The sequence below is a fragment of the Nesoenas mayeri genome (assembly GCF_963082525.1).
Source record: "Nesoenas mayeri genome assembly, chromosome: Z".
Lineage (NCBI taxonomy): Eukaryota > Metazoa > Chordata > Aves > Columbiformes > Columbidae > Nesoenas > Nesoenas mayeri.
The window spans coordinates 48,583,981-48,728,159 of record NC_137542.1 but is presented as its reverse complement, the minus strand read 5'-3'; the positions used below and the strand labels follow the sequence as shown (position 1 = coordinate 48,728,159).

The 144,179-nt window shown below is 38.8% G+C and overlaps 1 protein-coding gene across 1 annotated transcript; it reads left to right on the top strand.

Annotated features, from left to right (window-relative positions):
• Window positions 1-37,953: 37,953 nt before the first annotated feature.
• RNF180 (ring finger protein 180) lies at window positions 37,954-111,790 on the top strand (the record flags this gene model as incomplete). Its single annotated transcript, XM_080362479.1, has 6 exons — window positions 37,954-38,055; window positions 40,798-40,893; window positions 43,620-44,555; window positions 88,182-88,407; window positions 93,155-93,280; window positions 111,570-111,790. The coding sequence occupies 6 exons, from the start codon at window positions 37,954-37,956 to the stop codon at window positions 111,782-111,784; spliced, it is 1,701 nt and encodes a 566-aa protein (XP_080218605.1). The 3' UTR covers window positions 111,785-111,790.
• Between the last annotated feature and the right edge of the window lie 32,389 nt (window positions 111,791-144,179).

The following is a 144,179-nucleotide window of genomic DNA, read 5'->3' as shown; positions in this document are numbered from 1 at the left end:
CTCTCCCATCCTTCACTGGCAGAGAATCATAAACCGCAGAGTAAGTCTTTTTGTCTTTTTGTCTTTTGAAAATATATCTTTCTTTTTATTTCCTTGTGCTTCATTATTACAACTGCAGAAACCTTCTGCCAGTCTTTCTGTTGTAAACATTTACCACAGTTTTGTTACCTTAAAAATCCAGTCACCTTTAGACAACTATAATTTGGTAAATTGAAATCAACTTATTCCCCCAAAGGCATTGGTTCATTTTCTTGCTTGTAAGGCCTCATAACAGACATGGTCACACAGCTACATACAAAGAGAGTTTTCTATGTATCTATAACCTTACTATCTAGACAGTTAAAAATACAGTCCACAATGACTCAAAAAAAAGTTATCTATTTTGTGTTTTGGCTTAAGAAAAAGAGAAAAATTCTGGCCTTGGCATTAAGCCTGGCTAAAGTTGAACAGTCTTCTAGATCCAACAAATTCTTATATCTTATAATAAAAAACAGATTTTCAACATTCACATGCCTGCTATGATTCATGATGCAAGGAGTTGCTTAGAGTAATAGCAAGCTCCTTGGGATAGTCCTATGGAACGCAAAAGTGAAAAAATCTAGGAAGAAATTAGAAAACCAGATTGCAGAAATTACTCAAGCAATCCATCATTTTTACTGAAGAAAGACATCCCTCCAAAACAATTTCATTCAAATAATTGTAAGCTCTTGGATGATCATAAAAAACCTCTATGGAGCAATCATTTTTCCATCAAGTTCTGTTAATATTTCCCCCATAAATACTACTTCAGAAAAGGCAAATAGAATCTGACATTAGGATAAATTAACTTGATCTGACATTAGGATAAGTTAACTTGATACGAACTTAAAAAGAAAAATAAATAGGAGGAGTTTAAATGCACCTGAACAGTTGAATACATAACAAATGCCAGCAGAAAGGTCACTGTCTTCCATAGCACTAGTAAATAAAAAAATGTTATTAGTGTAAGATTTTATTCCTTTTTTATATGTCAGGTTTCACATGTACTAGAAAACAGGTTGTCACTTTGTGACTTGTGAGTATATTTGAGGAGTATTAAGAACACCTTTTTCTTAATAGGTAGATTAAGATGTTGAAACTCAGGGGCCAGGTGTACTTCAGAACAGAACATGTAAGATTGTAAGGATAACAGTATTAACATATTTTCCCTGGCCAGACTTTCAGAGTTTATCTATTTCTATTCTATTTAAATATTTTCTTTTCACTTTTTAATCCAGAAAAGTTCCACTGACAATCTATTGCTCAAGATACTTAACTGTTTTAAAATTAAACATACCAAATATGGTATGTTCCAAAGGCAAATCTATCTGACAAAAAACTAAATTTGGAGAAAGTGTTTTACAGAAAACCGCCAAAGAGACGCTAACTTTTATTGGAAGCACCAAAGCTCTATTTGCTAACTGACCAATTTTCCTAGTGGTTACAGCTCATAATGATGTAAAAATCTACTACAATGTGAGGACAGCAACAAGATGCCATTTCTGATAATTTCACCTCCAAAGGGAGCTGTGAGTCAGTCAGAAAAAGCAGACACAATCTTTCTAGGAGATTTTGTACTCACTATGGCAGTAATTCCTTTAGGTATCAGTGCATCGTGTTTATATTGGACAACTAGATCATCTGGCAAGGCTAAATCATCTGTGTCATATTCCATAATTCTGTAAAAAAGTAATAGAAATGACACAGAGCCAGTGCTGGGGAAAAAAAAAAATAAATGGAGAACAAGGAGGGGAATCTGAACAGGGAACATCCAAAGAGAATACCTCTTCCTTTTATGGACAAATAAACTTTTGTCACATTATATAATGCTCATGTGACTTGTAGGTTCTGATGGCATGTCTCATGCCATATGCACCACACTCTAAAGCTTTGGGCTGTTTTTTCTTCTTGTTAAGCAGGTCCCAAAATGCCAAAAAATTCTTAAACACCAATGAAACAGCAAATTCAATGTAATTATTTTAAGTGCTAAACATCGCATTTGGTGATTTTACTGTACAGTTCTTGCATGCAGCATCAAAAAAACCCAAAAACCTGTCATCAGCACATTCACATTTCTTTGGTCACTTGATGAATCAGAACAGGAAACTGATCCAGCTGAAAATTAATCTTTTAAGCTGTTTGTTTATTTTGCTGTTTCCAGCTGGATCAGTTCCCAGAGCCAGCTCACTCACCTCAACACTAAGATCTGCACAAGAAGGGACTAGGAACAAGTGGCTGCAAGTAGAGGAAAAGGGCATTTAGGTCAAATTAAAGAAACCATGAAACAACCACCTCAGAGCACAACAGTCAGTGATTGTGCTTCTTTATTAGGGTGCTAGCTAACACTCTTTAAATTTATCACTTTATTTAAAGGCAAATTATAATCTAACATATTCAATTTTGTCAAAAGCAACTCTGGACAAATCAAAATCTTGAGATAAGAGTTTGTCTTGACTACCTACTACATTCAAAATACAATATGTCTGTGCTAGATTTTTAAAATGCTATTTAAAATATATTAATTCATGTGTATTAAAAAAAAAAAAAAAAATCTCAGTTTTACCTGGAGGTAGATGTAGACAGAGAAGAGAACCAATATAAAAATACCCTGTCATATTATTCTATCAAAGACCATTACAATAATAAAATAGTTTGCAAGAGGTTTTTTAGATTAATTGCACAGAGCTTAATTGGTAATCTGTAAGTGTCAGGACAAGTTGTGATGTATATAGTTTGTCAGAATGTAGCCAGTGATATCAGCACAGGGAAATCTTAATTTTAATGATGAACTTGAAACATAACCATGTAATCTTTAGGTACAGGATTACGAAATAACAATGAAAATATTTTTCATTGGAAAATATTTTACTCCTGTGTACTACTGTCAAGTAGCCCAAATAAGATGGCATTTCTAAAGCCAAAATAAAACTCATGTTTATTTGCTTCCTGTTTTCTGAGTCCCTGAGGGTGAGCATTTTCAGGTTTTCCCCTACTGCTCACCAAACTATATAAAGGCTGTTATTGCAGAGACACGTAAGTTAGTTGAACTCTTGTTTATGTATATTTTGCACAGGTAATTTACTGACTCAAGTTAATTCAGTTAAACAATAATTAAAATAGATCAAGAATATTTTTGTGAGGCCTTCAAACTTCTCTGTGTAAGCTGCTTTGGTTAACACTACTGCAACATTTTACATATGCAGGCAAAAAAAAAGGATCTCTAGTTTGTATAGGCTGTCTTCTTTTCAACACACAAGGACAAAATGGGGGGCTTTTGTAAGTGGAAGAATCAAGGTGGCCGTAATTTGAGCAAAGTTACTGTGGCTTAATGCTTTGAAAGGATAGGCATAAGAAGAAATCAAAGTACATATGCAATCATGTAGACTAGACTATGTAATGTTGTGTGAGTTGGTAGGAAAGGTCAATGTTTTCATAGGCAAATTATAGAGGTTAAAATTTTCAGGAGAGAGCCTCTTGTATATCATACCCACTGATACACTCGGCCACGTAGATCTTTTGTTAAATCTTCTCATCATTTGTGGAAAATCCCCCATTTGTGGAACTAAGAAAAATTCTCAGCTGCAGAACTTTTGATGCTGGCTATCTCTTTTGTGGACCTCTTGCATCTTCTTGAAGGGAATTGTGCAAAGACAGAATGACTAGTTCAGTAACAGACGAAATTCTATCAGAATATATTCTAATAAATTGTATTGAGCAGAACAGATCAATACTTCAAAATGAGAGGAATACCTCAAAACTATTTGTAAAGAGTGGAACCTTGAATAGATGACATAACAATCCTCTCCTATCATTTAACAGTCCTTTTAGTGGAAGAGACAAATTCAGTGATTTTTATTTTGCTCATATATCTTGCCAAAGGGACAAGTGAGGTAAATATTCATCGTCATTTCCAGTATTCAGTAAAGATTCTCATATAAGCCCTCTTCAGCAGTTTTCTTCATGCAGATAGCTCAGTCTGGTTGTAGCCTGACCCATCTCAGTTGGGAAAAATTCCCTTCTCTTAATATGGGTATTTCTTTATGGCTGTTAATGAAGTGTGTCCTAAGCATGAGACTGTTAAAGTAACAATGTGTGAGCTTAAAGCATGTTACTATATTTTAAACGTAAAAAATGTAATATTTAAAAATTAACACTATGTGTATTTAGAGTTCTGTGGAGCAGCAGCTTGATTATGTTCTACTGTGCCTTCTGTTCCCACAAGACATGTTCTTTAGATTAGGTGACCTATACACATTGTGAAACTATTTTTTTGTTCCGTAGTCCTCAAATCAGTTTATTTGTTTAATTTTATATATATGGGGATTAAAGAAAGTATCTCCATGCAGACTAGTGTACCCTTTACAAGCACTGGCACCATTTTACATATGGAATCAATCCTCAATGCCTTTAATGGGCTCTGTGCAAGGGTCTGGTGGAGCATGGTACCAACACAACAGAAACCTTCGAAAGCTGAGCCTTCCTTCAGGGCAGCTTTGCAGAAAGATGATCCTGGAAGAAAACTATTGTAATGGACTACAGATTGCAGTTTTTTACCACCTTGTATTACTTCAATACTGTTTAAAAAACATAACTCCTTCAGTCTCTGACATTTACAATCACCAATATTATTAGTCTGAGATCTAAATTCTGCCCTCATTGTATACCGTTGTTTTCACTGAAGTGTAAAAAAATTCTGACATAAAGAAAAGTCTAGTAAGTCTCTTGCATGTCTATTAGTGCAACAGAGCTGCTCAACTACAGAGGAGAAAGAAGGATTTAACTCTTCATCAGTCAAATGTGAGCTATTGCAGAACTATATCTTTATTGAACACTGGAAGAAAATAATACACTTTGATTTTCTGATCCCGGCTGTGTCTGCACATAAAGATAGGAGGGGGGGAAAAGTAAAATAAACAGATCTGATACAGAAATAACTATCATATTTTTATAGATTTTATAGATTTCCCTGATTGTCTGAAATAACAGTACACTGAAGCCAGTGAATTCTACCAAGAAAAATAATATTTTCACAATTGCTATCAGAATTGTGTATAACTGTTGCAAAGCAGACTGAAAACATATGCAATTTTCTACACACTTAAACTGGCATGCACAGGCTGTCTAACTCAAAAAATTATTCCAACCAGTGGAGGTTTTGCTGAATTATAATATCAAGTAGGTATTTCACAATACATATTTGAGGACTCAAGAGCATCTTAAATCAGATTTTTATTTATTTCTGTTACCCTGGGTTCAATTACATTATTGCAAAGGAAATTCTTAAGAAAGAGGCAGTAGTCACAGATTATTTATTTTTATTGTGAGAAGTGCAAATTTTATTCTGTAATTTTTTGAAAACGGAAAGATGGTTTGTAGTAACTCACACTGAAATCAATACAAAGCAAATACATTAATGTTGTCAAAAATCCCACACATAAATGTCTTATCCAAAAGCTTGCACTCCTCTAATTAAACCTGTCATAAGAAAATTTTCAGAAAACAGCAAAGGTGAAAAATATGACATGCCCTCATGATCTTAATTGTTTGTTTCCTTATAATGGCAATGAGATGTTCAGCCTGGAGAGGGGAATGCTCAAGGCAATCTTATAAATGTATATAAATATCTGAGGGGCAGGTACAAATAGAACAGAGCCAGCCTCTTTTCAGTGGTGCCCAGTGACAGAACAAGAGGCAATAGGCACAAACAGAAACACAGAAGGCTCCCTCCGAACATTAGGAAACACTTTTTTACTGTGAGGGTGACAGAGAACTTGCACAGGTTGCCCAGAGAGGGTGTGGAAACTCCATCCTTGCAGATATTGAGGTCACACATTGAGTATTGTGTTCAGCCTTTCTAGAAGAAAGACATTGAGATGCTGGAGCATGTCCAAAGAGCAATGAAGCTGGTGAAGTGTCTGGAGAACAAGTCCTACGAAGAGCAGCTAAGGGAACTGTGGCTGTTTAGCCTGCACAAAAGGAGGCTGAGGAGAGAGACCTTATCACTCTCTACAACCACCTGAAACGAGGTTGTAGTAAAGTGGGGCTTGGTCTCTTTTCCCAAGTAATGAGTGATAGGACAAGAGGAAATGGCCTCCGGTTGTGCCAGGGAAGGTTTAGACTGGATATTAGCAAAAAATTCTTCACTGAAAGGGTTATCAAGCATGGGAACAGGCTGCCCAGGGAAGCAGTTGAGTCACCATTCCTGGGGATGTTTAAAAGATGTTTAGATGTGACACTTAGAGACATGGTTTAGTGGTAGACTTGGCAGTGTTAGGTTAACGGCTGGACTCGATGATCTTAAGGGTCTTTTCCAACATAAATGATTCTACGTTTCTATTCAAGAGTTGTCTGGACATTATTGAGGGCAACCAGCTCTATGTGACCCTGTCTGAGTAGTGGGGTTGGACAGGGCGACTCCTAGAGGTCCCTTCCAAACTCAGCCATTCTGCAATTCTATGATTCTGTGACAACTCCTCCACTACCAAAACAGATTTTTTGTGCATTTAATAATAAATATTAGTTGCATAATTAGCTTACTATACTTACAGGAATTTGATATTAAAATAGTACAAAGGAAACGTGGAATCAATGTGTAGCTCAGCTAGGAGAAATGAATGATGTTCAAAGTCCAAAAGGGCTGCCCACTTTATTATCTACGGCTCTTCACCACGAAACTGAGTGAAATCTGCAGAAGCAGAATACCTTATGGCTAAGCTTGCATAAATGGAGGTCATATATGATGCAGAGTGAGGAAATCCGTAGATATTGAAAGAACACTCAATAGAGTACAGGTTGAGTGCAGGTCAAGTTTGAATTAAGAAATCTAGCTTGCTTAGGTGATGGTTACAGAGAAGATGGTTTATAGGCTTCTGTACTGTCAGCAGCCTGCAGAAATGTATCTTCACTATTATTGTTATCCAAGTCAGCTCATTTAAAGATAGCTTGAATATATCTATCTAGGATGTAATTACCATACCTTCTGTCACATGCAGTAACTTGTACAAAAATGCTATTGGTTCTACAAAAGACCATGTGCATAATAATATCAACCGAGTATCATCTTAGAATATAACCACTTAAAAGTATTGAATCTTGCTTGCCTTGTTTATAGAAAGAATTCTACTAAAGTAATAAAGACTGCTCTCCTGAGCAAATGGAGAAGCAATAGCGTTTGTTTGCAAGTATACTTTCCCAAAAAACATAGATTTACACTTCATTTACAGTTTTCATACATATTATTTTTTTAAATGGAATACATGGAATGTGAAGAAATTCAGGTTTTCATCTTTAATATATATAAAAAATGAGTAAAACTCTATCAGATGAGGATGCAAAAGAGAAATCTGAACATGTTTAACAATGAAACAACTACCTCTTGATTTTCCTATTAAAAATTAAGTTTGGATTGATACAGAGAAGCATTTATAATTATTAATAACTGATTTAAACTTACAGATTGTAGATAGGTTTTCTTTCTCACACCATTTTTCATTTTGGATTGTTGCCATTTTTGCCAGTTACATCACCTATAGATGACTCTTCAAATTATTGGCTTCATTCTACAATACATTCCTATGTCCTTCACAGTTAATTTGTCAGAAATAAGCAAGATTGACAGAATGTTTGGAAATTTAAACTCTGGTCCTCACAGATATCTCTTCAATGGAATAACAAAAAGAGCACTTCAATGCCAGCACACTGGGACTGTAAGCAAGCTGATGAGAAGGGATTTCTTTTTTATCCGTGACTTCATTAGTAAATCTGAACTTCAAAGAAGTTAGAGTAGACAGACAGTTCCAAGTCAAGGCTGTAATGCAAAATACGGTTTACTTTTATTCCAAAGAATGTCCTCATAAGAATGTTTTGTCTGTATCTCTACTATTGCTCGGCTTGTTTTGTGGCCATAATGTAGTGCCTTGATTTAGCTGCCTGAAAGGTTCACTCTGGAAATCAGAAATAAAAAAAAAATAATAATAATAATAATTCATATACAAAGTCATAGCCCATCTCCAGGATAGTCATCTAAACACTACTGTTGCTAAAGGCATGCTCTTGTTGCTGTACTATATGAGAATGGAGTACACCACTAGTAGGATTCTGATAAGCTACTGTTTCCTTATTTGAAAAGGAAGGGGTTTTTGTTTGGTTTTTTTAATTAGACTTCACAGACCATATATACAGCCTGATTCCCAAGGATGTCAGCGAAAAAAAAAAGCCATAATGACCACGCTCAGCTGTCAAGACTTCAGTGAAAATCAGCAGAGACAAACTTGCTAGCCTTCTTTTTATAATTCATAATCCATCCAGCCATATACAGAAATTATCGTTTGTGACTCCACACTGCATTCCCTTTCCTCATTGACTGTCTTTTCGGCATGTTCAGACTGAAAGTTCTTAGTCTGGGGATTGTCACTTCTCTCACTAATGCTCTGAACCTGTGGTGATCAGGCAGCTTTGTCTGTACCTCTCCAGAGCTACACAGCACACTCCTCATGAGGAGTAGGAGGAGCAGAGCTTCCCTTACGCCCAAAATCTCAAAAGTCCGTTCTATCTGTGACTCCAACTCCTTTTACTCACAGCTTCTATTCAGGGTACACTAGCCTGGGAATGAGGGAAAGATACAACTGAGAAAAGATTGCATGAGCAGGCAGGGGAGGGAAGGGATGAGAATGGCTGTTTAACAAAAGCAGCTGTACACTTTTTCTGCGTTATCATAATTTGTGGAACACATGACTTGCAGTCAGAAGAACTGCAGCATTTTTGCTTCCCCTTCGAGCAAATTCACAAGCAATTAATTGTATTGCACAGCTGCTTTTCATATATCATCCTTGTGCAATTTTAGCATGACTTAGGTGTAAGATGCATGAAGGAAATACGTGCAGCTTTAAAAATGACAAGCAGCTTAAAAGCTAACATAGATATTGTCAATGGACAGATGCTACACTAATATGCAACCTCCATTCAAGATTTATTTACATCTTATATTAATGACCTTTGGAGTAAAGGAAAAAAAAAACTTTGAAACTGAAATCTTCAAATGGATAATCCTTGAAATTAGTGAAGTCTTCAAAACGCTTTTCCAGACAAGAGTAAGAAATACTGTTCAGAAATACTTCCAGATCTTCCTGCATTTGTGGCAATAAACTTTCAGGTACTCTTGATTCTATACCTTTGTCACTTGGCTCTTTGATTCTTTCCGCTAGAATCTGCAGCACCACAGACACAGTATGTGACAAGCAGAATACTGTGTTAACCAGGAAGAATGAGACTACTCTAGAGTTTTGGAAGACATCAGGATAATGGGTAAAAGATACCTTAATAATTAGCAATTATGACATGAAACTGAAGTCTTCAGCCAGTGCTTCAGTGCCACTTAAGATTTGAAGCAAAACATTTCAATTGGTCTTAAAGAAGGAATTCTATTTCCTTCACCAGTGAGGACATGAAATGTTTGACTACTGATGTCAGACTTCTGTGGAATCTATTTAACTTAGACAGGTGTGATTAACAATTACATCTGTTGTCTTCTATGTGCTCAAGAATATATTTTTATTTAAACAAACAGGAATTTGTCCTTGAGAATATGTGTGAATTATTTTCATTCAGCTACATCAAGTAAAGCTAAATTATCTTCTCAAAGTGCATTAAGTCAGAGTAGTCTCCACTTTTAGCTTCTATTAGTTAGCCTAAATGGGATGGGTACACACAGAGTAGGCATCTGTTTCACAGTGATATTGAGGAACATAGCTTGCACTCTGCCTGGTTTACGTCTTTGCAATTTCTCTTTCATCTCATAATGCCCAACGAAGTTTTACGCAATAATGTGTATTGTCTATGACTTTTAGTGTACATTTGCACTTTCAGCTTGTTTTTTCTGTCTAGTTTGAGTGAGAAAATGCACTGACAGATACATTTTAAGACGCAGGATCAGTGCTTTCACACTAGTAAATCCTGTGACTGAGAGCTGGCACCACTTTCTCAGCATTAGCATGCAAAGATTTTGTTACAGTGAGTATCATCACTTCTGGCTGAGATTTGAGGAAGAAGGTAAGTAGATCTGTACATCAGCCTGTCTTAGGATGCTCAATCAGATTTCAAAGAGTCCAGGTCATTCTGGATGGCTACTCTGAAAGGGAGAATAAATGAACCTTACAAAGTACGATTATTCCTAGGCCTTCATGATACTCATGAACAAAATCATGTAGTATTTCTTGTGTCAGAAGTTTAGTTAAGTGCGTCTGCATACCAGTTGCTGATGCCAACCAGAAGAGAACATCTCACTTCCATACTACTAAATTATCTTAGCCTCTAACGCAGCATGGGCACACACAATCTGCCTAGTGGAAATGATCCGTAGTATATCACAAACTGTGCTTTGAAATTGTTTGGAACAGTACAAGTTCATGTAGGCCAAAAAGATACTTGGAACCACACTAAAAATTTCACAGCATGTACAACTGAATTTCAGTGCTCAGGAGGGTTCTCTTACACTGTTCATTTTCTAGGAGGTGTCAAAAAGACATTTGATGATAACATTGAGGTTCTTTTGCGTCTTAAAACTGATTGAGGTAGTTTGCTTGGTTAAGCATTGGTATAAAAAAAGAAAAAAAAAAAAAAAGGAAAAATAGTATCTTTGAGATGAAAAGTCTGTGCTCAGAATGGAAAATTGTTATTCCCATCCAACTTCTAGGCTGTCTCCTAGTTTCATATGAGTTTGAGAATTCCCAAACAAGGACAAAGTAAAACAACGCGTTTTCTAGTAGAAACCTTGAATGAGGTAGAATAACAAATAAAATTCTGTCTTACTTAAGATGTTTTCAGTTTGCAAGTATACATGACTTCTCAACTGTGGCAGTCGCACATCCCCCTGACATCTGGAGCCTTCAATGGGACAGTTAATGGCTCTTCAGCACTTTTTGTGCCCCGCTGTGCCTGTTCCCATGTAGATACCCTAGGATGGTGCTGACAGTCACCTCTTCCTCACACTTGGGATAGGGTGACTTCACCTCTCCACTGGCTCGGGGGCAGGAGGGGTGGGACCCTCAGTTAATTAACAGGGTCCTCAACAAAGGAGGTGCCCGGAGTAGCTGCAAAGCTTCTGGACTGTCATGTCGTAATGCCTACAGCCAGATCTGACCAGGCTATAAAACGGGGTCCCTGCTGAAAAACCCCTTTGAGTCATCTTCTTGGAGCAGCGGGTCTGTGAACAAGAGCCTTCCCCTTAGACTGGGACGCCGTCTAAGGAAATTTTCTGGGATTCAGTGTGCCTCACCTCCTCATTTGGGTGAGTGTTCTTCTATGCTGGATATATCTTTGAATGAGTCTCTGCCTAACCCAGGCAATGAAAGTCCTTGTCTAACCCAGGCAAGTGATTGTTTCTTCTGGGTACCCTTGAGTGAGAGGCCTCTAGTTTTGTTTTTTGTGAGTGTATGTGTGCATGTTGTGGATTCTCATAACTCTTATGTTGTTGTACCCCAATAACCTCCTCAACTGATATCTAAAACTGTATTTTATGTTGTTGGAGTGTTAAATAATTGTATAAACCCTGTTTCTAGTCAGTTTATCAGTAACACTTTTCTGGGTAGAATAAAGTCTGTTTTGGAACTGGTTGTCTGCCTAAACTGACTTTTCTGATGTCTCCATGACAACAACCAATGAGAAAACACTCTAAGGAAGATAAGCATGAAATGTTATGAAAATCCAGCTCAACCAGAAAAATTAATGGCCTATCTTAAAATTATACCTAACACCTAAAGCTTCTCTCTTTCCATTTTGTTGTTATTGTTGTTTTGTTTCATTTTGTTTTGTATTCTTGCTTAAGGTGAACAAATTTGCCTGTATATTCTGAGTTTCAAAGATTTCTAACAGGACTTACTTAAATTTTGTGTACTTAGCAGCTGTACAGATTGGGCCTTTCAGATTCTAATTCCTTTATCTACAGCTGTGGTTTTGTGCTTGAAACCTATATGTGATCCAAATGAGAATGTAGATCAGTGATGTGGAACAAGAGTTCAGAGAAAAGAGCTGAAGTGCCTCATTTATGTCTGAGGTCTTAACTCTGGAGTCAAACATTTGAAATACCAATACTGCCGATTACATTATATTCAGAGGTGAAAAATTAATCTGAAAGGACATTCCAGGAGGATGACCAAGGATTAAAGCTTGAGGGTGTTATGCCTCACTAAGATCACAATCACCAGTTCCAAAATTTGAGGCAGTGTAGATGTCACACCATTGTACTTGCTCAGCGCTGGGGACTACTGTCCTCCAATTGATTGATCACCACTAGCAGAAGGCAGAAACAGAAGTGTTAAGCTTTGGAGGTACTGATTCAAGTTCCCTCTATAGAAACTGAGATTCTTCCACATTTCCAGTAGTCCTGGCAGCAAATGCATGGGCATGGAGCAGCCTTCTGCGAAAGGCAAGTGAATCACTGCCACTTCTGAAGAGGTGGAAAATAGCTTCCTTCCAGCCTTGCTCTGATGCATGAAACTCCAGCTTAAAAGTAAGGACATTCAACTGAAGTTTTGGAAAGTACGAAGAACTGAATTGACCTCTTTTTGCACAGAGATAAATCTTATACATAGAAGCAACTAAGTTAGGTTGCTGGATAACACGTGGAGCAAAATGGCCTCACTGTGCAGATATCCCAGTTGCAAAAAATAGCCAAAGAAGCTAAAGAAGACAGTTGGCTAAAGAAGACAGTTCTGTGCTCTCATTCAATCACCTTTCTAGATTGTAAATGTGGATGCTGATTTGCCTTATTAGTAGAAAAGTTTGCTCTTCCCTTTCACTCTGAGAAACAACTAGCTGTTACGATGACAGTCGAGTAACACCTCTGTTTGTGGGAAGGGACATTGTTTTCTACAACCAACACCTTTGACTTCTTCCATACACTGCAGAGGTTCAGACAGGCAAGCCTAGGTATGAGGCAAATTTCAACCCAGCTAATTGTATTACTAGACAGTAGAAAAACCCCTTTCATCATGGGCTAACAGGGTGGGTAATCTATCTGTCATCTAGTAAGCAAAAAGGGAGTCTGTAAATCTTCGAGCAGATGGTAGATTTATGCTACAGTCTGTGTTCTCTTCATGGGATTTATTAACATATGTGCCGCTTCCATTTTACCGCCCTTATGTTTTGATTACTGATGCAACTCCATTTGAATGCAGGAAGGATTAGGGCTCAGTATTATGAATCCAAATCAGATTCAAAAAGAGCAATAAGCAGTGCATTCACTCTTAATGTAAAGATGGTACCAGAGTAGAAGTTAAAATTACATGGAAGAAATTATCAAATTGATTTAGTTATCTAGTTTCTGATATGTTGTACCCTGGGATTTGAATTCTACAAACAAGGAGTTAAAGGCCATCATAAGCTTTTAGGAATATTAATCCTAAACTAGCATTAATTAGTGTTAACTTTGAGCTATACACTCAAATCCAGCTGACAACACCTGGAAGCCTTCTTGAATGGACTGCTAGACGGGTGTCTCCTCTGTGTCTGTTCATTCCAAGCTGCAGTACTATCGCTATTCTTCCTTCATCCCCTCACCCCCTTCTTGTCAGTCTCTTTATTCATTTCAGATTGTTGACTTCAGCAGATGGGAGAGGAGCAACCAAAACATAAAAACATTCAGCCAAAGATGAGTCAAATGTACCTTTTTTCCCTGAAAAAGTAAGGGCTTGTCACTAGGCTGCATATCTCACTGAAAGTCGGAAATATTTTTGCAATAAAAGCAGCCCAGAAGAGATCTGTAATTTCAATATCAATTCTAGAAGTCTGGTAAGAGGCTCTGTTTGACATCCTACAGCTCACTGTTCTGCATACCTGTATAATGAGGAAAAGGATGGCCATCATCTAACCCTTAAAAAACTATGGTTGTGGTGCTATTTGTATTGGGCCATAAAGTGCCCTAGGAAAACCCATAAAAATCATCTTTCCTGGTTTTAACTGGGTTCAGTTTGGTTGAGGAAAGAGGAATCCACCTTTTCAAATATCTGTTTTGGGTCCTTCCCCCAATCAAAATTCTGGAATGAAAGAGGTTCATTATACTTTATTGATGTCCCATCACAGTCTCTTTCTATTCAGGGAAACATCTGTGACTTCTGGACAGCCTAGGACAGCTAACAATTGAACAGTTATGTATTTACTTGTTCTGTTTGTTTAGTGTGATATAAATACTAAAGTTACAGCAGACATGCTGGAGAGGGTAATCACAGTCCACTCACATCTGGATATATACTTTGCATACGAAATCTGGCAGAGCCAGTAAGAGTTAGTAAATCCCCACTCAGAGCATCTATTACTGACATACATTACAGTTAGTATTTAAAACAGAGAGAGACACACTAGATACCAAGAGAACCAAAATAAGGGTTATTTCTCATATTTTTGAAGTACTTTTGAAAGCACTTGCCATGCCACGGGGTAAATTCTGACAAATACCAGGCAGAAACACAAGGCATTCACCTATCTCCTATCAAGACACTTTATTTAAAAAGGTTATTTTAAACAAATTACAATAACAGAAATGGAAACCACATTTCATAATGAAAGTCTACTGCGATGATGCTTGAGAAACCCTCAGGTATACATGTCTGCTCATACTCAGCACCATTCAGCACCAGTACTAGAAATCATCACACTAACTTTCAAGAAGATAGCTCAGGAACCTTTGACAGTTCCATGGAAGCTAAATTTAGCCTGGTAAATACTGGTTCCTAACTGGATGCTGCTTTGAGTGGAAAGCTCTTGATTCACAGGCCAGGTTAGGTATATCTCTATATTTTAGATCAAGCAATAATCTTTAATAGTCTGTAGAAAGGCACCCTTGTATGACCTGCAGAGCATACTGAAAGATCCTGCCTGATTAAGGAGAGTGGACAAATGACTTTCTGAAACAGTTATTAAAACAAAAAACCTAAAAATGCCAACCCTTATCACATCATTGGAATGTAAGTTTTTTTATTTAACTGATATCCGTGTGTGCAAATATTTACTGAGCATACATAGATACATTCATTATTTATCTAAAATATTGGACATCACTTTCTTAAACAGTGCTCCTTTATAGCTTTCAGAAACTTTATATCATGATACTGGGATGTTGTCTCTAGTCTGATGATGTCTCTTTTTAAGGGTCAGCCTTCTGAAACACTGCTTGATTTTTTTTTTTTCTGATCACATCAGTCAAACATAAGCTATTAACCCTCCCCAGAAACCTGTTCCACTCACATAGAAGGAACTGCCTCAAATTAAAATCCTAAAAATGACACTTGCTGGCAAAACATTTCTGAGCACTCAATCTGTCAGAAATACTCCTTCATATATTTAATATCATGTTATATCTTTCAAATCCCATGCCTATCTAAACTATTCACAAGAATTGGCTTAATTCTGTATAAAAATAATCACAGAAGCTAGAGCCAAAAATAGCTAGTGGGTCACCTCCCAACCATCTTCCTACCAATATTTAAGTTTGCTTTTATGGATATTACATGTTGACCAGATTAAATTACATTGTAGAAACCTTTATGTTAATCTTTGTGTTCTTTTGACAGTGCTAGTGCATACAGTCTTTTCCATCCCTTAATACTTCAGTTTTAATGTTTTTCACTGACAGCAATTTCAATATCCTTCATCTTTAAAATTTTTAATTTCATGTCGAGATCTGAATTACATGTTTTCTAGTCAAGAAAAGAAATTAAGAAAGATGAAAACATTACCTAGTATCACCTCTGTTTCTGAGAATACAAATTTAGCTGATGTTATTGAATTGCTAATTCCAAGCCTTATTTTCAGACTGCAAAGTCTGTTGCAAGAAGAGACACAGGTGTCCATCACTTAATTTAATGTTTGTACTACTTTCCCAGAACTCCATTGGGTGTGTTTTAGGCTGTGATTTAGTTTTGCCTGCTTTTAACAAACTTTGTTACAATATGCATTCTGAAAACTACACACTATTCTATAATTTCCTTTTACCTTCTGCTTTGATTTAAAATGGCATCTTATAACATTGCCAATCCATAAATTAAAATGTTATTTGAGTCACTAACAAGCCACATTGAATGGCATTGTTCCTAAAATTGACCTTTTGTTGAATCTAGACACTTACCTCCCCACAGTTAGCTTGAATAATTATTCTTTAGCTCACAATATTCAAGCCCATTAATTTTGTTTCTAATCTTGAGGCACAGGAGGGCTGTTCCCCAGCAGCCTTATTTTTAACAAAACTGTAAATTAACATCAGTAAATTATGGAAGGAAGGGAGGATAACAAACATAATCACAAGCTGTTTTGTGTCAGTTTAATTGCTGGGCTGTCACTCAGGTCAGCCCATTTTGTCTGTATCTAATCTTTATTCACCATTCTCTGATTCCAGTAAAAACTGAAAGAAACCAATAGCTAAATACTTCAGCACAGTCCGAGTTCATTACATGTAGAGATTAACAATCACTTGTAAAATGCTGACAGCCGATAGGTGAGTCAATCTGCCTTTCCCATTCATTCCCAGGTACACACTTCAGCAAAATCTTTAGAATCATTAAAAGCAAATGTTCTGCAAAAACATCTAGAGATTTTTACCCTGTTACTTGCTCAGAACATATTGATCAAAATGAGATTCATAATGTTCCAGGAACTACTAGTGAATTAATTACTCATTACATAGGTTGTCTTTGATAAGCTGTTTGTTTTTATAATTTGTTTATATCATTTCCATAGTTAGCAGTGAAATTTATGTTAACCAATAAGCATTTGAGCAAGAAGATGTATCACTCTAAAGAACTGATATGAAAAATTACATGTTCCAGTAACGAAATAATTTTCCCTATTAAAGACTTAATATCACTTCATCAATATGTGATTTGTAGCAATTGTGAAGATAAATGTCACCATCATTAATTAAAATTATTTCTTCAGTAATGTTTCATACTTCCAGTTAGCTAACCATTATTTCTGTATTCTTACCTCCTACATTCCTCAGACTTTTTACTAGTTAAATAAGAATGATTGCAGCCATCTCGACTGCTGGCACTCCGATGCTTGCTGTTCGGGGCTGGAGTCAGGGCACCCCGAACAGAGGGGCATTGCCTGTGGAAATCACTCCCTCTGCCGGTCACTCGAGCCTCTTGCTTTTGTAGTTTACATTTACCAGACGGATCCAAACTATGGTTTTATCTTAGTTCCTATCTGTCTGGTGGCCTACTGTCTGGAAGCACAGTAAGTTCTTTTGCTTTACATAAATCAATCTCATATGCAGTTTTGTAGTGAGCAAGAGATACTGTCTGCTTGTTTCTTGGGAGCTCAGAAAATGAAGAGAGATTTAATGGAAAGAGGAGATAGTTGGCAAACAAATAAAAGAAGAAAAGCAATGCCAGATAAAAAGAAAATCTACTGAATGTAAATAAGAAAAGGTTAGATAAAAACCAGAACACACGAATATTTGTACCTTGGCAAAGTAAGAGATACAAAAGATTGCAAAGTGGAGAAGATGTTTTAAAACTATTACTACAGCAAAATGCACAGGCTACGCAGGTATCAAAAGTGCCTGACAATGCAGTTAGAAGAAACACCAAAAATACAAAAAAAAACACCCAAAAGCAGATACTTAGATCTGAATTCTGTGGCTATCCCAAGCACGCACTTCCTCCATAGCAGTGTGAGAGATATTCGTATCCTGTGCAGTGTAGGATTGTAACTGTGCAGGACCATCAGTTTAGATCAGGGCAGTACTGCTCCACATAACTGACAGTTCAGCATCTTAGAAGACCATGGATAGCCAAAAATACATTTTTTTCCATTAAGAAATGTTATGTTAAAAAGATGCCAAAGCACATATCTGATTTCTCAGCTTAGAAGATATACAAATACGGTTATGGGCACGTAACATCTAGCTGTTCCTTCCCGTAGATGCAGAAATAGTATCTTTAGCTCTTTTGGTCAGTGACGTGACACTTGAATGATGCACCACAGGTGGGTGGCTTCAGGAGATGCCTGTGTCCCAGGATCATTCAGAAGCATCCAGAGCAGTGACAGATGTGCTGCCTGCACACAGTGACTAATCAGGAATAGAAAACTGAAGGCCAAGTGTGTGCCTAGGAGGCAGAACTCTAGTCCATACAGCCCCCGCGTTGCTCTCCTGGAGCTGTTCAAGCACTAGCCCAAGGAGGGTCTCGCTGCCAGCCTGACACAGGACATGCTCCAGGTGAGGAATGTGATATTTCCACCCATCACATAGCTGCTCCTTGGCACATTGCCTGGCTGTAAGAACATGTGGAACACAAAGGACTTTCAGACATTATTTAGATTCTTTTAGCTGTCTATTTAGATGCCTTAAAGACAATTTTTTCCCAATGTTTTAAATGAATCCCTTTTTACAATAAAATATGAAAATATTTTCTTTCTCCTTTTTATTAATGCAGAACTAGACTTCTAAGGAATCAGCTTTAAAGGACAGTAAAATGTTACTACGTGGATTTCTACAGCCCCATTAACTAGACAGAGATTGTTGTCACAAAGTAAATTTGCTTGCCAAGTATTGAGGGCTCTTATCACTTCACCTCACCTTACAATGCGTAAGAAGAATTAAATATTTTTGTAGAAGTACAGAAGAATTTCATTACTCTTGATTAAAATTAAGAAACAGCTTCTTGTAATCCTTACTATTTACACTGCATGTTAATTTACAATTATTTTGCTGTGCTGTATTTAGCATGAGGAACCACAGGCTTCATTGTAAAGTACAACTCTCTTAATACAGAAATCAACAAATAATGTTCCTCATATGTCATTAATATTAATAATCTAACCAAATGGAAAAAAAAATCCATCAAAACAAAAACGTGAAACATCTGCAATCACAAATCTTAGATTCTTGCAGCAGAGAAAAATTATTTGCTGTAGCAAGTATTTGGCACATTCTGAAACAGAGTTATCATAGACCAAAAGACAAAGCATTAGCTGAAGAATGCCATTTAATATAAAATTATGATTACGTGCCAAATGAATATTGCATTGCCACTGTTACACAGCAGCTTCATTTAAGAGTTCTAGTCACAGTTCCAGTCTCTGCCACGCTCATCCCTGAAGATACACCCAAAAAAAATCAGTGCACCTGTCCTGAGGGTTTTCAGTTTGAGAAGTGGACCTTTTCAGCCAATGTGGGAAGTGGGAGTTGCAGATATTATTATGTAATAAAGAATGTACTGTTGACATTGATTTTAAAGGTTATGTTGTGAAGATTTTGTATTTCATGTTATTTTTGATATGTCTTGACTGACTGGGTATCTACTGTGACAAAGCAAATTCTGTTATCATTTTTAGTTTCATTAAAGTAAGACAACAGCAAATTTATTAAAAGGGGAAAAAGATAAGAGCAATTGAAAGGAAAAAAATCTTTTCATTAACTGTCTAACCTCCAATATTTATGTGTTAATGAACAAACCTTCTTTTAAGCTTGATAATTGTAATAAATTAAATTTTTTAATGAGAAAATACTCAGTTTCCCACCTTGTATTTCATAGAATCATAGAATCATTTCAGTTGGAAGAGACCCTCAGGATCATCGAGTCCAACCATAACCTAACTTAACTTCAGCACTAAACCATGTCCCTAAGAACCTCATCTAAATGCCTTTTAAACACCTCCATGTATGGTGACTCCACCACTTCTCTGGGCAGCCTGCTCCAATGCCTGACAACCCTTTCTGTGAAGAATTTTTTCCTAATATTCAATCTAAACCTTCTCTGGTGCAATTTGAGGCCATTTCCTCTTGTCCTATCACTTGCTACTTAGGAGAAGAGACCAACATCCCCTGCACTTCAACCTCCTTTCAGGCAGTTGCGAACAGCGATAAGGTCTCTCCACAGCCCCCTTTTCTCCAGGCTGAAGAGTCCCAGCTCCCTCAGCTGCTCCTCATCAGACTTGTGCTCCGGAGCCCTCACCAGCTTTGTCACCTCCTCTGTACTCTCTCCAGCACCTCAATGTATTTCTTGTATTGAAGGGCTCAAAACTGAACACAGGATTCAAGGTGGGGCCTCACCAGTGCCCAGTACATTGGCACAATTACTTCTCTAGTCCTGCTGGCCACACCATTCCTGTCAAAAGCCAGTATGCTTCTGGCCTTTTTGGCCACCTGGGCACACTGCTGGCTCATGTTCAGCTGCTGTCAATCAACAGCCCCAGATCCTTTTCCTCACGTTTATTTCATTGAAGGCGTAATGCTGTGCACAAAAGCACAGAATCACAGAATAACAGAATCACAGAATCACAGAACATTAGGGATTGGAAGAGACCTCAAAAGATCATCTAGTCCAATCCCTCTGTCAGGGCAGGAACACCTAGATGAGGCTACACAGGAATGTGTCCAGGTGGGTTTTGGATGCCTCCAGAGAAGGAGACTCCACAACTCCCCTGGGCAGCCTGTTCCAGTGTTGTCACCCTCACTGAGAAGAGGTTTCTTCTTAAGTTTAAGTGGAACCTCCTGTGTTCCAGTTTGCACGCATTACCCCTTGCCGGCTGGGAGCACATGCGCAGCCTGGCTCCTGCTTGATCCTGGGCTGGGGAGCTGAGGCGGCCGGCTGGTCAAGGAACAGGCAAAGCCCACAGGGAGACGCCGACACGTGGCGCCCGCACTCGCTCCCGCCTGTGTGCTAAGAGTGGGTGCTGCGGGGGAAGCCCTGCTCCTCCTGCGGCCGCAGCTGGAGCCCAAATCTGCTCCTGGCACCAGCCCCGCGGAGGGGAGGGCCATGTCACAATGGGCAGCGCTGGCCGTGTCACCGCCATGACACTGTGCGTTTGTGACATGGGCACCCTGGCGGCAATAAAAGGGGCTGCTCCCCGAGGTGGGGAAGCATCCGGAGGAGAACTTCGGTGCTGCGGGGCAGGAGTTTGGAGACTAGTCGCCAACGACCTGTCCTGTGTTCGCTGTGCAGTGGAAGGCCCTGGGCTTCCCTGACTGTGCAACGTGTGCGGCCGTGTCCTGTGCGCGAGAGAGCGCGGCTGCGGGTGCTCTTGGGAAGCGTCCCCAACTGCGTCTGTGCCCAACAGTGCCCACAGCCGTGTCCCTCAGACACAGTGTCAGGACACACAAGTGAGGAAATCAAGATGAACATGTTGGAGGAAGACCTTCACATGTTCGAGGAGTGCCTGTTTCAGGGTTCTCCCATGACTCAAAGGCCAAGGGGGACACTGGTAGGTGTGGAGTTGTCCTCTGGTCACCACGGGCTGGGGCTGTGAGATTTCAGCGCCTGAGCCCTCCTTTCCCCATGCAGGCAAAGCAGGAGGAGCTGAAGCAAAGCACAGGGCTGCTGAGCAACGAGGTCAGTGTCCCCTCCTCTGCCCATGTTCCCCCAGCTGCCCCAGCTCAGGCTGTGTCAGGGGCTCAGTGACTCCATGCGGCTCCTCTTTGCAGAACTCTGCTGTGGCGGCATCTTACGAGAACTGCCAGCAGGTGCTCCAGCAGCTGGAGGTTCTGCTGGCCCAGTGTGAGGTGAGTTTGCAGAATCGCAGGCTGGTTGAGCTTGGAAGAGACCTCTGGACATGGTGGTGTCTCATCTCGTGCCCCTGCTCAAGCAGGCTCCCCTAGAGCCAGTTGCTCAGGACTGTGTCCAGACATGGACTGCGTCCCGAGTTGGGCATGGGGGTCCCTCTGTCTGCCCACAGTGGCTGCAGGGCTGGGAAGGAGAGGGGACGCGAGGGGGGCAAAGGTGGTGCCCGAAGGGAGCTGGGAGAGGGGATAATGGCGAGGGGAGTGCCCTCGTGGGGCTGTCCCCGTGCCCCGACTGATGGCTGCTCCTCATGCCCTCCTCTCCCGCAGGAGCAGTGCGAGGCAGCATGTCTGGAGGGAGGCGCGACAGGAGAAGAGACGCAGCAGGTAGAGGGGAGAAGGAGGCTCGAGTGGGCACGGCCGTGGGGCAGGAGAGGGCCGGGGGTGTCCATGTCCCAGCCCAGCCGCCCGCATGAAGTACCCGTTGTTTAGCAGGAGGAAAGGCGCTATGCAAAGACTGTGGACTTGCTGCACCAGGCTATAAAGGAGACCGAGGTAAAGCCGAAAGGGCTGGGGGAAAACGGGTGGGTGCCCACAGGCCCTGGGGTGGGGGATCTGGCGGGGGGCCACAGCGGGCTCAGGCACTCGCAACTCTTCTGACTCCCAGGCGCTGCGTCGGGAAATACGTCATTTTGAAGAGGAGGTGGAGGAGGAAGAGGCCTGGTGAGTTGGGCCCCTCAGCCCATACGGGTCTCCAGGGAGTCTCTGCAGCACCCACAGGGAGGGGGCTGCCAGTGCTGGTGCCAGGCAATGGAGTGGGGCTGTGACAGGGGAGCCCAGTCCCTGTCTGGGGTGGCGTATGTTTGGAAGGGGAACCCCTGCGTGGCCATGGAGGTCGTCCAACCAAGCCCTGTTGCCCCCAGCTATCTGCAGAAGATGAAGGAGGCTGAGACGCCAGAGACTGCGCTGCCAGAGGTGGTGGAAGAACAGATGGTAAGCAGGAGAGCGTGTGCCAGCCCCTGCCCCCCGGCCAGCGGGGGTCTCCCTGGGGAGAGGGCTCCATGGAGGTCACAGCCACCATGGGCTACGCTCCTGCTCAAGGCGGAGGTCGGGGGCACCGTGTAACTCCGTCTGTCCCGACCGTGCGTCAGTGCTTGACAAGTGTCCTTGCTCTGTGTTGACCTGCAGGAGAAGGACTTGCTGGCGAGGAGACGCGGTTTCCTTTACTGGCTGCAGTGAGTGTCCCCACTGGGTCCCCCGTGTCCTGGGGCCCGCTCCTGGACAGAGGCTGGGATGATGGGCTAGATGCCTGCTCCAACCGGTGGGGCTCACACGCCAGGCTGCTGGCAAGCTGCTGGCCGGCTGTTGCCTTTGCAGCTGAGAAGTGCTCAGCGACACTTTTCCCTGGGCCGGGATGTCTTCCCAGGCTTGCGGAGTCTCGTGTCCCAGCTTGCTCAAGGGAGCAAGGAGAAATGGCCAGGGAGGTGGCCTGTGGAGCTCCTAGAACGGTTCCCCCTATCCCATATCTAGAAGGGCTTGCGAGGCGTCCACCCTGCCTGGTCTCCCACGTCTCTTCTGCCCCACAGGATGCTCTGCGTGCTCTTCGTCATCCCGGAGCTGGTTGTCCTCTTCTTCCTGGCGGCTGCAGTGCTCTACGCCTCCTGCTGCGACACCGAGCTCCTCTACCGCCTCCTGTTGCACATGCTGCGTGAGGAGACCTACTGCAACGTGGCGTATGCAGTGGGAAGGATCCTCACTGTGGTCAGCGAGGGGTCGCTGCCCTTTTAACCGCTCCCCCCAATAAAGCCTTTTTGATACACACCTCCACGTGCTCAGGGAGGTTTGTTGGAGTGCAGGGAGAGGGTCTTGCCCTGCGTGCCGGTCCCTGCAGCCCCCCGCGGCCAGGCCCAGTCTCATCTGCTGGGCACTGGGCACGGCCACCCTGCCTGCTGCAAGCCAGGTCTCTGCCTGCCTGCCTCACCTGCTCAGCTGCTAGCACAGCTAAGGAAACAGAGACACAAGAAAGAGAGGTTATCAGATTTGCCTTAATTCAACCATCAGACATACGGCGCTGCAAGAAATTCAGGCTTTGGTCATGGAAATATTGAGCATTTACTCACGTTTATTTCATTGAAGGCGTAATGCTGTGCACAAAAGCACAGAATCACAGAATAACAGAATCACAGAATCACAGAACATTAGGGATTGGAAGAGACCTCAAAAGATCATCTAGGCCAATCCCTCTGTCAGGGCAGGAACACCTAGATGAGGCTACACAGGAATGTGTCCAGGTGGTTTTTGAATGTGTCCAGAGAAGGAGACTCCACAATCTCCCTGGGCAGCCTGTTCTAGTGTTCTGTCACCCTCACCATGAAGGAGTTTCTTCTCATATTCGAGCGGAACCTCTTGTGTTCCAGTGTGTACCCATTGCCCCTTGTCTTATCATTGTCTGTCACTGAGAAGAGCCTGGCTCCATCCTCATGACACTCACCCTTTATATATTTATAAACATTAATGAGGCCACCCCTAAGTCTCCTCCAAGCTAAAGAGACCCTGCTCCCTCAGCCTTTCCTCATAACGGAGATGCTCCACTCCATTCATCATCTTTGTTGCTCTGAGCTGGACTCTCTCAAGCAGTTCCCTGTCTTTCTTGAACTGAGAGACCCAGAACTGGACACAATATTCCAGATGCGGCCTCACCAGGGCAGAGTAGAGGGGGAGGAGAGTCTCCCTTGACCTACTAACCACCCCCTTCTAATACACCCCAGGATGCCATTGGCCTTCCTGACCACAAGGGCACAGTGCTGGCTCATGGTCATCCTTCTGTTCACCAAGATCCTCAGGTCCCTTTCCCCTACATTGCTCCCCAACAGGTCATTTCCCCATCTTATACTATAAAGTCTTGTGTTTAAACCATCAGTGTAATCAGCTACAACGCACTAACAGCATCACCAGCCCCTTAGTCAGCAGGGCACTCGTGAAGACACCAGGAGAGATCCCAGTGTGAGAGAACCACCTTCAAAAGCACTCTTTTTGATAAGTGCACCTTGCACCTCACTCCCGGTTCAGCACTATACCTACAGCTGGCTGTGCATTTTAGTCAGCAAGGATGTTCTAAGTTACACTGACATAAGCACATGAAGTTTTCAATAGGATAAAACTTCATGATAGGTCTCAAGCCAATCCTTTATAAAAAATCTGATGAAGCACGCATAGGAATGAAAATACTTTCATTTCTGGTCATTCTTACGCCTTCAAGCCCTGCCTGGAGTTATACTCTGCAGGAATACAGGACTTTGTTACCATGATGGACAAGACCATCACAACTTTTTTTTACACCAATTTTAGAGAGATGGAGAATTCTACTGTAAATTACAGTGAGGTATTTCCTTGTAACGTGTAAGGATAAGACAAGTCCCAGCAACTAGTACAGGAAATCTTGAAATACCTATTTCACAACTTCTTCAGTTTTCAAAAAGTGAAGCATAAAGTTGGCTTTCTTGAAGGTATACTCCTTGTATTAAGGAAAATCTCAAATGATAGGTTTATGTCTAGCTCCTGCTCTACCTACCTAGTGAGATCCTACAGAACTATTGAGAAGTGTCTATCAATCAGAGTGCTGAGTACAATGTGATGTTACTGTATTTTTTAGTTCATGCATAAGGCTAGACAATAAACACCATAATTGCATGGAAGCAGATGAAAAGTGTAATCATCCTCACATTCCTTGAACTTAGAAAACAGCTGCTCTTCCATGGCTTGAAAGTGTTTGATTGCAAGCAGAAGTTGCCTAAATATGTCATAGCTGAAGCATGACAGATAAGAAGGCATCAATAATCTTTACTGTCTAAGAAGCCATTTTAGGGAGCTCAAAAGCAAAGGCACAGCTTGCACAGCAAATGCCCTGGATATAGCAGAAACACAAATCTCACTTTTGGAGATTTGCATAGAATTGATCACTACATGAAACTGATGCCCAAAAAGGTTTTCTCTGACTTTCTTTTCCTACTCATCATCCTTAAAAATTGAAGAACAGCTACTTTTTGGGCATTTCAGATACACTTCCATGGGATATTAGGACTCTGTTCAGCTGACAGTAAATAAGCTCCTAGAGCCATTTGAGATGCCTTCAGGGTCTGAACCTGGCCTCCAGTTGCTGCTCCGGAGGGCCATGTTGTATCTGCCAGTATCATAAATACATTAGCATTTCGAGTACCCCTGGAGATACACATGTGAGTATCTCAATCAAGCCTTGTTTCAAAGTCATAGAAAATACTCAGAATACCAGCTTTCAATAGCAAGCAGCTCTTAAGGTGCTACAGCTTATAATGTCCACATTATGAACTACAGAGTTTGCTAAATGCTTAAGCTTAGAGTCTTGCTTAGAAACTGTGGACATGTAGCTTTGCCCTTAAGTCTGCTGTGGCTTAAGCCTGAAGTGGGGATATGACTAAATCACGTCAAAAGCCATGAAAGTGACTACTCCGTTAGTTTGTAGTATTTGTGCTCCTACCAGAAGAGAGTTCAGTGTTATGATTACATGAGTGTAGGTTCTTATCAGCTCTGGTGGCATCCTCCTTACTGCTGGAACAGAGAATCAGCCTTTAAGGAATCTCACTCTTCTCAGGAATGAGATACCTTAATCTATGGTGTCAACAAAATGAAAAATTGATCACATTGTTTTCTTCAGCAGTCAGACAAGTTGCTTATTCTCTCTACTTCCTCTCTATTTAATATTTGGAAGATATAAAACTAAATATATCAGGAATACATACATTTATATAAAACTGCTTAAATGCTAAACTGATTAAATGATCCTGTACACTGAAAACATTTTTCAGTTTAACAGGATAATTAATTTATTTGTATCTCAGCCTGAGAACAAACCTGTCATATGCAGCCATTAGCACTAATGAATGAAAGAAACTTTCACAGCTCTCTACCAATGCCTACTGAAAAAGTGAAATTGATAATTTTAGACAGGGAGTTAATTTCATATAACAAAAAATATTTGCAAAGATTTGATTTTGAAAATAGTAAAACAGCAGATGATGCTGCAGTCTTATGAAAGCTAAAACTTCACCAAGTAGAAAATGCAGTGTAGAGCTCTTCAGAATGTTTGAATGACAGGAGCACTGAAAAAAAAACCAAACCTCTGTATGTATCTTCAAAAGGATATAAATGAAATCTTTACACTTCTTAAGAAATTTTATTTTTATATACATATTAAGCACTGACAAGGCAGTGCCTCTCATGGGACAGGAAAATCAGGGCTGAGCACATAGAGATACATTCAGTCACAAGGTAGATAATTACTAAGGATAATCTCCTTTTACTAGAAAGATTTTAAAACAACAACAACAAACAACAACAGCTGGGAGCATAGTAGGAGATGACTGGAAAGAATCTTCCAGATCTTCAAGTCCCATCACCAACTGCTGTAACTGTTATACAGTAGTATACCGCTGTACTTCATCTTAAAGTTGATTCTTTTCTCCAATACTTTTGTTAGTAATCTCACGGGTGGAACAACTGTAACTTTTCAATTTCAACACTAAATTTCTATAAGGCAGGCTCCATCCATTTTGATCATCTTAGTATTACTTCTTTGTGCCCACTCGAGCCCCAGTCTCTTTCTTGAAAAGTGGAATATTACACCTATCTGCATTATTTCAAATAAGGAATTAACAGAGCATTAATATTCCCTTGTTTGTACTGGAAATACACCGACAGTCCAGATCACAATGCACCTTTTCAGAGCTACATCACACTGCCAATGCACAGACATCCAGTGACCAATTAGTATACTCCAATACTTCTACTCTTTGTTGCTTCCATTTGATGAGTCTGCTGACAGTAGAAATTCTTGTCAGCATTCTCAAAGTGCATAATTTTGTACGTTACTCACCTGAATCTCATTTGTTTTCTATTTCTCTAATAGTCAAGGTTGAAAAGTTCTTAATATTCTTTGCAATTTCTAATTCAGCTTCAATTTAAACAGTTTTTATTCCTGCTATACATTCTAACACATAACTTTATTTGCTGATCAGTATTTTTTAACTCCCTTCTATTATTTTCTATTCCTTGCCAGTGTTCCTGTATTTCTAAAAATCCTTCTTTAAGTAACTATCTATTTACATCTGGCATTATTTCTGAAAGTCTTTCCCTTGCTTGGATATAAAATCTTGGTATTTTAAATAAATCTAACTTTAATTTCAGAGATCTTCTCTATTCAAATTCCTGAGAAGTCCAGACTGGCTGGGTTATCACTGCAACTTCTTTAAGTTTATCTAAGCCCACTCTTCAAGTCAAGCACTTTACTTCAAGACATACTTTTGTTCATCTTTCCACTTAATTTAAACTAACTTAATCCAAAGCCCTAATCAAAAGTTACAATGACAGGCTCAACTGTAATATCCTTATTATTTACCCAAACTAAACATAAAATAGCCAAAACTGTCTTCAAGGGGTTGTTACTGTGTTTATACATGTCTGCTTACTGTAAACCACCTACGTTTGTCTTTGAAGACCCCAGAAATTCTCTTTCCCATGTGGGCACAGGCATGTTCTCTTCCATCTCTTATAGTCCCACAGATTATAAATTCTTGGAAGGTGTGCCACCATGGAGAAAAAGAAAGTGTGCTTTTATCTTTAGCTGGGTAACTAGGATGTTCTCCCAAGTTACGGGAAATGTGGAATTAGTACAGAGAAGTGACCTGAGGTCTCTGTATGAGTACTTTCAGTTACAGGAACTAGTGCCCAACAGGTGGTAAATGGAATACATCTAGTAAACTTCAGTGAACTTACTCATTTGCAGAACATGTCTTCTTTATGACATTTTCTTTCATTCTACCTCAATATAGCAAGATTCCTCGACCAGCAGGATTCTGAAACACAGAGACGATCTCTGTGATTTAACACAGCTCCGGATTACATTCCAGGGAGAAAGCAATCACATCGTAAGAAAATTATTTTAAGAATTGCTGTATCAGATCTAGTCCTAAGTGACTTTAAAATGTTTACCCCAGCTCTAACACAGCCCATGTCCATACACAGCAATTTTAGACCGATACGATTGCTTTTCAAAAAGAAGCAAAAGAGTAAAGTATTTGTTGAATTATGGATATTTCTGTTACATTTTATGGATACTGTAATGGCTAGTGTTACCAAAGTTTTTCCAACAATGAATCTGGTAGTGAAGAGTTAAACAGGCCAATATTGCTCTAGCGGGCTTCTCCTAATACAATGTTGATCAAGTATGCAAGCTGCTTACAAAACAAAATGAACAAAACGAAACAACAACAAACCAAACAACACAACCCAAAGCCAACCAGCTAAGCACAATAATAGATTTCCTCCTGTGCACAGTATCAAGTCCCAAAATTTCTACTCAACAGCTTCCATTTCTTTATTCATTTATCCTAATAATCTCTCTCTAGACACTTTCGAAGATACTTTCCTCCAGCACAGATGATCAAATAATAGATATACAGGTCTTGGAGACGAACCTAGCTGATGAGCACAGCCTAATAAGTAAAAGGACCAGGGATTACACAACAAGTTTAATGCCTAGAGTAGTTGTGAGCACAGGTGCAGACGTGTTGCAAGAAGAGCCAGAGGCCACAAATGCATTTGCAAAGAGCAAGTTTTATTTCAGATTTTATTATCAGTGGATCTCCGAAGTAGCACCTAAGCTTCCATGCAGAGGTAATACAAGCAGGGACGCAGGAGCTGCAGCAGTTCAGCCCCAGTAGATCAGTGGGCTACCTGTACTCATCTGTATTTCAAGGCTTCAAGCAGGCACAACCTCTTGCTCTTTCTCACAACAAAGCAAAATCTCAGGCACAATGATAAGGTTTCTCACAGGCCTATATTATCTAACAGAGAGGTTCTACTTGTCAGGGATACATGGTCAGTAAAACAGTGTGATGTATGTGCTTTTTCTATATCACAGCTGCAGCCGCTTGAGTGTATTTAAAATTAACCAACCTCCACACCAATCTTCTGCTATTTCCATACAGTAGTCATTCCTGCTCTACTGAATATCTGGAGAAAATGTAATTTCTTCCATTGGAGAAGTCATATTTTGGTTAAAAAAAAAGGAACTCTACAGTAGTGAAAGTCATGTCATCCATTCTCCTAGGCAGCTAAGGATTATTTTTTCCAACTCCATCAACACTAACGGCAACATATACAACATGTCCCAGCAGTGGCTATTGGAATACAACACCACTTCTTGGACGTGTTGATAGAACACCTGTGAAGTGGATATACTGTCCATGTGCCATGGACATGAAAACAGTGTGCGTCACTACCTATGCACAAATCACTACATCACTGCAGTGTGTTTCACTGTTCACCGATGCACTGTATTCAGACTTCCCTATAGTATTCCTGCTATACCATCCTTGTTTCAGAACAGCAAGTCAAAAATACTCTATGGTTTATGATGTACTGTGTGTCATTTTCGCACTGATCCTTGGACTGCTCACCATAAGGGGCTATCCCAGTAAAAAGCACTTGATATATATTTTGCCTTGGAATCACTTTCTGCATGAGGCTGTAATGTATCCCAAAGCCACATCACAAGCAACATCCATTAACCTTCTCAGTGATCATTTTACACACTCTTAACCTTGTACAGGGCAGCTGCCCTGTCCTCATCCTGTGAGGGGGAAATGCTCTCTTTAAGACAATAAATACTGCTAACCACAGAGCTGAATGGCACATTCCCCATGCTCAAAAAGAATCAAATATGCTGAAGAAAATTATCAAAATATAAACTTGTAGCCAGTAGAAAGGCTTTACTTTTTCTCATTCTATTTGCTGGTTTTGTGGCATAAGCCACATGGTGCCTTTCATTTCTTTCCCCAGTGCCATCTTCACTGTTTTTTTTCTCCTTAAGCATGGGATGCTATTAAATTCACATAGTCCAATCCTACATCTTAGAGTGGAAGCAAATGAGATTACAAAATTTTAAGAGTAAAAGCTCTCTGCCCTAGTAGTTTCAATATTCTTTTATGTCAGAAGATGAGGCCTTAAATTAGCAGCTAGTCATTTTAACCTGCACTTTATTTTCCCTGTTCATCTCTCTATTTTGCTCATTTCTATGTGCCTTTACCAATTAAGTTTGCTAGAAAATGCCTTATAACCTGCAACTCCTTATCACCAATAAATAATGCTTTTTCTAAATAGCACTTTCAGTTTAAATTGGAGCATAATGTACCACACTAGAAATTATTTCAAGGTCTGTCTCTTCTACCTAAAATTACTGTAGAATCATGCCAGAGGAAAACAGAATTTAATTATTGCGAACATCCTACTTGTGAACTTCTTTATCTAAAGCTTCTTTACTGGGTCTACAAGAAAAAGCAGCACTTAGCACAACATCTCACCAAATGTAATAATCACTAAAAAGACTCTACAATCCTCTCCTCAAAACAAAAACATCAGCTTTTCTAACCATGAAGTGGGGAAATGGTAAGACAGGAAAACTGCTCATCAGAGGATAGGGTATTTTTTTTTAAAACACTACATCCAATTATATTGTTTAAGCATGAAGAAGTATAAAGTAATTTAGTTAGATGTAATTACTGAAAAACATAAGGCATCCTGAATGAAGGCTGTTATATTGTTATTTAAAATATTTGTATCCCACTGTTGTTTGAAAACTTTTCACACGAATAGGATTCTAAATAGCAGGAACTGGATAAACCTAGACTCTCTCAAAATAAAAAACAGACTAAATAATTCTACAGTTACAAGGCAGGCTGTTAGAATAACAACAGGATAGCAAAGAGCAAAAATTACCAAAAAAAAAAAAAAAAAATCAGGTAAGTGAAAGCACTGAAAAATAATTGTGGTAGCACACTTCTGTATCCATGAGAGCCCAAATCTTAAAATGAGTCCTACATAATCCAAAACAGCTATCTGATAACAAAACCTTGTCTTGACCTACAGGGAATGCACGTTGAAATGCAAGAAAAATCACAGAAATCAGATATAATAAATGAAGGAGGACCAGTGAAGTGGAGGTTTCAGCGTTTTAAACCACCTCCACAAGCCAAAAAGCGAGCAGACTCTAAACTTTATTCCCTGGGCAATACTGCTCTGATAACTCTGGTCCCCTCCTGCATTCAAAGCTGAGCAACTGTTGTTAACAGATTGTCAGTTACACGCATGTTAGCTCCTGATCAAGTCATCACAAATGGCCAAACTGCTATTGGTGTGGAACCACAGCCCGTCTAGTTCACTCCCAAGGTACAGACACACCCGAGCGAGGGCCCCATGGCGCTGCTCCCCGTTCAGAGCCGTACCCCGCCTTTCCTGCCAGGCAGCCCCGCACCATCTGCACCAATTCCCTACAGAAGTTCACACGCAGGTTTTCTTCATTCACCCTCCTCCCACCCACTCCATTGCTGCTCGTTAAAATAGTCAGCGGCTAACTAATGATAGCCTGCCCAGGGTGTGATTACTTGGTGGCACTTCTCGGGCTCTCCGATGTCCCTGGCCCGGCCCTTTGACTGTAAGCTCTCTGAGTCTGGGCTTGTTCCCTGGGCCTGGAGGAACATATATTTCTTTGTCCCAAATTTTATTGAACACTTTTCATCCGTTTCGCCCTAATTCAGCACCGCGCCTCTCACCCGTGTCACAGCTTGCCGCCGGGCTGACCCCACCCCGGCTCCATCTCTGCCAGTCAGGAGACGAGAGGACGTGCCACCCTCAGGCCTAGGCACGGCGCGGGGTGGCTGCCCGCAACCCCGGCGACAAAGGGCTGGCCCCGCAGCCGGCGATGGGCCCGGCCTCTCGCGGGGACGAGGGAGGCAGCAGCCGCCTAGGAGGGCCGGCCTGCCCCACCGTGACTTCCGCGGCCGGCCGGGCCGGGCAGGCGCCGCGCTAGCGGAGCGCTTTCCGCCGCCGTTTGTCTCCCGTCTCTTGCCGTTCGCAGCAGCTGCTGCTGCGCAACCCCTTACCCGCCCGCCACTCGCCCCAGTGGCGTCGCCTCCTCCTCTCAGCCTCGCACAGCGCGGCCTGGTAAGCTGTCCGGGGCCTTGGGGGCGCGGAAGCAGGCGCCGCATCCGCCCGCGGGGCCGTGCCGGGCCCTGGGCAGGTGGGCCGGCGGGCAGCGGGGTGCTTGGGGCTCGGGCAGGGACCTGAGGGGCGGACACCTGCCTGGAGCTGCGGGGAGCGTCGGGGCTGCCCGGCCTGGGGCGAGCCCAGCGCTCGCCTGAGGGGGCGCCGCAGCGCGGCGGCGACAGCCCCGGCTTCGCCCCGGAGTTAACTTGACGGCGCCGCCGCCGCCGGCTGTCAGCTGCCGGAACGGGCGTGCGGGGCTGCCAGCCCAGCCGTGCCTGCGCCGCTCTGGGGCGGCTGCCGGGCCCGCCGCGGACCTGCGGGCGGCTCCAGGGGCGTCCGGACACCGGCGGGGCGGCCGGGGGCTGCGACTGTGCAGCCTGATGACTGGCGGCCGGGAGCTCGTGTTCTGTTGGGACCTGGGCACCGTATTCCTGCTTGTTGAGTCCTTTGTTGTGTGCAACTACTGTTCGAACGTGCGAGAGCATGAACGGGCGGTACTGGTCAGCGGGATCTCATGCAAGAAAGAGGTTACATGCTGATCCATAGTCTTCCATTGACTTGATAGGCCTGTTGCCTGTCAAAGCGATTTAAACCCTCCACATTGTCTTGCTGTATCTGTTAGACCTGTTGACTTCAGCAGCATGCTGTAGAATCTTTTTGCGTCTCCTTAAGCAGAACTACTTTGGAGATCAGAAGCTAGCGGCAAGTTTTTACATGTACTCAGATACCTTCCATCGTTGTTTCTCTGTCCAGCAAAGTGTCATTTCCTTGCCTTCTGCAAACAGGAACTTCTGATATGGACACTTTTTGGCTAGCACAGCTCATGTACCTTCTCTCTGTCATCCTACTTCAAAGCTGCCACTCATGCACTATTTTCTCAAGACTCCAGTTTCTGTGCCCTAATTTCTTGCTGCAACCTAATGCCATGTTCATGGCTACAGCGTTCTGGAGGGGCCACAAGTGACATGTGAACAAAAAGGCATTCAGAACCACTTGTCCTGCTATACTTGTTTTCTGATTTTTGTGCATTTGGGGCAGTGGAGCAAACTAGTTGAAGATAAATTCTAGACCATGTTTTCAGCAGAAGTTTAAGTTTCTGTGTTTGGTTCTTCACTTAGAACATTTGAGACTTTTTCTTGGGGTTTTACCTACTGTTTTCGAGCAATCTTTTTGAAGAAAAAGTGGCCAAAGTTTAATACACTATACAATTCACATTATATGAGAAACTTAGATATAAGTGTGAAAGGGGAATTCCTACTAGTAAGAGGATGCCAGAAGGGAAAGTGTCCCCTTCAAGAAATGATCAATAAATTTAACACTGATCTGTTCTCTACCACTTCTCTGTCTGCTCTGTCTACTGCTTGATTCTTCACCATTTTTTTGTTGTTATTTCCTTTATGAATAGTTCTACTAGCTTTCTGTGGTGTTGCTCATAGATTTTCCAGGCAGAGTGGGAAGAGGGAAAAATAGAATTCCTGTTTCCGCTTCTGTTAGCGTATTGATGCGCATGAATGCATATGAAAATCTTAAGGATCTCATTCTGATATTACTTGTTTGCTGCTGTGGAGTTGTTATTTAATCTTCTAGTGTTTACTGTCCTTATAAATGTAAGAATAAACATTTTCAAATGGATCTAAGTGGATTTTGTGTTAGTTTCCACCCTAGTAATGAATTCTCCATTATTTTTTTTTCCTTGAAAATTTATATGATCTGCTTAGTCTACTCAGTGCTAGTACAACTTTATATTGAGTTCTGCATCCAGATTTGAATGCTGCTGTGCAAGAATAGCTGACCCATTTGAAACTTCACAAGGTAGCAGTGACAGCCAGAGATAAAGAAAGCACGATCTGTGAGGAAAGAGGGAAAGAACTGTATTTATTTACCTCAAAGACAAGTTTGAAGGAGAGCTAATATATGATAAGTGTTTAAAGTTGTAAGATATTCTTGCCTGGAAGAGAAGGAGCTGTTTTGTTCTCTGTATTCACAGAGAATGAGGGAAATTGGAAGAAAACTCAGGTAAGATATTAGGGGAAGTATTACAATAATAGAAGATAAGAATGTAATTAAAGAGTTTGGGAAGGCTATGAAATCTTCATCAGAAGTCTGTCAGAAGGTTAGAAAAATGGTTTTCAAGGAAGGGAACTGAGACTCTGACTTGGAAAGGAAGTCTTAACCCTTTGCTCCTCACTTTTCTGGATCTGAATCATAGAAAAATGTTTGAAGGGCATAAAACAGGAGCCACGGAGGAGCGTAGGCTTTTTAACACCCACATGTTTCTACATCCTACTTTGAAGGCAAACGCAAGCTTGCACAAAGCAATGGGTCTAAAAGCAGTATAGCCACAACAAACACGGTCCAGTGTCAAGCTGAAAACACCCACTGAGTGACACTATCTAGTTTCTTAATGCCAAATTGAAATCTCATTATGTTGGTGTTTTTTGCTGGAAGATAAAGCAAGATGAGAGCAAGGTGTCTTTTAGTGGTCTTAGATGCAGAACAAGACGAAAACTTATTAAAATATATCCAGAACATTATGGGTTAACTGCATTTAACTACAAAACCACTTCAAAATCCTGTGTCTGTATGCTTTTATTTCACTTGCAATTGAAGTTATGTGCAAATCAAAATAAAAATGTTTGTGTGACAAATCAGGAATTACTCATTTGCTGATACATGTAGAAACTTCTGCAATGTGTTACTGTGCATTTGTAGTGTTTCTTCTGTCCTCTGTAAGAACTGTAAAAGACACATGCTTGCAGAATTTTAATAGAACTACAGGAACTTTCCTTCTTAAATTTTACTAGGCTAGAAGAACACTTCCGTCTACTGTCATGTAGTATTACCGAATATTTGCACTTTAAGATTTTTTTTGTAGTTCACTGTCAACATTCTTGGTTATACCAAATACAACCTGTTCTCTCTGGTTATTGCATATATCACATATTAGACATTAATTTATCTTATGAAAGTGTGGTTTTAGATTAAAGGCATATGCAGAACTAAGAAGTAACCTTTAAAATGTGTACATTAAAAAAACAAAGAAACGAGCTTTTATTTTGCAGTTAAGCAGTGTTTGCTTGTTAGATGCTGTTCAGATGAGGGGGATGTTTACATCACTTCAAATGCCAGTGATCCTTAGACAGCCTGTGTTTGCATGACTTGAACCCTGTCTTTTAAATATAGACAGTGGATTCATTCATCAGGCCTTTATCTGTTGGTTCAGAGGTCAATCACCAATTGTTTTACACCTCGCTCCAGTAAGCATCATTGGCCTCAAATGAAGCAGCTGTTCAACAGATAGCAGAACAACTTTTTCTAGAACCATGAGCATAAGTGGAACAGCACGTATACTGAGACTTAAATATATACCATTTGAATACACAGATCCAGCAGATAAGATGTGCAAGATGTGTATCACTAACTGTGGTACGTTTCAATAATGTGTTTTATTAGGTGGGAATACGTCCGTACCTGAAATACACGTCCTAGCTAGCTTTATGCAAAAAATCTTTCAGTCCTTCCTGGTTGATCTTAGATTTGAGGTTCTCACAGAGCTGTTGTAAGATTAAATTAATTCTAAAAGTGTGTTATGAAATTGCGAAGAACAAGTTAATTAGAACAGACAAACAAATTAATAACTGATAATCATTCCTTCAATACCCTCTGAAAGCTAATGCTGCATTTATCAGAGCAAAGTGATACACACTGCTTGTAAAAATCTTTCAGAGCCTGAATGTAGTCTTTTTTCTTTTTTTTAAAAAAAAAAGTCATTTGTAGAGAGATACAGCATTTTAATATATTCCACTTTCAACTTGTATATGGTACAGAAAGTAGCAGCACTGACATAGGGAAGCTAATAAAAACTTGAGAGAAATTCTGTGTAAGTCAAGGTGTTTAAATCACTACATTTCTGTCATGAATAAGACAGGTCTCCAGTGTGAATTTCTCTAAGTGTCTCTTGCATGATCTTTTGCTTGGACATCTTAATTTATGTTAAAGTACATTAACGGCATCTTAAGAAAAAAATTATTGTGACATCATTGCGAGAAAATATTTAATGTTTGTTTGCCTTAACTTCACTTTCTAAGCTTAGCATGGATCTGATTATGAAAAGCTCCATGTACGCTTGAGCCAGGAGTCTAATGTACACACACATTTCTGTTCTTGTCTAACTGTATTTTAGACTCTACATATTTAGAAAAAGTAGGAAATCTGCTGAAAGAACACCTAAGAAGACCTCAGATATAAAAGGAAAATAATTAATAACCTCTGTGTATGTGTTTCATAGTCTTTGATTAATTCGGAAAACAAGGCAGAAAAGGGAAAGGTAGAAATGGGGAAAATGCAAAATTCTCTGTGGCACAATAAGCCAAACTGCTCTGCAGACAATTTGAGCACCTCAGAGTTTCTTTATTTAGTAAAAACTAAATTAAAAAAGATGCTGAAATAATTAAAAAATCATAGATTTGGACTGTTTAAGAAAAGAGATTATTTTAATACTGGTTTTAAGTTTTATGCCCCTGCTTCCCTGTCAGTAAGTGCTGTGCAATTTAACACTGTGAGTAGTCATAATCCTAGCATAGTGCTTGGGTTGAGTGGGTAGATGTAAAAGATTTTCTTATTTTTTTCATGTAGCTAACACAAGGAGGTAAAACCAGAAGTAGGTTGAAAGAAGAGTTGCAGGAGGACCTTTGGAAAAAGCATGGTGAAAAAGGAAAGTTTTAGAAACAGATTAGAGAAGACCAGAGAGACCTCAAAACACAGCAAAACACAAAGAGAAAAAAATATTTGTCTTGTGCTTCTGGTTGTCGTAGTTTAAGTCTCTCTTTTACAAGGAGGTTGATTCAGGTCTGTGGAACACTGTGTTGCACCAGTAGCACTGATCCTCCCACACAAAATAATTTAAGGGAGCATACCTTCAGGGGAAAAGTGTTTTCTGTGAATTAATGCTGGCATTCCTTTATGTGATGTGGCATTACGTATGTGTATGTGTATTTAAAGTGTAGGGTAACAATGACTTACTTTTATGGACATATTCTGTGAAAACTGGAGTTCTCTTTTGTCTAAACCTTGAGGAAGTTTTTTGGGGTTTTTTTAAACGTATTTTGTTGTTGTTGCTTTCTAGGCCTGTATGTAACCTGGAAATAAGAACAGCTATTTCACTTTGCTATTTAAAATGTCTAGGTGGCATGCTGTACAAGATCAGACAGTGTTTGTAAATAAAGTATTAGTCTGCTCTGCAGTGAGAACACTACTGACAGACATCTGGGTTGCAAGAGGAAAGCGTGTGTGGTTTCGACAGGTGACTGAATTATATGTTTTGTGGTCTTTGCAGACAGACATACACAGCTGAAGAATCAAAAGTTGAGATGAGTAACCAAGCGGCTGATGTGCTACGTTGCTGGAGGTGTAGAAAACACATAGCAAATTCTGTTTGCCTTGCAAAATGTCATGGAAAAGAACCATCTGACGTAAGTGGAGCATCTAGAAGCGGTTTGTAACTTTTTCCAGTGCTGTTGGTTTTAAATAAAGGAGAAGTGCTGGAGAGAGTCCAGCGCAGGGCAACGAAGATGATGAAGGGCGTGGAGCATCTCCCTTATGAGGAAAGGCTGAGGGAGCTGGGTCTCTTTAGCTTGGAGAAGAGGAGACTGAGGGGTGACCTCATTAATGTTTAAAAATGTATAAAAGGTGAGTGTCACGAGGATGGAGCCAGGCTCTTCTCAGTGACAACCAATGATAGGACAAGGGGTAATGAGTTCAAACTGGGACACAAGAGGTTCCACTGAAATTTGAAAAGAAACTTCTTCACAGTGAGGGTGACAGAGCACTGGAACAGGCTGCCCAGGGGGGTTGTGGAGTCTCCTTCCCTGGAGATATTCAAAGCCCACCTGGACACATTCTTGTGTAACCTCATCTAGATGTTCCTGCTCTGGCAGGGTGATTGGACTAGATGATCTTTCGAGGTCCCCTCCAATCCCTAACATTTTGTGATTCTGCGATCCTGTGAGTATTAGGCTTGCCCTCACTTAGTAATTAATCTTTTATGGAGAGTACTGAAATATGGACAACTTCACAGAGAGTAATGTAAGCAGTAATGCTACTGAAGTCAAATAGGTAGTGAATCACCTTTATGTTCTGTGACATGAAGGCTGGTATTCATGATGGATTTGAGTACTAGCTTGTGTAGAGTAAATGGTGTTACTGTTTTTCATATGAAAATGAGTTGTATTTTTGACAGTTTAAATGCATTAATTTTTTTTTGTTTTAGTATCTTTTAACAGAGAACTCTTTTTTCTAAGGTGTATTTTAAGTACTGACACTAATTTCCAGTGCAGTTAACTGTGTGTCAAATATTCCTACATCACAAACTTTTGCTCTTGATTTTGAAAAAAATGGAGGATATCTATGCACACAAATAGATCAGAAGATTAGCCTCCTGAGGGGAGCGATGCCCTCACAGGCTAAAATGCCACTTAGCAATTTACATCATCTTTATTCAAATAAACAGAAGAATAATCATATGGAATAAAACAATGACATAGTATTTCCTGCTGCTTTATAATGGCAGTTAGTAGTCATGAAGAGTTAAGAGTCTTTCTGAATATGCCAAGAAGACTGTGCTTATATGCTACAATCTTGAATCAAAGTGAAAAAGCAAATAGAAGGGAAGATGTTGATCTTTTTTGTTAACACACTAGAAATGCAATGGCATGTTTTTGGCATTGAAGAAGGATGTAACCAATAGAGGAAGAAAAAAAGTTATTATTTTTAAAATCCTGATATAATTAGTATTATCAATAAACCCCATTTTAATAACTTTATTTGCTTGCAGATTTTGAAGTCTGGAATATTTTTCATGCTTCACACTTGAGTGGTTTTTATTTTGTGCGTGGTTTGAAGCATTTGGGGGGAGGGGGTGGAATTTCAACTCCTTTCATGGAAAAAAATGTAATGAAAAGAAGGAGGTGTCTTTGGCCATGCCCCATGGTGGAGCTTTTAATTGCTAGTGGAGATCCACCTTCATTGTGCACAAGACTGAAGGATCTACTTCTCTAATTATGCAGCTAGTAGATAAAAAAAACCTTAATTTACCTCTACTTCTTGAGACACTGGGAGGCAAAGATTTTACTAAAATGAGAAGAGTAGTGTTTTCAGTATGTCGGCTTTCCCTCATGAATTTTAGACATTGAGTCAAAGACATAGCTGAAATATGGGTAAACCAGAAAAATCTTAGAACAGATCTTAAAACTAAATGTTGAAGTCATGAATGCAGTGTAAACACTTTCAGTCAGAATTATATCCAAGTTGAAATACAGGTCCTCTCTGCAGATAGGAGGAAGACCATAGTGTAGACATGGCAAATGTATCTACCTGTCTGCTGTCATTACTTGGAGAATTTCTAAAAGCTTTTGTCTTCTGTGTATAGTCACACCTGCAGTTTAAAGCTTACTGAAACTCTTATTCCTGTGAGTTTCATAACATAGGAGTCAGTGATTTTCCATATTCATGAATTTTAAGAACTGTTTTTAAGACTTTAGCACTCACTAGAGTTTCTTTGTATTTTAGCTGTCTTTATAACTTTACTGACATTATAAGTCACATTAAAAGATTTAATTACACTTGTATCACTTCTGTGTTAAAAGGTAGTTAGGTAATTGTTTTTGTTTTAGTATCAGTTAGTGAAATGCTACAGTTTTTTAGATTTTGTTTTCTCTTCAGTCAGTCATATCATTGCAGTAAAAACTGAAAGGTTGCTAAGAGTTCCTGGTTTCTGCTAGTTATTCTAATAAGCATTAGAAAATTAATTTTAAACTATTTGTGGCATAGTTATGCAGTACTGACCATAGTCTTTGTATAAACTAGAACTTAGATTTTCCTGTCTTTACTGCAAAATTGTACCAGGTGATAGTACTTCTGAAGGCAGTTCTGGATATTCTCAGAAGATGAGCAATTTCATAGTTCTTGTGAACAGAACAGAACTACCTTGAAATGCCTCCATCTCCACAGTGGAGTCTGTCCAGTGTCCTTTGATTCAGAAATATAGAATTACTGACAGCATCTGCCTGACTTGCAGCATAAAGAATGCACCAGCATCTTTGAGTTTTATCTGTTACTAACATATTTACTGAATTTGGGAAGCTGACTTCAGGCTATATTCAAACAAAACTTTACATGGATGTTGAATATCAATACAATAATTATTTTTTTAACAGACATCACAACCTTCAGCTGCTGCTCAGGAGTCTTGCAATGTATGGCATGTGGACTTAGAAGCCATTCCAGAGTGGGTGAAATGTGTCATTGAAAAGGTACATATGTTTTTGCTTTCATCTTTATTATTCAATGGAAGTTAATGTTGTCGAGTAGGTATAATAAGCAGAAACAGTGGTTTTCTTTTGCCCTACAGTTTTTCTCTGATGAATCTTTGATTTTAAGAGGCAAATGATGCCTGCATTCCTCTCTACTTAGACTTAGTGTCTAAGTTTTACTATATTGCAAGTAACTTCTAAACAAATCCACCCTGAAAATCATAGATAAAGAAAAAAATTGTTAAGATTGTAAAACTAAGCATTTGAAAATTAGGAGAATTTGTTTCATCTTCTGTCCCTGTTTTGCTCTGTTTTATTTTGTTAAACATTACTTAAACTCTTTTTTAAAATAAGTGATCACTTATACTTCAGTAGTCATGATAGAGTGCCATATCTGTTTCAGAAACATGAGTCTGGGGCGGGGTGTGAAAATTAGGAGTGATGAGGTATTTCTCCTCTTTACAGACCTGCCTAATCTTGAATACCTGATCATAAGGATGCAGTTTTTGGCAGTCCTTTGCATGTTATATTATTTCAGTAAAATTTGATTCAGTATTGATACTAATATTATTCTTTTCACCTTTAGCTGTAAATGGCCAGCCTTCTGCATGTGAAAGCCTAGAGAGTGAACTTGAAACCTGGGAAATACAATACCCATAGACTGCTCAGAAAAGGCTTAACGTATTTGCTTGAGATTGCAGAGGAGCAATGATCCTTTGGTGGCAGAGGCAGAACATGCGAGTCTCTGTGAACACCTTCAATATCTTAACATTCTTTTTGTCTTTTAATATTCTGGAAACTTTTGCCTCGTTCAATTCTGACTGCTCTGGACTTATGGATGAATGTGTGGGTTTTTTAAACAATTCTGACATCCCCACATCCTCCTGGGCTCTGAATAATTTTGTGATCATGTGTTATTTTCTCCTGTATGACTCCAAAATCAAAGGCTAAATCATTTTACATAAGCACAAAGTCTATTTGCAGGCTGTAAAAACCCACAGCTTCCCAGCCAGTTCTTTTTTGCCATCTGTCCCTGTTCTTAACCAATCTCACTGGGTTTCATGCACACATTAGTGTATAGATAATCTTCAATAATTATAAATATGTAGGTGGTGCTGCTAGTGACTGTTGACCTGCATTTTCTCTTCCCCATCACTTGTCACTTCTTTTAGCTTCTTGGCTAACCCTTCCCATTTTATCCTCTTTATGCAGTCCATCATTACATCTGTGTCCCCTCAGCAACTTTTCAGATCTTGCTGATTTTCCTCCTACCACATCCTCGACTAGTAGGCTGTTACTTCTTCCAGAGTCCATTGCCAAACTCATGCTAAATCAATCCTGGATGCCCTTGTACTGCACCTCATCTCCCAGTCTCTGTGCACACAGGACACAGAGATGCCTTTTTTCTTCCCTGCCATCTCTTGCATTCCCATTTTTGTCAGGCTCCAGGCCTTATTCCCTGACCTTCATGGGTCACTCCTCCTCTAAATTAGGAGATCCAGGCTACTATTCCATAGTGCCTGAGTGGCAGAAAGACTTACTAAAGGTGCTAGGAAGTGCTTTTCCCTGAGTTTTATTGCCTAGCCCTTGGCATCTGTGAAATGGAGTGTGAATCTCTGAACCAGCTTAATTCTTCTTTGGAAATGGCATATGTACAAGTTGGTTTGCCTTATAAACTGTGAGGGACTATGCATGTTCAAGGAATTTTCAGGGATTTGAAGGCTTTTGGGCATATGTAAACTGAGATTTCTTTTTCTCCCAAGTTAAAAAGATGTCCAGATTTAAACAGATTCTCATAGGTGCAATTAAAGCTTTCAATCAAACAAGCATCAATCAAACTACCTTGCAGACATTTCCAACTGAAAGCAGTGCTTTAGCTAGCAGTGTTGGGCAGCTTCTGTATTTGTGGCTCTAACATGGCTGTAGGCACACTAGTGAGTAATGTGTAACTGAAGTTGATAAACTTATTTCTCATCTGGGCTTTGATCTACAAACACTTGTGTAACTTTAATCCTCAAAAATGTATCTGCTGACAGATGAACACATTTACTGTAAATGCTAATAGTTGCGCAAATATGTAGGAGTTTAAATATCTTTGCTATGTGTTTTCTTTTTCAAAAGGGACTTTAGGATTGAAATGAAATTTATAGAATTACAAGTAATGAAAGTAACTGTCTTCTTGTAGAGTACTAAGGATTTGTCATGGCATCTGCATACACATTATGTTGTAATACTACATACGCCAAAATACAAATACCGTTTCAAGCCTTTGTAGGGTAATCAAGGTAAAAACCTATATTCTCTTTGTAACAAGTTGCCTTTCACTGTACTTAGTAAGCAAGCACTCAGAAGACTTAGCTGAGAAACTGTGCTTGCCAATTCCAGATTAACATGGTAGATTGATTTCACTCCTTTAAAGCAGGATCTAATGTTTTGATTAGTATTGTAGCATTATTCTACCTATGGAGAAATTTTAACATATTTCAAATCCCCTACATTTTGAAACATCTGTTCTAGATTTCTTAGAATTAATTATCACTACAAAAAGCAGAGTTTTGACCAGAATATTAATTACAGTGAATTTTCATTCTGCTGTGAAGTGTCTTGTGTATGAAAAACAAAATGTAAATTCTTTTATTGAAGAAGAGTAACTCTAGTAGTGATTTCTTAACCATTTATTTGCAATGAATGTGTTGAGTGTGCTGTTTTTGTTTTCTTGTTGACAGGCACAGTGGACAATTGGAAAACTGCACTGTCCATTCTGTGAGGCCTGCTTGGGGGGCTTTAACTTTGTTTGTGACACAAAATGTTCCTGTGGACAGTTAGTAAATATACATTTCTGCAAAAGTCGGACTGACTATCAGCCAGCTTTCTCTGTTAAATTCACAAAATCATCAGGAAAGCACTTACCCCTCCTTGGAATTCAGTCTGGTTTCAGCAAGAATACCTGCCACGAAGTCGTGTCTTCATCTTTGGAAATTAAAAATCAAGGGCTTTCCTACCTTACCAGAAATAATAAAGGTACTGGAAGATTAATAGAAGCACTTTATCTAGAAATAAAAGCTCCCAGATTTGAGATGAAAAGTAAAACGCTTCCCATAAAGGCATTAAATCAAAAAGGAAATCTTTCTGCTTCCTTTCCTATGAATGATGTACACACTGTAAAACCTTTCCACAGAAGATCACGTAGTTTGGATTTAAATATCGGAGAGAGATTTATTTTGTCACCTGTGTTATATGAGGCTTGCAGTATGGGGATGATTTACCATGTCCAAAACAAATACACACAGAGTGGCTTACGATTAGAGCCCAATAGGAAAGACGGTTGTGCTTTTCAGAACCAATGTAGTTCCAGTGCTGACAAACTACAAAAAAAGTTTCGAGTTACTTCCTTTACATTAATACATAGAGACACAGAAAGTGAGTGTGATTTTGAAGCTACTGGACAATCTTCTGGGGGTGCCATTGAGGATGGGTCACCTTCTTTGATGAACCTTTCTTCATCTATGAGTGTTGTAGAAGAGGAACAACACATCATGCCTGGTGGTCTTGTGCAGCCCACAAGTATTTCCTTCAACCAAAAGTTGAATAAGAGAGAAAGAAACAAGTTGAAAAGCTTAAGGAGAAAACAAAGGCGTCGAGAACGGTGGCTACAGAAGCAAGTAGGTGTTTAAAATTATTTATGCTACTTTTTTTGTGAAGTTTAACGTGCTTTTATAAATCATTCTGACTTTTTTTTTTATGCTCTCTTAATATTGGTTTAACATGGTACCATCTAGAGTCAGGTATCCTGCAAACATGGATTTATGACCTCTTCCTACTGGTAGTTTTTCTAATTCAACCCAATCATTTTTTTTCTATCTAAAATAAAACCTTTGTGGGTATATATAACTAGTTTCTGTTGGCTTTCTTATTGTTTTGTGATGTAATAATAAATTTGAAGTGGGAGAACGCACAGTGAAATTTAATCAGTGTGATTCAAGGAAAAATAAACGTTCAAATCTTCTAAATGAGAAAACCTAGCGTTCCATTCTGTTCAAGCACCAAGTGACTTTGAGCTCTTTCCTGCATACAGTCAACAGAGACTTTAGAGCATAGTACAGAATTGAAGCAGAGGGAAGTGGGTTCAGGATTGCAAGAGAGATACGTACAGGCTGTCTCTCTCAATTAAATGTGAGAACCAGCTTGAAAATTAAGATAGGCCTGGGATATATTATTAGACTTTTCAGTATGGTATGCATATATTCTTTTGTCTTTGGGAACGTTTTTTATTTTCTTTTAAAGAAAGATTTAAACTGCCATTGTGATATTTTGTAAACATGTTCCTATTTTGTGAAACACTTCTCTGAAACTGAAAGAACCTTTCCAAGATCTAGATGTCTTCATATTTAATACTTGTTTTTTAATAAAACTAAAGATTCTTAGGTGTCCAAGCCCCTAAAATTGCTTTTAAAATTTCAGGCCTCATTGTTTGTATTAAATTAAATGATGATGCAAATGCACAATATATATGGAACATTTGCACAGTCGTGTTGCCTTCAGTCTCTCCAGCCACTTAAATCTTCGCTAGATGTTACTTCCAAGAATAAAATGTTGCACAAATTTTCCCACTTCATAGTAGCTGAGAAAGAAAAATATGCTTTCAGATCTTTTGCTTGTTAAACCATGCTTAACCAATTCCTACATTATTTTAAAGTTTCATATAGCAAATGATATACAGCTGTTAAAACTGTTATGTCTAGTCAGTAAGCATACAATTTACAAGGTACAAAACATTAAAAAGTCAGTACGTTAAATAAATCCTCTAGTTTCAAATAGTAGTTTTGAGTGGAAGATATTTTGATTCTGCACTGATTTCCTTAACCTTGGTGAAAGTCTGTGATCGTGGCATGGAATATTTAAACAGGCCTGCTGCTCAGACTCTGAATCAAGCAGCGTGTGGCTACTGCCGTTGTGTTTCCCATCATTGCAGTATCTTCCCAGCAAAACCTGGATCTATAAAATGGCATCCTCTGTACAGTCTGACATGTCTCACACGGGGATGCTCTTATGCTGTGCACTCCTATTTGTGGCTGCTTCCCTCTTGTGTGCCAGTCTAGGTATCCTCTCTTTTTTTTCCAAGTTCCACTTGCCGTCATGTTTCTTCAGTTTTTTGACAGCCGTTGTAGAACTGTGCATTTTGTTACAGTGGTATTTGCAATAGGAAGCTGGTACTTTGTAACTGTGATTTCTACCACATATGCATAAGCAATTGGATAGTGAAGTTTGACAAAAATAAAAAAGCGTAAACCTCTGAGTGGATGGAGTGAAAGAGTTTTGATAAATGACAATGGGAAGTATTTCATTTAAGTGTTCTTTTAAGAAGCACTTCAGTGCAGCAGAAACCTGATGTGAAGTGAAGGTCTTCTAAGCTCTCTCTGTTGAAGGTACTGTGCTTCTCATTTTTACCTTTAATTAGAGTTTGTCTGGAGAGCAGTCTGAGAGAACAGACTCGTTCAGAGTTTGGTCTTTCTTTGTAAATGCATAGGCCGCTTCTTTAAGTTTATTTTGTAAAGCCTTGAGATAAAGAAGACTGAGGTACTTCTGTGCTAGCATTCAGTTGCAGGTTTCGCAGTCCCTGGCCTGATACATTTATGATTTACTCTTTCTGAAATAGTAGCATTGCACTGATGGTTCTGTAGCATTAGTGATGTAAGACCCATTGAACTGCAAGACTGCAGGGTGCTACTAATCACATCTTTATGGCAAAGAAGAAACATTGTGTGTATTAAGCCAAGAATTTGCACATAACTGAAATCTTAAGAATGTGATTATTTTTTGTTCAGATTTAATTGTTAAACAAAAAAAAAGAATAATAATGCCATTGAGACTGCGGCACACTCTCACTTTTTCCTCTCCGGTTCCTGCGGGTCTGCCCATGGTGCTGCACCTCGGCGTGTGCGGGCTGCCGGCAGCCCTCTGGGGGTGTAACTGCTGCTTGCCAGCATGTGGAGTCCTTTACTGGGTGAAATATGATGTCCATGGTTTCTTTTACTTTACCCCAGAATCCAGCTGAGGTCATTCTTGTGTGTTGGGTAACACACTTTTAAACCTTTGTATTTTTGTCATTGGTATGCAGCTTCACGTTCCGTACAAGTTACCTTATGTGGTGCCTTTTACGTATGTAAGATGATACCGTTTTTCTGTGCTGTTTGTCACCCTCTAAAACCAATTCTGTCCAGCCCCGAGTCTGCATCTCTTTAACAGACCCTTGGGAAGTTCCTCGCAGCTGTTGGGGTCTCCAGTGTCAAGCCAGTGCCCCATCTCATGGGATCCCATGACTCTGATGCTCTGTGTTGGTCTCCATTTCTTAAGTCTTCTTTTATCTTTAGCAGGCTTTTGTTTCTTTATTTTTATATCATTATACTAGAGTTGAAAATACCTCATTCTGTGTGAAATAATCACTGTCTGCGGTTGTACCATACAAAGATAACAAAAGTAAAACAGATTAGCCACAGACATGTGGTCAGTTAAAGAAATTGCTGTCACAGCTAAACCAAGTAAAAGCAAGTGGCAGCTGGGGCACGGGAAGTTCAGGCAGGGCAAGGGAAGTTCAGCCAAGGCACACATGGCCAGCCTGAGCCCTGAGGCATCTCAAGTTCAGCACAAAGCTTGTGGCTGTTCCTAGCAGCAGCAATACTGCATTACAGGGCTATGTGGTTACAAGCTAGAAGCAGTATCTTTATTTAACTAACTGATACAAGGAGGCGAGAAATTTCGAGCATGAGGAACTTCTGAGACAAAGCTTATCTATCTTTGCTTTTGCTTTGGTTGTAACTATTGCTACTAGATGGTCACTTTTGTAATTGGGATATTAGTTTTGTCATGGATTATGAACTGGATTAACAAGAGGGTGTTAAGAATGATGGATTCAGGCCTGAATTGATGATTTACCCATCTTAAATTGCAGTTATGGTTTCTGTGGAAGCTGTATCTGAGGGGAACAGCATGTGAAAGCTACCAGTTTCTGAGGTGCATCTGGAGCTCCTGTTACAAGCCTTCAAACCCCAACACTTTAGAGTTTTAATTATTTTCAGCTCTAGTCTTTTCATGCTGTTATTTGTGCTAACGGATTTTGAGGATGGTGTCTGAACTGACCTCTTCTGCTGTTCGGTATGTATCTCACATAATTTGGTGTTAATAAGAGCCAGTGGGATAAACAGCCTTGCAAATTTTCTAGGCATTTGCCAGGAGAAAACTGCTTGCTTTCTGTCATGGATTGTATTGTAAACTACTTAACACTTCACTGGTGTGTTGGAAACGAGAGAAAATTACTCAGAAAGCTACTGGATAAATTCAACATATCAGGATTGTCTCAATGGATCTCTATATACTCTAGATTTTTTTATGATCATGTTGAAGCTAGAACATACAGATTAGGATGCAATGTAGCTACACTCTCATAATACAGCTTTGCTGAAGGCTAAAATAGCTGGATGTGCTGTGAATATCTTTCTTCATTTAGGTGAAAAATATCTGAATAAGCTCCCTGTCTATAAGATACTTCCAGAATAAACAGACAGTAAAGAATAACCTCAGCATAGCAGAAGTCCATGAGCTGTTGTGCATTAAGTGCCCATCTTACAAAAGAGGGGGATCATCTACTGCTGCTTGGTGACAGGCTACCTTTGGTGGTTAGTATGCTGAGCAGAGGCAGTGTTTTTCACTGACCCTTTTTATGCTTTTCCAATATCCTTAGTAATGTGTAGTTTTTCTAAAAAGAGTCACAAAAAGCCTCTGAATGCAGCCACCTCTACCAGAAATAGTAGTGTTGTACCTAAGGGTCAACAGCTGGAGTTATGTGCCATGCTACTGATAAGATCTTGATTCATCATCACAGACCTATCTTACTGGACAAAAGCAACATAGGAAAGAAACTAAGCCCAGACTTATGTATTTTATTTGTGACTGTCTGCCAGAAAAAATGTTGGTGGTTTTTTTTTAGTGAATAACATATGGATCGTTGCTGCTCTTCCAAGGTTGTATTGATTGCTATTCCAAGAAAATGTTGGTGAACAGCCTAGAACTACAGAAGTACTGTACGCTTTTTTCTTGTATAAACCATAAATACTAGAAACTATTATTTTAGTTTTTCTAGAAGCTCACAGACAACTTAGGTCATAGCTAAGAGACATCAAGTCTCATAAATTGTTAAGGAATACAATGACTTGTTCATAGAGGTAGGTTGCAATGGTGTGCATTTAGACATGTTCTATCATTTCATTGTGGATTCTTGTTATGCACATAGAGTGAAGAAGAGACTAAGTTGCAGTTATATAAGGCAACTTATGCCTTATAAAAATTGAAATTCAACAGTGATGTGAGCAAGAACAGGGGAGTGCTTTCATATTTATGAGATTTACTGTGTATTACCAGGTGGATCAAATCAAATACACAGTAAGGAGAAAGTTTAAGATGAGACTTTGCATAAGAAAATATTGTTATAATTTTTATAGAATTTTGTGCCCTGGGCCTATAGTCCTTCACTTCTACAAATTTTTACTGACTTTATGCCTAGGAATTTGAGTAAGTTTTGTGTTTCTAATTGGCTTTCATGGCACTAAACTCTCTGAATATGTATAAACTGAAGCAAATTACATGCTGCTTGTGTGGAGATTTAAGTAGAGTAGCAGGGCTTGATTCTTCAGATTTTTCAGAAAAACAAATTCCTAACATCTAGGAGAATTAAAGCTCCCTACCCGTTTTTAAAAGAACTAAGTCTTCATGCTTTGTGGTGATCAATGTATCTATGAATGTGTCTTATCTGTGACCCCTTTTCACATTTTATATCCAACTTCTAAGCTATTTTTTTCTCATACCCGCATTTGGCAGAAAATAATGTTATCTGAAAATAACTCTTTTTTTCTTCATGGTAAAGAAGAAGCACAAATTGTCTGTGTTTAAACTTTTCTTTTCTTTACATTTCTTCAACTATTTTAGGTAAAACTACAGGCATTCACTGGGAAGTATAAGTCTCTGTATGGATCGGGAAGTTGTCACACAAAATTGAACAGGTTAGATTTCACACAAACTTACGTTTCTGAAGTTTATAAGCAATCAGTGATTCTAGTAGGAAATGGAAAAAATGAAGTAGCAGGTTACTGAAATGAATTATTATATATATTACTGCAGAATACTGAAGAGATGTTGTATGGTAGCTGCATTTCAGAATTAAATGTAAGGAAATATACTATCTGCTGTTACAGCTGAAGAAGTCGGCATTTTTTTTTGGTGTGTGAATGTCTTTTTCAGATCCAGTGTACCAGCTTATACCAATAAGTTAAATAAAACAAAAATTTCATGTGTTGTGATCTAACACTCTTATTGCTATAAAGCTATGACAACATGAATTTTTTTAAAGCTAGTTATTGCCGAGATTTTATTTGGTACAGTGCTTTTTCTGGTATCATGTGCTTTTCTAATGCTTTATATCAACATCTATATTAAAATGGGGGAGGTTTCATTTCTAGGTGACTTAGCTAAAAAAGTGCTTCATATTTAATACAATTTAGAATTATGGGGGATGGAATGTGTTGGATTTTTTCTTTTTAAACTTTCTTTCAGGAGTATATCTGCCTTTTGTGAAGATGCTAGAAATTGTTCAGTTCCCATTATTAGTAATTTGCAGACAAGTATCTCACCTTTCATTTAGGCATTAGGAAATTTGATGTGTTGCTTCTAAAGGCTGGAGATTGTAGTATCAACAAGAAAATGTTTGGGCATAATAATCATGAAGAAAAGAAACATTCTGATTCAGTAATGATCTCACATTTTTGAAAATGCCATCAGTTAGAAAGAAACATATTCATCTTCATTAAGTAAGTGTTCTTCCCTGTAGTCTTTATTAAAAAATCCACCAGCTTGACAAAAGGTCAACCAAATCCTCATCTTTAATAGCTTAGAAGGTGAAAAATTTTAAATGATCTTATTTTCATGTTTTGTATATCTCATTTTCTTCTATGTACAAAGTGAGAAGGGTTTGCACTGCTTTTACTAATGAATATTGTATGATTAGTAAAATCATGTAGAATAAAAAAAATATTTGACATTATGAACACTTACTCAAAGAAATAAATCCTTTAATGCTTCTCCCAACTTTTAATGGCATTATCTGTTTCATTTATATTTTGTTCAATAGCTTTTAAAAGCCATTTTGAGTTTTGATTGTGATTTGGACTTTTTGCTAAAGTGCACTGCTAACACAGATTCTGAAGGAAGTTGCAAATAATTAGCTAGCAGCTTGAGAACTAAAATACACTCTGAACTGAGGGAGAATGAGAGGAAACACCTGGTGAATAAAGATGATTCTCTAATTCTTCCATAAATACAAAAATTTTAATTCATGTTTTGATAAAAGCTATAGAGAGAATGAAGAAATGTTCAACAACAACAAAAAAAAGAGTTAAGAAAAACCAATGCCATGGTTTTTTTTAAAAGTAAAATTAGAAGATCCAAAGAGATCAAATTTAGAACATCTCAAATTCTATTTGCAGATTAAAATTAGTATGTCTCAGGAAATGGAAAGTTAGAATTTCAGTGCAACTTTGGAGTGCACGTTATTGGAAAAACAAAATTCCTGCTGTGCACTTATTACACTTACTCTTGTCATTTTAGTTTTCATGCAAAACAATCCAATGGCTAAGGAAATAGGTCATAGAAAACCATTTAAATAACAAGAAACAGAACAAAAAACATTGATTAAAAATTGACAAAGAGCTTGACTGCAAACATAGTAAAGAAAAAAAAAAGACATTATATAGTGAAAGAAACTGAGCAATGTGGAGCGTTACATTTAGTGGGCTCCCAGAGTTGTAAAGAGTAGATTATTTTGGAGCATTTTGTCTGTTTTGCAGTTGGATATAGCAGAAAACTTGTTATAAAAAAAAAAAAAAAAGGCGTGTATGATTAGAATGAAACTTTACACCTGAGATTCTGGAAAGAAGGTAAAAACTAGATGCCAGTTGTTCATAAGGTACCAAACTTACATTCTTACTTTTGTATATTTTCTCTGTATCTTTTGCCCTCTTTGTTCATTTTAGCCATAATTTATGGTGTGATAAGTTTTATCTTCAGGTAACTGCTCATATTTAGGAAAATTTAAGGAAGGTAGGTAAGCACAGGATGCTCTTAAGTGCTCTAATGTGGGAAATTCTGTCCATGAACTTTGCAAAAGGAAAAAAATACCAGTCATAAACCAAAAATCTGTTGAAACCAAGCCCCATGGTAGCAGATCTGCCAGCACTGACACATCCAGAAGCAGGATGACCTAGATAGGACCTGCTGTTCCTTAGTCACATTTATGTGCTTATATGCTTCAAGTCTGATGCATACCAACTATACTTATCAAACCTAATATCACAGAGATGTAATCTTGCACCTCACAGAAGGAGTTACTACTAAGTGTATTCTTCCCTATTAGTAGCAGAGTTGGCAGATTTTCTATGGTTTAGAGAGCTATTTTTTATTTTATTGACAATACTGGAAAAGTAGAATTCTAGTATAGCAAAGAGAAAAATGTAACATCGCAAATGGGCAATTGTATATGATTTTTATTATATGCATTTTTTCCAGGTGCTAAGGGGTTCAGTACTCTGTCTCATTTGGTACAAAACAAACAAGGTTGTATGAAAAGATATGTAAAGAGGTTTTTTGAAGATTAGATACAGGCAGACCTGGTAGTTCCTCTTGGCTGAATAATGACGCAGCTTGTACCATTAAGTAGTACTCCCCATGAGGTCAATCCAAGATCGAGACTGAAATAAGAATTTTAATTATGTTATAGTCAAGAGGAATACTGATTTTGGTATACTAGCAAACCGAATTTTGGTTTTATGCACTAGAAAAAATGCTGACCAGAAGTAGATTTCTTCTGGATGATCAAATCTCTGCTGCAGGGAACTACTGAACGGAAAAGCAGAACACCGTTTTTGTAGCTGCTGTGGCAATATGTTGTTGTTTCCCTCTGCAGCACAGCATAACAGACCAGTCTGGTTCCTAACAGTAAGCTAGTTTAGAAGGATATAAATAATACATCAGAATTACTACTAGATGAATCTTTCTGGATTGAAATCTGTTAATCTATTGAATATATCTGTATTTAGAATGGTATTAACAACTGTGTGGATGTCTCTCTTAGGATTTCTTTTGTTCTAAAAGTATCTCCGTTCTCTTAAGTATAAATGTAGCATTGACTAGTGCACTGAAACTATTTTTGTAGACGTGTGTGAACAGAACTGAATTTTAGAGACATGCTGAAAAGGACAATATGTGACCCATCACCGTGGGGACAAAATGTGATGAGGATCTCCTGGAATTAACTTGATCCGCTATTAGTAAAATATCATCTCACTTTTTAATGGAGGGCCACAGTAGGTTGTTCTTGCTCAGGCAGAGTGCCAAAATGGGCTCGCAGTTGTTCTCTGTGTGTTCTCTAAACTGAACTTCTGTAAAACCTGTCTTGGGCAATAGCGCTGGAAGATCTTACTGACTTCTATCTCTAGCAGCACATTGTATGAATACTCTGCTTCACTTTATCTGTACCACTATTTCATCACCATCAGCTGCAAAAATACATTTTTTTCCTGCTTGTACCACAGATTTTCTTCAGTGTTTTGAATCTCAAGAAATCCAGTGGTCTGGTTAGATGACATTCAGAGTATCTGTTTATTCTAAGTTTCTCTACCTTATCTCCCAATGCTCTGGGCAGCCGTTTTGTCCCTCTTTGTTCTTCCATGTGCTACACATGGTACCATATCAAAAGGCTTTGAACCACTCCAGTTGCTTTTTTGAAGTCTCCTTTACATTTTCTCATCATCAATTTCTTATCTACACTTCAAGACAAGCTTTTTTCTTAGTTTTTGTCCATCAGTCTTCAGTCACTTTTCAGACATGGATGTGTATGTTTTGTGGGAAAAGACTTGCTGGATTTTTGCATGCAGTGTGCTTTTTATCATAATTTGTTGCACATAGAGTTCAATTATTTAAGTAACTCTTAGAGGAAAAACAGGCAGAAAGTGGAATTTTGAGAACGATGGAACAAAATAATTCTTAAACCTTCGATACTATAAAAATGTCAATATTTTCCTAGCCATGTAGATGATGTACAGAATGCACTACTGAAATGGCACATTTTAGTGCCGTAAGTGTTGAAACCTCTGCAGTAAGACCCATCAGCTAGTAAACTATGACCCAAATGTAGATCACATGTCATGCTCTGCACTCCTTTGTGCCCCATATACAAGTTTTTAAGGGATCTTTCGTGTGTGAAGAGAGAGGAGACCTAGCACAGAAAGAGCTAAGTGGAAGTTTTCTGACAAAGAGTGAATTTTGAATCCAAGAGTGAGACAGCTTTTTACTCTGCTTTGTTTTGAAGCTGGACTATGAAGAAGAAAGGGGAGTGGGGTGAAGCAGAGCATGCTGTCTGGAGGCCGTGTCTTCTTACATGTAAATATGGAGGTACAGTATGAAAAAGAATGAAGTAGACTTTCTAGGAAGTACTTTTGTATGCACACACGTGAAATCTCCAAAGTTGAAAATAGAGACTAAGAGTGGTGCATGTCAGCTCATATTTGGATGTTGAAGAAAGAGGCCAGAAACTGTGGAGGATATGGAACACACAGAATGGAGAGCATCTGTTCTTCACTTGGATCTATGTTTCTAATTGTGGCCATTTCTGTGGTTTATCCAATAAAATCCTCTGTATTTTACTATGACCTTAGGAATTTCTCTAAGGAAATCTCCCTGGTCTAGTGTTCAGCAATAATATTGAACTTTGTGTTTATTAAATTTTTGTTTATAATGTCAAATTTATTCAGAAAAATGCAGTGCTTTGTCAAAATTTTGTTGCAAGAAAGATGTGTGCTGAAGTGCAAACTTCTTATCCTTGCCAGTACCTCACCTTTAGATTAGGAGCCTGGTGGTGCAAGATGCATCTTCTGTGTGATGGTCTTCTGGAAGCTCACTAGGAGTTCAAGGTACCTGCTGCTTTACAGGATGGTGCCTTTGACAAGCTTACTAACCAAGGTAGATTTTTGGCACAAGATGGTGCAAAAGGTATGGTAGTTGTCCTATACTGAATCTTGTGCCCCTCTGCAGGGTTCCTACTAGGGACTTTGGTTAGGCTGCATGAGGAACACTGACCTGTCAAAATGGTGAACTGGTACAGTGGATTTGTGACTGAACCAGAACTTTTCAGGAATTATTTTTTGCTTTTCCCAAGCATGAGCAGCAGGGAAGGTATATGAATCACCATGTCAATGACATGCTACTGCAACATAGTTTTATGGGCAAACATAGTTTTATGGGCAGTTATCACAGTTCTTCATTCAGAATACAAACATAGTCAGAACCACATGGCAGTACCAAAATACATGTTACAGTGGGTAAAAAGGAGTCTTTGTACAATTCTGACCACAAACGTCTACTTCTCTTGTCTCATCTGACTCCACAGTGGCCTGATTCACACAGGACAAAAAGGCAAAAACTAAGTAGTTCTTTATTGATTTTTCTTCCCCATGCTGGGTTCAGTAGGTTGCTGCAGCTGGTATAAGAATATAGGTGGAACAATGTGGTTGGAGGTAAAGACATGTTAGCTGTGAGATCAGCTGAGCTGTAACACGAAAGCATGGCTTTAGAGTTACTCTTTTTGCTAATTATTCATTTGTTTCATATTCTAACAATCCCACCAGAAAATATGCCAGTGTTTTGGTCATTTGCAGCCATGCTGTTTTGTATTAGCAAATTATCTTCACTTGCTGGATGTTTCTTATGATGTCTACAACAATTTAGTTATTCTCAGTGGAAATGTATGAGACATTATCCATAACTTATTTGCTGCTAATAGAATTAAGTTGAGGACTAGTGCGTAATCACAGTGTATTGATACCCTGATTCTATAATGTGTATATAAAAACCGATCCATCTTTTTTCTTCAAAAATTTTTAAGATGGACTTTTGTATCTGCTTTGGAGCTTTTGTAGCCTTACGTATTTAATGTATTTAACAATCCATACTTAAATAATGAATTATTCTAACCTAGCATGCCCAGTGATACATTGCTTTGCAATATCATCAGAGAGTTTGTATTTTGGCTCTATAGCATTTTTATACTGTTACAGATGTAACTGGATTTGTTGGTTTGAGGTTGTTGGGTTTTTTTTTTGAGAAGGACTACTTTTTCAGCATAGGATCATAGAGTGTCCTGAGTTGGAAGGGACCCACAACGATCATCGAGTCCAACTCTTGTCCCTGCATTTGACAACCTCACAGTTCATACCATGCACCCGAGGACATTGTCCAGTCTCTTCTTGAACACTGTCACGCTTGGGACTGTGATACCTCCCTGAGGAGCCTGTTCCAGTGCTCCACCACCCCACAGCAGAATCTGAAACTTTATTAAAAAGAAATTAAGAACTCTGAAATTAAATGTTCTTCTATCTGATATACAAATTCTTAAAACATTTTGTGGAGGCTAGGATGAGGGAAACCAGTACTGTGGAAAGAAGCATATGTTGGTTCTTATTTGATTAAAATCTGCTTCGGTAACTATGCAGTATTATTTATGTGAGGGAATTTGTAAGAGATATTAATACAAATATTTATTTCTTTAATTCTGAATGGGCAAATCTGAGACCCCAGTTCCAGCTGTCTATTCATCTTCCGTAATGAAAAGTGATTGACAGCAGTCATTTTACAAACTGCTTTTGAGACACTAAGAGCAGCCTGCCCATCTACTTATCTACAACCCTCTTTCCACAAGGCCCTGAGCATATTCTTGAGTGAAAAAGTGGGCATGGTAACAAATGGCAAAAGTACAATGCAAACTATGTGTCTGGTGATTGCAATGTTTCCTAAGAAAGTAATGTGTGTTATTCTGTGGGGTAGATTTTAACTTCCACCCAAAAATGCAAGAACATTGAATAGGAGCATCCTACCTAGTGATGTGCATGCATACTGATTACATTGGATAGCTAAAGCCTGAAGCATTGTCCTGAATTTGAACTTAGTCCTCAGTTGATTCTAAGAAAGATTAATTTTCACTCTCATGCTTGGCCCCTTACTTTTGTGTTAGATGTAGCCTGAGTGGACATGGTAGAACATCAAAACATAGTTACAATTAACTACTCTCTACAAGTATTCTTAAAACTAATCTGAAATTACAGAAGTTATTGTATTTCTATCATTTGATGGCAGAAGAAATGTCCAGCCATTTTTAAGAGAGCTTCAGTCAGTGGCATTTTAATTTTATCTCTGTAGAAAAAAATTAATACCATGTAGGAATTTCTGAAAATGAAAAATATGCTCTGAAAGAGGGATTATGTTCTGGGAATACTAGCATAGCTTTAGCCTCATTAATAACAATTGTATTACATGGTAGCATGCCGTACTCTTGTAATCTATCAAGCAATGAGAGTATTTTTCCTGCTGTTGTTTTTTCACTTGAGAATAAAACATTTCTGAAACATTGCCCACTGCAGTAAGCACATTGATAATTTAGCAAAAGACATACAGCAGACTTGACTGCATAGTTGCCACAGAATATTACTTTAGCAATAATGCCAAATTATAATTATGCCAAATTTACCAACAATCACAAAATTGAAAGTAAAAGGATTGCCAGTATATTAAGGCTAATTCTTGTGTTCAAGTCAGTCTCTCCATAAGGAGGACTTGGCTTAGCTTAGCTTCATTGTACTGCATTAGACATTGCTTCCAAAGCCTGTAAAACTTATTTCATATTCTTTTTTATGGTAGTGTTGTTTTGGAAAAGACTGTTCTACATCTAAACAATAGTCATTATCACAGACAATTTCTAGCCCACAAATTATATTACTTCTGGAGGAAGATAAGCTTACTTACGCTAGTCACAAATTGGAAGAAAGGACATCATGTTCTGGAAGGACAGAAATGAAGTTAAATGTAGAAATGTACCAGTGTACTGTGTGCAGTCAGACTGAATACACAGTGATGGTGGCTAAGAGCATAAAAAGTGTAAGATTTTTCCATAAAAACTTCTATACTGTTTGTTTTAAATATTGTTGAGTTCATACTTGTGGTTTAACCTGAGCTAGCAATACAATGGTGATAGCCACTCAATCATGCCCACCTCCACCAGTAGGGGAGAGAATCAAAAGGGAAGGGAGAAACTTGGATTGAGATAAACACAGTTTAACAAAAGCACAAAATACTAACACACTAATAGTAAATACATACATACATATATATATATATATATATATATATATATAAAATAGAAATAAAAGATACTCAAGGCAATTCCTCACACACGCTGAGCAGCCAGTCCTAGGAAACAGCCCAGTCCTAGCAGCTGATCCCAAAGTGAGAGAAGAGCGGAAAAAGGCAGAAAAGCCCAGAGGCCTCTGCAAAATGGCCAAAGGCTGGGCTAAACGTCCTGACCAACACTTCCCAGCTACCCCCAGAGAGAGAGAGAGAATAACCAGAGAGATCAGTAGGGCCACAACCGGAAGGCCTCACTCATACTGGTCTAGTTGGAGACCAGTATCTAGTGGAGTACCTCAGGGGTCAGTACTGGGGCCAGTATTATTCAATATATTCATTAACGACTTAGACGAGGGAATAGAGTGTACTATCAGCAAGTTTGCTGATGACACTAAGCTGGGAGGAGTGGCTGACACGCCAGAAGGCTGTGCTGTCATCCAGAGACCTGGACAGGCTGGAGAGCTGGGCGGGGAATAACCTAATGAAATTTAACAAGGAAAAGTGTAGAGTCCTGCATCTGGGCAGGAACAAACCCAGGTTCCAGTATAGGTTGGGAAATTACATATTAGAGAGCAGTGTAGGGGAAAGGGACCTGGGGATCCTGGTGGACAACAGGATGACCATGAGCCAGCACTGTGCCCTTGTGGCCAGGAAGGCCAATGGCATCCTGGGATGTATTAGAAGGGGGGTGGTTAGTAGATCGAGAGAGGTCCTCCTTCCCCTCTACTCTGCCCTGGTGAGACCCCATCTGGAATATTGTGTCCAGTTCTGGGCCCCTCAGTTCAAGAAGGACAAGGAACTGCTGGAGAGGGTCCAGCGTAGGGCAACCAAGATGATTAAGGGAGTGGAGCACCTCCCTTATGAGGAAAGGCTGAGGGAGCTGGGTCTCTTTAGTTTGGAGAAGAGGAGACTGAGGGGTGACCTTATTAATGTTTATAAATATATAAAGGGTGAGTGCCATGAGGATGGAGCCAGGCTCTTCTCGTTGGCAAACAATGATAGGACAAGGGGCAATGGGATCAAGCTGGAACACAAGAGGTTCCACTTAAATTTGAGAAAAAACTTCTTCTCAGTAAGGGTGACAGAGCACTGGAACAGGCTGCCCAGGGGGGTTGTGGAGTCTCCTTCTCTGGAGACATTCAAGACCCACCTGGACATGTTCCTGTGCAACCTCACTTAGGCGTTCCTGCTCCAGCAGGGGGATTGGACTAGATGATCTTTTGAGGTCCCTTCCAATCCAGAACATACTGTGAAACTGTGAAACTGTGTATATCTGAAGCATGATGGTAATGGGATGGAACACTCTTATTGATAAGTCTGGATGTCAGTCAAACTCTACCCCATCTCTGCCTCCCTTCCTTGCTGCCGCACACCTGTGGGCAGAGCACTCGGAATGTCCTTGGCTCTCAGACCAGAGCAATTAAAAACATTAACTCTGTGCTGGGGTGTTATCTGCTTGTTCTTAAACAAATAAATAATGAACATGCTAGCTACAAAAAAGAAAGGTTTCTAACTGCACAAAGAAAATTAACCCATTTTCAGTCAAATCAGCACAGTGCTAAACCGTTTGGTTTGTAAGAAACATTTAATTTAGTGTGTAGTTTTTCTGTAGAATTGGTTAGTAGCATTTTCAATGAAAGCTTTAGGAGGTACAGTATCTTAGCATCTCTGTTTGTTTCAGAGAACTTCAGAAATATTAGATGCTTTCTGGTGTAGGTAAACTCCATAATCCCTGCCTCAAGGGCAAGCAGTTTCCTTTCAGTATTGATTCAGTGGAAGATAACAGAAAGGTAAAGATCAGCTGAAGTAAAGAATAAAAATTGGAGAAATAAAATTAAATGCTCAACACCAAATAAATAAAATAATAAAGAAGCATGTGACCAACTGCATTTAGTTAACAAAATTAGAAATAAATAGTGTTTTCTTCACTCACTGTGGCTGAAATAGGTGCTGTGAAGACTAATGGTTAGACAGTTCAGGGAGGTTACAGTGGGAGAAAAAGTTTTGAGACTTGTGGGAGAATAAAGACATACTATGGTCAGGCTAGAAACACTGACCAAACAGGGACTGAGAGATAAGATAGATTAGGTATGCTGATTCAAATTTAAATTTGGTCTCCTGCAAAACTAAGCAGGTCGGTTTTTCCAGGCAGAATTTTTTCTTTGAGAATATGGAGCACAGCACAGGTACTTCATCTGGAGCACCAGGAATCCTAGAGTATTTCAGGAGACGAAAGTGATAAAAAATCTGAGTAAAATGGTTTCTCCAACCGTGCTGAAAAGGCACTTCAATTGTAGCATATATAGTCAATCTAGATCTGGCTTGGCCAGTGCTGAACTCATGTCCAATCAGCCTGTTGGGGAGCAAGCTGAATTCTGCAAGTGTTCCTGAGTTCCTTTGATGTCCTCTCCAGTATCACAGGACGATTAGCCTGCATTCTGTAGCCTGTAGACTGAGGTCTACATACAAGTTGATTGCATGGTTTGCACCATCAGGGAAGAGCATGGGGCAAGACCATCTGAGTGGTCTGTATGAATCACCCTGAAACCAGGCAGGGTCACTCAAGTGTCTTGGCCATGCATTCCCATTTTTGGGTTCATCATGATAACATTGCAGAGAAGTGTCTCTAATGAGTTACGTTTGTTTCTTTAGATTGTTTGAAGGTAGCTAAGCTGCTCAGTTATCTGTCTGGCACTGAAAGCCTAAGATCAGCTTTCCTGTGGCTGTGAATCTGTCTTCTGGGACCCAATATATATAAATGACTGCGCAAAGGGCCAGTTATCTTTACACTGATGACAGTCACAACCCGAAGAGACATCCTAGAAACAGGTAGTTGCCCATGCAGAATGCGAGATCAGTCTGTATCAGAATGGAAGCGGAGAGTGGCCAGTAATTTTTCACAAGATATTTCCAGTGTTACAGTGTTACAAAAGGTTAAATTTCAAGAAGCAGCTACATGTTCGCTTTGCAGGTCATTTGGGGAATTGTTGTTTTCTTATATGACCATCTTACCCAATTGCAATAATTTTCTTTTATGTATATATGTAAGTATATGCCTGGGACAAATCACAAATCATGTCTAATTCGAAAGATCATGGTCTTATGATGTATTTTGCTCAGTTGGGTTAAAAGTTACTGCATTAATTGTGCTATAATGGAGCAGTCTCTATTATTAACTTTGTTCCATTGGGAGGTAAAATAGTTTTTAAATTGTTATGTTATAAAAGGTCACATATGCTTTCACAGAACTGTTATCTGCACTTTAAAGATATTAATTAATATTTATCATTGAGTATGCATAAATTTTTATGCTCAAAACCAAAGTATAATCTGAAACTAAAAATACATACTTGACTAGAAGGACAGTTTGTGAAAACAGTCTTTTATAAAAATCAGAAGTACTTAGGAATCTCTAGTCCAGGTAATGTATTTCAGGTTGAATTGTGTGCTGGATAACTATTGCAAATTGATTCAGAATAAGTAGTTTAATTTGAAGCTTTAGCTAATTGGCAGATAATTTTTTTTCAAGGTGGATAAAATGGATTGACACTTCACAGTAGCTGTCTGGAAAAGCAGCTTCTGTTGGTAGCATGTATTTGTCTTGCTGTCCTGAAAACGGAGGTTAAAAAGGGGATGCTCACACTTGGGAGAGTAAAAGGTAATTATTGTGTTCTCTGAAGACCTTTCCTGGATTTTTGTCTAGAATACCTTGATACCTCGTAAAAGTTGGTACAGTTTTTAACTGAAATAAGTTAGATTATAGTTGTGTTAAGAAGTGTTTTCACCTTTGGATTCTGAAGAGAGTTCCAGGTCTATTACAAGATTGCTATATGGCAATTATAATGTGTACGTTTTGTGAAATCAATAACTGACCTTTTTTTTTCCATTATAAAGTTCAGGATTTTGACCTGTAATCTCATTTGGTACAAATGAAGAGCTAGATGGTGGTATCTGTTCTGTAAATGAGTGTAAGGAGAAAAATGAGACACCAGCATCTGTTTCAAGTTAGTGTGTGTACCTTTTAAACTTCTGGAAGACTGAAAAGTGCATAATTCAGATTGTCAGATGATGTGCATTTCTTGTAAACACACAAAATTAAATGTTTGTAGGTTTGTTTTTGTTTGTTGTTTTTTGTTTTTTTTTTTGTTTTTTTTTTGTTTTTGGTGAAAAATAAGAGCAAAGTCATGTTCTAAAGGAACCTTTTGTCAAAGGCAATGTCTGAGGTCCTTTATTTTCGAAGTAAAATTCCTACCATGACAGAGATAGGAAAGATTTATGTTTCATACCATTGGATGTAAGGTTTTGTTTGCTCTGTACTTAAGACACTTAGAAGGTCACTAAGCATTGGAAGTCTGCCACACCTAGAGATGAGGTAGGCAGAATGTTTTAGCATTAATTTCTCAGATTCTGGGTTGATGAGTCATCTTTGCTCTCTCAGAAGTAACCTAGTAACTAGATTTGGTTTCAAGAAGAAATTTTTCTCACAGGTTGAAATGGTAAAAGCAGGTATATTATACAGACCTTTGGAAAAGTTCATAGCTCCCTTCCCAGTGTTATCTGACATTTATTTCCTTCATCTTAGTTTGCCAGGTTGTCATTTTTGCTTGTGTCTTTCAGTACAAATCTAAAACTTGTTTGAGCATTTTGGATCAGTGGCTGTGGAGAAGGCAGTCTTATTACTCACAGTTTTAGAATACTGGTCTCAGTAATCCAGAGTCTTTCAGTCATATTTTGTGTAATTCTTAAGACCTTTTAATCACTGCAGATTGTACTTCCACCCTGCACTCTTCAAGTAGATCTAGGGACAAACACTTACACATACTGGATACATTTGTGATTGCTGAAAGAGGGGCAAGGAGTCAGCCTCTGACCTGAAGCCTGGTGACTCTGGTCCTGTCACTCTGCATAGAGCTCAGTACCCCAACAACACACTAGTTGTGTTCATCCTGCACATCACTTGGCTCTGGCTCATAGCCCCAGGTGGTACCCTGCAATCTGAAGATTTTACCAGGTCTTGGATGTCTCCTTTGTCAGGTCAGAGTTGCTATATATGCCAGCATGGTGGTTTTTACAGCATGAAATTGCGGGAAGCTATTGCATGTCTAAGCGTATGGCCTGAGCATATGAGACAATATGTGGTATGCAAAGCCTGAAGTTGTGTAAAGGAAGATGTGTCATTCTCCCTTTTCCCATATGCCGCAGTTACTCCTGCAAAAATATATATTTTTTTTTAAATTATTCTTGGTTATTCTCTGTTCCTGTACCTGTAAGCCAATTCTGGCATAATTAATATTAGGTATTCAGAATTCAGTACTTCTAAGCACTTGTGACGTGTGTGAGATACAGTATCACTTCATAGAATCATAGAATGGTTTGGGTTGGAAAGGACCTTAAAGATCATCTAATTCCAACCCCCCTGCCATGGTCAGGGACACCTTCTACTAGACCAGGTTGCTCAAACCCCAACCAACCCAGCCTGGAACACTTCCATAGATGAGACATCCTCACCTTCTTTGGACAACCCATTCCAGTGCCTCATCACCCTCATGGTGAAGAGGCATGTGTGATCTAAATCTAAATCTATTCTCTTTCCATTTAAAACCATTCCCCCTCAGCATGCTGTCACTACACACCCTGATAAAAGAGTCCTTTCTTGTCTTTCTTGTAGGTCGCCGTTAGGTACTGGAAGGCTGACATAAGGTCTTCCCAGAGCCTTCTCTTCTCCAGGCTGAACAACCCCAACTCTCTCAGCCTGTCCTCACAGCAGAGGTGTTCCAACCCTCTGATCATTTTTGTGGCCTCCTCTGGCCCCTCTCCGACAGGTCCATGTCTTTCCTGTACTGAGGGCTCCAGAGGTGGATGCAGGACTCCAGATTGGAGTAGAGAGGCAGAATCACCTCCCTCAGCCTGCTGGCCATGCTTCTTCTGGTGCAGTCCAGTGTACAGTTGGCTTTCTGGACTGTGAGCACACATTGCCAGCCAACATCCAGTTTTCAACCCAGCAGTACCCCCAAGTCCTCTGCAGGACTGCTCTCTATCTACTTATCGCCCAGCCTATGTCCGTGTTTAGGATTGCCCTGTCCTTGCATTTGGCCTTGTTGAACCTGGTGAGGTTCACCTGGGCCCACCTCTCTAATCTGTCAGGGTCCCTCTGGATGGCATCCCTTCCCTCTACAGCATCAACCACACTACTCAGTTTGGTGTCAGCTGCAAACTTGCTAAGGGTGCACTTGATCCCACTGTCCATGTCCCTGACAAAGATGTTAAATAATACTAGTCCCAATATGGACCCTTGACGAACACTTCTCATCATGGGACTCCACCCGGTATCAAGTTGTCGATTGCAACTCTTTTAGTGCAATCTTCCAGCCAGTTCTTCATCCACTAAGTGGTCCATCTGTCAAGTCCATGTGTCTCAGTTTTAGAGACAAGAATATTGTATGGGACTGTTTCAAATGTTTTGATCTTTTTAGAACTGTTAGTAACTTAGAAATATTTGGATTTTGCAAATTAAACTTATTTTACATTTTTCAATTAACTTTCTAGATGCTGTCTACTCTTTTCAAAAGCTAACGTGAATCTTGTCTGTCATCATCTTTATGCTGACATTTGATACTGGTTATGTAATGTCTTACCTCGTAAGCTTGTATATTTTTAAATGGGAGCACACATTATCAAAACTCAGTTATGTTACAACTAGTGAATTCATATGGGAGCACACATTGTATAAGGTGAGATGTTATGGATTCATTTTTGTTTAGCTAACTAATACTAAGTTGATGTATAGTTTCAACTACTCTAAATATTATTTTAGAAATACGTGGAAACAAGAAAACATTATTCATACGCAGGAGTTAGCACATGCTGTTTTCTGCTGCTTACACAAATTACATTTGTAGTGTATGCTATGTCATTTTAGCCTGCTTTTCATTGAATGTGGAAGTAAGTTTAACTCTGTAGTTTTCTATTGCAGCTGTGCAAATATTGTGCAAAATAATAGTTTTCACAATTTCTTGTCATTTTTAAAGGTGGATGATAATGCTTATGAGGTACTGAACTCACAGCATTTAGTGGGGCTTATGATGATGTATGAAAATCATAGGAGTAAGATCTGTCTGGATTTTATTACATTTTAGTATTTATTTGGATGTCTTATAAGATCTTTTAAAATAATATTTTAAGAAGTATTTTAAAGCACTTAATATGAAGTGGTCTCTTCTGTCATTTAAAAAATAGCTGTTGAAACTTGAAGCATACTTACATACAGCAATGTAAGGAGCAATGTGAATGCACTGTTGATTGCAGGCTGAAGAACTATTAAAACCTTGTGTACATCAGTTACTTTAGCAAAGTTTATAATGCTTTTTTATATTCTTTGATTGTATAATTATCCTCTGCAGTTATACAACAGATGACTTGTGGTTTGTTTTAGTTTTTTTTCCTTTTTTAAAATAAAGTTATTTTGTGATCTGTATGCCTTTTTGTTCGTGACAAGATACAGTCTTTGGAACTTAGTAATATCTATTCAGTACCTTCAGGGCTGTGGTGGGCTGACCCCAGCCAGCAATCAAACACCCACCCAGCCTCTCACTCACTCCACTCTCTTGCAGGATCAGGGGGAGATAGAAGGAAGGCAAGAGGACTCATGGCTTCAAATAGTGACAGTTTAATAGGGAAAGTAAAAGCTGTCCGTGCAAGCAAAGCAAAAAGAGGTATTTATTCACTCCTTCCTGTCAGCAGGCAGATGTGCAGCTGCTTCCTGGGAAATGGGCCCTCAGCACACATACATAATGGTTGCTTACACAGGGAAATGTCGTAACCAGAAATGTCCCACCTTCCTCCTCATCTCCCTGAGGATTTGCTGCTGAGTGTGAGATCCTGTGATGTGAGTCAGCCTCAAGACCAGCCCAGCCCAGTTTGGCCATACAAAGCATAGCCACATATGGACTGCTATGAAAAAAAAATCTTGTTTCTTCCAGTGGTAGTTGTTTTTTGACACACCTTGGTGTTTTTTTCTTCATTTTCTTCCCAGCAGCATCTCCAGGTCCCAGCTGAGTCTGTTTCATTGCCATTTCATTCCCCATGTATCCACTAAATGATCTGTGGTTAAGTGACTGAAGTTGACAGTGATGGACTGCAAAACTAAGACTGCACTCAGGCTTAAGAAGGGCAGAGTTCGCATCACTGAGTTTTTCTTTCAGGTTGTCTCCACCAGTTAAATTTTATTACTTTTGAAGGTTTATGTGCAGAATGAGGGCTAAGAACTTCTTCTAAGTAACAAAATGTTGGGCGCTAGAGAATTTGAATTTGTCGTGTGCACTCCAAGTGTTTGTGCTGGTCATACCCTTCACAAAGGCTTTATGTCAGATCTTCTGCTTGAGGGCTTTGGCTTGCATCCTTTAAGACCCTAGCCTCCTGTTGAGTGCACTGTGAAAGCCATAAAATGAAAAGTACGTCGCCTAAAAAGTTTTAATCTTTTTAAGATAGACGAGCCTTTGAACGTTATAAAAGTGAGATTTATTGCTCCAAACATGCCCTGCTTTTGCCTGAAGAACTGACATAAATAATCCATTTAAAAATGATCTCAGTTTATCAGCTACAAACTTACATAAAGAGGCAACCAACACAGCAGAATCAAGCTAAATAGTATTGGTTCATTTTGTGTACTTCACTGTATTTGGTCTTTTGTCTTTGCCTGTTATGTTCCCTCATCAGAAAAGGCTTTTTCTGTGCTGCTAAACTAGGACATAGGATGCTAACCCATGTTAAGGAAATCAAAATTAGTAGCTAATATCAAGAAGTTTGCAAGACCTCACTTGACAGTCCTGAATTATGCAGGATGCTCTTGTGTGAGATCCATCCTCTGCTGAAGTCTAGTGAGGTTATTTTGATAGTTGTTTCCCTGAACTGTTTTATTAGGTGCGAAGTAGGAAGTAGTATCCTTTCTTACTGTCAGTATAGATAATTAAAAATAAAACCATCTTTAACAAACATGTTAATAATCATGGGCAGTATTAGAAATCTATGGAATTTTTCAAAAAGAGGCTCTATATTCCAATATCAAACTAGAATACAGTGCTTTGTCACAAAAATAATTTGCAGTTCATTTTGCATCATTTAGAGCAATGAGTATGAAATAGCCCTTTCCAATATTCCTTTTTTCCTTGTGTATATTTTGAACAGTTCTTCACATGAAAATATTGTAAGCTGTGTGTTCCAGACTCTTTTATACCCTCTTAGTGTCAGTCTTACAAGGACTTTCAGGCTGTCAGCGGTGAAATTTTTGAGATGCCTTGTCTACCAATGATGAATTGTATGTTGGCTACCATATTCATCTCTGAGTATTCATTTTATCATATATCTAAGTTGGGTCAAATGTGTGAAGTTTAGAGCAGCGTATTCACTTTTGTAAATCCAGGTATCTTCAGACTTTTAATCAGTGCGCATGGTGATTTTGCTGCATGAGCACTTAAGCTTTTTAGCTAAGGTGTACCAGCGCTAAGATAAGTTCAAAAGTTCGAGATCCATTTTAGACATGAGAACATTGTTTAAGTTTCTTTTTTTTTTTTTTTCTGGACTACTTTTTGAAACATTTTAACCCTCAAGTAAGAATCTTGACTACATCTAATGATCACGAATAATATTTTACGGTAATGTTGCTTTTGCTGAAAGATTAATAACTGCTAATACTTACTGTGTGAGTCCATTTTTGTAATAAAATCAGTATCTGCAACCTGTACTTTATAAACATAGTTTTTTGGTGTAGTGGTTCTAAATGAATGCACGCTAGACCTGTCTATGTGACTTTAATGGGACATTGTTTCACCCTATTGTTTACCGAAGTGCTGAAAGTACTGTGACTTTTAAATACATTGTTATAATTACAAAAGATTTTTAGCACTTTGTAAATTTATGCTTGCTGTGTAGTGGAGTTAAATGGCTTTGCTTCCTGTAGTCTCATCCTACATTCTGTCTTTAAAAAAAAATTAATTCTTTCCTATTAATTTATTTCCTTTATATCCTCTTGAGTCTGGAAAAACAGTGCCCAGCAAGCTCTTGGAATTAGTGAAGGACGCAGTGGGCATAATTTCTGCTTTGAAACTATGAAAATGTTCATATGTAGCATGGCTTTTAAGTAGATTCTTCCTAGAAAAGGTTGTCCTAACGTTGAGTATGATTTTTTTTATTGACTCTAAAAAGTACTGAAGCAGTAAATTGCCAGTAAATTCATTAATGCAGTAGAATGAATCGTATCCCTTTCACAGGGCAATATCTCTTCATTGCCTCTTTTCTGCTGTGCTGCAGGTGAAGCTCCAATGAAAAAGCAGGGGTAATTTTAATTTTTTTTTTTTTTTACCCTCTTATGTTACTTTTCTCTGATTGTTTAGTGCACACACACTTCCGTACTTTAACAATCACCCCTTTACAGCATTTTCATACGATCATTTCAGCATTAGAAAAAGTCTGGGCAAATTCCTGTTGTTATGTGTGTGTTACATATTTACAGATGTTAACATACAAAGGACCTAGGGTACATGAGCAATGAAAAATGATCAGTGTCTAAACCAGTGCACAGCTTTTGAGCAGGGCAGTTATAATCAGCAATGCACTTGACTTTAGCTGGCCATCTGCACTTACTGTCGTGGAATTTCTAGCTCTGTGGAAACTGTATTGATGTTAGCAATAAATCATGCCTGATGCATTCCTCATCTTTTCCATTTACAAAATAAGAAGGAAGCTTTCTCTAGCTTTCTCCGTTGATTCAGCCTTAGTACACATTTCTGTGCTAAATTCCTGTTTGCCTACTTAAGCACAGATTTTTCTGTATTACATAATTCTTGGAAAAAGTTAATGGAGCTACTGCAAGCAAATGACATTGACAATGTCTACGATGCAACATGGAGTGTTGTTGGGTATGGAACAGGAATTATTCTGGCCATACTAATGATGCTACCTTGTGCCTGCACTAATTAACCCCATTAAGAGGAAAAGTTTATTAGCTTGTCCGTAGCAGTGCAGTAATGTGTATTACTGCTTTGGGGTCCTTAATTACTGTTTCCATATGTAAGTCCAAATTAGGTCACTCTGTTGAAAAGTAACTTGGGTCTTCTTTCTTTTGTGGGCTTCGAGAGGGAGAGGGAAGGAAGAGAGTCTGATAAATTTAGCAATAACTACTGTAAAGTGGACTTGTGGTGGTTTTGGGGTTTGTTTGTTGTTTTTGTTTGGGTTTGGATTTCGTTTTTGTTTGGTTGGTTGGGTTTTTTCCCCCAAAGCTTATTCCAAGTATACTTATTTTTTTAACTTTATTTGGCTGCTGGTTCTGTTTGACTATTGAATTCTCCAGATACTGGCTAATTGGTTAACTGAATATCAAAATTATTTGCTTTAATTCTCTGTTCCTATGTGCTTAATATTGCAGCCAGAAGTATGAGCATTATTTTAAATCCTATTTATTATTATGTTGTATCAGCTGTATTTTCTTGGAGTGCTAAAATTATGTTTGAGCATTTCCTTCTTATTCTTTTTTTAGCAGTTTCAGATATCCAGACACTACAGCAGAGTTGAGAATTCATTGGCTTCTTTATTCATAATTAGAAAATTGTGTTCCCTCTGTGTTCTAGTTGACCATAATTTTCTGTAACTCTTAGAGAGGTCAATATGTGAAATGGGATCACCTGAATACCTTTGTAAAGGACTTTCAAGAAGATTGACGTAACCAATCTGAATGATAGTTCCAGCAAAAGCTGATGAAGATGGCAATTTAATTAGCTATAGAGATAGTCACTATTTTAGGACTGAATTTATCCATTGAGTTTTGTCTAACCATTTCATAGGTGATCTTTTATTACTCACTGTCATTTACTGAAGGATTTTTGGTTTTGTGAGGAGGCTTTATCATTTTAATTATTTGTGCATGTAAGCAAAATGGGGAAAAAGAGAGTTAGTTGGGGCTCTATTTGGAGACGAACATAGGTGAAATGTATTTGTGACATAAAATTACTGAGAAATTTGAATTCTTCAATTATAACAGAATGCGTTGGAGTAGCTTCAGTTTCTGGAGATGAAATGATTAAAGTAATGTAATAAAGTTTCTGTTACAGATTGAATTCACAAGGTTTGAAGCATATGTTCTTCTTACAAAGACATTATTTTATCAAAAGAACAATTTGTAGGTGAAAATGAGAACACACAGAGCATTTCTGTATGGATCCCTTCATTAATGAAATATATTGCTGTTTTATATTTTGCTGATAATAGATAATTCCAGGTTAGTGTGCAGTATGAATGTAGATGTTACAGTAACTACACAAAATATACCAGAATGAAAAAAAATACCCATGGTAGTAGAATCATAACTTACTGCTAGGCACATTTTTCTCAAAAATAAAGAACATCTGTTTCCACTGTACTACACAGGGGATCAGAATATGGATTAATTTGGTTAGAGCAAGACAATCAGTTCAGCTCCACCCTCCCACCAAAAGATAATCTTTTACTAGTTGAACATTGCAGCAGCAGTGCTCCATGGTAGCCCTTCCCCTGTCGTGTCTTTGCGTCTCACATCCCCTCCCAAGAGAGGCCAGGGAGCCTGTCTTGAGGCAGGTCCCTTGTCCACTGTTCCCTGAGTCATGTCCAGGAATCATGTGCAGTCAACATCAGCTTGTAGCAGTGGATCTTGTCAAGAGTGAAACGGTAATGTTACAAGCAGTGGATCACAGCTCAGTAACTGGCAGTGAGGCTTCCTCTGCAAGATTGTTGTCCAAGATATTCTAAGCAAGCAGAAGTCTAAATCTGCCTCCTAAATACTGCCTGTATCAGAGGATTCTGAAGTGCTGAGCAGAAGACACGTTTTGTTATTTCCCCATCCAGCTCACTCTTTGCAAAAGGTTTTCTGTGACTTCTATATCATACAGGGCTGTATTCCCTTTAGACAAAGACAAGAGAAATTTTGAATTAAATTTCAGTGCAAATGTAGTCAAGTGCTTATTTCCTTTGCTAATAAAATTTCATCAGCAAATGCAAGTAGAAAGGAAGATCTTCTAGCATCACTATTCTTTTGATTCTTTTGGTTCCTTTAATCTGGAAGTCTAGTCTCATAGCAACATGCTGTGCAAACAGAAACATATTCCATAACAATTAGCAAAGTAGGGTGTGTATCATAAATAAAAGTGTGTATAACTGTATGCTAGTTAAAGAGGTGCAACATATCATGCCTAGCCCACTGCTGACAGGGGAAGAGGTTTGTGTACAAAAGGAGGGGACAGCTGGCAAGGCTTTACAAAAGATGTTGTCATTAATCTGCTGCTAAATATTCAAAAAGCTTCAACTTGTGAACCACCTAGACACTCTATAAGGTTTATGTTTCAAACAAATTATTGCAAAGAAAATAGTGTTTGAGAAGTGTAAAGGGTCGAGCAATTTTTTGTCCCTGTGCTCGCTCTTACACAGTTACTGATTACTTCGAGGTTGCTTTCTTTCTGCTGCAAATCCTATATATAGCCAGTTATAGGCTTTACTACAGTAATTCTTAAACCTTTCTGTTGGTGAGTATGCTTCAACAACATTAATAGTTGCATCATACTTTTTTTAATCCAGGCAGAGAAATGTGAAATAGCAGATGTTCAGCTCGATTTTTCTATTTCAGCATCCTGTCATTCCAAAGAAGAGCTTGAACCTCTCTGAGTTTTTTGGTTTTGTTTTGCGGGGGGAGATGGATTTTCATGTTTGGTTTCTGAGAAGCTTTGTGAGAAACTTCACTAGAAGGAAAATCTGCAGTATTAAACTACAGCAGAAATTGTCAGAAGTTGTTCTTCAGTCCCCTCAAGGCTTTTTTAAAAAGGCTCAGGAGAAATGTTGCCATCCTAAAATTTAAAATGGCCTTACTGTATCCATGAATAACTTCTGGGGAGAATTAAGTAGGATGCAGTATACTGCCTATACAGCAAGGAAAATACATGTCTTGCACGAAGTCAGAATTTTGTAATATTAATACCTTTTCAGGTAAGGTAGTTTGCTTGGTATGAAAGAAATATTTATGGAAGTGTATATAAAATTATTACAGAAACATGCATCCGTGCATAAAAAAAATTCACTTATAGTGAAAAATAAAAAATAAGCAATAACTTCTGCTCTGTATATGAGACAGAAGTGATTTGGGTAACAGCAGCCTAAATCAAGTATCTGGAAAGAGGATTTATTTTGTGTAAGTATACTGACAGCCAACTGCTTTGAAGCCATCCATGTTAAACAGTTTCAGACTGAGGCATCTATTGCTTTAATTTGAGGAAAACAAGCTTTTGTATGGTTTGGATTACTTTGGGTATGGCTGAATAAAATACCAAAGAAAGAATATAGTGCTTGTTCCTGACAGCTGCCATCACAGAACCATAATTTACGATAGAATTTCTGATAAATTTTTTGATAAAATATCCTAAAAAAGCTGAGGAGAGATTGATAATCAAACTGAGCATCTAAATATTATTTGTCAGAAAAGCAATATATGGAACAGTTGGATTGCATTTTGTTACTGCAGATCCACATGTATTTTTTTTTTAAGCAGCGCAGGATGAAATGTCAGTCTCACTCTCCAAAGCCTGCATGAAAAGAAGAAACAAAAGGGACCCTTTTTCAACCCCTATTCCTACATGAAGACATTTGAAACACTTTTGTATTTTTGTGGTTTATTGTTTTAATTTTACATTACAATGTCTACTACAGATGGATTACAAACTGCAAGTTTTACTGAGTCAGAATAATTATGTAAACAAAATGTAGAAAAAGATCTTGCTTTCTTGTTGTTGATGACTCCCAGAGCCTTAACCTTAAGTCATTTTTTTCTTTTCAAAGTGCCATTTACAAGGCAATGCAAGTTCTACAAATCAAACAGATTTGGACTACTTACAAATTTGTACTAATGGAAAATCTACCAACATTTTCATGATGTTCTGAAGTAAAAACATACAATTATTTATTTCAGTGACGTGTTTGATTGCATTTTAAGGAAAAATGGTATATGATTTTTTCAAGTCGTACTGGAACTGCATAAGAAGTGAATTCAAAGACTCAATTCTGATTAAGTTAGGATTATTCAGTAGTGATCTCACTATGTTTAAAAAATTAAGCAACAGTGATGAAATGTGATTACATTTCCCTTACTTTTCTCAGATATATTCATCTTTGAAACCCTTCGCTTGTCTTTATTTTTTTTCAGTGTAAGTTAATGTTGTACTTTAAACACTGTTTATAGATGGACTCTATAATAAATAATTGAGTTTAAGAAGCTCGGCCAAGATGCTTTAAATAGGTGGCCTGATTGTTCTGAGTAAGATGATCACCTAGTTGCTTCATCCAGGTAAGGAAACTTTTGAAAGCGGGGACAATCATTTAATTCTATAAATATAGGTTTAGTTCCTAATTTTAGGGCAACTTATTTTAAAGCAATTCATCTCACTAGGTGAATCCTTATTTTACTGCAACCTGTCACAAGCTATGTCTCTGTTGTGGAAACGAAGATACTTGCAGATTCGTAAATCTAGGTTGTCCTGTTTGTATCTTGATTTGGGGGTGAGAGGTAGGCAAGTCCTAGCCCAGCGGAAAGGACACTGTGGGGACCCATCCCAGCCAGGAGGATGTGACATTCGACAGGCACTCGGCTGGAGGGTCAGTGTTGGGCATACATTAATGTGCATCCAGATGAACACAGACAGAGGCACAGTTAATTTATCTGGGCTAACTACCTCTTTTGAGTCATATTTGTCATGGTTCTTACCTAAATTCTCTCTGTCTGATGGATAAAAGGCAACAACTTTCTCACTTGTGCCCCAGCCTGTATTGGAAATCTCTGTTTGTATTGTATTAACAAAATTTGAGTAATCATGTCACCACCACAATTAATGACTGAAAGAAAGGTCATGCTTACATAATGCTACTAAAGAATTTATGTAAAATTTATTTAAAGACATGTTTGAAAAAGCCTGTGGTGAGAACTATGTTCAGCAAACGCATCTTTCTATCAAAAACATTAGTAAGTCTTCCATAACCATATCTAGCAGACAGAAACTGTGTAACTTGCATTATGTTGATCTTTTGGTAATGGCTAGAAGACAAATTATGCAGTTTCTACAGACTGTATGAGAACAGAGAACTGTAACTGAGAGCTGGCAAATCCCAGGAACAATTAGGCTTAGGTAGGAAACTTAAAATCTGTAAATTGATGTAATTTTTTAAAAAGCTGTATTCCAGAAGCAGAGGTACACTGAGTTATAAACGGTTTGTAAATGCTGTTCAGAACATGAATGCACTTCTGGCTCTCACCAGCACTCTTTCAGTGTCGTCTGTTCCTCCTTCTGCTGTATAGTGCTGGGGAAGAGACCTATTTTAATGATAAGAGTAGGTGTTCTGCACAAAAGGGCCTTTTGTATGCTGTCTATTAACTCAGATTGTGTCATCCATCAGTGTAATTTGCTTTAGATTTATGTTGAATGACAAGAAGAATTTCAGATCCGTTGTTTGATATTCTATGACTGTGTTTATACAAAGCTGCCAAAATATAGCAGCACTGTTCCCAGACATTCTTTTACAGACATTTTGTTATATTTTCCTGACATAGTAGTAGTGTATACATTTACACAAAGCCTAGAAGTAGAGTGGAAAAATAAATGCATACCATTGTCTGTTATTTCAGTCCTGCAAATCTCTGTTAAAATTAAAAGGCATGCTATTTTATAGGTACAACATTAATATTTCAACAGAAATATTTTATGGATTCTCTAGCTCTTTATGTACAGGAATTGACAGGACTCTATCTTTTTACCATGTACCAGAACAACTACTAGTTTGTACTAGGGAGGAGTTGTACTCTCGTCGTACTAGAGAGGAGGACTCTTCAGATGTAGACAGCAACTGCTTTGATCTAACTAACAGAAGGCAATCTTTGTGCTTGCAGCTTGTTTGTTTCTTGAGGACTGTAATTTAACCTTCCACTCCAAATATGACTGTAAACCACAGCAGCATGTTTACCACATGTGTTAGTGCCAGTTTTACACCATTTTGGTTTCCAAAATGCAGAGTAGATCTGTATTACCAAAAGGAGAAACAATATTCAAATAGAGAAGGAAAGTGAAGTAGAATGTTAAGGAGCATATATTCTCTGAGAAGCAGGAAGATAGGTAATTTATTTTCTCTGGAACACTGAAGAAGCTGAGGTTAAACTGAGATATCTGTTGAGAATATTCTGAGTTTCAATGTAAAAAAAAAAAAAAAAGAAAGTATTTTTTCTGCATGGAATTCACACCAGCAAACTAACACAGCCTTTTATCTGTTATCCAAGCATTGCATCAAGGCTCTAGGAGATTCATATAAGTTTCTACAGGCCTCTGTGAATGAATTTCACTGCTCCATTTTTTAAATACTGGTTGCAGTAAAGATTTTTTTTTTTTTCCATATTTGCTTTATTTTTAGGTGTAGTGGCACTAATAGCTGTGCCTGCGTGCTCTGCTCTGCATATTTATTTTTGATGTGATGCTTCATTTGCCCATTTAGCTATAATGGTCACATAATTCTCTTGAATGCCTGAATAAATAATGTGTATGTTTAATTGAATGAAAAATCAAAATAAAAATTAAGATAGGCTTGTAACATGGCACTTACACACTTTCTTATACACTAGTTTAGGGGTGAGTATAAATATATATATATTTATATAATACATATATCATATATATATATTATATCAATGTGATTCAAATACTTTTAGTAGTATTTATTCCAGTGGCCTGTTTCTGAATAATACTTCATGATAATTCAATTAAGCAGTTGCCATAATCTTTAAGAGTTCATAATAAAAGCTGTATTTACAGATGTTCCTTAAACAATAAATATGATTCTCCTAAGAGAAATTTCCAAGAAGGTAATAATATCTAGAACTGCCAGTTTAGGTGTATATTCCAAAAGCTTAAAAGGCTTATTTACTCCACAGAAGAAACTGCAGAGATTAACCAAATTGCATAAGAAAAAATGCTTAAATAATTTCAAATCTATCATAGGAAGAAACAGATGTATAAGATGCTTGGAAAGAAAGGGGATATGTGCATAATGACCACATGCAACATCTAGCACAAGGGATATTCAGTTCTGTGTGGCCTGTTTCAACCTGATTAAAACGTTATGAATCAGTAATACAATAAAATAGTCATTATTCTCGTTCTGTGAAGTGTGTACAGGAATAAAAATAAAATATGTTAGATAATTTTCTTCTCCTTTAACTGTTTTTCTAAGTTTTGTTTTTCACTTCTTCCACAAAATAAGCCTTTATCTCCTGACATAAATAAGATTAAAGTAAGGTGAAGTAAAAATATTTCAGCGAGACAAATTGGTTAAGGCATTTTATAAATTTATTTTTCTTGAAGTTCTCTAGTCATGTCCTCAAACTGTCCTTTTACTGAAAATAAATTACATTAACAATGCATGTAACTAATATTAAATAATTATTTTTGTTAACAGGCTACTGAGGTTATGACAGTTCTATAACTCTCAATGTCTAACCAGAAGTTTAAAAAATTCTCTAAATAATGTTCATTAATTAATTCATTAGAAAGAGCAAAATTTAATGAAGTGTGTAAAAAGGAAATGGTTCCTTGAACTATGAGGTTAAACAGCAACCCTGTAAAACTTTAAAACCATTCCGGGTAAGTCATGTTTTTGATTGTTTCTTTGCAGTAGTTTTAGGTCTATGAAAGTCATATATTGTCAGATCACCTTGATATTTTCTGAATATAGCTGCTTCTTCAAAGAAAAGTGCAGGCTGACCCTACTTAGAGTCCAGTGAAGTGCCTATGTATGAAGATGGGCTTTATGTTCTGTAGACTGCTGAAGTAATCGAGACATGTCAGTGCTAGTACCATCTCTTGGTTAACTTCTGTCTGCAGCTGGATTCTAAAAGTTATACACTGATAAATAGCCTCCCATAGACTTTGCACTCAGTGTCTTATGCCTATTACATTAACTTACAGGCCATGAGGTTAGCTATTTTGGGAAAAAAGTCTGCATATGTAGCCTGGAAGTGGTGGAGAGTTTATTGCATTGCTAATCCATTTAAATTGTCATTGTTCTCAGTTAAAATTTTTGGCTTATTTTCAATGTGAAGTGTTAAGTGCATGTCTAAGATGTGGCATCTTATTATTCCTTTTTATGGTATATTTTTTAAAATCAAGTTGATAGCATTCTTTTGCCTTCTGTTGTAGGATGTATTTTAGGCTTTTATATGTTTTTGTTGTGCCCTCTCTGGTTTTCAGTGGCAATTTTAAATTGTAGAGGCTCAAACTTGCATATGTTATTCTAGAATAGATCTCAATAACAACCTGTACAGAACTTCAGGAGAGCCTTTAAAAGCAGTCTCCGTAGGCAGCAAGAGCAGAAATTCCATTTGGGCAAGCACAAGCTATATTCTTCCAATGATTTTTTATATCTACATTTTTTCCTGTGGTAATAAGGGATCCTGGCACTCATTACTTGAAGAATATTTTTGCCTTACAAGGCTCCATAGACTTGCCAGGTTTGTCATTTCCTTACGTCTTCCATGGGTGAGACCTGCTGATGGTGTGAATGGACTCATCAATGGGGCAGCATCACATGGGTTAAATGAAATGCATGAGGCCTTGGCTCTGGACACTTGACTTCTTGCTTACTAGGCATAAGGAATAGTTTCCAGTATAGTTTCACAGAATCACAGAATGTTAGGGATTGGAGGGGACCTCGAAAGATTATCTAGTCCAATCCCCCTGCCAGAGCAGGAACACCTAGATGAGGTTACATAGGAATGTGTCCAGGTGGGCTTTGAATATCTCCAGGGAAGGAGACTCCACAACCCCCCTGGGCAGCCTGTTCCAGTGTTCTGTCACACTCACTGAGAAGAAGTTTCTTCTCAAATTTAAGTGGAACCTCCTGTGTTCCAGTGTGCACCCATTGCCCCTTGTCTTATCATTGTCTGTCACTGAGAAGAGCCTGGCTCCATCCTCATGACACTCACCCTCTACATATTTATAAACATTAATGAGGTCACCCCTAAGTCTCCTCTTCTCCAAGCTAAAGAGACCCAGCTCCCTCAGCCTTTCCTCACAAGGGAGATGCTCCACTCCATTCATCATCTTCATGGCTGGGCGCTGGACTCTCTCCAGCAGTTCCCTGTCCTTCTGGAACTGAGGGGTCCAGAACTGGACACGATGTTGCAGATGCGGTCTCACCAGGGCAGAGTAGAGGGGGAGGAGAATCTCTCTTGACCTACTAACCACCCCTCTTCTAATACACCGCAGGATGCCATTGGCCTTCTTGGCCACCAGGGCACAGTGCTGACTCATGGTCATCCTACTGTCCACCAGGACCCCCAGGTCCCTTTCCCCTGCAGGACACAGGTTGTTCCCCAACTTATATTGGAACCTGGGGTTGTTCCTGCCCAGATGCAAGACTCTACACTTTCCCTTGTTATATTTCATTAATTTTTTCCCTGCCCAACTCTCCAGCCTGTCCAGATCTCTCTGGATGGCAGCACAGCCTTCTGGTGTGTCAGCCACTCCTCCCAGTCTGATGTCATCAGCAAACTTGCTGACAGTGCACTTTATTCCTTCATCCAAGTTGTTGGTGAATATATTGAATAGTATTTGTCCCAGCTTCTCCAGATAATGCTTGTAAACAATGAAGCAAGGCCCTGTGTCCATGCCTACCAGTTGCTCATCTCCTGGTTGCCAGTTATGCAAAGTGTTTCCATCTGGGACCAAAAAAATTGTCTCCTTTCCTATCTCCATCTTTACACTTCAGAAATATCTTCAGCTAACCTGCCCAAGCCAGCATATGAGAAGACTTCAGGGTGCACATCACAATGTCTTTTGACTGTTGAGAAGAGTAGTAAACTCAGAGTATTTCTCAAAGATTTATTGACTATGCGCAGCCTCATCAGCACCCCTTTATCCTTCACCCTGTGTCTTATTGCACCTGAACAAAAGAAAACAGTACTTGTATCATCTCACACATTAGCATCCATAACTAACAAGCATGATTTTCTCCCTATAAGCATCTCATCTTCAGGCTATTGGCTCACTTTTTTAATGTCTAATATATTTCTGTATGCTATCCAGTTTCTCCACATGGATTTTAATTTGTGGCTAGCAGACTTAGACCTTCTAATGACTCACCAGTGATCTGAGCAAAGGCAGTCACCTAGTTAAGTCCAAGCAGCACCATGCAGAACTTCACAAGTTTATCACAAATGAGGAGGTTGGCAGTAGTACAAAGTCGCAAGAAATTTTAATGCATATCAGAGAAATTAAATTCAGCTAACGAGACAAGTGGTGACGAGTTGCACTTGTGAAGTGCTGAGATACTAAAATAATGAACTGGATAATTATCTTAGGCAGGTATATGATAAACTCATAGAGTTATTGAACTGGTCGTGTTCGTAGCATGTGTAATGTTTGGATACAGTAAATACTAAAAACCTGATACTTAATTTTCTCAATTATGGCCTATGCAAAATAATTCAATAAACTTTAACTAGATAAGAAATTTAGCTTGCCTGTGTTGTTCACTATGAGTAATTAACAAGGTGACACAGCCAACAGCCCAGCTGAAGTGCCTCTACACCTGTGCACATAGCATGGGCAACAAACAGGAGGAACTGGAAGCCACCATGGTGCTAGAAAGCTACAACGTCATGGCCATTGCTGAAGCTTGGTGGGACAGATCCCATGACTGGAGTGCAGTGATTGGTGGCTACAGGCTGTTCAGAAGGGATAGACAAGGAAGGAAGAATGGAGGCATTGCCCTCCACATCAAGAGGTGGACAAAGTGTGAAGAGCTGTTTCTTAAGAATGGCCACGAGCAGGTTGAAAATTTCTTGGTAAGAATCAGAGACCAGGGCAACAAAGGAAACCTTGTGGCTGGTGTCTACTACAGGCCACCCAATCAGAGGAAGACTATTGATGAAGCCTTCTTACTCCAGCTACAGGAGGCATCGTGCTCACAGGCTCTTGTCCTGCTGGGGGACTTCAACCACCCTGACACGTGCTGGAAAAGTGGCACAGTGAGCTGTAGGCAATCCAGGATACTCCTGGAATGCACTGAGGATAACTTCTAGGCCAGGTAAGAGACAGCCCTACCAGGGGGGATGTGATTCCACACCTGATGGTCACCAGTGCAAGTGAGCTAATCAGTGATCCCAACACTGGAGGCAGCCTGGGCTGCAGTCATCATGCCGGCAAGAGGCCGGCATGGCTGAGTCGAGACCTGCTGGACAAAATAAAGGGCAAGAAGGAAATGCACAGGCGGTGGCAGCAGGGACAGGGATCCTGGGAAGAGCAGACGGGACACTCTGCAGTTGTGCAGAGATGGAGTCAGGAAGGCGAAGGTGCAGCTGGAGCTGAACTTGGCAAGGAACACAAAGAATAACAAGAAGGGCTTCTACAAGTATGTGAGCCAGAACAGGAAGGTCAGAGGTAATGTAGCCCCTCAACGAACAAGACTGGTGAACTGGTAACAATGGATGAGGAGAAGGCTGAGCACTCAGCAACTTCTTTGCCTCAGCGTTCAAGGGCAAGCACTCTTCCCACACCTCTCAAGTGCATGAACTGCAAGAGGGGACTGTGGGAGCAAAGTCCCTCCCACATTAGTGAGGATCAGGTCTGTGACCACTTGTGGAGCCTGAACACACCTAAGTCTGTGGGACCTGATGAGATATATCCCAGGGTCCTGAGGGAATTGGCTGATGCACTTGCCAAGCCACTTTGCATGATATTTGAGAAGTCATTGCAGTCAGGTGAAAGTCTCTGGTGACTGGAAAAAGGGAAACATCACACCCATTTTAAAAAGGGTAGACAAGAGGAACCTGGGAACTACTGACCTGTCAGCCTTACCTCTGTATGTGGGGAGATAATGGAACAGATCCTGCTAGAAGCTATGCTAAGGCACATGGAGGTCATTCAAGACAGCCAGCACGTATTCACCAAGGGCAAGTCCTGTCTGACAGACCTACTGATCTTCTACGATGGAGTGACTACCTCAGTGGACAAAGGAAGGACGATGGATATTGTCTATCTGGGCTTCTGTAAAGCCTTAGACAAGGTCCCCCACAACGTCCTTCTCTCTAAGTTGGAGAGGTTTGGATTTGATGGGTGGACTGTTCGGTGGATGAAGAAATGGCTGGATGGTCGCACCCAGAGAGTAGTGGTCAATGGCTCAGTGTCTAGATGGGCACTGGCAACAAGTGGTGTCCCTCAGGGGATCGTACTGGAACCAGTACTGTTTAATATCTTCATCAATGACTTAGTGCGATGGAGTGCACCCTCAGCAGGTTTGTGGATGACACCAAGCTGAGTGGTGCAGTTGACACACCTGAGGGACAGGACGCCATCCAGAGGGACCTGGGCATGCTCAAGAAGTGGGCCCATGCAAACCTCATGAGGTTCAATAAGGCCAAGTGCAAGGTCCTGCACCTGGGTTGGGCAACCCCCGGTATCAATACAGGCTGGGGGTTTAAGCGATTGAGAGCAGCCCTGTGGGGGAACTGGTGGGTGAAAGATTGGACGTGAGCTGGCAATGTGCGCTCGCAGCCCAGAAGGCCAGTCGTGTCTTGGGCTGCATCAAAAGTCCCTTCCAATCCAAACTATTCTATGATTCTATGACAATAGTATTGTAGCTGTCATTACCTAAAGAGAGAAACAATTCAAGATTGATAGAGAGAAGTTAGTGTATATACATATATTTGATTAGACAAATCAAACGAAGCCTGTTTGATCAGGCAAACTGCTAGAGTGGAAAAGCAAAGTTTGGATGGTCAAAAAAATCTTCTCAGGTCTGAAAAGCATTAGCCCTCATGAATAAATACCACTGCAGAACAATGTTCGATAACTCAAATCGAGAGGGAAATGCAATTACAGTGTTAAGGAGCATATCTTCTCTGAGAAGCAGGAGGATAGGTAATTTATTTTCTCTGGAACATCAAAGCGGCTAATTAGAGGTTAGAGTAAAATATCTGTTGAGAATATTATGATTTTCACTTTTATTGTCTATTCTAACAATTTATTGGAATCTCTTTAGAGTCACATATACAAAATATATAGGTGTCCTATCAATAGTTGCCTTAAAAGCATTGGTCTGCAAAGCTCATACACAAGTGAACAACTTCACTGCCTAAAGTTCCTTCTAAATGATACAAAATATATGAAGAAAAAAAAAAAAAACAACTCCAAAACACACTGTTAGCTTTAAACAAAAGTTCTCTAGAAGAGTAAAGAAAATGTCCTTCAGTTGTTTCCCCTTGAGCAATTTATTGAGCCCAAATGCAGCAGAGAGGGTTTGAAGGAAAGTAGTTGCAGTAGGTAGCTCCGGAGAGCTGCTTAGGCTGTTCTGCTTTGAAGTTTTTGGCTTGCCTTTGGATTTTTCTGAAATGTTGTATGGGGAGAAATTTAGAGTACAGGGCATTCAGACTGAATTATTGATTCATACAGATACTTAAGCCACAGGCTTTGGCATCTCTGCCCTTCTATGATTTATGTTTCAAGGTTAGGTTTGCCAGACAGCTGAAAATATGCCCTTTTGCATTCATCATACTAGTCAACCAAAACAGAGTGCTCAAAGCCATACAAACCCCAGTGGACCTGATAGCCTCATTTGGAAGAACTTCTGCTAGTTTAGCTAGAAAATATTTTTGATAGGGTTTTTCCTACATTTAAAAATTGGACTTGAATTTGTTTTCTGAGTTTGCTTTTGAAACAGCATAAAAAGTCACCAATTTATTCTGCAGAAGTTTAGCTAGATAAATTCTTTTCAAAGCAAACAATCACCTGCAGACTTTCCCATAGCGATGGGACTCATTTCAGTCTCTCTACTCGATATAGCTGTCAGCTTCTATGAATTTTTCAGGAAGCAAATACACCTGAGGTCACAACCCTTATGTCAGATTTGGTTACAACTGACTAATGGGTTCAAAGGCTGATGTGGGACAACCTGGCAGGTAGATAGTCATGGTACTCCCATAAGCTTCACTTCTGTTGGAAATCAGTCTAAACCCACTCAATACTTTTCTTCTGGCAGCAACCAAGATGTGTTTTATTTTAGATCCTGTACAAAACAGGTTCTATATTCATTCTTTCAAACTTTTTCGGACTTGAGGTTTATTGTTGTGTTTATATAGTATAACTGAAGGCTTAAAGTCTATTTTAAAGCTGCAGATCATTGTAGATTTATTTACAAGCATCTTACGAGTAACATGAAACAGATTATCAAGAGGCAGCTTCCGAGAGAACAAAAGAGCATATGCATACTGTGCTGTTTTAAAATGTGAAGTATGTGAATGTGCAGCAAGTCAGATCTTTGTCTGGTTCATAAACGTGAAAATGTGGTTTCTTGAGCCTCCCACACCACTGTTCCCCTTTAGAGGTACTGTTTGAGGTACTGTTCATGTGAGAGAACAATGAAGGAGTTGCCTCTGCAGAGACTAAAATTGTATCCACATTTACATTAAGCTTACAAGAACAGAAATAATTTTGCTTCCTAACCAGTCTACGTAACATCTAACAGAATATGTGTTCTGATTAACACATTTATCAGTATCTTTTAGTAAAGAATTACTGAAAAATATTATCATTGTCCAGTGGAGCATGTAATCACTGTTCCGTGCCCAGTGCAGTCTTGAATGGGAACCACACCATTTTATGGGAAGGATGAAGAACATTTCTCATTTCAAGAGAACCTTTGGGTGTATTTGGTGGGCTACACACTAATAATGTTTCTGTCTTGTTTCCCCAGTCTCCGTTCCACAGGGCTCTCCGTTGTTCTTACACTGTTTTCTGCAGCATCTTGTGCTATTTAATGCCCAGCCATTTCACAGTGCACGTTACAACTCAGGCCAGCATCTCACATAGCTCAGCGTTTCGTCCATACTGCACAGCACTGTGCTGCGTAGCACATCACATCCCACACTATACAGATTATTTCTGATTCTTAGTGCCACAACATGGCAAAGTACCACCCTGAAAATGGCATGTCCACACTGAATGGCTTATCCCTGATGCTGCTTGCACACTAATTGCATTTAGGTGGGGAAAAAGTCCATTTCATTCCTCTATTTTAACTCTTGGTTAGCAGAAGAACGTAGTCCTATCACACACTTAGATTCTTCTGCTGCTGTCATTTCAGGGACATTTATTGGCATAATTAGTACACACTAATCATAAGTCAACTACTAATTAACTTGAAGTTATGTTTGCATTGAGAAAGCGTACACTATTATCTTTAGGTTTTCACACTTCTGTTTAAAAAGTGAAATATATGCAAAACTTTCTATAACACTTGCTCAACTTGAAGGCCTTTTTAAAAATTCACCTTTGATCATTAACCTTTGCTTTGTTAATATTTCTATGAGATACAGTTTTATGTATTTTTTCCAAGTTTTATTTCAGGCAGGTATCGTTACAAGATAATCAGGTGAAATATAGAAGTGTTTTTTTCCTGGGTTATTATTCCCTTTAAGTGTGGACATTTTTTGCTTACAAAGCATTCTAAATTGGCCAGTTTAAAATGAAGGAGTTTGCAAGGATTTTTTTCATAGTTGGGCATCTTGGGTCAAATGTTATATGTGCTTTGTTTAGTTTTATCACTGTTCTGATCATATTCCCAGGTTTTACTCTGAACCTCCTTTTACTGGTAGCACACGAAGAGAATTTTGCTTCTTAGTGTTTACCTCCACTAGTTCTAGGTCTTTCACATGATTACAGGTAAATCTCACATTAAATGTCATGTCATTCGTTGGTGCATGTGTTCTCTGAATGTGGGACTGAATCAAATTCTTTCATGTAGTCCAGCCAAACTAGGTTAGACTCCTTGTTAGTTAACATTTTAATAGGCTTTTCAAGCAGAAGTTGATCCTCTGTTCCTCTCTTGTTTTTTTTTTTAACACCATTCTGCTGTCCAACCAATGAAATATCAGGGGTTACCATCAGGTAATACAGTCAGTATTAGCAGTTCCCAAGTGACCTGGAAAGATGGAAACTTTTGAAGGCTCTTACCTTTCTTTCATTTCTTAGGAGTTATGGTTTTGCTTTCAAGGTTTTCTGCTAGTACTTGGCAGTCTTTTACTCCCATCAGTGTCCTAGATGTCTACATGGCCTTTCTCAATTTTGTCTGTACTATAATTCTGCAAGAACAATATTCCGGTGTATGTTTTTGAAGCTCTCAAACGCCGAAGCTGGTTGGAACATACGGGCACTGCTTAATTGCAAATGAAAAATACTGCCTGTTTGAATTATTGCACATTAGCTCCTTGCATAAAGAAATTGCTCTGACATTAGATTTGGACTACTAAATGATGCTGTGTGCCTAGATAGGTCTTTTGAGAAGGGGTGCAAAGCTGTAGAAAAGACAGCTCTTCCTCTGATCCATGGAGCAAATTACTCTTAACTAGAGTCTAATTTGCACATTAGAATAATTTTGATCTTCTTTCTAATTGCAATTGGCTCTGAGACTTTACTGACTGTGCATCTTACCGTGATTACAAATGTGCCTGAGTCAATCATTACCCTTGAGTTCTCAGCAATTTTGCCTGTAGCTCCCTCATTTACTTAATTGGCTCATGCAGGTTGTTTAACTTGCAGCCAATGAGACAGGCAGCTCCCCTATACACCTTGTGTATTTCCTTTCTGATCAGTGCCCATCAAAACCAATCAGCAAAAGCTTGCTTCCCTTCCCTCGCCTTTTGGTTTTGTGCTAGCTTTTAATTTTGATTTTGTCCTTACATGGCTGAGTTGGAGGGGGTGTTATTATCACAATGTGTTAGTGTTTCCTAAGTTCTGCTGAAGTCATCTCTGTCATGTATTAAGCTCAAACTATTTTCCGCACTTTCTGTGCCAACTTATTTTCCACTTTTTTTGTAAAAGAAGCAGTATTTTAAGGCTTCCTTAATTCTAGAATTACCTACCTGTAATCAAGTCTCCATTGCCTCTTGCCATTCTGTTCTGGTAGAGATTATCTGTGCTCTAAGTGTAGAGAGAGCATCACTGGTTGGTTGCAATAGGGTGCTGCTCGAATGCTATCTCCTACAGCATAGAACCAGGCAGCTATTGCTGCTCATCATGATGTTGCAAATCATGGAGCTAGTCCCAGCCAGACCTACACTGGCTGCTTGTCAGTACACCCTAATTGCCTCTGCAGTAAATTTCAGTACACACTGAGGTTTTCTGGGCCCATCTCAAGTCTGGCGTGGAGAAAATCAAGCTGCAGTAGTAAGTGCTGAGGTAAGTGCTGCAAAAGCCCCACAGTTATTGATGCTTAGCATTGCACAAAAGCTTACATTTGGACACAATGCTAAACCCAAACTGTCTCCATGCATTTGTGTCACAGTAAGTCAGAATTTATAAGCCCTCTTGGCACCTGATATTCTGGAAAGCATGATGCAAATGCTGAGCTGGACTGGCAGTATGAGTGCTTATGCAGAACTATAAATTCTGCTCTGGATCTTTAAATTCATTCCACAATACCCATACTGTTAGGGCTTATTCGTTATTTACTGTGTTCAGTATTCCAGGAAGAAGAGGTCTGACTATAATGAGAGACAACAGAAATCCAAACCAGCAAGCCATACATATAATCATCTCTGAAACAGATCTAGAGAGTCCCTTTTCTACATTAGGCACAAAATAACAATTTTCATTAATATCTGATATGCCAGCATCAGGTAGTGGTTGTGTGCCACGACCTGTGAGTGTCAAAAGTGGTCTGTATGATATACAGGTAGTGGGTATGCAAATTAGATGCAAATCAGCTGCTCTAGTACAGAGCATTTTTTGGGTAGAAAAGCATCAACAGGAGTGCTTGATGCCAATAACAGATGTCTGGAAGGGCTTGGCAGGACTAGCATTGCAGGACTGGCAACGAAGCAGGTACAGAGCAGTGGTTGAGAAGGGAACATTAGGGAATATAAGTATCGATACTGGAGCTTGTAAGAAGTCACTGATACTACAAGGCAGCTTATAATTAGGGCACTTAGACTGAGATCATTTGGCAAGGATCGTGAGTTTAGAACAAGGGGCATGAGAGAAAAGTTCTGACACTCCGCAGTATCTGACACCCTCCTCTGTCTTGGTTCTTTTGTGGTGGGTCTTTGGGATATTGGGCTGTGTTGGATTCTGTTAGCTATGAAGCAGAGAATATGGATAGAGAAGCTGGAACAAGGTCAGTATCTCCTGTTTGGCTCCCATAGGGATTAAAAAAAAAAAAGGTTTTCTTAAAGTCAAAAGCCCTGGATGCCATTCGTGTAAAATCTTCAGATTACATAGAAAGGTTTAATCATCTTACAAGAGCAAAGCAGGAACCTGGCAATATGCACAAGTTCTTACACTTACATGGCTTGTACACAATTTGGGAAGCCCAACTATGTCCCCCTACAGATACATAAATGCAAGGAAAATCAAAGTATATGTGCTGATAAAAACAGTAAGTTGCTAAGGTTTTAGGTGTTCCTAGACTTTCTGCTCTAAGATTTAGATTCGGCATTGTACTAATAAAGTTGTGGTTTCTTTCAAACTATGAGTTGTAATTCTTACTCACAAATTACCTTTCAAAGGCAGAACAATCCACAGGTTATTTTTAGAGATTTTTGGTTTGATTTGCCTTTCTTGGCACAGTAACCAAGTATTTTGGAAATAAAGTTGTAAATAAATTGTTAAAATTTGTTTTAAAAGAAGAAATCTGATCACAGTACAGTTTTACTCAGCCTTTTTGGTTTTGTTATTTCCTTCTTGTACTGTCTCATATGATTTTTGTTCTCTTTTCCCACAGAGTGTTTGTTGTGACATTCCTGTCATATATTTCATCAACTCATAAAAAGTAACCTGTATTAAAAATTAAGAATATCACCAGTGTGTACCAACTTCTCAAGAGTTATTTAAAGTCACCTTCCTGTCAGTTGGTTTATACCAAAATAGTTACGAGCTGAGCTGTGAAGAGATGTTTTCTTTTTCTTCTTGCAGACTGCAAATGATAACCTGAATACAGACGATGAGCATGAACTAAGAGGAGATAAAGAAAGCTATCTCTGTGCAGTGTGCCTGGATGTATATTTCAATCCTTACATGTGCTACCCATGCCACCACATCTTCTGTGAACCTTGCTTAAGGATGCTTGCCAAAGACAATCCAGCCAGCACTCCATGTCCACTGTGCCGCACTACGATCGCCAGAGTCTTTTTCCAAACAGGTATAAAAATGGAAGTTTTTACAATACAGAAAAATATTTCTAGCTTTCCTTCCTGTATTTCTGGACTGAATAAATATGCAGTTTAAACTATAGTAAAAGCCTGCTAACCAAGTATAGTCATAAAAAGGAGAAAGAAAAAATAATCTGAAATTGGGCACATCCAGAATACATAGATAACCCACTGTGAGGTTTTCTTTGTATTTTACTCTGCCTAGACTATTCCACACAGGCTTTCTCAGTGGCAAAAACTACTCTGGATACAGATTTTAAAACTTTTTTCTTTTTGAAGTGAAGTTCTGATATTTTGCATTTCTGTGGTTTCCTCTTGCTAAATAATCATAAATTCCAAACATAATAAGCATTTTCTCAAAATATCATACCAGAAAAAAAAAATCATTACTGACTTAATTTCACGCACACAAAAATATTATTTTTTCTTGATTTTACATCTTTAGTTTATCTACAAGTGAAAATAAAGGCTGGCAGAACCATAGAATCCTCCTAACTAATCTTGTTTTTAAATTCTCCCTTTCTGAACTCTTACACCCTCACCTCTAGTGTCCTGACTTTTAGCAGTAAGAAAACATGGTGAGTGAGTGGTGTTTGGTGTCAGAACGGATACGGGGATAGAAGAGGGTAAGTACTGCTATAGATGGGATACATGGAGCAGTATGACTCGGACTTCTATGCCTTGAGCAAGGCAAATTCGAGCACCGTGGTTAAAATTGCACAGTGATATCTAAAGCTAGGCCTTTTGCAGCACTCAAAACTGTGCATAGACAAGTCACAAAGTAATGGAAATGACTCATCCATGCAGGAGTGTTTGTTTATTTTTGCATGCCACAGAAGTCTTGCAGCGATCCTCTTTAAACTGCGAGAGTGCTGTGATGATGACAGGTTGAGGAAGCTGATTAAAGAATGATTTCATATTGATCAGCAGAGCTGCCCAGCTTCTATTTCTGATTGTGCACAGTCTCTTCCTCTTTACAGGCACAACTTTGTATAATCTGATGGCAGACCAGTTTGAGGAACTGACTGGGCTAAATAAGAACCCATTTGGAGGAGAAGGAAGAATTTTTCAGACAAACTAATTGCCCCAGGATGGTTCACTAGGGAGCTGCTGGTGGCCAAGGATAGGGACTGACTGTGTCAGCACTACAGCAGGGAAAATTGATGGAAAGCTGCAGCCTGAGCACTCTCAGCGCCTTGCCTGGCTGATGTATGGAGGTTTCAAGCTATTCTCATTTCATTTGCTTAATGTTTGAGGCACCTTTGGATTTGATGTACAGATTAAGTGTGTTTTCCCAATAGAGAATTGCTTTTAGTTGTTATAGGGCTATTTATGTTTTTAAAAAGCTATTTAACAGATTTGCTGCAGTAAAATACTGCTGGGAGAGCACAAAGAAAAAACATAGACACTTACTAAAATGTATTTGCAAAACTTTTCAACACACTTAAAGTACTGTCATTAAAGTAAAATATAACAAGGATTATTTGTAGTCTGTGAGTACTTAATATACAATATGTAAAAATACCTGATGAGAGGGAATGAAGAAAAGGGAGCCAGGCTCTTCTCAGTGGTTCCCACTGGCAGGACAAGAGGCAATAGGCACAAATTGAAACAAATGAAATTCCATCTGCATACAAGAAAACACTTATTTCCTGTGAGGGTGGTCAGACAGGTTGCATAGAGAGAGTGTGGAGTCTCCATCTGTGGAGATAACTCCGAACCCAACCAGACACACTCCTGGGCGACCTGCTGCAGCTGACCTACCTTGAGTGGGGTGAGCTGGACTAATTGATATCAGAACATCCTTTTCAACCAACCCATTCTGTGAAAAGGCATTTCTTTTTTTGAAGAAAAGGATTTGTGTGAACAGAGTGTCATAAATATATAGTCTACTGTAAATAGAGCGCCATAACAGTATATGAGATGTGTTTAGAATTAACAGCTTCAGATGAGAGAAATCCAAATGGCCTTAAAACAGGCATTTCTATATTGCTATTCAATATATAACAATATATGCTTGACTTAGCAATATATTTGAAACTAGATACACTGAATTTACTTTGTTTTATTATACATATATTAAGAAAAATATTTTGTCATTTCCTAGTGCATAATAAATTGAGCAGCTTTTAAATCAACTGAGAAGTATTGATGATGATATCATATCTGTAGAGAAATTAGTAAAACCAACACATTTAGGAAGATGGATGGTGCCAGACAAATGTAAAGGGTAGTAATTTTTTTTTTACTTTACTAAGCCTTTTTAAAGTTATGCTAAAGTCACTGCTGCTATAGGTTTGTACAGCCAGCAAAGCATAATCACTAGCATTCTTTACCTATTTCTCTAAGGCTACAACTGGAAGGTCTTATTTCTTTCACAAATTTATTCTGGATACTTTCTTCAGCTTCTCTTTTGTGTAACTGCATTTTATTTTACAAAGTTATCTCGAAAAGAAAACATTTAGTGATGTATTCAGAAGTTCACATTTTAGCTCATACAGTTGTTACAAACGGAACTGCAGCTGTGTGTAACATGTCAAAAAAAAAGATGAGGGCTAACAGGTCAATTATCTACCAATTATGAAGAAAAAGAGGGCTTAACCCAGAGCTACAAAGCCAGATGCAGCCCACGAGGATGCTTCCTCTGGCCTCTTGCCCTGATGAAGGGAGGTTTTTCCACACTTGAGAGTGGGCTCCAGTCTGGGAGTTCCAGTCTGCATAGGTTGCTCTTAGAGTGTCTGCATGCATTTCATCTTTCTCAAAGGCTTTCTTAAAAGCCCTTCTGCCATCAGGATAGATTCACACCTGGTCAGACGGTAGGGTGCCCAAGATACACCTGAGCTGACAGCTTTTGATCTGATTGCAGCAGCTCCCTTCCAGTAACTCTGTCTTTTAAATGCCCCTCCTATTGGGCGAGAAAGCGAGCCAGGGATTGGCTTCTACACGTCAGTTCACATAGAGCCTTATTTATGTAAAGTGTTTCCAGGAAGAACCAGATCTGGCACTCGTGTACAATAAATCCACCACTTTTGAGAAAGGCAGGTTCAATGTGCTAGTTGTGCACGGGAAGCCCTGGCTTGTGGCCGGGAATGGGTCACACACGTGCAGAAAGACAGGTGGCCTGCCCAGCCTGCAAGGGTCCCTCATCAAAAGCCTTACCAAGCAACCTTCTAGAAGCCAGGAAGAGCTGTCACCACTGTCTTTTCTGAAAAACAGGAATCAGATGCCTCACCAGAGGTTTCAGTGTTTAAATTTGTGCAGTAAAGTTGAAAGAACTAAGTTTATTTTTATGTATTGTAGGAGAAAACCAAAGTGTTCTTGATGCTGGGAGAGACAGGCATAGTCTCATCAGAGGATGTTTCTCTGAATCCGAATAGTATTTAATCCAAATGTGTTCAGTAGTATAAAAAACACATACAAAAATTAAAAACCACCAGTGAAAACTACACAATTATTCCTTTTACATTCAGGAGAGAAAATGACCTCTTTCCCTTCACTACCAGAGGTTTAGGGGTGCAGTAGCGCTGTTCTCATATAATGAGATAGAAAAATTTGGAGATTTCTGTACCCTGCACATGTTGTGCAGCCTCATTCCACCTGCATTCTGACACAGTAAAATAACAGGATAATTTTTAGAATAAGAACAGATATATTTTTTTTTTCTTCAAATCTGCTGTTACCTTCTTCTTACATAAAAAAAGCTACTGCAACCAAAGGGCATTTGGATTTTTTCCTTCTTTCTGGAGCCAGCTCACAAAAAGCTTAGCTTTCTCAAATTTACCACAGAAAATGATTTGATCCTTTCATACGATATTCTTTGTTGAAAAAGTATATGCAATTGCAGTGAACCAGATAAAGTAATAATACATAGGCTTTTTCAAAGATCCATGAAGGGCCTTTTCTTTCCCTTAAGGTACAGAAGGAATTATGATAGTGGCTGCTATTATTACTATTTATCTGGAGCCTTGGTAGTTTGAAGGGCCAAAATGCAGGGGGTTGAAGTTTTTCCCTGTTAACTACTAGCTTAGCAACTTTGTTAGTTATCAGCAGATCGCTTATTTTCTGTGGTAGGAAAATATGGGGTTTTTTAATTTGTTTTCCATTACTGTATTGCTATGGATAGGTTAATTTTGACAGATTTGAGTTGCAGTCAATGTAGATATTTCCCCAAATTTTATACCTAGAAGCTGATGATTTCTTGAGATTCATAGGTTATGACAGCTCTCGCAATTTATCATTAACCATTCTGCAAATGTGTTCTTAATTCCTGTTAGTCCACAGCATTTAAAAAAATCTCCAAAAATATTTTCACTCTTCCCCTCTCCTTGCACTGAGTGCTCTCCTTTACTGAGTGATGCTGTTAAACAAAAACAGTATGAACTGAGAATTAATGCTGCAATCAGTTCGATAGATATAATTTTCCTTCATAGAGGATATCATAGTTTTCTAAGTTAAATAGCCTGAATGTACTGAAGTTTGCTAGAATTTTATGTCATCTTTTCTAAATGCCTTTTTTTTTTCAGAGGAACAGAATCAAAACAGCATGTTTAAGACTTTTTCTTGCTGTATCTGGAAATGCTTGGGGTTATGTCATTTTAAAACAGTGTAAGAGATCTTATAATCAGAAAAAAAAGTACACAGTAGATACAGCATTTTTATTTGATAGTATAAATGTATGCAAATTATTGTTGTGTTTGCAGCATTGATGTGTACATTCTTTTCCATTAATTATTGTAGAATTGAACAACTCAACCAAATCTTTTTTCCCTACGGAATATTTGAAGTTAAAAGAAAACTTTCAAAAATCAAATTCTGCAAAATGGCCTCTACCAAGCTGCAGGACAGCCTTTAGAGTTTTTGAAGGTAAGTTTTTTAATTTTTCCTTAAACTTCACTCAATCTTGAGTATAATATTTGCAAACAAGTCTCTAGCTAATACATGCCTTAGGAAATCAGAGATGGATGATTATTAAAGTAGTGCTGAGTTAAATTCTCTTGGGTCAGTCATACACAGTGCTTTGAATCTAAAGATAAAATGCAAGTTGTGAAAAGCCAATTTGTGTGTGTACTTTTAAATTTATTCTTAAATCTTTACTTCTATGAACATTATCAGGATAATTGTATGTAGTTTCTTGTTTGGAAAACATTGTGTGTGCATAGTGGAATAAAGAAAATTACTTGGGGAAAAAAGTTACTAGTTCCAAATGTTGTCAATAAAGACCTCTTTAAAAAAGTCAGAATCAGTATGTTATGAAAGAAATCTCAGGTCTCATCTACATTTGCTTATATAGTTACTTTCTATAGTGCTGACTCTTGATAGCAGATATATTTTTCCTGTTTGTAAGAACAGTATAGATTGCTTTTTTAACGTATGTGGAAAAAAATAAAAGAGGACATGCTTTCAGTGTTCCTTTTGTGAATCTACCCAGGCCTTTCTGTGGGTGAAATTTGGTGAATTCTGATCATCCACTTATAAAACTGTTACACAGGGTCATTATTTGATACCGAAAATAACAGGAAATGCTCCTAGCTACCAAAAATAAGCAGACTTAAGAAGTCTGAGGACTGTAGATCATCTTTGGTATTACTCAGAGGGGAAGCTGTTGCCAGGAAAAACAAAGAGATGAGTATTTCCTTTCTCCAACAGCAGTTAATGCGGTGTGGATGTTGATGCTGAGCTTAGTAGTTTATTGTAATACATTATGTATGCAACATAGTTCATATATGTTCCGTAGCGTCATATGAATTATGTCTTTCGTAAATGTGAGGAGCTACCATGCTGAGCTTTGTACAAAACATAAATAATTAAAGGAAGATCTGGAGAGGTAATAGAGCTTCATTATTGTGCTACCTGAAAATTGGGCATGTTGTTCCACAAAGGTGATTCAGAGTGCTGGATTTATGCGTCTCCAAAGGTTAGCCTAAAAGTCCCACACTCAATGGGGACGTGATTAAATGTGGTTGATAGGAAACCTGAACCACATAGCTGTATGAAACTTCGTCTTAGCCTTTTTTGGTGCAAGTGTTGCTGCCATGTTTCTGTTTTCTGACTTTTTATTTGAATAAAAGCTATTGCTGGGTTTGTGTCAGTTCGAACGTAAGTGTGTAATTTTTTTTTTCTGGACTGCTTTTTTGGGCTTACATCTAAATTCATGCTTGGCAGCGTCTAAACTTCCATATTTGGTTTTCTTAACTTTGCTTATGTGCCATACCTCAGGAGGCTCCCAGGGACTTTACAGGCATAGAAGACTGAGTGTACTGGCAGCAAAAGGCTTCTGACACCAAAGTAGATTAATTTTGTTTAATTAGTAAGGCGACAGCCTAATAAGATACTAGAGTTGCAGAAGGCAAAATATAAAGAATGGGAAGAAGAACCAAGTGGGTACATGACTGGACTGAAAAGGGATTTTATTTGAGTGCTTGGATAGCAATGAAAACATGCAGTTTCGAATGTGGGAATAACTGTCTCTGTATAAGAAAACACTGCATTGTCAAAGAAGAAATTCTGTGGCCCTGTTAGAAATGCATTTGCTCTTATGTCTGGTTCATATCCAGTAGGTTCAATGGTCACTGAGAATCTAGCAGCTCTTTTCAACCTTCATATGATTCTAATTTTCCATGTGACAAAACCTCTTTCACAATATTATTTTAATACTCTGGACATAAATATGATAAACTTTGAACAGTAAACCACTTATTAGAGATGCTAGACCTGATAAAATCAGACCTCAGAATTAGATTGGGATGCCAGGAGGTAAAGACAGCGGTTGAGAAGCCTAGTTTATATAGAAAATTTCTCACTTTGAACTAATTTAGACTTTCTGAAAATCACAGGACTACTAGATAAAATCAACTCTCTTTCCTTTTTTCTTACTTTTTTCCTGAACTGATTGTCATGGTTTAATCCCAGCTGGCAACTAGGACTGTAGATGTGCCTGAAGCACATAGCTAGATGTTCAGAATGAACAAGGGGGATTATGAAACCTCTGAGTTATAGCCCTTGGTGACTATTTCAAGATGTAATTATTCCTAGGCTAACAGGAAGTTCCCTCCAACTGTTTTTATGCTAATGTTTTTATTTAAAATATTATTATTACATTGAAAGTAGGAAAGCCTATTGAGAAAGAGTAATTCTTTTTATGTATTTTGGTGGGAGGGGTTTTGATGCTTAATCTAGATAACATTCCCACACTGCTGCATACAATGAAATCTGTGCTAGTTCTTTACTGATCCCATCTGCTGAGTGACTTAATAAAAAGCTACTGATTTCTGCATCATTCAGGGCTTGCAAGATAACAGTGTTTTAAATGCCTGCTAATATCAGCGGAAATTCCCACCACCTCTGTAGACACATCTGCTATGCTCTTTTATGTAATCAGTCTAGAGAGAAAAGGGTATGCCATTTCCTACCTGTCTTAAAACAAAACACAGGCACACACACAAAAAAAAACCAGCACAACAACAACAACAAAAACAGAAATGTCATGAAACCTTTTACCTTTTGATACATTTTTGTATCTCTCTGTCTTTAAAATTGGCATACAACACTTTAAAATACATTTTCTTGATTTGAGGTTCTTGTTATAGTGCTTTTAGTTAGTCAATAAAGGAAGCATGTTAACAGCTGTGAAAATTTACAGCTATAGAATTACCTCAACTAGATTTTAAGTTCATACTTCTCTGTTTAAAAAGAAGAAAAAAGTGATACTGGTTTTCAGGTTTCTGATGTTGTGATCTACTGAGAAGAAAAACAAGATAGGTGTTACTCAAAATAGAAGGTGCAGCATTGATTTTAGCTGTAAAGAGAAATGCTGGAGTATAAGATGTCTCTCAGAATAACCCTTATATTGAGCTGTTTTTCCCAAATCATACTATTCCATCTTTCCTTATTGCACATTTTTCTTGCAGTTAATTTCCTTACTTCCTCATTTATTTGTTTTAAGTTGTTTATTACTTTGTCAGACTACTCAAGACTGCAGTTGTGAGACCATGCAATGCTTCATCTCCAGAAGGTTTTCTTTTTTTTAGCCAGGGTTCAACAGACTCTTCAGTATAGCTTGTTGAATCACAAAAAGCTAATTTGCACACATGCATTTCTCACAAGATGCTTTTACAGTCTGAAGTCTTCACAGTAAGTGAATTTTCTGTCTCAGGGAGACACACACATTACTGAAGGTGTTGTCTTTGAGCATCTGTTATGCCTACAGTACACCAAGACGGAAAACACAGAATCCAAGCACTGCTGGTTGACTGTGTCTTAGGTCAGCTGCACTGGTGGCAACTGTATCATTTTGCTGATTTGTCGGCACTTGGACTCTAACACTAGCACTCATTTTCCTTGCCCATAAGTCCTTTCAGTTCAAACAGGTCACTGGTAAGAAACACAAGAATGATTTTGTGATTCCAAGGTCCCATGTGGATCCCTCAGAGCAGCTGTGCTTGGGCTGGCCTTCAAGCCTTCTCTTCTACACCTCACCAAGCAGAAGTGAATCTGAAAGAAAAACAAAATCAAATGCAGGTGGAAATTTAAGATACAAACGTCAGTGCCTCAGAAATGTCTAAAGCTTCAGCCCTGTTAGCACTGCCACTTTCTGTCCCTGTTTTGCAACAGCGTTAGTACAAACCATCATGTAAGTATTGGTAGCAGTGTTTATCTTTTAAGCTGTTTTGCAGAGGCTGTTCTTTAGAGACTTCTTCAGAGACACAGTCCCATTGGACAAGGTATTTCATAGCCTTTTCCTGGTACTGAAAACTGCATCCAGAGCTAGCCTGTGTAGGACAGTGGTATACCTCTCAGAAATTATGGCTTCTCAGTCATCTCTGCTGGTTCATCAGAGCATTGAAGGGAATCAGATTCTAGCTAATCTGCATGTGTCATCAGGATTGCTTATTTTCACCTAACTGTGATTTTATAAGACTGCTGTACCAGGGATATTGATAGCTATAATTATGCAACCACAAGGATTGTCATAGAATGGCCATGGCAAAAAGGCTTACTGTAGCCTTTCCCCATATATTTCTTGACATGTCCCTGAATGGATCTAAGATTGGCACCTTCAGTTCTGCATAGGGAACCAAGTGTTCATACTGGCCAGCAAGACAAACCAAGAACATTTTAGACCTCTTACATAGCCATGGTCCCGTAGCTGTACTGGAAGGAACCAAATTAATGTGTAGGGGAATTAGACGTATCATGCTTGTCATTCAGAAGCTTAAAAATTCCAAGTCTTTTAAGAAAGTTCTTTTCTGAAAATGCTCAAAACACAGCTGAGTTCAGGACAAGAAAGGCCTCTCATCCATCAATAGCTGGTTAAAAGATACCAAAGGATAGAAAGAAATGATTCATTTTTGTCACTGGAGGGACATTAGCTGTCTGGTCCTAGATGGGTATGTGGTACAGTTTGTACTATCCAGCATGTCTATTACTGAAAATGGAGGTGATAACATTTGCTTACAGTACTGAAATATTCAGGATAATAAAAATAAAAGTCAAGTGCAAGCAGTGGCAGAAGACTCTTATGATACTGAGTAATATTCAGCAACATTTACATTATTTTCCTTTCATTGCAAAAGGAAGTAGTAAACTGGAAGGATACAGAGAAGATAAATAAGAATGTCAGTTTTAAATTGCTTCCTGATGAGGAATATGTAAATGGACTAGAATGCTTCAGCCAAAACAAGAGATGACTGAAGAGGGAGAATGATAGAGGTAATTAAAATCATGAGAGGCATGACAGAATCGAATGGGCTGCTATTATTCAGTGTCTCAGAATAAAAGAACTAGAGGACATTAAATAGAATTATCATTACCCCAGACCATGGGTTCAAATAATAGAAGATTCTTGGAAAAAAAAATGGAGTAAAGTGTATTAAGCTCAAAGAAACTGTATTTGCATGTGAAGATCTTTGATCTGCAAGTCCCTGGGAGCTGAGAGAGGATAAGAGGAAAGTATTGCAATATGATTTCCCTGTTGTTACGTTCTTTCCTTACCGTTCACCAATTCCTCATTGTTTGACCTTGTCAGATAAAGAATGATAGGATAGAAGGACCTCTAGTCTACTCTTAGTATGCCTGTTCTTATAAAATATCCTACAATTTTATGACAGTTATGTCTTCAGTTACAATTTTAACTTAGGCATAATCAAAGGATTTTATGTATTTATCAAATAAGGTCACGTATTTATTATTTGCTCTCTGAAGACAAATGAGAACAATACATGATCCTAGTTAAACCACCATAGGTAAACTTTGCATTACTAGCTTTTCGAAGTGGTAGTCTTTCTTCACAGAATCTGTTGAGAGCCTAAAATATCTCTTGGTCTTAGTTTTTTGAGTTTGTGTAAGATTCTGCTGAGACTAGTTCAAGTTATGATGGGACTCAGTGGACAAAAGGAAGCAAAGATGCCTTCTGTCTCCATCACTGGCAGGAATTAGTGAGTATATTTCTATGCATTTTAGTGGAATGGGGAATTATGCTTGCCAGCTATGCCAAGTAGAATGGCAAAAATATTGTGGCCACTTAGCAATGACCAGTAAAATTGGTTATATTCCTAACTAGCTGTGAGCTAATTAAGTTTAGCAAAGGTTATGTCAGACATGCTTCCCCAACACACTCCCCCAGTCTGGTTGGCAATGAAATACACTGCATGGGAGAGCAGTCTGTGCTCAAGTATCTCCTAAAAAGTCTCAACTCTGCTGGTGTAAACATGTCTTACTTACAAGTTAAGTTTGCCTGGTGTTCACTCCTTTGATTGAATGCCTCATAAAAATTCCATTTACTATAAGAATAACAAAGAATTTTTGACTGAGAATGGATTGTAGAGATATCACATCTCTTCATCACTATCAATGAGTTAACAGAGAAGAAGGTAGGATGAGCACATACCTTGCTTTCTGTTTCATGTATCTGCACCAGTGACACAAATAGATCCACACCATGCCAAAATTTGGATATGGACACAATTCGGTTTGGTCTTAGAGCACTTACTGTGTAGAAAATTGCTAAGATTTCTGGAGGAATATGGTACTTGCATAGAGTAATTATAAAAAGTGAGGTGACATTTTTGGGGCAAGGCAGAGTTTTAGAGACCCCTAAAAGTGAAAACAAAAGCTGAAATTTGAGTTTGATGAAGGACAAAAGAGGAAAGAGAATAGCACTCAAGTTGACAGGTGAGAATAATAAGCACAAAAAGGTGATCATATTTTCATTATATCAGAGCCAGATTAAGCATACCTTCTCAAAGACGCAAGAGATGAACAAGCAGCAGAGTAAAGTGAGGTTATCTCAGAGACATCTTAGCTGAGTAGATAAACATGGATGTTTGAAATTATGTCACAAGAAGTCCGAGATAACCATCATTACACTTATAATGATGGATTATAGGAAAGATTTTTTTTAACAGTTTGTAAACGTATTTTTAATTGTAAATAGCTTCTTTCTTGACAATATTTTAGGCAACTTTTCTTTCTTAATTTTTTTTAAATTTTCTGTTGAACATGTATGAAGGCTTTGCCAGACAGCTCTTTCTGTAGAACATTGTTCAGCTTCCTAAAAAGTGGTTAAATATTGTCGGCATCAGAAGACTTTAAGTTCAGAAAAACTATGCCAGCTTTCTCAAGATACAGTCTTGTGCTTTGTGTTTTTCATTCTCTGGAGGAATTAATATTTCTTTTGTTTGCCTAGATGGGAAGTCAGAATTTTTTGGGTTGACTTAAGCTAAAGCTGAATAGGAATGTGTTCAAAGACAATGGCATGTCTCCAAGATAGGTCATTTACCAGTTTCTCTGCAGGAATTATGGGAGGCATGTGGCCAAACAGCTAGATTGGCAAATAAACTAAATAATACTTGGTGTACACAGCTTTGTCTTACAGAGGGATGTGGTTAGGCCCTGACATGCACATCTTGTGTATTCCCTCTGACCTATGCTGTCAGACTGACCATGTCTTAAGACAAGTAGAGCCAATCCATTAATTTATTTTTAAGAAAGTATTTGCATTACATTAATGCCTTAAGCACTGAAAGACTCGTGGACAGCAGTGTATGACAATACTCTATAAAGTTTTTGTTAAAGGATCTTTAGTATTACATTAATAGGTTTTTAACAAAATATAGCAATCATGCAAGTCAAGAAATAAGAATCGAAAAAGAATTGAGCAATTTGTCAAGTAGCATACAGACTAGAGACAAGCATCAGTATTTCATCCTTTTTAAAGCTATTTTATACTTATTCAGTCATCTTGACGTATTATATTAAACCTACCTCTAATTGTCAATAGCTTTTGCCTCTACATAATTTGTATGGTAGCACTCTGAACAAATGGAGCCTGAAAGAATATAAGTAGTTAGGGAGGAGTTCTAGGGAAGAATGAAAATAGAGGGATGTGATGCCATTACAGCAGCTCTTGTTATGATAATTTAGCAAAAGTTACTGACAGCTGAAATATAGTATTTGATCAGCTGGGAAGATAATAAACATAAAGAAAACATAAACTTGCGACATGATTTTTAGAAATGATCAGTGATAAAAAGTAGGAACAACAGAAGAAGGTGTTGATGATGAAGAGAGTTCAAGACCATGATGACCAAGAGATTTAATGAAGAGATAGTGGAAGACAGATGGAAAATAGATAAAAAATTAATAAGACAATTCATAGAGTTATAATATTCTGAATACTTTTAAAAATATTTTTTTTCATATAGATTAGTGGTGCAAACACCACGGAAAATTAAATACTGAAGGTTGCTGTTTGAGATTCGTTGTGTGCACTGTTATGGCAAGGAGAGAAGCTGACCACAAGTTAAATTCACTGTTAAGATACAGTTTAACTACATGCAAATGAGAACAAAAGTGATTCCAAACTGCCATCTTAAGGGCAAATATATGAAAATTACCATAACTATATGCATGACATCAATATACATGCAACAAACTTACCTTTAAAATTAAAGGAAGACATTTTATGATCTAGAATGTGTGCAAAATGTTCTTTTGGATCCTTGACATGATTTCACAGGGAGACCATGCAGCTTCATTTCTTACTATCGGTCATCAGAACGATATGGAGTGCACACAGAACAGGTGTGGTGAAGGAGAGGGCAGTCTAACAAATCCAATGTTTCATTTATTCACAGAGCTACTTTGCACCCAGAAAAACAAAGACATGCATTTCAGTTACTGTATGTTAATTTTTGTTCATCTTTGTATTATTTTTATTTCGTCACCCTTAATTGAATTTTGAAATAAAGTGGTTTTAGAGTCGGAGAGTAGGTTTTGCTATAAATTATTTTAAAAAGCTTTTATGTGATGTCCTGCCTGTTTGGTACTTACTGTGTTATAGTTTAGGGGAAGAAAGAAAAAGCAAATAAATAGTGTACTTGGTTACATTAAAAAAAAAAAAGTGATTGCATACTGCCTATCAAAATTCCTTTCAGGGCTTCCACAGTCAAATGACTTTTCCATTGTGTGATTTGAGATCAATTACTCCTGATTTAGCATGCACCCCAACACTTAAACTAGCCAATTAGCTTGTAATTGTGAGTATTGATAATTAGAGAATAATCACAGATGTTTGGACAGAGTGTGTTTTCTAAACTCATTCTGCCCTCCCACAGTCCTCTTGCTTCTTGATTCATTCACTTCCAGGGAATTAAACAGCCCAAGACAGAAAACACAAGGACTTCTAGCTTTATTTTGAATTTATGAGAGGAACTGGGCACAGTAGTCATTGAATATTTCTCATAAAACTGCTAATCAGAATTCATATTTAATAAATTAGCAAAAATGTTAGTTATGCAAAATGCTTAGTGTAAAATATGTATGCGTGACTTTAGTGTGGTTTTATGGATTTTTTCATTCATTTTTAAAGCTTGTTCTCTTTTCTCTGATTGTTTGGTAAGATATACTAGCTAGCTTTATGGTTTGTGTTTTAATTGGTAAGAGCTGGATTATTAGTCTATAAAATAGCAAGAGATAATTACCTTCAGAAATTTTATGTGGTTATTTACTTAATATTCAGAATATCGTTGTTAATTTGTGACAAACACACTATAGTTAAGTCTTGGAATTCAAATTAATGGAAGGAACATGTAGAAAACTTGAACTATAAATAAACCTTACTGAAAACCAGTTAGCTATTTTTGAATGGAAAAAGTATAATCTTCATTTGCTATCCAGAGTAAAACTGTCAGATCTCTTTGTTAAGTGTAAATATTTGTAATTTTGATTGAATGAAATTTGAGGGAAAAAAAAGTGAGAAGTTGCCTCCTCTCTTTCCTGAAGCCCTGAGGGGTGTTAATTGCCGTGATTAACAATTGGTTACATACCTCTGTAGAAAAAGTCAGAGAACAGCTACAGAAAAAAAGGAATAGAATATGTATTGTTTGGGGTTTTTTTCTTCTTTTAATTGCTAAGTGATTTAGGGTTCATTTGTGTATATTCTCTTACAAGAACCATGTAGGATTTATAAAGTTTTAAGATAGTAGACATGATACTTAGATAAAGTCCCGATAGTTATGTTAATACGGATGAGCAAAAATAATTACCTGGCTGGTTCTCAATTCTGTAGTACTGCAGTTTTTATAAGCTTTTTGTTTCAACAGATGAAATGTATGTCAGTTATTGACATTACCACATTTGGGGATTTCTGCGTAGTTTTGTCCATAGCGTGATGTTCTTGTATGCCAAATGACATACAAGTCACAAAACAAAAAGCTGATTGTAACAGTGGAGAGCAGTGATTTCTAACAACTCTGCCTTATAAAATGGAATTCCCCTTATGCAATCAAATCTTATGTCCCATATAAAGGGCTTCAGAAAACATTTTTTTCACATTTCCACACTAATTAGTTGCTTTTCTAGACTCTTTGCAAACAATGTTCTTTGACATTTTGAAAAGCAGTTGCCGTTTATTCCGCACTAAATTGCCTGTATACTGTTGATTTGCTCATGTACAGGACTCTGCATTGCGTGCACACTGAGTTCAATAAATCACATTTTATGCATGTGCAAATAACTGCTTACACACAATTTATGCCTCTGAGACTGTCACAGATTTTAAAATATAAACCAAAAGCCCCGCAAAAAGCCTCAACTAGTAAGACAGACATCACAGTGAATACAAAAATGTTTTCAGATAGGATTATGTTCAGCTGAAGTACATTTTCCATCCAGGTTTTCTAAAGCCCAGCTGCTAGCAGAAAGTAGGACTTGGATTTGGGGGATGGAAAAGGAATGGAGACATGTTTGGGCCATCATGTACGTTTAGTCACACATGGATATAAGGTGTTGACAGCCAGTAGGAGCCCATGTGTGAAGTCAGAGGAGCAAAAGCAGAGACATATTCAAGGAAAGCAGAGACAAAGTGAGAGGAAGGTAGAAGCAGGATACTTAGGGAGCTTTGGGAAGGTGATTGGACTTTGCAGTGAGAAAGACCTTGAAAGGTGATGGTAGAAGTTTTAGCATGGTAAAGCTGGAGGGTCTGGTGTGCATCCTGGGGCAAGAGGAGTTTGGAATTTGAGGGCTCTCTCTAAAAGAAAAATGAGACTTTGACTTCTGAGGCAATAGGTGTGTGGAGCTGAAATATTTCAGGCAGGAGCATAGGAAGCTTCAAGTTTTTCATGCCAGAAGAGGAGAAAAAATAAAACTCTGGATCTGAGAAGGATGGTGATTGGATTGAGTAGCCGTGGCCTGGAGAAGGAACTAGATGCTTTGAGGACTTGAATTTGGTGGAGGGATTGAGACTGAGTTAGAGCTTGGGACACGTTTGCAGACATTCGTGCGGGATAAGTGCCATCATTTCATGAACCTCTCTAGCAATATATGCCTTTTTCTTTTTTGGAAATACAGAACTCATAGTGCATTATCGCTGGTAAATCTTGCAACTTAGCTATTATATTAGTGTAACCAGAATATGATGCCATATGATGTGCAAATGGGAGAAGGCTGGTGTTTATGCAGGAAGCTCAGGATGATATCTCATTTGTAAAAGCAGTATAAAATCATTGCATCCTTGAAAAAAATACAGAATGCTGGTAAATTTTGTCCCATTTCTCCAAGCTGTCATCAGGTCTGAAGAGAACAACAAATTGGAGGACAGGCTGACAGGCTCAGTGGCTGGGCTGCCATTCAGAGGGCCATAAACAGGCTGGAGAAATGGGCTGAAAGGAACCTTGTGAAATTCAACAAGGACAAATGCCGAGTCCTGCACTTGGGAAGGAAGAGCACCTGGCAATGAGCCCGGTTGGGCACTGACAGCCTGGGAGCAGCTCTCTGGAAAGGGCCTGGGTATGCTGATGGAGAGCAAGCTGTGCATGGGCTGGCAGCATGCCCTGGCAGCAAAGCAAGCCAACAGCGTCCTGGGCTGTATGAACAGGAGCAGGATGTATGAACAGCAGTAGGTGAGGGAAGCTTTTATCCCCTGCTACTCAGCAGACCACATTTAGAATACTACGATTTTGCACCCATCCCCATCAATATAGCAAAGAGGGGAGTAAATTGGGGCAGGTTTAGTGGAGGGACATCAAGATGCTCAGGGGCCTGGGACACCTGACCTGTGAGGAGACACTGAGGGAACTGGCTTGTTCAGTCTGGAGACGGGTTGGCTTTCAGGAGGATCTCCAGGTGACCTTACCATGCCTACAGGGAGACTACCAAGAGGACAGATTAGCTGTTCACAGTGGTGCATGGCAGGAGGATGAGTAATAATGGATGTGAGAGGTTCAAACTGCAAATAAGAAAAACTCTGTCACTGTGAGGACAGTCAAATGGTGGAGCAGTTGCCCACAGAGGCTATGCAATCTCCATAATAATATTCACTATGATGCGCTGTGAATTTGCTGTTGCCACTTAAGAAAAGAGATCTTGGTAATACTGTGATTTGCTTTCTGAAAACATTCAATGTACAGCCATAGTCAAAACATATGCAGAAACTAATAGAGTCATAACACAATGGAAAACATTATGTCATTATCTAGATTTGTGGTGATCCCACATCTCCAGTTTTGCATATAATTTTAGATTACATCATCTCAAGGAAGGATGAAGCAGGGTGAAGCATAATGCAGAAAGGTCAAGTTATGGAAGCTTTTCCAGACAAAGAAAATTTACAACTTTTTCTTTTGGAAAGGATATTACAGAAAACAGATACAAGAGGTCTGTAAAATTATGAGTGGCGTAAAGATGTTTTAGGAAAGATTGTTTGTTGTCTCTCAGAAGCATTATTACATTCACAATTATATCAGCCATAATAGATAGGGCAAAACAATTGACACTGAGGGCCAGATATCCACACTTGCATTTTAGGGAACAGTGGCAACTTACTTCCAATCCCAAGAGCTGGATGCCCATTAGTGGTCAGAGCATATTACTGGAACACATCAGAGTTCTTGGAGCTCATGTCTGGTTTAGTTTCACCTGAAAGGAAATAAATTTATTTGCTCTAAGACTATTCCACCAAGGGACACAAAGTGCAGTAAGTGGGGGCGATTCGAGATCTGGTTCAAAAGTATGCAGGAACACATATAGGGAAAGAAAGTCCTATCAATGACATTTTAACACATTGTTCTGAGCACAGTTTCCAAAGCACTGGCATCCTAAGGTGCTGGTTGCTGCAAGAGCACAGATGGGAAGGTGTCAGTCTGTACTTGCCTTTTTTCCTATAATCTTTCAGTAGCTCTATCTAACTGCTGCACCTCATAATCAGAAAGAGGAGACTGAATCAAAATGATCTTGATGCATCTGATTGAGAATAAATGTTCTTAGGTAATTTATTTTTACATGAACACTTACAATGTAAGTGTTTGTTATAGCTTGCATCTTATTCATTTGGGCACATTTTTAGAGTACAATTTGCCATCTCGGATCTTATATCCTTTAGTCATAGCAAAATGAGGTCAGTCAGTTTACAAAATTGGGAGAACATTTTAAATAGTTTGCAGTCTTATTTGAGTATTTCTAGTACCTCAAAAAGAGGTTGTAAAAACTTTGACAGGGACACATGCAAGAGATGTGCCTATTGATGCTGTGGTGAAAATACTTTCTGATTTGCATGCTTTGGTGAGTACAAAAGTGTGAATTGCACAGAACATTGTTGTTGTTATCTAGTAGCAGGTTTCCACTAACAGTCTGCCAGACTCTGCTGGCACTGTCTATGCATATTCATGTGATTTGAGAGGAAATTCTTGTTCAGAGTATAGCAATACAGGCATGCACCAAAAAGTTAAGTAAAATTTTTGTTTTAACAAATACACGCCTGTGTAGAAATTATTTAGGGACCATACTCATCAAATAAGATACAGTTTATTTTTTAAAAAGGAGCGAATACAGTAGAAGTGATTTGAAGCTCCCTCAGTTCTTCTGCTTCATAATTCAAATCTCTACTCCATGTTGCTGTACAGTTTCTGAGAAACTCTACAGCTCTTGGTTTCTATCTTCAGGGGGCTAAAACCAGACACAGAGACATTACTTATTTCCACTCTAGCTGTAGAGACAGAGATCTGAAGGTATTTTTCAGGTCAGAATTTATTGAAGACAGTAGTCATAGTATAGATCACAGAGCCCGCAGTAACCTTTGTGCATGATGTTAAGGAAGCTTCTTTTCTCTGTGATTCCCAAAGCAGAGACTCGGGATGAATTACAGAAAGTATTACTAAATAAATAATTTCTTTGCAAGGCACAGCATAGAGAGCAGCTCAAGCTGGGTGCCTCCAGAAGGGGGACCCTGAGCAAAAAAACCCTGGGAAATTATACCCTTACAATCTAAGCTTCCCAACCATCTGCATCAGTTTGGGACAAATGCAAAATTGGAGCCTGGGGTCTCCTGTTCTTCATCGCGTCCCTTCATTTTTGTCAGGTGGCCTATTTCTTATCTTTGTGGGTAGTTTTTTGTCTTTGACAAACCCAACTCGATGTCAGTCAATTCTGTCCTTCAGTTGCTAATTTGCACCTGCAGCTGGGGAGAAAAATAAGTCCTTGGCAATAACCTAAACATTCTTCTGTTTCTCATCTTCTTTTAGACGCACCGTTCCATTCCTTTTACCTGTCTCTAGGGATGTAGCTCCTTCTGACAATCAAAAGCTCCATTATTTTCTTCCGTGAACAAGTTCTGGGCTCTCTTTTTGCTTAATGAGGCAGAAAGTTCAGAAGTTCACAGCTGGTGGCTTAAGCAAACTTAGTTACTTATGCTAAGTGAGTTCTATATAAGAAGTTTCTAAACAAGTTCTGTTAAGAAGCAGTATACCAAATAATTCAGTAAGCTAAGGCAGGCTGTTCCCTAACAATGATTATATAGGGTTTCTAAATCTGATCCTTGGTTTCAGTACTGTACACAAGTTTATTTCATAATACACTAAAGGGAAAAGAAACAGTTCTTCTTTGTTAACATCTGTTAAGTCCTAGAACTCCATTTACAAAATAGTTGTACTATTGACATTTTCAGCTGAAGCTTAATCAATTTATGGATGGTAAATGTCATGGAGGCACCCCGAGTTTAGTTTAAGGGACAACAGGGTCCAAAACAACTTTTATTAAACTGGTGAGAAACAGGGTTTTAGCACTCCGAAAGTGACTTAAATACAGGTTCGGATATCAATTGAGGAAAATTATTAAGGGGCAGCAACTAATACAACAGACGGTCCACAGTGTGCATGCACGTGGCTTCACCCAAAACAATGCCGGAGCCGTCCCTGAGTCCCGGAGAAGTACACACTTGCCTAAACACGGTGTGGGATTATTTTAAAGGGATACACGTGCTCGTAGTGAGTACGGAAAGTGCACACTCACGATTCTGCGAGGGTAAATTTATAATACACTCGCAATCCTGCGGGGGTTAATTTACTTATACGTGCAAATGTGCACGGAATATTACACGTGCTTGTATTAAGCACGGAAAGTACGCGTGCAAATGTGCACGGAAAGTACACGTGCTTGTATTAAGCACGGAAAGTATGCATGCGAATGTGCACGGAAGGAAAATACACCCGCGATTCTGCGAGGATTACTTTTACACGTGCTCATATTGAGCACGGAAAGTTACACGTGCATATGTGCACGAAAAGTATAAGTATACTCGCAGTCCTGCAAGGGGTTTTACTCACACCCGTGGCAGCAAGGCAAGCAGAGTCTCCACCCCGGGGAGGGGGCTCTCGGCGGCAGCATCGCGCTTGTACTCTGAGACACCCGCGACAATGGGCAGAGTCTCGACGAGAATCCCGTTTTTATACTGGCTGATCAGATCTGACTGTAGGCATTCTAGAAGCTTCTCTGCACCCCCACACTGGCTGTGGGTGCCCCTGAAGCCTCTAAACATCCCCCACACTGGCCGCAGGTGCCCAGCGGCTTCCTGGCGCCTCAGCACTCCCTTCTCCTAAGGGCCCTGGCCAGGGTGCTCTGGGGCCAAACAAAAGAAGCTGTTAGCCTCAAGTAGCAGAGAGAGAGGGAGATGTGCCTACTCCTTCCATACTGAAGGAGGGAGGGGGAGAGAGGGGGGTTTGCATTCTGCCACAGTAAAAAAGAGACTATTTCAGCAATAGAATTGAAATCTATTCCATATAACTGGCTGTCAACTTTCAATAGCTTTACTCATGCTCAGGGAAGCCATGGGGATTACACATGGTGTATAGGGCTACCAAGTCAAAACTGATGTAGCTACATATTTGCATGGTTCCCTGCTTACCCTTATTGATCCAAAACCAGCTTTTAGCATTTTGTTTTGTATTTAAGTATAGAAATAAACAAAAATAAAACATGAGTTACAGTCTTGACTAAGACCCTCCAGAGAGGATAATGCACACTAAAATAAATGTGTAAAAAGGCAAAGTGAATGATATAGCATTAGTGATAAAATCTAATGGCATCTGCAAATTAAATTTAAAAAGTAGAACATAACGTAAATCCATTTGACAATAATGTTTAAAAATAGTTAGAATATAAATTAAGAAAAATGCAGATTTAAAATTGAAGTAAGTTTTTAAATTAGCATTTTGGCAGAAAGGTATTTAAAGAAGACTAAAATTTTTTAGAAATTTTTTACCAAATTACTAATGTTATTTTTCATTAATTGAAAATACTGTTAAATTAACATGATTTAAATATAATCTAAAGCATAACATAAAAAACAAGGAGGTCAGTATTCTACTTTAAAGAGATCTTTGGCACCTTTAAGCAGATTTTTTAAGCAGGTTTTATGCACTTGCATAAAATTTGTGGTATTGTAATCTAAGATACTTTAAAAGTAAATCCTTGGACTTTTTTACTTTTTTTTTTCCCTAGAGCCAGTATAGCATAATTAGCTGTGGGGCAAATCTTGGCCCAGCTGGTGTCACTGAAAACCATCATAAAACATCATCACTAGCATGAAGATTTCATATATAATCTCCAAAATAAGATAAATAATTTTAGAGATATTCTGATGCATGCAGATCTAGAAAGCTAGTACCTGTATGTGACAAACTAATCCAAAATCCATTAAAGTAAACCATAAAATGAAATGCAGTGATATCATGATGTCTAACCAAGAGTGATTCTCCAAAGAAAGAATTTCTGTATCTCAGTAATAATAAAGCAGTCATTAAATGAACAGGACAATGGGTTTACTTATATATTTTGGAGTCAGAAGGTCTCTGATAAACTATCTTAAAAAGGATATCAAAGAAATAAAATATTTTTCTTTGGAAGGCATGAAAACAATTGTGCTGTAAAAGTTCTGGGCAAAATATTAATTCAGAAAAAAAATTACAAAGAAACAGCCAATATCCACCACTGAAAAGGAAAAATGTTGAAATTCTAGCAAAGTTCTGTATTAGGACCCTTTTAAAAAATATATTTCTCAATTATCTTGAATAAGGTCTGAGAATGTTAAAATGAAAATTACTGGTGTGTGAAAACCAATTATACACAATTGTTTATGCTAGTCAAAAACAGAAGACTGAGGAACTTCAGGAAGGTTTAATTAAGCTGGACAAGAAGCAGCACAGTAGTAGATTAAAACTGAGAAATGCACGCTGAGACACACCGGTGTGCAGCGGTGCACACTGAAGGGGACACTTCATACCCACCTTGAGATTCCAAAAGACGTGATGTCAGTGCAGAGGATAAGAGCCTGGGCAGCTCAGCAAAGACCTGTTTTCCAAAAATCAAAGAATGTGTCATAAAGATTGAGATTTACCTGAAAACTGAATGAAAATCCAGACTACTACGACTGCAGTTCTTCCTTATCCTTCATCAGAATGGGACAGATCTTCTGTGTTTGCAGTGGAGCTCCCAGACTTTTCCCTGTGCCACAACCTGTTGTCTATCACAGTTGCACAGACACGTCTCTAACCTCTCATCTTGACATTTGCAAGAACTGTGCTCCTATGGTACTTCTGTTACTACATAGAGGAGTCAGGGGAGGGACAAAGAGGAAGGACCTTCTGGCAGGACCCCACACTCAGGCCATTCTTGGGGTCACAGGATCTTTACTTCCACTTGAAACTTCCACTTGAAAGGCTGTGTTTGCATCTGTCTATATATTTTTAAGGTAGTATCAGCATACAAACAGTAATTTAAAAACTGAAATTTAACCTGGTATGTTTCACATGGAGACATAATATTAAAGCAAGGTGGATTTATTGAGAAGAGTGTTTTGAAAATAAAAATTCAAATACTGGAAACAGGAATTAAAATGTATTTGTGCTGTTGAAATATGTGTGTACACATACAAGTGTGTCTTGATTACTGGAGAATTCAGATGAGTAGATTTAGGGAATACAGAAATCAATAGATCAATAGGTTAATCTATTACAGTATATGTAGCCTTTCACTTCTAGATCACTGAAGCAAATTCAGTGGAAGAAGGCACCAAAAGAGAGGTCTGGGTAACATAAACAGATAGCATTATTTTACTGTAACAGAGAGTGCCAAATCCGAACAGTCAAATGTTTCCATGACATGGAATGCTTCCAGACATGGAAGACAGAGTCACCTTTTAAATCTTTCAAAATCAAATCCACAGAGAGCTTCTTGTCCAACAAAGTGAGGAAACCAAGCAGTGAGGTGTGAGATTTCCTGCTTCCATTTGTTATGTAAATAACTGGGGCAGGAGTGTTAACTTCTCTTTTTTTTTTTTCTTCTTTAACTCATTCTCACTGCTTTTATAAAGGTTTTTATCTCCTAGTGCCTTTTTCAACAGGTTTTCAAAGACGCTCAGATACTGTAACAAGGAGGCATTTCCCACATGCTGCTCACAGGATGGACTACATGGACTTTGAGGACGATAGCCGTGGATGGCGGTTTGATATGGACATGGTGATAATCTACATTTATTCAGTCAACTGGGTAATAGGATTTATTGTGTTCTGTTTTCTTTGTTATTTCTTTTTCCCTTTTTAGTCTGTAATAGTCACACTTAAAGAAGAGAGCAGTCATGAGAACCACAATGTGCACAGAAAAAGTTTGAAGAAGGCAAAATGTTTGCTTGATGTTGCGTTTTTATCAGAGTTGTTATAGACTGCATCAAGGATGCTGTGAGGCTATTTGACACTTCTGCTATGCGTGACAAAGTACTTGAGTTTGGTTCCAAATATAATGTGAAATCCAGATCATACTTCATTCAGTGGAAGTTGTGCCTTGATTTCGGTGGGAATAGGATGTACACCTAATGTATAACATATTACTCAGCTGAAATATGCAGTACTACTTGTTCTTAGGAGAGTTCTGTGAACTACAGCAAAACATGATCCATTGAGTCTTTCTGGGGTTCAGTTTTTAAGTTGACACACATTGTTCACTTACTGCTGCTTTGGTTTCTCATATATAAAACCAATAACGCTGCTTTCAGGAACACGAGATTGTAAGCACTGCAGTGCTGCACCATGCATTATATAGACATTCATCAGACGTGTTTCGATGGTGTAATCCAAATTCTGGAAAATTTTGACCACTGATAGACCTGTCAGCGTTCTACTGTAGGGATGTGCTGTATTCCGTGCCTAGAATCAAAGGGACTGTTTTTGTGCATATTCCCAGAGTAGTGCTGTACCGTCTTTTACCCATCTAGATGAGTGTGTTTGGACCCCGCAAGACAGCTAATGGAGGACAAGCAGCAGGCCTGCTGGCTATGGTGCCATGGGACGCTAACCTCAGTAAATACTGGAGAAAAAAGCATTCTCCAGTTTAAGGAATCAGTATCATTATTAAATTGCTGTAACAATTTGGGGATACTCTTTAAGTGTGGGCTCACCAGGACTATGTGTTTCTAGGGAGGTCACAAAAGAGGGCACAGTATTTATTTGCACCTTTCATGTGAAACAATTCTAAAGCACTTTATCGTTTTTCTATATATAGATTGCTGAGTTACAGTATCAAACTGCAGCCAGTTCAGCAATCATTCCATACTTGCTGCTTTACACAGTATTTTCAAGTGAAAGTGAAAAAGTATCTATTAAATAATAAAAAGGATGTTATTAATAGAAATTTTTACGGGAATTGGGTGCTGAATGGTACAAGGTAGTTCAGGGGCTTACTTTTCAGGAAGGTACAAAGACATTTTTATGTCTAAAGGCATGACCCTGCAAAGTACACTGTGGTTTCATCTGGAAAAACATGTGAGTATATTTATGTAGTCCCTCTGGTATCAGGATTTGTGTGGGAGACCCGTATTTTTTCAGTAGGTGGTGTACTCCCCTGTTCTATCAGAGAACAAGGAGAAATGTGTTGTGGAAGGTGCCATCTGCCAAATGTGATGGAATGGAATGAAATGAATGCAGGGGTTTTATTAAGCATGTGCTTATGCCTCTTTGCTGGAGCAGGGGCATCATGGTCAGTCTCATAGTATCTAAAATGATCAAGGCTAAAAACTTTCTACTTAATCTGAAAAGCAGCAGTAAATCAGCTACTGATACTTAGTTTTCTTATAGGCTGCATAAAATAATCTCTTTGAGAATATATGTGTGGAATTAAAAATTACAAGTCTAACTATACTGATTGGGCTAAATAACTTTTACCATCTATTTTTAATATATGCAAATTTAAGGAGATGTATTATCTGAAATTCACCATCACCATGTAGCTATGTTTGTGACAGAAATGCATTCTCTGTTATTACAGTATGTCTAATTACTTTGTGTCTGTGTAAAGGTGACTGGCCCCATTACTGGTGGCATTAGGTATAATGTTTTGAAAGCTTTAAAGTTGTAGTAAAGCACTTAGTGAATTTCCCATTTTATATTTATACGAACAAGCCTTTTAAAAGCTAGGGGGGTTTTAGATCATAGGCTCATGTTTTGCTGCATGCAGCTGTGTAGGTCTGTATGCTCAAATATTAATAATTTTAAACATTTTTCTCATCTCTGCCAGGGCTGGGGTGCTAACTGCATTTTTTGTTTGTCTTTCTAATCTTGTGAATTTACTGCTCGTATCTCAGCAAAGAGAGAGACTGTTTCACCTGTTAAGCCAAAATTGCTTTTACCTTTTAATCTCGAAAAATACTAAAATAAAAAGATGTCATGAAAAATTACTCTAATTTAGCTGACATAGTCTGAAATTCCAGTAATAATGTAATTTAAAATTATTTAACCAGGATATCTGATAAAGCAATATCCTTAAGGAAATATTTTAAAGTATATTGAGACATAAGAAACATAATATAGTTATTAACTAATTAGATGAGAAACAATTACTTATATAATTTTTAATAGCGTGTTATCATGATTTTATTCTGAAAAAGGCAACAAAGGAGAGTGAAAATTCCAATGTAATACTGGCCCCTTTTGTACATTTACAGCAAGAATTGTTGACTGAGGGTGGCTACATTTTCCTAAATTTAGAAGGAGTGACAATTTTGCATAGTGTTTCTAACTGTGTAGCTCAGCCTTTCTTCAAAGCCTAAATAATAAACTGTTTCCTGGGCTATACTGTTTTACTTTATATTGTTTGTTATTAATTCCAGGGGATAATTCATTTTAAATGTTTACAAATGTACATAATGAAGACTAATGCAAGTCGGAGAGACATCCATCATAGGAAAACACCTAAAAGGCATAGAATGGATGTACTGTTTTGTGTCCTTTATTGCTTTTTTGGGAAACATACTTTTGTAAAAATACAATAACAATTTGAAGGCTCAAACCCGGTTTTCCTTGAATTCTGCTTGTAAAATGCTGTTGATATCTGTGGGAGCAAGAGCAGGTCCTTTGAAAGCAATTTTCTGGTTATATTAATCCTGCTTCACAAGCTTCTCTTTCTTACTTACAACAGTATTAAAATATTTGCAATAGAATTTGAGTCATTTGTAATATTTTGCATTAATTTCACTAGATTTTGCTTGGTGGAATTAAATCTTAATATTTTTTTTCAATCAATATTGTGTTTGTTATTCTGTCTATTCTGTTTCTGCTTGGGGTGCAGCTAGGGTTAGTTGGATTTTTTACTATTGTGATTAACTCTTTTCATACAACCAGCCTTTTATTTGTTTTGGTACTTTCTGGGAAATGGTCAGCTTTTTGTCAGAAATCATCTTGCAGCAAGGTGTGGATCTTAACACATTCTGATAATGAAGAATACTCAGTGCTGGCGCTGTTAGTCCAGACCAATTAACTGTTGAAGGCAGCAGAAATCCAGGTCACGACTAAGTTTGTCTCTCCACAGGCAAAGGGACTTTGTGCACACTCAGAAGTGTGTGAGTTTCTTGCCTTGCCCTGGTTTGTAGCTCTCATACCTACCAAAGGTCCAGTCATCTTTCTTCCCTCACATAATTAAAAAAACATTCCCAAGCAGCAGCTGCACAGGGAGTAGATGCTGTGAAGCACACCAGGTTCTTTCACAGCTGTGTATCTGCACACAGAAGCTGAGATCTAAGTTAAGCCTTTGCTAGTACACTACATTCACACCTGAAATATTTATTGTATGTCCACAACAGCATTACCACAGTTATTGATATTGAGATGGATGAGCCAGTTTAAGTGAAATCAAGTTAATTTTCTTAATGAAGTTAGAAAATTCACTTTTTAGTAGCTAGCTTGTTTTTTTTTATTTTGGATTTAGTGTGAAAATAATGTGATAATACTATATTTTTGCCTGGGACAGAGTTAATATTTTCAGTAACTAGCTGTGTTTTGAAATTGGTATGAAAAGAATGTAAGAACTCACTGATATTTTGGCTGTTGCCAAAGAGTCCAAGGACTTTTTCAACTTTCCAGCTGCAGGTGAATAGCAGCGAGGAGGAGGGCCCAGACAGGACACCACCTAGATTGACATCCGGGCCGGGCAATGAAATATTCCCCACCATTAGCGTCACACTCTGTATATATTTATAGCTAGAGCCGGCTCTTCAGCTAGTTAGTTGGTGAGTTAAGTTCCACTTTGTTCTGTTCAGGAGTTGAGTGTTAGTTCAGTCTTTTGCCATACTGCCATTTTGCAGTTGGCCAATGGCCTTTCCACCTTTTGCCTCTTTGGTCTCCTGCTGGGATCGGCTGTTTGAGACCAGAGTGTTCTCACTTCTGGGACTGGCTGTTGGTCACAAGACAGGCTGGGTATTAGTCTCCATTTAGTGAGAGCAATTCCGCTGAGTATCCCTTATTGTAGTAGTAGTAGTAGTAGTAGTAGTTGTAGAGGTAGTTGTAGTAGCAGGAGTAGTGGTTTGGGGGTGGGGGGTGCAGGGTGATGGGGTTTTTTTGTTATTAAACTGTTCTTAACTGATGAGTTTCTCTCCTCCCTTTCGATTCTCTCTCCTCCCACTTAAGGGGTGGGGGAGGGTGAGCGAGAGGCTACCGGGGTCCTAGCTGTGGGCTGAGGTTAAACCACAACAATGGGAAAAGATTGATGAAGCAGCAGAGTTTGGTTAATTTTGTCATTTTTCAAGAAAAGTAATGCTGATAACATGAACCTCTGAGAGGAAGAGTAGCTATTGCAGCTATCATGTGACACGTAACCATCTTGATGGTGTGCTGTGTTGCTTTCATGGATGTGTTTTCAGCACCTTTTGTCCTTGGCAGCCCTGACCACTTTATAACCGGGATGCACAGTCCCCCTGTGGAATTCCAGGTCTGTGCAAGTGGAGTTGCAGGCAGACAGAAAAGATGAACATTATGATTTCTCTTAATAACACAAGGCACTAAAATGCTGGAAGAACTTGTCCCACATTTGTGTCAGTTTCCTTTCTTTTCTATACATAACCATAGTTCTCTGGCTGTAACAACCCATTGTAATTATTTTTCTCTCACTGTTATCTTGAGTCAATACAACCAATCTCTCTTTGGGTACCAGTTCAAACTCTAAGGTGTTATCTTTCCTCATTGAAGTCAGTGGTTGTTGCAGTCCACTAATGATAAAGTTCAGAAGAGTACCAAGGAAAGAATCACAAGAAATAGAATTGTATTATTTCAGTGTGAGTCATCTTAGTGTCAGAAGCAGATCTTAATGCATTATTTATGGTTTAAACTTGTTATTTAAATTTTAAAGTATGAAACATGCTTTTTTTACAGGCAAAGTTCTGTATTAAAATTTCCAAAAGCACCTCCTGATTTTGGATGCCTCAGTTTGGCATTGTCAGCATAAGACCTTCCTTCTAAAGGGCCCTGATGCAGAACTGAAGATCACCTTTCTCTAAAATAGGTTCTTTAGGGTTTCTTATGTTGGGAAGCCAAAGCCTGATAAACCTTAAATACCACTATTTATGATGGACTTCAGCAGTGATCCACATCACAGGAGAATCAATGGGAGCGATCATTGTAGAGATCTAGTTTCTCATATAAATCTGCAACTGGATTTTTGTCTTACAACCTTTTTCCATTACTATAAAAGATATTCTGATGGAATTTCTGAAATGAGTTTTCAGAATTTCTTGTGGCACAAGCAAGTTCAAATTTTATATTCACCCACATCTGATTACTCAATGACTGAAGGTAAACTAAACCTCTAGTGTCTCAGAATTGTTAGGATTTCTTTGCTTCTGTGATGTAATCCTGGAAGATAAATACTGTCAAAATGAACTTGGTGAAATAACTTAGTTAAAAATAACTTAATCTATTTCATTTTCCATCAAAAACTTCTTCATTTGAAATACTTCCACATTTCTGGTAAGGCTTCAAAGTGTATTCCTATTTTGAAGTATTTTCCAGTGTTATGCTGTGGAAGTTTAACTATAAAAGATAATATTTTATTTAGGACATTTGACTTTTTGCTCGATTTTATTTTTACAGACTGATTTCTTATTAAAAAAAAAAAAAATAATGTTCCTGAAAGAAGACTGAAGGTATATGTAATTCCATATTGTGGTTTCACTAAAACAATTTTATTAAAGACAGATCCTACAGGACAAACTTAATCTCTGATACACACTGGAGAATATGTGCTGAATAAGGTGACAAATTTGATATGAGGAATGCTTCTGGGCAAGGCGGCAGATGGACACTGTAGAACATAAAGCTCAGAGCTCTCTTCTTAAGGAAAGGCTCTTGGCAGGACAAAGTGGGAGACCAAATGGCTTTCCTTGCCCTTTGAATCCCGCACAGCGCACTCTCTACAAATTTTGGATACACAGTCTCCACTGGCACTTTAGGTTCAGCTTTTATCCTCTAGTGAACAAGTGTCCTGTGCAAGTCTGTGGGAGTTATCCAGGGCAACTGTTGGCAGACACAATTTTTTCTTCTTCATTAAAACATTCCTGAATATTGCCAGTTTTATTAAGGTCATTTGCTTGGCCTGTGACTGCTGAACTCTATCCAAAGGAGACAAGATTATGTGCTATTATTTTTCATTACCTTTTGCCTTTGGGGGCTGTTCTTCCATTTCAAACAGTTGATGTGCTGAGGCATGACATACCCCCTTGAAACTCTGAACTTACAACCAGGTAAGAATCTGTGACCTAGTTTATTTTAGGGCCTTTAATGAAAATTGTGGCAAATATAAAGAGAGGGAACATAAACACCCTGCCAAAGAACTGCACATAACACTTTGTAGCACAAGATAAAAACAAAACCCCAGGATCTTTTCAAAATGACTTCTGGGTCCTGGTATGGAAGTTCTTTATAAAGGATTCCTTGAGCCAGAGCACAGTTAGTTCTTGCAAGACACCAACCATGAAGGTGTAAAGTAGCAGATAAGCAAAGGACAGCAGCTGCTGACAGGGAGGTACAGTGACAGGTAGTGGATGCCTTTCAGCCTGGCCTAGAAAAAGGAAGATCACTGTTAATACCACAAAGCTATTTTACTGACCACTGCCTAGAAAACAGCTGACTAGTCCCTCAGCGTCATTCAAGGCTGGTAGGAGATGAGAACAAGAACAAAAGAGTGGCTCATGAACCTATTTGCTCATCATCTCTGGGAAGATGAAACCCCTTGAGGTCCTGGTTGAGCCTGTCTGGACCTGGTTTTCTAAATTAGTCCTTGAGTGAGAAAGCATACTCCTTCATTCAGGATTGTTCATGACACGTGAAAAATCTTACTGCTGAAAAAGATCCAACAGGATGGTTGGAAATGTCAAATGTATCTGTTAGCGCTTTCTTTAATATTGTAGCAGCAGCCACTATCCTGTGTGTACTTAAGTAGTTTTCGAGTTTTAAAAGTGTTCTAGACCTCAGTACTACAGCATATCCCAAACAGATACTCCTCTGTCTCTCATCAGCAATGCTGCCTTCCCTCTACCACATTTTAAAATATCCATTCTGCTTTATAAACTTTGGAAAAATTCCTTCAGTTCATGCCCTTGACATCTCAATACTAATTTACAAGTGAAATACAACTGTTCCTTGTGGATGGGTTTTGATAGATTAAGACCTGTTGCTGAATTGGTCAGGCTCAAAGGTATCTCAAGGCCACTTTGAGAACAGAGTCTGCTGTGAGAAAGAGGGGCATTCCACAATCACCCAGGTCCTGGCGTGGCATGAATCATCGGACGTATCATCAGTGAGACTCCAGAGCACGGACAGCCCACGATACTCATTTAACGAATCCATGCTTGGAGCGTGGATGCGTGATTAGAATATAGTTACGTATATAAGGAGACTTGTTTCTGTAATAAATGGCTTAGCGTGATTCACATTGAATCGACTTGTTTTGCTTGGTCCTTATCTCGCTCTACAGTTCCTGTGTTTTCTAGATTGCTGTTAGACAAGTGATACGTATCACTATGACCCTCTATTAGTGATGGCTGATTTAAATTTGCAGTTTAGTTTTAGGATGAGAAAACTGCAGTAATTATATTCTGACTTTTCACTAGATATCATTTTAACTTAATATATAATCTATTTCATTTTCCATCAAACATCTTCCATCAAATATTTTCAACATTCAGTTGAAATACTTCTACATTTCCTGTAAGGCATTAAAATGTAATCAGGCAATCACTTAAAATATGCTCCATGTAATCTTTTATCCTCAAACAAGACCATGAAGCAGAAAAAGTAAATGCCAACAATAAAAAGATCATGGTAAGTCATTTGATATTGATACAAGCATTAAAAATTAATTATTTAAAATCCTTTTTACTCTGTCATAAAAAAATGAGTATAAAAATGCTCACCATGTAATGTACTCCATTATTTCTGAGCTGGAGAATGAAATTCAGACTGAGCAGAAGGGAAATCTCAAATAGGCTCATTGTATTACCTGTGTAAAATAAAGGATGTTAGATATTGACATAAAAATCTAGGTGACCATCCTGTTCGATGAAAAGTGAAAAATAATACTTTAAAGAATTTTGTGTAATCCCAATTTCCCTAAATTAATCCTTGTTTGGAGGGTATTAACTCTTCTTATGATGAAACTTACTATCTAACTGTGTAAGTAACTGAAATTCACAGAAGCCTGTCCATAGTCCAAGCAGATTATAAATCCTTGGGGATGTACGTGATTCCAGAATTCGTTACCAGTCATAGCATGGCATCTGACGGTTCCTGAAAGACAACATGTTCCAATTAGAAACATATGAGGTAAGAATGTGTTTGCCTTGCAGATGGCTCTAGCTAGCTAATGTATGCATTTCAGCTGTCAGAAGTTAAACTAGTTCTAAAATAATTTGAATTAGACTTCAGAGGAGGAAGAATATGTTAATGTTCTTTTATATTTTACCAAGCAGAGAATATTTGCAAGAAGTTAATGTTCTAGACAATATATAGCTCTATCTGGTTCCATCTTAAAACACTGAACCCCACTTTTTTTTTTCTTTTTTTCTTTTTTTTTTTTTTAAGACCTGTGAATTAAATGAACTTAGAAGTTAATTATTAGCTATATGGTCACCGATTTTTCCAATGCATATAGTGCAATTTTACATGAACAGCAATTGTATGACCTACAAAACTGTCTGATAGTTTTGCATTACAGTCACCTAGTAGGTAATGCTCCCAAACTAATTTTTATTTATCATCTAGACTGTGACTTAAATTCTAAGATACAACAAATTACATAATCGCATTAAATTACCAAGATGTACTGGTATTTTTCTTTAATTCTGCTTAAGAAAGGAACAGACTATATTGACAACAATAGCATAAATCGAGATACCTTTCTGTTTCCTTATCTCTTATTCCTGAAGCGCCTTATTTTCAGAGTCATTTACAGGTCAAATCCTCTTTATTTTTAATCTATAAAAACCAAGTTCTTTAGAACTTCCATGCAGACTCTGCTAGTAACAATGCTCAATGTCCAAAACACTTAGAGCTTCTCAAGTGAAAGGCACTTTTACAAGCACAAGATGATATCTAAATGCAAGTATTACAGTGTTAATCCAATAGGTTAACGCATACTTTGGCATCAGTAACTAAATTATCATTATTATTGTAATTTCAATCAAAGGACAGCCAAAACAAGCAAAAAAAGCTGTTTCAGCATGTACTCCTTTACAATTTAAAAGTTTTTCAGGATTTTTCTGTGATCCACTGGTAAGAAGGAGATTTCCGGAACATTCTGACTAGCCTCAACATACTGCTTAGCTAGGTACCCTCAACAGGAAAAAAAAAAACCTCAAACCTTTAAATAGTGCAGATAGCAAGTTGATTAGGGCAACAAAATATAAATCACAATATGATTTATTAAACATTTCTCTGTTTCTTTTTACTCACAAGAAAGATGAGTTTATTTCACATCTGAGCTTTTTAACTAATACAAGAAAGCAAAACAGTATTTATTGCACAAACCTTACAGTCAAGAAAACTTTCCATTTTCAGCATCATTAATGATGAGTAATGTGATCAGAGCAGTAATTCTTCTTTATTTTTTTTTGCACAGGGATGTTTGTAACAACTGTTGAGCTCTTTGAAAAACACTCTAAGTGTCATCTTCTCAAGTTTGCACGCATTACCCCTTGCCGGCTGGGAGCACATGCGCAGCCTGGCTCCTGCTTGATCCTGGGCTGGGGAGCTGAGGCGGCCGGCTGGTCAAGGAACAGGCAAAGCCCACAGGGAGACGCCGACACGTGGCGCCCGCACTCGCTCCCGCCTGTGTGCTAAGAGTGGGTGCTGCGGGGGAAGCCCTGCTCCTCCTGCGGCCGCAGCTGGAGCCCAAATCTGCTCCTGGCACCAGCCCCGCGGAGGGGAGGGCCATGTCACAATGGGCAGCGCTGGCCGTGTCACCGCCATGACACTGTGGGTTTGTGACATGGGCACCCTGGCGGCAATAAAAGGGGCTGCTCCCCGAGGCGGGGAAGCATCCGGAGGAGAACTTCGGTGCTGCGGGGCAGGAGATTGGAGACTAGTCGCCAACGACCTGTCCTGTGTTCGCTGTGCAGTGGAAGGCCCTGGGCTTCCCTGACTGTGCAACGTGTGCGGCCGTGTCCTGTGCGCGAGAGAGCGCGGCTGCGGGTGCTCTTGGGAAGCGTCCCCAACTGCGTCTGTGCCCAACAGTGCCCACAGCCGTGTCCCTCAGATACAGTGTCAGGACACACAAGTGAGGAAATCAAGATGAACATGTTGGAGGAAGACCTTCACATGTTCGAGGAGTGCCTGTTTCAGGGTTCTCCCATGACTCAAAGGCCAAGGGGGACACTGGTAGGTGTGGAGTTGTCCTCTGGTCACCACGGGCTGGGGCTGTGAGATTTCAGCCCCTGAGCCCTCCTTTCCCCATGCAGGCAAAGCAGGAGGAGCTGAAGCAAAGCAAGGGGCTGCTGAGCAACGGGGTCAGTGTCCCGTCCTCTGCCCATGTTCCCCCAGCTGCCCCAGCTCAGGCTGTGTCAGGGGCTCAGTGACTCCATGCGGCTCCTCTTTGCAGAACTCTGCTGTGGCGGCATCTTACCAGAACTGCCAGCAGGTGCTCCAGCAGCTGGAGGTTCTGCTGGCCCAGTGTGAGGTGAGTTTGCAGAATCGCAGGCTGGTTGAGCTTGGAATGTAGCTCTGGAGATGGTGGTGTCTCATCTCGTGCCCCTGCTCAAGCAGGCTCCCCTAGAGCCAGCTGCTCAGGACCGTGTCCAGACATGGACTGCGTCCCGAGTTGGGCATGGGGGTCCCTCTGTCTGCCCACAGTGGCTGCAGGGCTGGGAAGGAGAGGGGACGCGAGGGGGGCAAAGGTGGTGCCCGAAGGGAGCTGGGAGGGGATAATGGCGAGGGGAGTGCCCTCGTGGGGCTGTCCCCGTGCCCCGACTGATGGCTGCTCCTCATGCCCTCCTCTCCCGCAGGAGCAGTGCGAGGCAGCATGTCTGGAGGGAGGCGCGACAGGAGAAGAGACGCAGCAGGTAGAGGGGAGAAGGAGGCCTGAGTGGGCACGGCCGTGGGGCAGGAGAGGGCCGGGGGTGTTCATGTCCCAGCCCAGCCGCCCGCATGAAGTACCCGTTGTTTAGCAGGAGGAAAGGCGCTATGCAAAGACTGTGGACTTGCTGCACCAGGCTATAAAGGAGACCGAGGTAAAGCCGAAAGGGCTGGGGGAAAACGGGTGGGTGCCCACAGGCCCTGGGGTGGGGGATCTGGCGGGGGGCCACAGCGGGCTCAGACACTCGCAACTCTTCTGACTCCCAGGCGCTGCGTCGGGAAATACGTCATTTTGAAGAGGAGGTGGAGGAGGAAGAGGCCTGGTGAGTTGGGCCCCTCAGCCCATACGGGTCTCCAGGGTGTCTTTGCAGCACCCACAGGGAGGGGGCTGCCAGTGCTGGTGCCAGGCAATGGAGTGGGGCTGTGACAGGGGAGCCCAGTCCCTGCCTGGGGTGGCGTATGTTTGGAAGGGGAACCCCTGCGTGGCCATGGAGGTCGTCCAACCAAGCCCTGTTGCCCCCAGCTATCTGCAGAAGATGAAGGAGGCTGAGACGCCGGAGACTGCGCTGCCAGAGGTGGTGGAAGAACAGATGGTAAGCAGGAGAGCGTGTGCCAGCCCCTGCCCCCCGGCCAGCGGGGGTCTCCCTGGGGAGAGGGCTCCATGGAGGTCACAGCCACCATGGGCTACGCTCCTGCTCAAGGCGGAGGTCGGGGGCACCGTGTAACTCCGTCTGTCCCGACCGTGCGTCAGTGCTTGACAAGTGTCCTTGCTCTGTGTTGACCTGCAGGAGAAGGACTTGCTGGCGAGGAGACGCGGTTTCCTTTACTGGCTGCAGTGAGTGTCCCCACTGGGTCCCCCGTGTCCTGGGGCCCGCTCCTGGGCAGAGCCTGGGATGATGGGCTAGGCGCCTGCTCCAACCGGTGGGGCTCACACGCCAGGCTGCTGGCAAGCTGCTGGCCGGCTCTTGCCTTTGCAGCTGAGAAGTGCTCAGCGTCACTTTTCCCTGGGCCGGGATGTTTTCCCAGGCTTGCGGAGTCTCGTGTCCCAGCTTGCCCGAGGGAGCAAGGAGAAATGACCAGGGAGGTGGCCTGTGGCGCTCCTAGAACGGTTCCCCCTATCCCATATCTTGAAGGGCTTGCGAGGCGTCCACCCTGCCCAGTCTCCCACGTCTCTTCTGCCCCACAGGATGCTCTGCGTGCTCTTCGTCATCCCGGAGCTGGTTGTCCTCTTCTTTCTGGCGGCTGCAGTGCTCTACGCCTCCTGCTGCGACACCGAGCTCCTCTACCGCCTCCTGCTGCACATGCTGCGTGAGGAGACCTACTGCAACGTGGCGTATGCAGTGGGAAGGATCCTCACTGTGGTCAGCGAGGGGTCGCTGCCCTTTTAACCGCTCACCCCAATAAAGCCTTTTTGATCCACACCTCCACGTGCTCAGGGAGGTTTGTTGGAGTGCAGGGAGAGGGTCTTGCCCTGCGTGCCGGTCCCTGCAGCCCCCCGCGGCCAGGCCCAGTCTCATCTGCTGGGCACTGGGCACGGCCACCCTGCCTGCTGCAAGCCAGGTCTCTGCCTGCCTGCCTCACCTGCTCAGCTGCTAGCACAGCTAAGGAAACAGAGACACAAGAAAGAGAAGTTATCAGATTGCCTTAATTCAACCATCAGACATATGGCGCTGCAAGAAATTCAGGCCTTGGTCATGGAAATATTGAGCATTTACTCACGTTTATTTCATTGAAGGGGTAATGCTGTGCACAAAAGCACAGAATCACAGAATCACAGAACGTTAGGGATTGGACGAGACCTCAAAAGATCATCTAGTCCAATCCTCCTGCCAGAGCAAGAACACCTAGATGAGGTTACACAGGAATGTGTCCAGGTGGGCTTTGAATATCTCCAGGGAAGGAGACACTACAACCTCCCTGGGCAGCCTGTTCCAGTGTTCTGTCACCCTCACCATGAAGGAGTTTCTTCTCATATTTAAGTGGAACCTCCTGTATTCCAGTTTTCACTTGTTGCCCTTTGTCTTATCATTGGCGGTCACCAAGAAGAGCCTGACTCCATCCTTGTGCCACCCACCCTTTACATATTTATAAACATTAATGAGGTCACCCCTCGGTCTCCTCTTCTCCAGGTTAAAGAGTCCCAGCTCCCTCAGCCTTTCCTCATAAGGGAGATGCTCTCCACTCCATCATCTTCGTGGCTGTGCACTGGACTCTCTCCAGCAGTTCCCTGTCCTCCTTGATCTGAGGGGTCCAGAACTGGACACAATAATCCAGATGCAGCCTCACCAGGTTGTAGTAGAGAGGGAGGAGAACCTCCCTCGACCTACTAACCACCCCTCTTCTAATACACCCCAGGATGGTGGCCTAGGCACAGTGCTGGCTCATGGTCAACCTGCTCCCCACCAGGGCCCCCAGGTCCCTTTCCCCTACCCTGCTCTCTAACAGGTCATTTCCCAACTTACACTGGAACCTGGGGTTGTTCTTGCCCAGATGCAAGACACTACACTTGCACTGGATACTCAGCTCCCCTTAGAATAGCACTATATAGATAGCACATGTGCTTATCACTCATCACAGTTAGTTTTTTCTACAGTTTATAACAATAAGAATTTTCAACTTTAATGGAAAGAAAAACAAAATAGCATTTAACACAATTATGCTGAATGTTCATTAAGAAATTGGTGTTTGACATTACCAGTTTATAGGAGATGTGGTTTTAGGTACTGTACGAGCTTGATGCCATTCAGAGTCCACATTCCTGCAGTCCTTGCTGAGGGCCACGGGGAACATATGCAAAACATCCTCCCTCACCTTTCCAAGTTCTCAAGAGTGTACATTTCCTAGAAAATGTGCTTTTATACCAGGCACTGTATTTACTGATGTTTTTTTACTGTGCTTTCTTCAAAGGCTTGTGGCAAATTAAAAAAAAAAAAAAAAAAGGTTTAGTAAAGTGATACAGATATATCTTTTATAAAAAAGGAGAATAAAAATTATTATATTAATGACTGATCCTTTAAACAACTGAATGTTTAACCTGATTGTATGGTAACTCTGGTGTGTTTAATAACACTTGAAATGCTGACTTTTATTTATAAATTGTAATTTTGTTAAATAATCCAGACATGGATGACAAATACCATTACTGTGAAATCGCTGTTCGAGTTTTTGTAAGATGGTCTGTTCATACCAGATCTCTACCTTCAGTCTTGTGCAGATGAGTTGAAGCTGAAAGTTAGGCTTTAACTTAAACAGTACTGGTTTTTGCTAGAAATTTCTTACATACCAGTTATACACAGTGCTGTTTTAAGACTTTGGCCCTCAGCTTGAAAGATCTTAACAGTAGTTCTACATCTCCTATCTGTTCCTTCAGAAATACCACTAACACACTGTGCAATGAGTGCCCTGGAGATCTACATATGTGTGCCAAGTAAGGCACAGGGTGCAAATAAGCATGTAGTGCCCAGGATCTTCTCAAAGATTAAAAATTCATGGTGATCCATAGAGTAAGAACAGTACACATACTGTACAAATGGAATATTATCATCAGTTATTCTAGCAGAAGAAAATCATGTGTGAGTCTGAATGGTATGACAATGAGATGACAGGGGAAGAATCATGAAAAAGAGTGATTTATTTTTCATTTTCTGTGTGAGAAGAAAGAGCTTACATATGATGTGCTGATAATGAAGGAGGCTGTATGGGATTGAAAGAGGGAGAATAACCTGGCTTGACCTGTGCATGTGTGTCAGGAAGCCCATTACAGAGCCCAGCCCGCTGTTCTCATGAGCCATTCAAAGAAATGTGAGGGCTGCATTAGCTTTGGACAAGCTGTAAGCAGGATGGCTCTTCTCTGCACCCAACGTGCCCGCTCCAGCATAAGGAAAGGTAAGGAAGACCTCAATTAGACCACTTTTATTATCTGTCAAAAGATGCTTGTGCTAGAAGTAGCTCCAACAGAAAAAAAAAAAAAAAAAAAGAAGTCAAATTTTTTCATCAGCTTTTCAAAGGAAGAGAATAAAATGAAATGAGAATAAAGCAATTCACACAGCTGTGCAGAGATAGAGGCATAGCCAGTGAACCTGAGGGAGGATAGCAAAAGAAAAGATTTAGAAGGAAAATGAGAGACTACTCTTTCCCACTTAACTTTGAGATGTCTACTTGCATCAGAAATTAGATCATCATTACATTATCTTGACCTCCCCATTGTGAAATTCTAGTAGTGTTTCTAGGTTTCGTTCTGTAGTTTTGACCTGAATTCCTCCATACTTTCTCAAAACAAAGCCATCTACTCCCAACAGAATTTATGAAACCTTCACAGACATGGGGTTATAAATTACTTTGGCAAAATTACAAATATAAAGTTTTAGCTAAAGTGAATACTTCGAGACATACTTCTTTGTGCTTTTCAGCACCATTCATAGCAGCATGGGACCCTTTGTCTGGCTTATGTGATTTAGATATCTGAAAATGTTTTCAACTGTATTCACTTTTCACACCATTTTTAGGATCAAAAGTATGTATGTATCAGCTGCTTATCCCAGAATATCAGGTAGGCTTCCCTATCCTATTCTAGAAGAAATAAAAACATATTTGGCATTGCATCTACTACTAAATGACTTCTCTGTCCCTCTGTACAGTCAGTTTAAAAACCATACACCATATTCTGCATTTCCTGTCTATGAAGAAATAAATATTCTAAATAAGAGTCATAATAGCAACTTTGCAAAATGAGACATAGGATACAAATAAAATACAGCATTTTATTCACAGTCTTTCAGGTGTAGGAAAAATTGAACAAGATGCAAGATAGCCAGTATTAGAACATGACATAAACTGTTCATTTAAGTGCAAAATATAGATGACAAAGAATAATACCTCACTTCTTGAGCATTTTATGTGTCTGTGATTAAAGGAGAACTGCTTCCAATAGCACTACAGTCTTAGCTGCCTTTAAAGACTTCTTTTTGGTATTGAAGTTATTTTAAATTAATTGCAACTTTCGTAACCATGGAAAACCGTACAACAAAACATCTGTCACTGGTGCTTGGAGGAGATGGAGTGATAAAATCTTTAAGCTCTCCAGACTTTTATGGATGTTTATGGGATGTTTTTGAGAGGCTAAGAAAGAAAAGTAGATAGGTGGAGACCTACATCCTGCAAAAATAATTTTGTCACGGGCTGTTTGTGATGGTAAAGACAGGACTTTATCGGAAAGGCTTTTGTCCCTTAAAAGCCTTATAAGCTAAATCCAAAGTCTCTGTTACATCCACTTCCCTACAAGGGGACTAGAATTTCAAAACAGGGTTTAACCTCCTTAAGAGTCTTTCCTGCCTCATCTATTTTCATGACCCTTCAGAAACCCATCTCTACATGCCTGCAGGAGTGATTCCTGCCAAAATAATCAACTGTGAATGATCTGTGAAGCACCTTATATCTGAGGAAGTATTGCCGTATTCATAAAACAGCAGCTCTGTAGACTTACAGGTTTGGCTACTCAGAAGCTGCCACAGATCTTTCCTCCATTTTCTCTGCTGCACTGTAGTAAAGTTCTCATAGACTGATGTCCTAATGTTTTGTATTTTGTGTTTTATATAGCTTTTTTTTTTTTGCATTATTCATATTCCCAGTAAACCAGACGATTAAAAGATGACCATAAACGAACAAGTCTTTGAGAGAAATAAATAGTCACATTCTCATATATGACAGTACCCTAAATGTACACATTTAAATACCTATTTCAAAATTACTTTGAATTGTAATGTTGCAAAAGGATCAGTAATAAAACTATGCATTTTTTGGTTTAGTATGAATTTTTTTATTCATTGGAAAAGTGAGCTGAAATTGCTTGGAGCTACATTCTTAAATAACTTCCAGATTGAAAATGTACATTTTGCATGCAAGTAAGACTGAGAGATTGTGGCTACAAATAGCTATACTTAATTTGAATATGCAAAAATAGTAATTGCATGTGTGAGCTTTACTGGAAGATGAGTAAGAAAGTCTAAAAAGCAGGTTTGATATCTGTGTTTTCTAATCTTCTGCAGCATGGCAGGAATATTTATTAAAGACACAGGAATACCAGGAAATGAACAAATTTGAAAAGTGATAGAGAAAAAAAGGGAAAAGAATCAAATTAGAATCCAGCATACTCTCATAATTCAGCAATCAATCAGATTGTTCTTTATGAAAATAAAGCTTCACAAGCATGCATAATTCTCAGAAAAACAAAAATCACAATTTACATTAGACAAGTATTTCTTAATGACAAGCTGGTAGACCATGCTTTCCTTCAGATATAGTCCTTGATTTTTTACTGACTGTCCTACAGTTCCGTGCCCTTGTTTTGCATCTAGACAAAGTCCAAATTCTATTCCTGCTACCTGAGGAAATCTGGAAGTTAAGAAGAAAAATACTGGATAAGAACAAGATATAAATCAAATTAATGAACCATTCAGAACTATGCAGTAAGAGCCAGACTCAGGGCAAAAAAGACATTGCTCTTAAAATAACAAGATTAATACGATCATACTTCCACCAAATATCCTACAATTATAAAGGTATTTGAGGCAGCACCCATTACTTTTTTGTCAACAGTCCAGAACTGATCATCCTCTATGTTAAGACACTACCAAGTGAAAGGTATCTAAGTTTTTATTCCAGTGTTTATGTTTGCATAATATAATAATAGTACTAAAAAATGTTTCTTGCAGAGAAGTAATCATCATACCTTGCGCAAGTATGACACAAGGTTTGTGATACCATTATCAGCAGTAAATGAAACTCTGTGAAATTTTTTAAGTGTCTAAGACAATTAGTACTTTCATACATAGGTAGTACAGACTGGATGATCACTCTGCAGACATGGGTGCCTGTAAAACTCCTTTTAAAAAAGCTTCCAACTGTTGTCTCCTTGGAATTCTGACTACTAGCAGCTGATCAGCAACAGGGAGGATAGCAAAAAGATCATCCATAGCAAAATCCTCTGCTGGGTATACTCAGTTTAAACCAAAGGTACATACAAAATCATAACATAAATTAATGAAATTTCCTACAGGATTTTTCTTCCATAAACATTTGGCTAAATAATACATTTTCTTATTGAAGAACTTGTACTTAGCTGTGGTTTGACATTATGCTAAATAAGAAAGAATGTGTGTTAAAAGATTGTTCGAATAACAGTGATACAGGAGTCAATACTGCAAGGATGTATACACATACCTAACTTTATGTGCAGTAAACCATCTTAGAAAATTAATCTAACATGTTGATTCAATTACTTCTATAGTTAGAGGTGTGTTGTTTGTTTGTTTGTTTTTTTAAAATATTGTTTACATGGGTAGATGAAGAAGCTAAACCTCAGTCATAATCCTTTCCATCATAAAACAACGATAAAACCATCTGGGCATCTGTTAAACCATTGAAGATGTATTGAAGATGGGAAAAAAAAAAAAGTACAATTAGTGTAATTATTATCTAGGAAGAACAGGAAAATGAAGATGGTAACACCACCAAAATTGATTGTATGTGAAGACTTGTAGGAGCTTTCATTTTTAAATAGTTCAGTAGCATTTTGTTCAAAGCATATTTGGCAAAACCAATTGCTCTGCAGATTTAGTAAGATCAAGGGTTTATGTGTGGGAAGAGAAATGTGTTCTCAAATTGCTTATTTGATTGGGGAGTGGAAATAATTGCAAAAATATGTTGCTTTTAAGCCTACAACCCGGATTTCACCCCAGCTATTTTGTCTTATTACAGCACTGCTGTACTTTAACTAAGCATCATTCTTCACTCTTACCATATTTGCACTACAAACAAAATATGCTTGATTCCTGCCTTGGATACCGTATACTTTAAAAGACAAAAAAAACCCACCCCACAGAGACAGAGAGTGTACATAAAAGTAGATCCTTTGAGTAATGGGAGTCACCAATAAATCTAGCCTATATATACCAATTTTTGAATTATTTCTCATAAGACTAGGTGTTCATATATGTACCAGTATGCATGTTGTTGTACTTCTATCATAACCTGAAGCACTTAGCTTATGTGATTAGTTCAGTTGCTAACACGCTAATATTTTCAGTATGTGTATTGATGTTTGAAGCATTAAGATTTACTTTGACATTTTTTTTGCTAAGTTTAAGTTCCTTATTTCTTCTGAGGTTTCTTTTCCTCTAATATAACTGTCTCTGAATGCTTTCTTCTGTGTTACAAATCCCTGACTTCTGTATTTGTTCTTACTCGGATATTTTGGATGTGCTACTACAAACTTAATAAGACACATTTCCAAGGTTAAATATTAACTTATTCAAAACATTTTAGGTTACCAAAAAATGTTTTAAATGATGACCTAAAGTAGCTAGTGCTACATCAGCATAAGCAGCTTCTAATATTGTCTTGGCTATAGGATTTCCTAGACTGCTTTCTGCTTCTCCCACATTTATACAGCCACCTAGTTCTGTATCAGCTGGACAAAGAACTACTTCTAGAAGATGCTGAACAGCAAAATTCCCAATATACTTATTTGCAACAAACTTTCCTTAATTCTAGAAATCTGTTTCAAAAACCAGATTTGTGTTATAATTTTCAGTATAAAAATAAAAACATGAAAAAGGTGTATTATCCCTTCAGTCTCATAAATCCGAATAGACATATCAAACATCATTTGTTTTGGCCTTAATGAGCACTAACTTCTAAAGACACCTATCTTCCACTCTATGATCTTGCTTATGGGCATGATCATAGACAATGGCTGATAACCATGTACATCATGATAGCAACAAAGCTACAAAATACCTCTCTGGAGTTTATCTAAGCAGGGAGGATCCCAGTCTAGCATTTCTTCTCACTGTATCCCACATAAACGATTTGCAGATGATAGTGGACAGCAGAAGTGATTAAGACTTGCTGTAAGATTTTAAACCCAAGAGATTCCTTCAAGAGTGAAAAATACAGTTCTAACCACCCTTGTTCCTTCCGAAGAAAGCTTGACTGGACTGCAAGAGATCACCCTGCAAGTGATTGAATCAGGGGAGTTTGTTCTTATGCAGGGAATCAGTTCTTAAATGCAAAGGATACCTGGGATTTTACTTCTGAGCTTTGAAAAGCCAATATATCATTGTTTTATTTCTTGTTGCCTTTGCAAAGGGGAAGGTAAAACTTTTGAAATTATTGTACTAAACCCTGTAAGAAGATTGAGAAGAATTTAGCCAGAACTTGAGAATACATGACAATGGCTGATAACCATGTACATAAAATTAACAGGCTGTAGCTTGATGCTTAAATCCATTCTTGGAGCCATCATGTGCATTTCCTGAGCAATTTTCTTACTATTCTCCCAGTTAAATGTTAAAAACAAATTCACCTGTGGTCAGCAGCTGAAATGTTCCTCCTTTTTGAAGACAGTTAAGATCAGGGATTGCAATCAGCTTCAGAGTCAACCTGACTTTAGCATTCTCAAAGTTTTCCTGTAACATGTGCTAATTTGTAGCATCTCTTGTGAATACCAAATTGTCTTGTGATCTCCAGAGTTCCCTCTGGAAGAGAGAATATATTATAGTAGATGTGCTACTACAGTATGGCAAAGACTGCTTTATAGGAATCTACCTGTGGCTGACTGTAAATGGTATCAGTGCTGCGTATCTGAGCTTATTTAAATTTAATATTTTTTCAGAAATATTTTATTCACAGTAGAAATGCACTATGCAACTCAACAGCAGTAAACTCATAAGGGATTTACGTATAAACTTCTAGGGACTGGACTGTTAATGATAGTATTACTAATAAATAGCTATAATAAAAGTCATTTTTAATTATAGATGGTGATCTTTCATTTAGAAAGTCACAGCATCCATAAAACAAAATGTTATTGAATACTGCATTCTTTCACTCTGCCATTGCTTCTGAGTGTTGAAAGAGTAGGTATGTCAAGGAAAACTTAATTAATATTTACTCACATACCATTTGTATACTTCATATTCCACATATACTATTACCAACTAATTCTCTCAAGAACTCAGGAAGTAATACACAAAGGGATGTCAAGAGTATGGGTTTTTACTATGAGCTTTTCTATGTTCTGCAGATACAGTCATATTTTAGGATCAAACTGTATAAAGTACAAGATTTCTAAATGCCATTGTCATAGGTGAGCTTAAAACTAAGTTTGATAAGGTGACGTCTTTCAATAGTAACCAACTTAGGGATGCACCAGAGTAACTTTCCATAAAATATTAAACTGAAACAATAAAAAAAAAAAAAAAAAAAAAGTCACTTTCCTCTGTGGTCTAAGTTTACTGATATCAGGAAGAAACATGGATCTAATTTCAAGACAGAAGGAATTCACAAATTCCTATTAAAAATATTTCTAAACTGTATTTACAAAAGCAGGAAAATCCTATGGCTGCAAAGTAAACACAGTATGGTTAATTGAATCTAAAATAATATAGAGTACAGGACACAGAGCACTTACAGCTTCTTACCCCTGGAATTGACACTCAGATACAGAGTTAGGATGCAGCCATGGTAAATCTCTACATCCAGGAATATAGAGATGCTTCCTGGTCCAATATTACTGATATGCCCACTGAAAACAGTTGTTGTTTTTCAATAAATTTGAACCTAATTCTTCTTAGTTGTTTATTTTTTAAATAGATCATTAAGAAAATCACACCCACCTGAAGGTTCTGATCACTGATTTTATACATAAATCTTTTTCTGGATTTCCCAGAATGTCAGTTCTATGAAAATTATACTGAAAGGATGAATCAAAGTTTGTTTATTTTGTTGTTTGTTGGTTCTGATTTTTTTTTTTTAGAAATTTATAAAATCAGACTTCTTCCATAATGCATGTTTCATTACTCTTCTTTTTTAATTTCATAATTGTTGTCACAGCCAACTTGCATCAGATCTACTCCACAGATACTCTGTGCAAGTCTGACATTTTATTTGTGTCATAAACTCTGATAAATTCTGCTCCTTCTGCTTTATGTTTTGCAGATATTAGCTGCTTTGGTATAACCTATGTATAGTTTCTGTGAATTTGTTTATAGTAGTGAAGGTATCTAGCCTGTTGACCCAATGTTTATGCTATTCCATTTAACTATTTTTTGACTGTGCTGTGACCCAACAGTTACAAAGTAAATATGTCATATAAATTGCAGAGGAAACCTGGAAAACTGCATTTATTTTACATATTCTTCAGAATTTCTAATGTCAAAATTACATTCATGGTTTCTTAAAAAAAAAGTTCAGAAAATATTTTTTTAAATTTAATGAAAATAACTGAACTTTAGCCAAGTGTCTCTGTCATGTATCTAGAGATTAAGGAAACATACACTTCACCTTGTCTTTAAAATACACTCGATAGGAGACTTAGTCCATCTGTCCTTTATAGCAAAAAAAAAAAAAAGCTGGATAAATTTACTTTATTTTTGCAGATATTTTAGACAGACACAAATGTCAAGGACACTTTTCTGCATCTATTTCAATTCACAAGTTACTGAAGTTGAAACAGTCATAAATCATCCTTATGAGTGCAATTTTTATGAAGTCTCAAGAAAAAAAGTTTATATTTAATGCCCAGTCAGGTAGTTGAGGTAAAAAAACCACCAAATTTCTCAGCTTAGTATGATATTATTTTCTATATTGAACATGAAATAATATGGAGGAGAGAAAAAAAATTCTCAGTAGTTTACAAAAAGCATTAAATAATACAACAATAGTTGTAAGAAATACTGGCCACAGTGTTCTCAAATCTGTTTATGTTACAGAATCCTACATAAAGGCAGCACTAAATGGGCTTTCAGTTCAATTCCTGGACCTGCTACTGGTGCAGTCCCTGAAAAAGTCTCTGTTCGATGAATTATCTTAGAGGGTTCTGTATGCTAAGATTCTTCTGCAGAGGATTTAATTGCTACAGGCAAAATCCCAGGTATTTATTAAACTTGAAACTATAGCAGCACGAGCAGAAAGACCATTTAATGTGAAACTGACTCTTAGTACATATACAAGAAGATTTTTATGGATACAACCACTTACAGTGCTGTTCTTTGAAATATACTATCTTTTCATTTTTCATGCTGTGTACATTCTTGTTTTGGAGTATATGTAAAACAAGAGCAGAAAACAAAATTGATTATAAGGAATTAAATTTACTTCCTAAAAATTAACTAGCCTTGAAGCTTTGCAAAAGAGTAATCAAAAACAATAAGGACTGAAAAAAAGACTAGCTGACCTCATCCTTACACCCAACAAAAATTGTGGATGAAAGGACACATGTATTTGTAAACACAAAGAAAACAAAACAAAACATAAAGAATCATCTACTTCATGTATTTTTGCTTTCCCTTTCTGTCTCATTAAAAGCCTTGTGCTAGTGTAGCAACCCTTAAGGACCTTTGCCTTACTTACATGGGTAGCTGCCAAACAAACTAGCTTGATTTCCTGGGTTACCACTCTGCTATTTTCAGTAACCAGTTTTGTTTTTCTGAAACTATTTGTCACAATCCCATTTGAGAGTCTGAACACTTGCTGCCCACATCCAAAGAAAAGTCTGTTTCAGCTAAGAGCCAATTTCTCTGTTTATTAAACAGTATTTCTTTACAAAGGCACACTTTGTATGGTTTGCCTGTTAATTTTGAACCAGATGGTAGGACAAATAAAAAATCTTGCATAGACTTAACTGGTCTTAGATTTAGTTCTCCCCTAAAGTAGTGATCTAACTTGCACTTAGATTAGAACTGAACTGTTTTTTCAGTAAGTTACTATTGACTGGTGGTTTTACATTATGCCCACATACCACTGGGATTAGAGTTTCCTTTTATTTCTGCAGTCTTAGGGGAAAACTTTGACTTCTTATTCATTCCTGAAGAGGATATTTGCTTGTAGACAGGGGCTTGGGGGAAGAGCCTGCAAAAGTGATGCCCTACACATCCTATGAGGCTGGGCTCTGCAGAGCACAGACATACTGTTGTACACCTCTGACAGGGACTGGAAGAGCCACAAAGATGCTGTCATTATACAAATTGTGAGCTTGTCCTGCTGTGACAAGAGCTGTGCTGAGGCTTGCAGAGCACTGCTTCTGCCACAGGATTGAGACACTCTATTTCTGCCCGTCACATCAAGAATTTTGGCTGCGTTGACAATGCAAAGACCAAAGGCTGCATTAAAGGTAAGAACAAAAGGTCCTGCCTGGGACAACTTATAATCAAAAATCAGCAGATGACCACACACAACTGGGAATAAACTAGCAAACTATGGGTATTACAAAATTCAGCTTACCTTAGATTTATTTACGAAAGACCGCAAATGGACAGCACATTTAACATTGGAATCACGTTTTCCTGGGGTTTTTTTGCTACACAGAAAGCTGATGGATTTAGGCAGCCTCCACTAAACAAGTGGACTCAGGAAATCAAACTTTTTATATGTGGCATTTCCTCAAAAGAACTGAAAATATTTACAATTAGACAAAAAATGCTTAGAACACCTCGTTCTTTTTCAAATGACAATAGCAGGTATTTTCTGAATAGAAAGAAAGGGAGAAATAGGAAAAGGCTACAGGCAAAATGTGGACTTGCTCTTTTTCTGTGTCCCACTGACTTGAATTGTCTCATTGTGACCATCACTCATAAATAACTGCTCTTCTACTGCTTTCCATTTTGCTTTATTTCATCATTAACAAGCATTTTCTGTTGCTGTTCAGCTTTCCACCCCCATTTCTTCATGTTAGTACATGTTTCTCCTTTTCTCATCCTTCATTTCTTCTCCACTTCTTCGTTACTCTTATATTTAAAAGCTGTACAAATTTCTGGAATATTTAACATCACTGACACTGCTGTCATTAAATCAGTTCCCTAGTGCTCTGTTGGAAAGAGCATTTCCAGCAACCGAATGTGAAAAAATGTTGCTTCCAGCAGCACTGAATTGGAAAAGTGGAAAAGATACTGAAGTAGCGGTAACTGCAGTGGAAGAAAGTATCTGCCTCATGAGTTGTCAAATAAACATCCATGAAATGACAGGACTGGGGAAGGTTGCAGAAGAAGACATTTTTACCTCCTATAGGAATATTTTAAAGTTAATAGTTTTTATGAAGCTGGCATGGCATTTTTATAATTCAAAAAAGTCACAGAAGAATAGAGTTGAAAATGACCTTGAGGAGTGTATAATCTGATTTCCCTCCCAAGGGGTGATTAACAACACGTGCATGATTTTTGGCAGAAGATTGTCTATACTTTTCTTAAAAGCATTCAGCTAAATTCTCCTGTGGAAAACTAATCCCACCCACCACTATCCTTAACATTATAAAGAATTTTCAATCTAACCTGAGTACTCTTGCTGAAATTTATTGTATGTTTCTATGATTCCAGAAAAAAAAAAAAAAAAGGTATCCCTTTCCTTCTGCTGTAGTAGTTCATGTACTTGAGAACTGCTGGTTTACCTCAGTCATCTACTTCCAGTACTTTTAATCTGTAAAGAGTTCATGTTTTCTAGGCCACCTTATAATTTTTCTCCCTCCCCCTTCTCTGCAAGCAGCCCACTTCTTGCTTGAAGTGCAAAGTGCCAGACTGCATAGGGTACTCCAACTGGCAAAGCCAAGACCGAGTAAATACTAAGTGGAATCATTATTTAATGTATCTTGCTAGCTGTAACACTAATTCTGGCTCCTGGTATGACAGGGATTTTTCTTAGTAATAGCTTCATCTTCAACTCAATGAAAAAGCTTAGATCAGTTCTGCAGGGTTTTTACCTACCCCGGTCTTACATTTGTATGGTGGGTAACTTCTACCAAAGTGCAGTATCTTACACATTCTCTCCCCTGAGTTTTGTCCTCCCTTAGCTTTAGCATTCTCCAGGGAGAATGGAAATAAATAGTACATAAGCAGATATTAATCCATAGTATATATATAAATACACTCTCTATATATGCAGCATATATTGCTTAGGATTTCTCCAGTCCCCTGTGGTTACTCATAGTGAACAAAGGCAGGACTAGGGATCTGTCCATGTAAATCTACCATGTAGTCTTGCCTGTGTCTACATATGATTTTATGTAGTTTTTAAAGCTCATTTGTGTAATAAATCTTCCTCTCTTATCATGAGTTTTAGCCTATGCAGGCTATGTTTTAAATTTCGCTCATATTTGGAGATCTGACACACTAACATCAAAACTATAGTTCCAGTTGTCATTTAGAAGAGCAGAACACAAAACTGTTCTTTGATCAAACAGAAAGAACAGATGGGAATGTGGACAACAGAGAAATGAGTGGGAAATGAAATGGGAAAAATAAGGACAAAATATAGAGTAGAAGTACAATATGAGACTAGAAGAACAAACAGAAGATGAAAACAGGCCAATTGAAAAACCATATGGCATAAACTGTGAAGATATTAAAGCAAAGAAGCAACAGGACAAAGTTAAAAAGAACAGGAAAACAAAAAAGGAAAGAAAAGGCAAGAATAAAAATGCAAATTTATGAAATAACATTGAAACCAAGCACTTATTTATTTGCCTTTAAACAGTAATGCAGTTCTGTATTTTTAGGAGAGTAGTCATAAATTCTCAAATCTTTAGCTTTTTTCTGGCAGCACAACCACCTCGTGCAGGATTTTAAAAGCATATTTCAAGACAAGGATGTGCTGTATCTTTCCAAATCTCTGCAGGTCCTCCCACATGCTATATCCTTTTCATAATCTAAGTAAGACACATTAAAACCTAAGCTGCTTTGCTTTTTTTTTTGGCCTCTGAAATACATTGTCAGAAACATTGGTCTTGCTGCATATGTCTCCCTAAACTTTCCCTTATCAGAATTCCTGACCGTGTTTCATAATTTTTTGACTCTAATGACACTATGTATTCCACTATCATGCAAACCTAAGTAAGAATTATTAGAAATTATTCTCCTTTCTGCCATCTGCAAAGCAGAAAGGAGAAGGAAGTGAGGAAGGAAGGAAGTGAGGAAGGAAGGAAGTGAGGAAGGAAGGAAGGAAGGAAGGAAGGAAGGAAGGAAGGAAGGAAGGAAGGAAGGAAGGAAAGAAGGAGATGGAAGTTGCCAGCCAGTGCCTTCATCCTGATATTTCTCAGGTTCTAAGTAATGCAGCTGCCACCACATGCAAAAGGCCACTTCTCCTATTTATGAATCTCTCCACTGCCTCAATAACCATGCAACAAGGTAAAACTGCAAGGCTACAGCAGCAAAACAGCAAAACCACACCACAATAAGGATTACCAAACTCTCTGCATGGGTAAAGAAAGAATATCAAAGCAATTTTCAACTCTACTACATTTTACAGTATTGTGCATATAACAAAATGACAAAACTGGAAATCCTGCATAGTGCCTTCTGAGAAGTCACCATCCTACCATTCTAAAATACCAATGGGAAAAAAAAAATCTTTCATTTGCTTTCATACGGGTAATAGTGTGCTCTTTTTTTTTTTTTTTTTGCTGGTTTTCATATTCTGTATTTCACATTCTTCAATTCCCTAGTTTATTCATTTCTAGTTTTCTTTAAAAGCCTTAGTGCTTCCAGTGAATACTCTTGGAATAACGTCAGGCAGCATCATCATTCTCAATCCTTTTCTAGACTTCTAAAATGATAACGTGATATCTAAAGGTCAGGAAAGAAAAAAAAGGAAGATCTGCATTGCTGTCCTTGTATGTCACACATGCAGAGCCAGATTCTCAGAAGTGCACAACATTCATCAAGAACAATTACAGGTTTGGTTTGGTTTGTTTGAGTCGAAAATTATACCTTTTTTTTTTTTTTTAAAAAAAAAGGAAAAAATTAAAAAGTGAATTTAGTAGGTTGATGAGCTTTGTGAAAGCAGACTGATAACTGATTAAGGACAAGTACAACAGAGACACGTGGCAGTATATGCTACTGTTAAGGACGGTTTGATTTCAGTGCAGTTATTCAGAGCAGCAAAGGCTAAAAAGCTTGTAGGGCAGAATAAGAGCTCATGTTTCTCCTCTGAAACCATTGATCACTTGATTCAACCCACACTGCATCTCCATATAAAAATGAACTGTGCTGCACTTGCCACGTACCAAAAGTAGATTAAGTCATTGTTTTTGGTGTGCTCTAATGACACTTACACGAAAACCACATAATTTTCTGTGTGATTAAGATTTCATTTAAAGAAATCATGAAAATGTGGTTATTAAGATAATATTTCAAATGTGAAAACGTATTGAACATGCAAGGTAGCAGTCTAGATGACAGCCCTAAAGAGGATGTGATGAATTTCTGTTCATTTCAATAAAACATTGATTCTAAAGTGAAGTAATGATATTTTTTTAAAAAATCAATGCTATATCTCTTCCCACCATTTAACAGATATGTGCAACAACAGAATAACTGAAACTGAAGTCAGCGTTTGCTTTGTAGGGCGACAATGTCACTTTCAAACATGAAGCCAGTGAATAGTTATCAGAACAGGCAGAAGAGTGGAGATGTAATATAAAGTAGCCAGAAAAGGCATTTTCACAAAGGCCAAATTCAGATGGCAAACAGAAGAGGTTTCAGAGTACTACTGCTTCCAGTGAGTTCACTAATTTTGAGTTGTATACTCATCTTCTTATGAAACAAACAGAATAGTGTCAAACTGACTAAGCCTGCATGTCCAGTCTGATTTAGTTTCTGGATTTGCATTAGGTCACCTGCTCTGAGGGTTATATTTGGATAGTTCTTTATAACAGCATAATTCTTGTACTGTATTTACATTAGATGCAGTAGTGCAATTTTACTATCCTTGACTTGCTTTTGAAATCCAAAAATATTTGCCCTTCTTGAAATGTTATCAGACCTTTGCTTTTTGAAATCTTGAAAAAGAACAGCCAAAATATAAAAATGATCTTTCACTGAAAATGTATACACGAACCTACTAGCAAGATTCCTCTCGTTGGTATAGTTTATGCTGCTTGCTATTCCATATCTGAGCACCCAAACCGTGTGACTGGAACGCAGTGCAGACACAGTAATCAACCATTTCTCATGCTGACTAAACCAGAAATGTTCTATAGGACTTTTATTTCTAGTACCCCCATGGGTCTACAGAACAACCATGGACATGATAATGACTACAAATTTTGCCATCTATTCAAATTCTATAAAGCATATGACTTTAAAACATTCCTGAAGATTTAGTGGAGGGTCTCTGCATTGGTCCAGGCATGTTCCCTGTAGGAGTAAGGGCGATGAATTTTATTTGCTTTCAGTATTTATGTGTTATTCTCAGATTCTCAAAAGATTATACTTGGTTTTTGTAATTAAGTATATGTTCCCTGAATACACATAGGACTGCAATTTATACCTTTAATAAAAAACACAATCCCCACATATTTCTCCTATACATCCATCAAGCAGTCTCCAATCCACTATATGCCAAATATTGCATTTTCTAACAAGCAAAGTGCTGATACAACTATAGAAATTAATTTCTTAAATATCCATTTGGCTAGAGAGGTATTCTCTCACTCCTGTGTCTTACAGCTCCTCACAAATCCATGGTGTTTTCTTTTCCATAGCTGTTCCTATTCTACTTTTATCAATAACAATGATTTACTTTAACAATTTAATCTTCACCATTCCATAAATAATGTACTAAATTATTTGCGTAAGTCTTTCTTCTAACATTTTACTACCCAGTTATTTATGAAATGTATCATAGAATTTCTTATCCGTAAGGAATTTAAGTAATGTAATAAAACTTAAGTTTTAATTGTTAGTTCTTATAAATATTTTTAAATTATTTGGGGCTTTGTGCTTTATGACCATAAAGATAATTTTTCTTGTCTTTTTTAATACACCTGTCCAGGAAGATTTATCAGTGGTCTTTTTGATCTTCCATTAATTGTGTGGCTTTGGTTTTATGGCAGAATTTCTAACATAAAAAATAACACTAAAGCAAATTTATATTAATTTATTACAATCATTCTGTATTCTGCTGACTACACTATAGCTTAAGGTAAATTATTCTATTGATACTGTCATAATGAGAAACTGATGTTAGCCTTGTTCTTTTCTGAAACAATTCTTAATTTCTCTAGTTGGAAGATTTGTTATGCTATGGTTTATTATTTAAGTAGGCATTTGTTTTTTTCTCATAATAACAGAAGTACTGGTGGCATTAGCATTATTTTAGTAATGATGTCATATTTTTTAAAAAAATATATACTTATGGAGGTGAAAACAAAGACGATCTGGTTGTACGGGACATTTTCTTAGATTTCCTTGTCATTAAATCCTACATTGCATCGGGCAAATCTGCCTAAATTTGAAACAGTTGTGTAGCTACCTGAGTGCTCCCACAGGTATTTCCATACAAATTAATGTTGGAATTACACAAGTAAATACATGTGTAAAGGAAACAGAGAAGGTGGGAACATACATTTAATTATCTGATTTAGAATTTCTTTCATCCTCTGATTCAAGGATTGCAATAGTTCTTAAGTGCCAAAAATCTCACCACAATAATCTCTGTCATCCTCAGGGCATGATTTAAGTGTCACAAGGAGTCATTTGCAACACTTATAGGGAAGTAAAGCAGACTGAACCACTTTGACGTTTTTGCTAGCTTAAGCATGTTGTTTCATGCACTCATATCCAGGAGCAGAATGCATATATTGGGCTGACAGATACAGATAGACTCACGAATGACTGTGGTTTTCTTAACTTTCAGAGTCTGCAAGCAAAATAAGCCTTTTCCTCAGCATCTCCATGGCTAATACACTCCATAGACATTAGTTTCCCAAGTAAACTTGGAAATTGTTGAGACTGACACACAGAACTTAGAAGAGTGTCTTTACAATCTCATCTAGTATATTGCTAGTATTTGTTGAACTGTGGCTATAAATTTCACAGAACGGGGTGCCTTTGTTTGCTTTGAGGGGTATCTACATAAGTTATTTTCAGACATTTAAAAAATATATATATAGTTATTGTATTTAGGGACAAAAGTGCTGTGTTGACTTCTAAGGAGATTAAGTATAATATTCTTCTATATCTTGGTATTAGACAAACAGACACTAAAATATACTAATGTACAATTTTTGCCATGCAATGATTTGACTTGAGTCAAATGGGGTGCACGGAGCTATTGCCAGAGGATCTCTAGTCAGGATGGCTAACTCCTTGGATACATAAAAGACTTGTTTATTGGATCAGGCCAGAATAGCTCCTCATGTAGCAGCCCCTTCCCTGACTTCCCAGCCTGTAGGAAATGATTAATAAAAAAGAAATGGCCATTGAAGATGCGATTCTCAGTAGCATTTCTGCATTGTTATTTATGAGGGTCAGACAGTTTTACACCACAGGAAGCCTGGTACAAAAATAGAGTACTTTACCTCCAGACACTGATCTGATCCTGCATTTCCAGGGAATAAATTTGTGTTCTGTTTAAAATGTACCATATTGGCTTAGAAAGACAGTCCCTTCACTTTCTTAAAAACAAACAAACAAAACAAAACAACAACCAAAAAAAACACCACACATTTTAAAGAAACTGGAAAATGTCTCTGTTGTTAGTCTTAAGTTTTCATTTTCAACCTAACTTTTAAACTTATATTTTATTTCTCTTTCCAAAGAAGATCATACAGAATCACTTTCCCTCATTTTCTTCAGTACCTGTTACTTGGTTTCCACTTCTCTCTCTGTATCTCGTTCTACAGAAATGGCCCTTTTTTTGCCTTCTCTATTCATTTGCTTCTTTTCCATGCCATCTTTTTTTTTTCCTCCTCCAATACACCTCATCACAGTTCTCAGCTAATCAGTGTCTCTTTCATACCTTACCTAGTCCGTGACATTCTTCTCACCCTTGAAAAATATTACCAGAAGCCAGCAACCAGAGAAATAAATGGATTAGACAAAGATTACAAGAAAATGGAACAAAAGAGGCTCTCAAGTAAAAAGTTCATCTCGGTTCACTTTTCAGATTTACAATATAGGCTGGGTATAGCTAAGCCTACATATTTACTTTTATTTCATTACGAGCTGTGGAGTTGCCAAAGAATTTGCCTATGTAATGGCCCAAGTACTCTCTGTATTTATTTCAAGGTCACCCACCCGTGATTTTGAGAGGATGCTCCAGGAGGGAGCAACAAGCCCCTGCTT